The following is a 144,179-nucleotide window of genomic DNA, read 5'->3' on the forward strand; positions in this document are numbered from 1 at the left end:
CCTTGGAAATCAGGGGAGGAGGGGGGAATAGAGAAGGAGGGAATCCAGAAGGAGAAAGCTGTCAACCATCAGAGAGAGGTCAATGAGAAGGAGGACTGAAAAATATCATTGGATTTGATAATAAGGAGCTCACTGGTGAATTCCAGAAAAGCAATTTCAGAATGATAATAGGAATACAAGGCAAATAATAACTACTTGCTCATGGAATAGTTAAAGTCCCTTACAACTCTCAATCTGTGATTTAATGATTTTTTTTTCCAAAAGTTTTTATTAAGTACTTACTGTATGCTAGACACTGTATTAAAGTGAACTTTGCAAATATTATCTCACTTCATCTTCCTGATAACCCTCCAAGACTGGGAGGGAGGTGTTATTATTATTCCCATTTTGCAAATAAGGAAACTGAAGATAAAGATTAAATAACTTGTCCAGGGTCACCTCGCTAGTAAGTGTATGAGATTAGTTTTCAACTCAAGTCTTCTTGTATCCCAGTATAGGGATAGAACTATTGTGCCACCCAACTAATATATAATTCTATGACTGAGTGAGTAGGGAAAAGAAAGCACATGGTCATAGAATACTATGAAAATATTTTTCTTTTTCATTATTATGAATTTGACTACCATACACAAATAATCACTTCAAAATAAGAAGAACAAAAGAAAATAATATACAGAAACTGTAAATCTATACATGAACTTTTAAAACAAATTGTCCTGTATATCTGTCTTTTTTTGAACTTTCTTTTGCTTTCATCTCAGGATTTAAAAAAAAAATTTAGATACTTTTTTCTTTTCTTCTTTTTGTGGCACCACAATTACTCTCTCTAGTCCCCAGTAATTCTCCCTTCCCTCCATCCCAAAGTAACCATATAACTCCTTCTACACCTCCAGTCTATCACCTCTCTGTCAGGAGGTAGGAATCAATGATTCATCATGGCCAATGATGAATCATGTTTCCATGTTGGCTACTGTCTCGAGGCAATCAATAAGAGGAGATATGGGTTAGTATCTCGATGGAGTAGAAAAGCTGAGATAATACTTTTTAAAAATTAGGATTAGTAGACCGGAGGATGATATTTGTAGGAAGATTGGAAGAACTCAGTGGAAAGGGAATGATTAAAAATGCAGAAGAGAAAGGCAATGACTGAAGAAGGGAGGTCTCTCTTTCTTTTACAAACTGTTAAATAAGGTGTTTTGCCTTCATTAAAGACATTCTTAAACTTCAGCAAACAACATATTTGAATTCCCATATACTTTTATTTCACAAGATTTTCAGTGACAACACTGTCCTGTATTGACACCTATAGTCTGAGTACAGCCAATCCTAATAGGGAAGCATTTCTAAGTGTCTCTACAAATGGCTGGATGATGAGTAACAACAGCTGGCAGGGAGAGGCTTTCATTACAGTATTGAGCAGGAAGAATCTTTTTTGGGAGGTAGTGGTTGGTGAGGAGGGAACAATTCTGTCAGTTGGGATTGCTAAAGTAGTCTTCCTGCCCTGGGCAGGCCTTTGAATCAATGAGATGCAATAAAAAGAACTACTGAATGGGGTCTTACTTAAGCTAGCAAAAGATTGATTATCCTGCACAAAGAAGGAATAAACAAATACCCAATTCATGAATTAGCAAGTTGCTCTTTCCTGCTGGGGACACTGGCCATAGCTCTTTTTAGTAAGTGATATATTTTATACTGCAGTGGTCAGGATCCAGCAAAAGGTGTGGCAGATGTGGCTAATAACTTGGTGTCACTACTTTCTTTTTTAACCTAAGCTTATACAAATCAGGCTGTTTTTCATATAAAAAGTAAGATTTTCAGTTCTATTCAAGCCAATAAATATTTCATATGATAATAGATTTAGATTTGGAAGGGATCTCAGAGATTAGCTAACATTTTGTGTGTGTGTGTGTGTGTGTGTGTGTGTGTGTGTGTGTGTGTGTGTGTGTTACATGCCCTCGAGATGGATTTTTCTGGCAGGCTAAAGAAATGTATTAGGCCCTCCTCAGGAAAAAAAAAATGTTTTTAACTGCATAAAATAAAGCACATAGCATTACAACCAATTATATTGTTATTCAGTTGTGTCTGACTCTTTGTAACTCCATATGGGATTTTCTTGGCAAAGATACTAGAGCTCGCTCTCTGTCTGTCTCTTTTTCTCTCTCTGTCTCTCTTTGTGTCACACATATCTCACATATGAGGAAAGTCAGTGACTTGCCCAATCACTTAGTCATACAACTAGTTAAGTGTCTGAGGCCAGATTTGAACTCAGAAAGATGTCTTCCTGACTCCAGGCTCAGTGCTCTTTGCATTCATGTGCATTCACATGCACACACATACATACACACACACACACACACACACGCATATTTTAATTTCACAAACCCTAGGTTAAGAACTCCTGACCAACTAGTCCAACCCCCTTATTTTACAGGTGAGGGCACTGAAGCTCAGAAGAATCAATGATTTGCTTAGGGTCATCCAGCTAACAATTGTCTGAGGCAGCTTTTCAATACAGGTCCTCGTTAATGTTCTCTAATCTCTATCTTGCCTCAGTTTCTCCAGCATTACACTCCTATCTCCCCATTCAGCACTTTATCCATTGTCCTGCACAATGTGTCTTCATCTCTCTCTCTGAACCCTACATATTTTGTCTTTCTGCTAACATAATCATAATTATTATAGAATTTGAGTCTGCTTTATTCCGTTGGCCTGAAGTCTCCATTAGGCCAAGGCTGGTATCTTATCTGAAAACTGTCAACTTTAACTAGTAGTGTGTTCCTCATACAATAGGAGCTTAATGAATATTAGCTGAAAGTAAATATCTACTAGGTTACAGAGTTTTGACCAGGTTGTTGAAGATCCAAAAGAAGATTATCTCATTAACAAAATTTCTATTCAATAAACATTTTTTCCCCCTGAGGCTGGGGTTAAGTGACTTGCCCAGAGTCACACAGCTGGGAAGTGTTACTTGTCTGAAACCAAGTTTGAACTCCGGTCCTCCTAAATTCAAGGCTAGTGCTCTATCCACTACACCACCTAGCTGCCCCTTTAACAAACATTTAATAGCAGGAACAAGATATTTCTTACCCTCAAGTAACTTACATTCTGCTTTATTCAAATGTCTCCATCCAGAAGAATCTTAGAATCTTGTTGGAGTAGGGGAGCTAAATCATATAAGTCCATCAAGAAAGGTACCCAGAAGGAAAGGAACACCACTAGGATTTGATGACTGGTTTAAAAAATGTAGAGAGATATGAATATGGATATAGAGAGATAATAAAAGCCTAAAGTAAATGTAATCAAGTGACACAATGAAAAAGGTAGAAATAATCAAAGAAGAGAGAAAAGGGTTATTTGAAATTACCCAGAAAGCTTAGCTGAGGAGGTGGGATTTGAGATGGGCCTTGAAGGGGGTGGAGGAGGATGATTTGAACAAAGGCAAAGAGATAGAAATAAGTTTTGAATTACATTTTCCAACAGCAGGAATGAACTTGTATTAAACCCCCCATGCTCATAATAGTTCTATGAACAAGGTGAGCTTAGGGGTGATACTAGGCTTGACTCATCATAACCTTTTTTTTACCTTTTCCTTAATCCGTCAGTCAGTCAACAAGCATTTAAGTACTAAGAATTGTCACACAAAAGAAAAAAAATTCAAAAATAGCCCATTGCCCACAAGGAACACGTTCTAATGAGGGAGAAACATGCATACACCTATATACAATTGAGATATTGCTGACCCATTCACGAGATCAATTGGAGGTAATCTCAGAATGAAGGAATACAGTGATTTTGTTTTTCTATTGCATTAATTTATGCACTGGGTTGAGTGGGCTCAGGCAATTTCCTCGATTCCATATGTTTGACTCATCTATGAATTATTCAAACAATGAAGACTAAGTTCTCCACCCCTTCCCCATGTACTCGGTTTTTATGGTGTAAAGAAAAGGATGCTGACTTAGAAGTCCAATGTCTTCCCCCTCCCGGTATAATCTATTATGTTGCTTTGAACAAATTGTTTAATATTTTGGAGCCTCCATTTCCTAATCTGTAAAAGAAGTAACCTAATGAAAAGCTTCTCCAGACCTCCCTAAGATCCTACTGTCAAAGGTCATCCTGTAGAATTTAAGCTTCTTGGGGGCAGGGACTGTTAAGCATTTCTGACTGTGTATTCCCACTGCTACTAAATTTTGCACATAGTAGGTGCTTGTTGGATAGAATTTAAAAATGTAGAAGAAAATCTATCCTACCCAGCCCAGAAAGCTCAAGTGAGAGATCATGATGATAAAAGTACTATACAAAATTACAGTATCATTACTGGAAAGAAAGAAAAAAAAAAGCTTGGTTACTTTGTTGCATCCACGTGTATAAATTGTACAGAACTTCAGTTTTAGATGTAAAACTAGAACGGGATCAGACCTAAAGCATTGTGGTGATATTAATAAGAGTATTTTTGATGAGAGCATGGGGAGGGAGCTGCCAGTCAGATCAGTGTCTCGGTCTTTCCATCTTTCCAGAGAAAAGAGGGAAAGTGGAAGATTCGGGAATGGAGTCCTAGAGATCCCGTCCGGCACGGCCCCGATTGCCGTGGAGAACCGAGCGGATTTGTGCAAAGTTGAGTTGTGGATTTTCTGTAGGGGGGTGACTTGTGGGGAACAGTCGCGGAATTTCTCGAGGAGGGAAAGAGTTGCGCCTTGATTTGGGGAGATTCCTGGGGAGTCATTTGTTCCTAGAGAATATCTTGTGCCTTTCCCAACTTTTAAAGGTCGGAGGAGGTTTGGCACGGGGGCCCGAGGTTGGGGGTCTGGACGTTCTCCTCCCCTTTAAGCGGGCAGCACCCAGAGCTCCCCAGAGCGCCGCGCTTCCTCCCCGTTACCTGAAGTGGGGAGGGGCTTGGGAAAGTTTGTGTTTGTTGCTGGCAAAGCGCCGGATGGGAGGCGCGGGCGGGCGGGCTGGCGAGGGTTGCGGTCCCTTCGTTTTGCTTTCTGGAAGCGGTCGGGGCTGCACACTGTAGCGGCGGCCGGCTCCAGCGCCCGGCTCCCCGCCGGCTCCCAAAGAAAGGGAAGGAAGGAAGAGGCGAAAGAGGGAGGGAGAGGGCTGCCGGCCGCTCTGGCGCGCGGACTGAAGGGGCTCGCTCGCTCGGGGAAGCCCTTCGGCGGGAGCAGGCGCAGGAGTGGAGTCGGCGCGGGGCGGGCGCGCCGCCCCCTTCCCTCGGGTGCAGGAGCGCTGACTCCGGAGCTGCGGGAGCAGGAGGCAGAGGCGAGGCGAGGCGAGGCGGAGGAGAAAGGAAAGGGGAGTTTCTCCCGCGCCGCCAGCCAGCATGGGCCACTCGGGGGAGAGGCCGCTGCTGCTGGCGCTCCTGACCCTCGGTGAGTCCGGGCTGGGGCCCCGGCCGGATTGGGGGGAGGGGGGCGTGATGCCAGGCGCCGGAGGGCTGGGAGCCGGGGGCCCCCGCCACGGTGGGAGGGGAGCGGAGGCGATGGGCGGACTGAGGGGGCGTCCCTCCTCCCCGCGTGCGGCCTGGGCCAGCCCCGGGCTCCGGCCCCCCGCCCCTGCCCGGCGCCCGGGACATTCTCGAGCTGGGGCCCGCGAGAAGCCGAGCGGAGCCTGGCTGGGCTCGGGGGGCGCCCGCCCACTTAACCGGCGTTTTGTCCGGCGCTTGACCGCCCGGATCCGGGGAGCCCTTTGGTTGGGGGCGGGGAGGGCAGTCGTTGCTGGCTATCGGTGGTGCGGGAACCCCCTTGCCCCCCGCCCAGCCCAGCTTCGGGCTTGCGATCCGCCCGATGCCCAAGCAGAAGGCCAAGCCCTCCCGTGCCCGGATTCCGAGCCAGGGCTCAGGCTGTGGGGGGAGTGGCGGCTGCCTGCCTGGGCTGCTCCGGCTCTACCTGTTGGCAGGCGGGGGAGCCAGGACGCTGCTTCCTTCACCTTGAACGTCTCGGCCGGGAGGCGCCCCCCCAGAGCCCCGATCCCCTGCTCCAAAGCGGAAATGTTCTCCTTTGATCTGCTCCTGCTGCAGACTCGGTAACCACCAGTCACCCCCTCCAAAAAATCTCCAACCACCGAGCAGCCCCGCACAAAGCCTGGCTTCCTTCCAGGAAGGAGCACCCCACAAACTTTCCCCTTTAAAGGTGACCGATCGGGGTGCGCGGGAGCTGCAGTTTGACTATCGTGGGGCACTTTCTCCTTGCTTTGTTCAAGTGGCGGCTGACTGGCACTCCTGCCTGAGTCTTTCTTTAACTTTTACTTGTTCCTGGAGCTGCTGCCGCCTCCCTAACCGAAGGTCCTTCGAAAGAGCCCGAGGGCACTGGTTTCTGGACTATTTACCGACCGCCCTCCCCCCAACGCCCTTCCACCTCCACTGCCCAGTCTTCAAACTCCTGCAGCTTCTTTCTCTCATTTGCATACATCCTAGGCATGGACACATGGGCATGGGTTACTGCCAAAGTCTGAGCCTGTCAGATGCTTGGGGACTCCTGGACATAAGTCATCGAGCATTTATTATGAGCTTCTCGTGCACAAGGTCACTTTGCTAAACGCTGGGGATACAAACAAAGACAAATCATGAAAAACTAGTTTGGTGGACTGATGATTGGACATCTGGCTTCTCGCCTGAGTTTGGAAAGAATTAGATTTGGAATCTAGGTTGAAATAATGTATTTTCTAAAACTGGCCAAGTCAGTGCTCTTCTCCTACCTACCTTCAACTGCCTATCTGTAAATGAAGGGGTTGGACGCTTAAGATCTTTAAGGCTTTTTTTTTTTTTTTTTTTTAAACCTTTGGTCCCATGTACAGAGCTGATCCAGAGGTATTCAGCAATCTAGTGATCTCCTCAGTGGATTGGCCTGGACTAACCTAGCCCCAGATGCATCCTTGCTGTAATGGCTTCTGGGCTACTTAAAAGCAAGAGACTCCCTAAGGATTCCCCCTCCTGACGCATATAGTCCCACCACCTAAACTGACTGTGTTCCTCTCCTTTAGCTTCTCCTCCCTTCTTAGTAGCAGAGCTCTGGTGCCAAAATGAGGTTAACATAAGAGAGTGAGAGGGGCAGGACTGAAGCTGCAACTCAAATGTTTCCCTCTTTCACATCTGCTTTAGCCTTCCAGTGCCTTCCCTGAGAAAACTCACCCAGTCACATGGTTTCAATTACCACCTATAAGTAGAACACTCCCAGATTGCCCCCTCTAAGTTTCATTGTCCTTCCAAGTCTCGATTTCAATAGAGATCTCAGTAGAAATCTTAATCGAGTCTTGATTCAGTTGTACATTTATTGCTATGGATATAGTCCTTACCCTCAGGAAGCTGGCACAGGTGTGTGGTGTATACAATACAAAGGATTTGTACATTGGAAACAAAGTAAAAGAAAATAGTTTCAAGAAAGAGTGTTAACAATTGAGGGGACTGGGAAAGGCCTCATGTAGGGGGAGGTTCCTAAGTTGTTCTTTGAAGGATAGTTAGGGAGGGCATTCCAGACATGGGGACCATTTGAACAAAGACACAGTCAGAGACAGGAAATGAAATGTCATTTCTAGGGACTACTTTGGAGTAGAATATATGAGGGTAGTAATATGAAATAAAACTGGAAACATAGGTGGAAGCCAGATTGGGAAGGGCTTTAAAAGCTAGACTGAGTTCATATGAATGCTGGAATCAAATGGGGAGAAGATTTTTGAGTAGAGGAATGAGTCACCTTAGGTAGCTGTGTAGAGGGTGGATTGAAGTAGAGAGAGATTCTAGAAGCAGGAAAACTAACTGTGGAGAGCACCAGCATTATCCCAGTCTCCCCCCCTCACCATATCCCAGTGGTCCTCAAACTTTTTAAATAGGGGCCAGTTCTCTGTCCCTCAGACTGTTGGAGGGCTGGACTATAGTAAAAACAAAAATCTCACACTCTGTGTACACCCCTCAAGCCCTTTTGCTATAACCCGGCGGGCCACATAAACATCCTCGGTGGGCCGCATCTGGCCCATGGGCCGTAGTTTGAGAACCCCTGCCATATCCTATCAAGCCATCAAGCTCTGTAAATTCTAATTTTATACCATCTCTCATATATGCCCCTTTTTTTCCTCTGATACTCTCATTACCTTTGTATAGGCCTTAATCACCTCATGCATATACTATTGTCAATAGATAGCCACTGGTTGATCTTCCTGGTTCATATCTTTTCTTCACTTCAATCCATTGTCCAATTAGTTATCAAAGTGATCTTCCTAGAGTATGCAGCTAACCACATCACTTCCCTTATTCAAAAAACTCCAGTCACTCCAGGAACCATTCTAAAATCCTCTTGTCATCCAAAGCCCTTCATAAGCCGTCTCCCCCTCCTTTTCCAGCCCTTTTACACCTTACTCTGTTCCACAGACTCTATGATCCAGTAACACTGACCTCATTTCTGTTTCTTGAACAATACACTAAATCTGCCAAGTCTGTGTATTTTCATTTCTTGTTGTCCTTCAGTTGTTCAGTCTTATCTGTTCTTTGTGATCCCATTTAGGGTTTTCTTGGCAAAGAAATTGGAAAGCTTTGCCATTTCCTTCTCTGGCTCATTTTACAGATGAGGAAACTGAGGCAAGCAGGATTAAGTGACTTGCTCAAGTTCACACAGTTAGTAAGTGGCTAAGATTGGATTTGAACTTGGCTCTTCCAGGCTCCAGGCCCAGCGCTCTATCCCATCCACCACCTAACTGGCCTGTGTGTTTTCATTGGCTGTCCTCAGTGCTTGGAATTCTCTTTCTTTACCTGTTACCTTCCCTGACTTCTTGGAAGTTCCAGCTAAAATCCTGTCTTCTACAAAAACTCTTTTTTATGCTGGAATCTTCTCTCTGTTGGTTATCTCCAATTTACACTGATACATGTCTGCTCCATGTACCAAGTTGTTTACACGTTTCCCCTCCCCCCATTACACTATGAACTTCTTGTCTTTTACCTTTCTTTGTGTATTTAGGACTTTAAAAATTTTTTTATTAAAGCTTTATATTTTAAAAACATAGGCATATATATAATTTTCAACATTCACCCTTGCAAAACCTTGTGTTCCTGTTTTTAAGACTTAATACAATGCTAGGCACATAGTAGGTAGATGATAGGTATTTTTTGATTTGACAGATATGATTTGAAAAATCCAGGTCAGTCGGGAGGAGAACTTGAACTACACTAGAAATATAAGGTAGCAAGTGTACAAATTTAATGTGCCTTGGAATCACTTCTCTCAGTTCTCTGCCTATCTGACCTTTCCTTCCCAGTGTCCTTTGCTGAATCCTCCTTCTCTTCCTGTTCACTAAGTCTAGGAATCAGCCAAGGCTGTATCCCAGGAGTAGTGAGAAGCAGCCTTATGCCAAAGATACTGTGGAGGCTGGTCAACAAGACTTGGCAAGTGAGTGAATGGGGTGGGGGGAAGGAAGAGGAGTGCAGTGTGAATCCAAGGCATAAATCCAGGAGGTTGCAAGGATGGTGGAGCCTTCAGGAGAAGAAATTCAGAAGTTTGGGGGAGGATTGGAGGGGTGGATGTTATGAATGCTTGTTTTGAACATTTTGAGTTCTTGATGCTACGTCCATTTGGTGATGTCTCCTAAAGTTGGTGATACAGAGTTGAAGTTTGGCAGGTATACAGATTTGGAAATTGTTTACATAGATGTGATAATTAAACCCCTGGAGCCTGATGGAGGCTGATGAGGTTTCCAGAGGAAGGTGTAGGAATGAGCAGAAGGCCTAAGATAGAGTTTTTGGAAGCAGTCTTACCTAAAGGGTCAGAGAAAAATGTTTATTCAGCAAAAGATGCTGAAAACCTTCAGACCAATAGGAAGAAAGCCAAGAAACAGCAGGGATTTGGAGACCATTTCAAGTTTATATACTTGGCATTGTGGTCTCACCTCCACTGCTAAAAACTGCCCAGAATGGAAGATGTTCGAGTGCTTAAGGGAGGCCTTTGCACATATGGTCTAGATTGTAGAAATGGAGGTCAGAGAAGTCCATATATTTGATCTCTGAACTCAGATTTCTATGACCTTCACAATACCCAGCAATGTCCTAAGAGTAGTTGGAAAGCTCTGCTTAATCTCCAATTGGCCTTTTGACCATTCTTACTTTTTCTTCCTGCTCACTTCTCACAAAGGAATATATAAACTTAGAAGCCCAAAGATACTGTCTCTGTACATTTGCTCTCCTAACACAAACACTCTCACTTTCTTGTCTCTGTCTGTTTCCCTCTCTCTCGTTATCTCTATATATTTCACACATATACTCACATTCTCACATATACACATACATTCTCTATGTATATATATTCATGTAAATATATCACACATGCATGCATTCTCACATATATACTATATGTTTATATATACATAGATATCATGTACATAGACATTCTCTCACACATACTCTCACATACACATACACATTCTCTCTCTGTATATATAGATATGTAAATATATCTATATATACATTTATATGTAAATATCTCACACATATTCTCTCACATATATACACACAAACTTTCTCTGTCTCTCCCTCTGTATGTATCATACATACACACACATTCTCTCTCACACATTCACATATATATATATTCTCTCTATATCTGTGTATATATACATACATATATATATCACATACATACACACATTTTTTTCACATATACATCCATTCTCTTTCTATGTGTGTGTATATATATATATATAAATATATCTCACACATTCCCTTTCTCCCACACACACACATACACACACTCCCTTTGGAGTGCTAGACATAGTGTGAAGGAAACTTGCATTTAAACCTATAATCAGAAAATAGTTTTATGACTCTAGGCAAAATAGCAAACCTTTCTGAGCTTTACTTTCCTCATCAGTAAAATGGGAGTAATAATAGCATCTCCTTGGCAGGGTTGTTACTAGGATCAAAGGTAATGTACATTAGGCAGACTTGCATAAATGGAAATCACTGTAATTATTGCTGTACTGCTACTTGAAATTTAAATTTTTTAAAGTCCATTAAGGTTAATGTAATATAAATAGAGCTTTGAACTTAGAGTGAGTTGAGTATTAACTTCAGTATATACTCCTTGGTGTCATATTGGGCCCGACACCCAGATGACTTGTGAGGTTCCGTGATTTTGGCTGAAATTGTTTTCTCATGTGTAAAAAGATGTTGATGTGACAGTGTTGTCTGGTTCATGGGACTGTTGTGAGAATCAGTTGAGGTAATAGATGTAAAAGACTTTGTAAATCTATGGCTTCATACACAGGTAAGCTGATATTACTGTTTTTCCTCTCTTCTGTGCCCTCCCCAATTTTCCAGTACTCCATTCTAAAATTCACCTCAGTTGAAGCTTCTGATTTCGATTCAACAGATATTTACTGAGCACTTAACTGTGTTCAGAATAGTTTGGAGAGGTTGAAGAGATGAATAAAATATGGTCTCCACAATGAAGGAACATACAGTCTAGTTGAGGGGGATAAAACAGGAGTACATTTTAACACCTATCACCATATAAATTCCTCGAGAGGTGGAAATAAAATTCTCTGGTAGCTCAGAGGAAGTAATAATCCTAATCGTTCAATTCATAGCACGCTTTCAGGTTTGCATAAGACCTTGCATTTATTTTCTCATTCGAGCCCTAGGAGGCAGGTGCTATGACCATCATTATTTTATACCTGGCAAAAAGGAGGGGTTCAAGAAATGAAGGGACTCGGCCTGTGGCCACACATGAGGATCGTTGGTGGTATTTGAACCTGCTTTACAAGTGGAGAGATTAAGAGTTGGAAAGGGCCTTAGAGACCAGCTGGTTCAACCTTGTCTTTTTAATTGTGAAAAAGCTGATTGCCAGATAAAGTGACTTTTCTAGGGTCACACAGACACTAAGGAACAGAACTGGGATTTCAACCCAGATTTCCAGCATTCTTTTAGGCACATTTGGGGAGATCCTTCAGTCTGGGTCTTTTCTCTGTTTTTCACTATGAAACCACAGATCTCCTTCTTTCTTTCCATTTCCTTTTCTAGCAGCTTTTACCCCAAATGGAAGTCTGAGATTATACCAGAGAGCCTGAAACTACCTTCGGGTTGGCTTACTCCTTTTAGCCTCTCTTCTTAAGTTCTTTTCATCCCTCCCAACAGGTAGCCTATTCCCAAAGCATCATTTTGATAACCTCTTTGCTTTGTGCTCTCAAGCTCTCACATTCTATCTAAATGTCATACATGTTGTTTTAAAGTCACCATTAACTTTATCTTTTTTTCTAGTTACAGAGTCAGCCTGCCTCACCAAACCCAACCACCCTTATGTTCCTCTTCATCCAGTTTTAGACTTTCCCCTCTTAGGCCAGACAGATCTCCTTGCCTTCTTTTGTATATGTATTATTCTAAATTTTTAGTCCCCCAAGTTGCTTCATCTCTCAGAGACTCAATTTCTTTGTGCATAAAATAGGGTTAGTGATTGGACTCAGTGACCTCCAAGGTTACTGCCAGCTCTAAGTCTATGATTCTTTGTTCTATTCCTTTCCCTCCCCCGTCAATCTGTTTTTCCTTCAAAACTCATCTCCACAAAGCTTTTTGTAACTCTGTCAGGATAAATTGACTTGAGTTCATAAGGGCCGGAAGGATACTGAAAATTCATCTAGCCCAGCTCCTTTTTATAGATGAGAAACTGAGGCCAAGAGAAACTAATTAGGATCAAAGTCCTACAGATAGAAAGTGGAAGAACTAGAATTCAAACTCAAGTCCTACTGATAGGATTCATCCCTTTTCCCATCACACAACGATGTTTTCTTCCTCCATGCTCAGGCATATACTTCCATCTGGCAGGTTTGGGACATTCTTTATTTCTCTTATCTCCCATTATGTTATAGGCTTTTTGTGGACACAGATCCTTCTTCTTTATACTTCCCACATGGCCCAGGGCTTTGTGTATGCTGGACATTGATAAAATGGTGACTGTAGCCAATCTCTCTTGCTATTTAAGGCTGGGTATGGGATGGAGATGCTGGTCAGAAAGTAATCATGGTATTGAGTAGAGAAAGGCCTGGACCCAGTGCCTGGCACCCAGAAAGTGCTGAAGAAATGCTTTTTAACTGATCAGACATGACTAGATTCGGGAGCTTGTGCTCTGTAGTAGCACCATAGAGACAATATGACATTCCTCAGCCACAGTGGGTTCCCCAACACCTTCTTTGAGAAACATGGGGCCTTGAGTGTTAACAAACACAGAACTTCCAAAAGAGCAGTAGTGGGAAAGAGGGAGTAACTGGCTTGAGAGCCAGTGGTGAATCCATTCAGCTTATCTCTTTTTGAAGTGCTGTGGCCTTCAGAGGTTCCCTGCTACTAATTTTAGCCTCATTATCAGAACTCCTGTATCTGCCAAACTGATTAATGCCTCGTCTAACTATAATTATTCTTATTAGAGCCTGCTGAATAGGAATTCTGGATGTCAGTGATCATTCTTTTTAGAAGGCAGCTGGATGGTCCATGTTCATTTGGCCATTAAAAAAAAAAAAAAAAAAGTTGAACAGCTAAGTTGATTATTTCTTATAAATTTCCTTTACTTTTTATATATATGTGTACACACACACATACATATATATATTATATTTGTAATACCATTAAAGGATATGTGATTATCTCATCCTTTAAAAAGGACTTTGGATGCAAGGTAGAGAGGCAAAATGGAGGGGAAAAAAACCCCCGCCTGAACAATTTGTATATATAAAATTTAATTGTACTCCTTTCCTAAAGTCGAGGTAGAATCCAACAAATCAATCCTACAAACACTTATTAAATGCCTGTTATGAAGAAATGGGGATAAAAACATATAAGAAAAATAGACCTGCCCTCAAGGAGTTTATATTCCATTGGGGAAAGGGCTGACAAGATGTGCAAATATACTTATGTACATATGTACCTGTACATATATCTATTTACACATGAAATTTAAGGAGGATTCAGAGAACACACAACTCAATAGCTTCTTGCTTTGTTGAAATAATGTAACATGCTAAAATTCTTCCAAATTTATCTTGGAATAGATGGTATGCCCTAGTTGGCCAATGGACTGTGATAATACTTGGAATTTTCCTTTTGCTTACTGATGATCTTTTAAAGAGACTTACAGACTGGAAGTATGTCAAGAGATAATGACTTTATTTATACTTGTGTGTTCTTAGAGTGTTGGTTTTTCAACAGTTTTCCCAAAGTGCCCCTCACAAGGTCAAGTGGTTACCAAGAGGCATGCTTCAAATTTAAGGACCTTGTTTGGGGACTTTAATCAGATCTACCTTAGAAATTTGAAAGCAGCTGGAGAGTTATGCTTGACATAGGGACACAATTTGCTTTAGATGGCATTCCGTCCGTACCTAGCCAGCTTTGGCCATGCTTCATTTTCTGTCCCAGCCATCTTGACATCCCTCCTGACTGATGTGTTTGACCTTTTCTTTATTCCTGCTCCCCATCCTCCTCCCAGATCCTTTCCAGCTCTGGGAGCATAATAAAATCAGTGTGGCCATTTCTAGGAGAAAGGGTGTATCAAGCTGCTCCCCTAAAGCTTTACAGACCATTCCTGTGACTTTTTAAACTCCCCTGGCCACTACTCCCCTATAAATGCTGTTTTCCCAATGGAATGTAAACATAGAGTATCTCACTGTTATATTTGTAGCCTTAGTGCTTAGTACACAGTAAGTACTTAATAAATGTGTCTTTTTTTTCCATTCATTTGAAGGAAGATGACCCATTAGTTGTATGAGGATAGATTGTCATTGGGCCTGTTTTATTATTAAAGCCCAACTGAATTGAAGCCCTTCTCTGACCTCTGATCAGTAATGCATTCCCTCCTTCTACTTCAAAGAATATTTCACAAACTCTTCAATGCATTTATCACATAATGGCATGTCCTATAGTTATCCGGTTTGTGTCTTATTTACTTACCAGGTTGTGAGCACCATAAAAGCAGAGACTGGATGTTATTGAAACTTTGAATTTGCCTAGAGATGTCCAGATGTCTAGAGATGCTAAGATGGATTGACATTTGGTGGGGAATAATGGCAGGGGGAATAAAAATAGGAATACAGTCAGGATGTAGATTGCCACAAATGAACAGAAATAGTGTCTTCTGGCTTAGGGGAGGTAGCTCACACTTGCATACTACTTTAATAATAATTCCCAGTGTTTTGCACTCTGAAGGTCATTAAGAAACAGTCTCTTGAATCCTTGAAAGCCTTTAGACCTCTTTCTAGCCCCGAGGGGTGAGAGGGCAGGGCACTTAAGCCTTCACTTTGTGAACACCCAGTTTAGGATCATAGATTTAAAGCTAGAAAATCCTTGAAGTCAACTAGTCAGCTCCCTAATTTTACAGTTAAGGAAACTGAGGCCCAGAGGGACTTTTCTAAAATATTAAGTGAGAGAAGCAGGATTAGAACACAGGCTCTATCTCCTGAGCCATTGTTTCTTCCCTATCATCTGGTTTATGGTGATACTAAGCCATTTGACCAATGACCAAAGCACAGGCCTAGGAATATTGTCCTAGATGTTCTTCTTGGGGAGATACCAAATGGTGGATTGGAGGCCTTTTTTAAGGAAGCTTTGGTAATACGTGTGTGTGTGTGTGTGTGTGTGTACGTACATATATATGTACAGAATGGCTTATGCTAGCATTATTGGGGAGACTTTTCCTCCTGATCTTTGTAAGACCACCATTTTTTCAGCTAGAAAGAATCTTAACTTGTATTAGAAGCCATAGAGGTTAACTAAACTGTCTGGTGTGTTAGGAGGCATCTTTGTTTCCAAGTAAAGACCTCGTAATCATCATATCTCCTGAACCAGCAAATTAGACTCTCGCTGAAGAGTACTGCTGATGCTTCCATTACCAAGGCCTCTTTTGAGTGGTCACTCTGATCCACTGCTGATATCCCTTTTATTGATTCCTAGTCCAGGAAGATTTGTTGAAAGGAAATTGGTCGAGCAAATGCCAGCACTCCATTTTTGGGATTATGGAATATCCAATTTCTTTGCTCCTTCTTTCTTTGGCCGTTTCTGTTCCAGGTTGTCCACCACAGGATTATCAGAAGAAAGGGTAATTTTCTAATTGTTCAGTTAAATGTTTATAGTATCAAGGTAAAACTAATCAACTGGATTTAATTATATTTAATCATTATATATGTACATCTGTTTCTATCACTGTATATTTATAAATACCCTTTTCCTTGACATAGATAGTTGCTGAAGAGGCATCTGGCTTCGGAGTTGTAAATAAAAGACTAGTTAACTGACTGACCTGAGTTCAAATGCTGCCTTCAATACATATTAGTTATGTGACCATGTGCAAATCATGTAGCCTTTTAATGCTCAAGACAACTTAGACTAGGGCAGCTCAGAGGTGCGTTGGAAAGAGCTGAGTTCAAATTCAGACTCAGACACTAGCAGTGTGATACTGGGCAAGTCATTTGCTTGCCTAATTTCTTCATCTGTAAAATGACCTGGAGAAGAAAAGGGCAAAACATTTCAACTTTTTGCCACAAAATCCTCAAATGGGGTCAGGAAGAGTCACTTTACTGAAAGGACTGAATAGCAATAATTCTGTAACCCTGAATTAGGCTTTGGACCTCTTCCTGAGCTGAAGTTGTCTCTTCTTAAAAATGAATAAATGGAGTGAAATGACCCCTTGGAGCTGGAACTTTTTATGGCTTTTTTTTTTTTTTTTTTGCTAACACCTGCTGTTTACAACACGGACAACTTCTTATATTTGGGCCCTCCCTGGCAGTTTTCCCAGCTTCCAAGGCGTGCTATCTGTAGTGGATGCCTGTTTCACCTGCCTGGCAACTCTCCTCTGCAGCTTAGTTGGTGCCATCAAGGGCCCTCCTACCTTGTATTTTTTTAGATTTTGTGATCAAAGTTATTCTGTTAGTGTATGCTCATTACATCCATTTCCTCTATTGGGAAATTGTAGCATTTTTCCTAGGATCTTTGAAGCTTTCTCATCCTTACTAAGGTAGCCCTACAGAAGGGGAGATAAAATCAGGGCTGTGTAAGAAAATAGCCAAAACAATCATGAAGAATCTTCCTTCTTTTCCTGCTTTTGTGTGGCTCCAGGAGCAGGGGATGCATCCATTGAGAGGAAGACTCAGACTCAGCTTCTTAATTACAATCGGCCCAAAGTGGAATGAGTTGTTTCAGGAAAGTGTGAGTTGCCCCACCCTAAAGTATCGTAGAATGATAGTTGTGGAGCTGGAAAGGTCTCCAGGTGGACAAGATGACTACATGTAGGGGGACAGTGTAGAGGAATTCCTATAAGACAGGAATGGGTTGTCTAGTTGACCTCTGTTCGTCATCCTTTTGACCTTAAAATTCTATATATATTTTTATTCTTTTTAAACAAATGATGGTTGATGATTCAGACTTTGAGCAAGCCCTGGGCTTAAAGACCACAAGAACAATTAACAGTTGTTAAATATAAGCTACATGCCATACCCTGAGGGAGATACAAATTCTAGGTGAGAATAGCTATTAATGGCACAGAGTTTTTAAGATTTACAAAGCACTTTAAGACATTTCATCCTCCCAGTGCTCCTGGGAGGAAGGTACTATTATTACTCCATTTTATAGATGAGGAAACTGAGGCAGACAGGTTAAATGACTTGCCCAGTCTAACTTATTAACTTATGGGTAGTAAGTGTTCTGAGACACTATTTGAACTCAGGTCTTCTTAACTCTAAATCCAACTTTCCACCCATTGAACACCTATTTCCCTCCGAAGAAGAGACCTGGTTTTGTCTTCTGAGCGTATGATCTGGTAGGGTAACAAGACTAACTGTAATACACAGCAGCACATAATAAGACATTTAAGAGGTGCAAAACAAAGTGTGAGGTCTATGGGGGAAGGCTGTTAGCAACTGGGAGGATTAGAGATCAGTAAAATCTGTCCCTCCCTTTAAAAAATCCCATATCCCTTTGCCTTCCATGCCCTGTAAAATAAATGGAAACTCATCAAGGGCAAGGACTTTTGTTTGTTTATGGCCAGTACTTGGCACACACAGTAATAAATACTTAATAAATGCTTGCTCATTGATTTTATATTCAACCTGGGAAGTGGCTGACTCCACTGCCTTTATTCTGGAAGATATTGGGGACAAAGGAAATGAAAGTTTAAAAAAAGAAAAGGTTCAGCTTTCTTTGTTGTGTCAGAGCACTAGCACTGTGCTCTGAGAGATGGGAGAGTCGGGACTGAGCCCTTTGTTAATGAGATGGGTGTTTGGAGGAAGAAACCAAGAGGTCATTCTGTATCCAAGAAGGGAGGGGTATTATAGTGGGGGGGGAGAGAAGGGAGGAGGAACACCCCCTATCTCCCCTCTGTACTCCAAAACCTTTGGGAGGAATCTTAACAAAGACAGTATCTAATTCTGGGCTTTGTAAGTGACCTAAATGTGTAAGACTTTCTCTCCAGTCCTCCTCGAGTATTTAATAAGGTGAGTCTCACAGCAGCCTTGTGCATCCTTCAGTTGTGCTGCTGCCATTGTGGAGCAACATCAGTGCCTCACCTTACCTCACTTGCCCAGTGTTATCCTGATATCTTGCAGGAGCAGATTTTGCACAGAGCAGGGAGGATGGGTGGTGATCTGTGCAGTTACTGCATCCTGAATGTGCTGGGAGAGAATATCGCTTGATTTGGTACCTGTCCAGTAGGCTGGCTTAGCTTATGCTGCACAAGGAGAAAAAAAAATCTCTTTTGGCACAGGTGTACATTTTCCATTTTCTGAGTGCTGGCATGTTTTAAAGATTTACTTATTTATTAGCAGATGACGCAGTCCATCATTTTGACCTGAGGAATCTATAAAGAGAGTTTAAAGTAAAAAACAGCATCTAGCATTGTGCCTTGCACATAGTAGGCACACAGTAATATTTGCTGAGTTAAACATTCACACATACTCAGATGGGAGTGAATCTTTTTATTCTTATCACTGTGCTCAAGGCAAAAAACATAATCTTTTCTCCTCCTTTTCAGCCACCTGTTTTTTCATTATTATCAGTCCTTTGGGAAAATTCTGAAGGTAGAGGACATCATCTTAAGTCCTCTGGGAAATTATAAAGTGGGGAAAGACTCCCTTCTAGAAACATGGCACACATAGTCAAGAATACTACAGGGTGGAGCTCCTGTAGCTAAGAACAATGACATCCAGCTGGAATTATTCTAGAAAGCTTTTGAGTGGGTTTGAAGCAATGCTTTAAGGGACCAAAAAAAGAAAAAAACAAAAAAAGAAAAAAAAAAAACTACTCGCATGGTCTGTCATAGAGAAGCAGGAGCTCTCTCAGGGGATAGTCAATGGTTAGCCCAGGCCTGCAAAAGTAGTAGTTCAACTGTGTCTGGGCTGTGTGCTTTCTGGTGATTAGCTGATGTAAGCTGGGAAAGCCAGAGAAGTCCAAGAGAAAGAAAAATTAATTATAAGGCTCAGGTCTCGTGGGGCATGAATATTAATTAATATCTGAGGATGGGTGATTGGATCAAGAGGAAGAAATTGTGAGAGAGATGTTGGAATCCATTCAAAAGGATGTTGGTACTTTGCTGAGTAATCCGAGCCCATGTAGATGTCCTGCAAAGGCCCGTTGGGGAGGTACAGGATGTTATACTGGGATATTAATGTAACGAGGCAGCTGCTAATCCCATTTTTATTTGTCTTTTATTGGAGAATAGCTAAGGAAACAATTGCTGATGTTCCCCCGTCAGGTAGTTTAGAGGAACATTTCTTCAAAGGGTTAGCACCTGATAGTCCAGATGGATAGGTTTTAGAGGAAGGATGGGGATTTTTGGTTGGTTTCCAGTGGAAACAAGGTTTATATAATTGTATTGCCTGTTCATCTCTGAGTCCCACCTTAATAACTCTTTGTCCCACAAGCTAATTTCAACCAAACGAGAAGTTTGGGTCCAAAGCTTAGTAGCATTCTTTATGACTTAGTAATGCGCTGATTGTGACTAAAGGAACCAGGATTCCCGATTATTTCTGCCACTATTTTCCCCAATACATTTTGTAACACGGAGCCCTGTAGTACTGTGCAGTTTACCATACTGACTGCCTGTGGGTGGCTACGGCCCCTTTGTGTCCCACAGTAGCTCATTGGCTAACATTGAGTTACATTTAGCCAACAAAACTAAAAGCAGATGTGAGAACTGTATGTTGTTTTGGGAGCTAAAACCTCAGGTAACAACAAAATTTAGCAAACTGAGGGATTGATTAAAAAATCATTTGAATAAGTTCATCACTTAAAATAGAATTGTGATAGATAATTGGACCCACAGACAGAGAATATCTTCTTATTACCTTCATCCCATCTGCTGAACTTGAAAGATTCTTAACTTAGCATCTGAGAAACTCTTTTTTAAAAAATGAGAATCACGTTTCAATAGAATTGATTTCCTTTGTGTTCTCTATCATGCCTTTCAAATATTTGTTTTGATAAGACATCCATAAGCTTCTCAAGAAAACCATGACACAAAAAAAGGTTAAGAAATTCTGTGAGAGCCTTACCCTCTAAGATGTGCTCTGCATAGGTCTTGGATATATCTAGTTACTTTTTAATTGTCTTTCCCAATAGAATGTAAAAATCTTGAAAGCAGGAATTATTTCTGTTTTTATTTCCATCTTCAGTACTTAGCAGTGCCTGGCATGTAGCAAATGGTTAATAAATGCTCTTGACTTTTTGAATGGATAACTTTGAAGACCGTGGTTCTGATACCCTCTCAAATCAATTGGATGTCCTGAGTATCCCTTCTTACCTCCATGTTCTTACCCTTCCCTCAGGTTTAGCAGCTAACTCTCTCTTCTTCCATATAAATCTTTCTAGGCACAGCTCAAAACTTCTCTCCATGTAATCTCTCCCAATTCTTACTCCATACCTTTAGTACTTAGAGATAAAGTTAATACCCTATAATATTTGTATTTGCCCCGAGATTGTGTGGACAGCATTCTTGAGATGTTTTTATTTTATTTATGAGAGGCAGCAGGATATAATATGAGGAACAGTGGATTTGGAGTTAGGATCATAAGATGGAGAGCCAGAGTGGATGTTAAAGGTCTTCTAGTCCAACTTCATTATTTAAAAAAAAAAATCCCAGGTGAATTGAATGACTCGTCCAGTGTGGTGATCCATGGTTTGTAACTTACTCACAGGATCAGATTTAGGATTGGAAGAAATATTAGAGACCATTGAGTTCAACTCCCTCTTCATTTTACACATTGCAGAAATTAGGTAAATGAGTTTAAAGAACTTGTCCCAGTGTCTGAGGCAGGATTTGAATTTGGATCTTCTTGACACTGAGTTTAGTCCTCTACCCATTATTCTATCTCACCTCTTTCTGGGTCATTGTCCCATGTCCAGCCCTTTTTCCATCACTCCATGCTGTCTGTCTGGGTTCATATCCCAGTTTTGATAGTCATTTTTCCTCTCTGGGTCTCAGTTTACTTATCTGGAAAATGTGAGATTTGGACTGGATTTTATTAATAATTGCCTCCAGCTTTAACATTTTATGTATATCATGCTTCAAAAGCAGATTATACATAAGCTTTACAAGATGAGAAACAGTATCTTCTCTTTTTATGTATAATAAAGGAAACTGTGATAATTGGTTCATTTTATAAGGAGGAGTTTGGGAGAGTCAAGAAGAGGCAGTATGGTGCAGTGGGATGAGAGGAAGATTTAGGAGCATCTGGGTTGAATTCTCACCAATTTTTCTTCTATGAAACTCCAAGTAAATCCCTTATCCTCTCTGGACTCCTTTTCTTATCTATGAAATGAGGTGATTGGACCAAACAATCTCTCCCAGTCCTCCATTTTTGATTCTAAAAAAAGAATAGAGTTAGAGCATAGAAAAAAAAGGACTAAGAAGATTTGCCTTATCACTTTTATGGATTTTCTAATTCTGTCTCTTGGAATCCCATATGGGAGAAGAATGTAACTTATCTTTCCACCTTCCTTTCTTGCCCAGGAGTCATAGAGGCCCCAAGGCATCTTCTTATTACTTTCCTCTCTTATTTTGAGCTCCTTCTTTAATCTCCTCTCTTCAATGCCTTTTAAATTCCTTTTGATTCTTCTTGTTCGTCCACCAAGCTTCCAAGTTCCAGCGCTTGTCTTTTGGGGGAACAGGTAGAGTATCCAGTTGTTACTCACTGTTCTTGGAGAGGTCTTTGCCCTTGCCCCAGGCATTTGTATGGACAATCAGTGCCAGTGCCAGGCAGTCAGAGGGTCCTTTGTGCAGCACCAGTCTCACTAATTCTCCCAACAAAAAAGCATCTATTGGATAGATTCTGTGTGCCAGGTGGCAGGCTAGGCTCTGGGAATTCATTGACTTCCTGCTTTCAAGGAGTTTAAAGTCCAGCTTGGGGAGATACATGCTATCTCTTTGTTTTTATTTTTAATGGATGTGTCCTGAAACATTAAATGAGGGAGAGAAACAATAGTTGCCCCCAGAACACAGAGGAAGGGAGTGAAATCACTGTGGGTTGGAGGCTAAAGTGAAGGATGTCAGAGGGTTCCCATCTCCTCATCTCTCCTCTTCTTTCTTCACCTGATTATATCTGCCTAAGTAGTTTAAAAGGTAACAGTGTCATGTCTAGAATAGAAACCATTCAGCGGGAGCCAAAGCTTGCAAGTAGTTGGCTTTATGTAGCTTTTAAAGAAGAAACGTTAATGAACTTGATGTTGCTATTCTGGGGTTGTGGGATAATGAGATTGTGTCACTTCACAGAAGTGTTGAGAACCATCCTACCAGAATGATGCCGTGGATCTCAGCTGAGTTAACTATCCAGAGTTCATTTGGGATAATATTCTTGGCAAGGAGCTTTTTTTGAACATATTCATTGGAGATTGGGGGCAGGGAGGTGTTTTCCTGAGGTAAACAAAATCGAGTCATTCTCAGCTGGTTTCGATAGTGAGCTCTGAGATGGAGCTACCTTTCCTGCTATTGTTCACCTTCCCAGGAATCATCTGATTTCTTCATTGAGTCGGTGCTAGGTGTTTTTCATTGAAGGATTCCCTGTCTCATTAACGTTACCTGGCACTGTGCTGTGCACACAGTGACACTTTGCTGAATGAAGGTGTATAGAATGAAAGGAATGTAGGAGTCAGTACCATTCAGGTCGGGGCACTTAATTGGTAAATAAATCCAGACTTTTTGTTTGCAGTTCACTTGCATGCAACTGAGCTGTGCTCCTCAGGTGGACCCACAGTGAAAGCAACATCCTTACCCCAGGATGTCCTTCAGGGCTAAGCCATACCTGGTGATTCCATGTTTAAGCCAGTATAACAGATCAGGTAAATAGCTGACATTTATATAACACCTTAAAGTTTTGCAAAGTATCTATTTCATTTGATCCTTATAATAACCTTGTGAGGCAAGCTCTATTATTACCCCCATTTTACAGATGAGTACACTGAGGCTTAAGGGGAAAAGGACCAGTAAAATGACTTGCCTAGGATCAGTTAGCTAATGAGTAACAAGACAAGACTTGCACCTGTCATCCTGACTCATAATTGTAGGCTTCCAGAAAGAAGAAAAGGCATATAGCCAAATAGGAAAATAGAGGAGAAAAAACTAGGCGTGAGTAATGAAGAGTGGTAAGTTGCTACTAACAGTTAGTTTAGAACCAGCTTGCCTTAGATTGCCTAATGTCCACAAAAACACCTGTAATGATTTAGAGTAGTTTTTATCGAGTTTGTGTATGACAAGATTAAGTTGGGATTTATTGTACAAAGAACTTGGTGACAAAGTGAAAAGGGATACTGGGCAACTTCTGGGACCCCTACCAAGGTAAAAGTCAGCTGAGTCCATCACATTACCCCACCCCACATAAAGTAGCCAGAAGATGCTACACACTGATTGTAATCAGAGGTATGAACAAGACCAAGACTGCATTATTAAATCAGTTGTTCAGAGATGTTAGTCTTTGATCAATTTAACCATCCTTTGGAGCTATTGAATAAAGTGAAATGACACTACACAGGAAGTATGTTTGGATTGGATAAGAAGTCTAGTCCTGTGGGTTCCGTATGAAAAAAGGTAAATTTGCAGTTTTTGGCAAGCCCCTGAGATGGAATGACTTTAGTGGAAGATGGGAGATGCTCACTCTCTTTGGAAACCCCATCTTCTCCCACATTTACCCCCTGACTTCTCAGTGTGAGATATTGCCAGGATTTGGTAGGGTTAAATACAATCTCAATTTATGAACTATAATCCCATTGGCCACAGAAGAGATTAATAATGTGGTCATCTACAATTTAATTTCTTCCATTAATTTCCTATTAACTTCACCAGATATTTTATTGTCTACTCATATATAAAAAATGGATGTGTTAGCTATTTTGATGTTTTTATTAATGATCAAACTTAGATACAAATGACCAGGTAATAGTGACTGGACATAATACTATAGATGGAAATTGCTATTTAGTCACCCTTCCTCATTATTTCATGCCCAAGCCCAAGAGAGGGAGTGCCTCATGTAACTTGACCTCCTGGGAGAATAATAAACTTTGACATTATCTCAGGACCACACCTTGGAACTTGTCATCACTCTGAGATCTTTCGCAAAAAATCTCAAGGTCTAAAATTCCCTTCTCTGACCCTAGCCTTTCTTCTTTTTCCCACTTATTCTTCTTGTACCTTCCAACCCTATTTTTAGGCCAACTTCTTTTGAGTTCAGGACTCAAATTTCTACCTGCCTATTCTATTGTGTATCTCTACCTGTAAGTCCCACCAACATCTTCAACTCTATCTCTATAATGAATTTAATTTCCCTCTGGAAACTCCTGCCATTCCTTCTCAAAACAAATTACCAAAACAAAACAAACAAACAAACAAAAAAACCCCAGTTTTTACTCAGTTCTCTATTTTTATTTTTGCTATCACTATTTTCCTAGTCACCCAATCTGGGAATCTTGATTTCATATTTGATTCAGTCATGGCCATCACAATCTAAAAAGGACATAAATAAGCTGAAATGTTTGTCTAGAAGAGGGTAATCCGGATGTTCTGCCTGGAGAAGAGGAGCTGTGATAGCACATTCAAATATCTTTTTAGGCGGGAGATTCTGAAGGAACTTTGAAAATGTAGCCCTTCATTTTACAGGTGAGGAAACTGAGGCAAATGGGATTAAGTGATTTGCCTAGGATCACACAGCTAGGAAGAACCTGAGGTTGGATTTGAACTCCTGACTCCAGGCTTGGTACTTTGTGCTCTGTGGTACCGCCCAGCTGCTGCCCTACAACTTTTGGACCACTCTGATTGTTAAAAACTTTTTTTTTAAATTAATTTTATAATTATAGCATTTTTTGACAGTACATATGCATAGGTAATTTTTTACAACATTATCCCTTGTGCTCCCTTCTGTTCCGAATTTTCCCCTCCTTCCCTCCACCCCCTCCCCTAGATGGCAGGCATTCCTATACATATTAAATATGTTATAGAATATCCTAAGTACAATATATGTGTGCAGAACCGAATTTTGTTGTTGTTGTTGCAAAGTAAGAATTGTATTCAGAAGGTAAAAATAACCTGGGGAGAAAAACAAAAAATGTTAATAGTTTACACTCATTTTCCCAGTGTTCCTTATCTGGGTGTAGCTGATTCTGTCCATTATTGATTAATTGTAATTGGATAAAAACGGTTTTACTAAACATTGAGACAAAATCTACCTCTTTGCAGATTAGCAACATTAGTAGATTGATATTAATACTGATATATCATAAAATTCTACCCCAGGACTGGGAGGTGGAGGTGAGGAGCCTGGATCTTCCTGTGTCATTTAGGTTAGAATAATGCATCAGACCATTCACAGGTCTTGTCCTAGTATTATTAGCTTAGAAGCTTTGGTCTGCTCCATTTCCAACATGGACAGGTTAAGCTGTAGAGCCCTTTCTGTAGCTCGAAACTCAAATAGTTTACCAGTCTCACCCTCCCAGTAGCAGAGATTTCAGACATTCCAGGCACACTTAGGTATAGCTTCTAGAGAGAATTGGATGGGAATGAAAAAGGAAGACATTTTTCTCAGAGGTTTATGGTACTTTTTTCTAGTATAGAATTTTCAAAAACTATCAGAATCTTAGAGATGATTCAGTTCTATATCTTTATTTAACAAATGAGAAAATTAAGGCTTAGAGAAATAGAATAATTTGCCCAGATCACACAGCTAAGTTAGCAGAGCTAGGATCTCTAACTTTCTCCAAAATAAGAGAAAAAGCTCTAAAATAAGAGTTAAGATAACTCATTCTGGATCTGCTGCTAGCTAGCTATGAGTCACAAGTCTGTCTCTCTGTGAGTACTTCCTCTCCTGAATTCTTTAGCTTTAGAAAATTGACACCATATACTGTATCTCATTCTTTTCACACATCTTATCTTGTCTGCCATGGATATTTGCAAAGCCTCTTGAGGTCTCAGGTTTTCTTTTATTCATTTTCCTGTTCTCCTGTGGTTCCTCTTGCACAATAGAAATAAAGTCAATCTTTTGATAAGAAATTTAGTCATAATTCTAAGTGAAGTCTAAGCTGGACTTTTTTTTTTTTTTCCTGGATGGGCTGTATCATAGCTGCTTGTACATATCTCAAATGATTTAGAAGAGGAAAACCAGCTTTCTGCTTGTATAAAAAAGCTTAATGGGATTGTAAAACTAGAATAATGATTTAAAATGATAGCAAACAACTTTCACAAGCACTGTATGCCTTATATATTGAATAAGACTAACATTGATAATGGTAGAAATAAAAATATATTTCTTAAGGAGAGAGTTAAGGAAGGCAGATAAATGATTTAGTATTCCTTGACTTGGGATGATTTCTCTTGTTTGCCGAGGCAGAATATCGAGATTACTATTGCATCAGTGGTTTTTTGCCTTGGAACAAGATGCCCAGTGCTTTTCTCCCTCAAAAACAAGGTTTGTTGTTATTGTTCAGTTGTTTAAGTTGCGTCCAAATCTTTGTAACCTCAACTGGGGTTTTCTTGGAAAAGATTTTCTTCTCCAGGTCATTTTGCAGATAAGGAAACTGAGGCTGTAACAGGGTTAAGTGACTTCCCTAGAGTCACACAGGTAGGAAATGTCTGAGGACAGATTTGCACTCAGGAAGATGAGTTTTCCAGGGCCTGGACTTCTATCTCCTGTGGCATCTAGTTGCCCAAGGACAAGATTGGGAATGGTTAATTATCTGATTATGAAAAGGAAAGCCAGGCAGCCTACTGACCTTTCTGAATTCTCAGTACCAATAATTAAGAGATCATAGATTTAAAACTGTTCTTAGAGACCATTGAGTCCAAGCTCTTCATTTCACAGATGAGTAAATGGAAACAGAAAGAAATTATTGACTTGCCCAGAGTCAGGCTGCTAGTGAGTATTTGGAACAGGATCAGAGTTCATAGCAAACCTACTACTGCACTCACTATTGCCACGTCACTGCCTCATGGACATGAGTATTTCCCAAATTGCTGCTAATTGGTTGAAGGGGACACGTAGTATTTAACTTTGCATGGGAATTCGTGGCAGTTCAGGAGATAAAGCCAGTATGGAACACAAGACTTCAACTCCTAATCCCGTAACTATTTCTGTTACTGGGCCAGGTACAGCCTCTCATTTAGGCTGAAGGTATTGAGAAACCCCATAAGCCTAAGTTTGCAATATTGCTGGCACTTGGTGGTCCTGAAGGTTACTGATACCAAGGAAATTTCAGATTTTTTTCCTTCTAGAGTCTGCTTGCTTCAAGCTGTGTGCAGAGGAACATAAACCGCAGAAATGGTAATATTAACAAAACAATTTTGCCTCACTTTCCCTTGCCTCGCCTCCCTGCCCAGCACCCCACTTAAATCCATTATTATCAAGGATTTCAAAAGATTTCCCAGTAGAAATAAATGGTTAGAATTGGGAATATGGGCATCCTTATGAGTTACTTGCCTTTTATCATTCTAGATAAGGAAGTCAGAAGGGACAATTAAAACACAGTAGGATCATCATATTTTTGACATTAACTATAAAACATTCCAGGGAACCATTGCTTAATCATTTTATTATTAGATAGAGCTCTCAAGTTAAAAACTGTCATGAGTCAAAGAAAATCACATCCTGATTAGCCCCCAGGAAAGTGCTGTAATAGAGGAGAGGTAGAAAATGGTAGGGTGTAGAGGGATAAATAATTGATGTGCTGTACCCTCCCTTTTGGGTAAAGTCTAAAGGAATGACAGCATATTAAAGAATAACTGAGAAACTGGAAGAAGAAACAAGCTTCCCAAAGGATATGCTTAAGATCCTTTTTTTTCATCAATCTTAGCAAACTAAGCATGTGGAATTTACTAATTGGAATGGACATTGCTTGGTACAGTTCTTAAACCTTGACAAAGTGATTCTTGAAATCATTTCTTCTTCATGGTACAGACTGTGATAGTTTTAATCCCGTGAATGAATGAATGAAAACTATTTATTTATTAAGTGCTTACTAGATGCTTTAGTGGATAGAATGCTGGGCCTGGAGTTAGAGAGACCTGAGTTCAAATGAGACCTCAGACATTTACTAGATGTGTGACAAGTCATGTAACCTCGATTTGCCTCAGTTCTTCATCTGTAAAGTGAACTGGAGAAGGAAATATCAAACTACTCCAGTATTTTTTCCAAGAAAACCCCAAGTGGGGTCCCAGAGAGTCAAAACTGAAAATTACTGAAATGTAAAAAGAAAAAAAGTACTGGGGTAACCACTGAGGTTCAGATAGAAAAGTAAGACAGCCTCTGCTCCTATGGAGCTCCCACTGTAATGGAAAGGTAAACCACACAGAAAGTTGCAGTTGCAAACCAGATGGAAGGGTCTCATGGTCTTTAGGATACAGAGGCAAAGCAGATGGACAGGTCTTTTCTTAAATTCATTTGCACTGGTAAGATCATACTGGTTTTTGATGTAGAGTCAGTGATGGCAAGAATTTCCTTTTCTGAATCTTTAGTAGTTGTAGCCCTTGCAGTCCACATCTCCACAGTGGGATGGCTTTAGGCCCTTTGCTATTCCAAAGGCTCTTGGATTCAGGGTACGTGGCGTGGAGGGACAAGAGCCTCCAGAAGCTTGTCTCCTTGATCCCTGGGATGCCTCAGGGACTAAAAGCCCACCTTTGCTTCCCTCTCATTGCAGCGGTTTGCCAGGGACGCATTGTAAAGATCCCCACTGGGGACCTTATCCGAGTGGAGGGTACGGAGCTGGTCATTCCCTGTAATGTCAGTGACTACGACGGCCCCAGCGAGCAGAACTTCGATTGGAGCTTCTCCTCTTCGGGGACACTTTTTGTGGAGATAGTGAGCACATGGGAGGCGGCGTTCACAGCCCAGCCGTACAGGGAGCGGCTGCAGAGAGGGGAGATCCAGCTGAGACGGATCAGCAACGATGCCGTCGAGCTGCGCATTAAGAACCTCCAGGCTGCTGACCAAGGGCAGTACAAATGTTCCACCCCCAGCACAGACGCCACCGTCCAGGGCAACTATGATGATACAGTGCAAGTGAGAGGTACGTTCTGTGGAGGGAATTCCAGCTTCGGGTTTAACATTTAAGAGCCCTAGTTCCCTCATCTTTAAAATGGGAATAAGAAGAATAATTCATCATGTGACGAATTGGGTCAAATTATCTGAACTCAGATCTTTTGACCCCAGACCCTATATTCTAGCCATTATACCACAGGTTGCCTGCTAAATTATTATAATAAGGAAAAAATAAAGGGATAGTGCATGGCCAGTCAGTAAGCAGTTATTAATTGCCCACCACATGCTAGATGCTGTACTAAATGCTAGAGTTACTAAAAAAAAGAAAAAGCAGAACCTGCCTCACAGTTTAATGAAGGGGAAATAACACTGTACAAATAAGCTAGATAGAGGACAAATTAGAGATGATGAATTGAAGGCACTAGGATTAAATTGGAATAGGAAGAGCTCTTTGAGTAAAGAGGAAGACAAAAAGAAAACACCAATGTCCAGTGATACCAAGTTTCAAATTGGATGCAAATAAATGGATAAGATAATACAAATGGCTCAAGGTGAAAAGACTATTGAGCATTTCCACCTTCCTTATGTACTCTCCATCTACATGCACAATCCCATGAGGAAATCTTACAAATGGTTAAAATAATTTATATTTCTGAAAAAAATCAGCATTAGGTGTCCAATTGACCAACCATTAGTCTCATGATGTTGAAAGGGAAGCAATCTAGAGCTTCTTCTTTCTATCCCTCCAGTCCAGAAGAAGAGCTAAAAAGATATATGTATATGTATATGTGTATATGGAAAGCAGAGACAGACAGAGAGAGAATGATTAGAATCGAGAAAATTGTAGTATTTGCTACATATAGATGCATCTCAGTCAATGATCACTTAGATCATAAGCTAAAATTTATTAAGTGCCTACTGTGTGCCTGGTACTCCACTCAGTGACAGGGATATGAAAGCAAAAGCCAGAGATTTTCTGTCCTCAAGAAACTTACATTCTACAGAGGCGAGATCAAACTGTGAAGGGGATCAGAATTCTCACTGGTTGACTTTAGAGCAGGTCCTTTTTGCCCACCCTCCTGGGTTTGGAGGCTGGATTGAGAGGGAATATAATGCTAAGCTCAGAATCAGGGCTTTTCCTAAACTTCTGTCTTGTAATTTCATTCTGTATTCTCTTTTAAAAGCTTTTTAAGAGCAGAAATTAAGATTTATTAAGATTGAAAATTGCTAGAATTGTTGTGATCCATTGTGGTTCCTTTAATATCATTTGAACCACAATAGAATTATTTTTAAATGTACTAATAAGATCCCACATCATAAATGGGGTGTCAGGGAGGGAATGGGAATTGGGGACATAGGGTTTGGAGTATTCGATTTAGGGAAGAAGAGTAGGGAGGGGAGCAAGCTAGCTGCAGCCTGGCTGGTGTTGGAGCTGTAGCTCCTGGCCAGGAAATCCCAGCTAAGTACCTGGTGCTTATAGAATTGGCCTTGTACTTTTACATAGGATTCTGGGTGTTCCTAACAGCTTTGTTTTGTCGAAACAGTGCTTGCTGATGCTCTGCAAGTGAGCGTAAAATCCCAACCTACTTCCTCCGTGCGCCTGAGGGACGGGGATTCATTTGAACTCCATTGCTCAGCCTCTTCTGTCTCCTTGGAGCACACACATCTGTCTGTGATGTGGGAGCTTCACCGTGGTCCTGCCAGGCAGAAAATACTCTCCTGGACCCATGAGAATAGGTTCTATCCTGGTCCACAGTATGAAAGCCGCTACCAGAGTGGAGATTTGCGTCTGGACACCATTGGGGAAGATGTTTACCGATTGTCCGTGTCTCGGGTCCTGCCGGTTGACCAGGGTACCTACAAATGTGTGGTCAGTGAGTGGATTGGAGAGAAGGGAAAATGGCAAGAAATTCAAGAGAAAAGCGTGGATGTTGCCACTGTGACGATCCAGCCAACAGGTGGGTTTCCTGTGTCTGTATTTGTGTGTATTTTGTCATATCCTAGCCCAGACCATGATGAGAAGCTGCTTAGGCTTAAAATGTGACCTCTGACAAGCCCTCTAACCCCTCTGAGCTTCTTTTTGCTTGCTTGTGGAATGAGGGGATTGAAAGAGGCGAGACTCCTTCTAACGATCCTGTGATCCCTTAAACTGACCAGATGGGGAGAGAAAAGGAGGATGATGGAAGCTACATCACTACATCCCCTTTCTTCCTTTGCCTTTTTAAATCCGTAGTGAGGCGTGTGGAGCCAAATATAGTATGATAGAATCAAACCCAGAGCTAAAAGGGATCTCACAGTCCTTTTAGTTCAACGCCTTCATTTTTAGAGAAGGGACGTGATTTCCAAGGTCACATAAGTAAGTTAACAGTAGAGATGGGAACTAAATACTCTTGACTTCTGAACCAATGCTCTTTCCACGCTACCATGATTCTTCCAGAGTGATGGATATTATATCAGCCTGTTATAAATGTTAATTTTCTTGATTGGCTCATTGGGGCTCCCTATCTTAGAGTTCCTGATTAGATCTCTCCAATTCAGTGGGGAAAATGTTAATAGATATAAAAAAGTTCCCTATCCAAATGTTGCTGAACATAGTATAACTTTATTAAGTTGCTTGTGGATTAGGTACCATTTATTTTCTGATTGGTAAAAACATTCCTCTCTGGGAAATCTTCCTTAGGCCATCTATTTTGTGGATCAAGACCATATAGAAGAAAGTATATATTTACAGGAACAAGATGTGAATATCCATAGCACTAACAGATGTAACTTGTAAGGAATGGCCTTAAGGACCCCAATTTTTGTCTGTTTCTGTCCACCAAGTCTTCTGTTCCCTTGAATATGAAATCTGGGACAAAGCATGAAAGTGAGGTTCATTGTCATGTGAAATATACCCCAAAGGACAATAAAACCTCTCAATATTTGGACTCTTTTAAGAGATTTTTATGTATTTAAAAATTTTTTAAATGTAATGTTATCTTATTACATCTAGTTGAATCTTACTTGTACCTCCATGAAGTTTTCTCTGATGAATTTCAAAATAACAGAATCCCAGAGGTGGCCAGGACCTCACTGACTACCATATATTCCACAAACATACCTGAAAATAAAACTCCATATATAGATACCCAGCTTCTATTCAACGATTTCAATGAGGGAGAACTCCATTTCTTAACGTAGTCTTCTCTTGATTATCTCTTTTCTTCCTGAACTCCTCTTCACCAGTCCATTTCCTTTTTTCTTTTAATTTTTTTTATCATTTCTTTTGTTTTTACATCACCTTCATTTCCACATGTATTCTTCTCCCTTCTTCTACCTGTAACAAAGAATAAGAAAAGTGAGAGTGGGAAAAACCAGTTCAAAAACAATTTTTTTTGTTTTCAATAGCATTTTGTTTTTCCAAATACACATAAAGATAGCTTTTAATATTCAAACTTTGTGTTCCAAATTTCTGAGACAGCAAGTAATCTGTATAGGTTAAATATGTGCAATTCTTCAAAACATATTTCCATATTTGTCATGTTGTGCAAGAAAAATTAGAACAGAAGGGAAAAAATCATGAGGAAGAAACAAATAAACAACAACAAAAATGGTGAAAATACTGTGCTTTGATCCATATTCAGTCACCATAGTTCTCTCTCTGGATGCAGATGGCATTTTCCGTCCCAAGCCTATTGGAACTGCCTTGAAAAACCTCATTATTGAGACGAGCCAAATCCATCACAGAACTAACAATCACATTAACTGTCTGACAGTATCCGGGAGGTTCCATACCCATAGTTTCTCACCTCTGCAAATAAGAGAGGGAAGTATATTTTTTCATTTCTTTAACACCAATCTTGGTCTTTATAATCATCACACTGCTTTTGTTACTTTTTTTTTTTTTTTTTGCTGTTCCATTTACTTTACTACTGTCATTTTTTTCCTGATCTGTTTAATTCACTCTATAATAGTTTCTATAAATCTTCTCATACTTCTCTGTATTCCCTCTATTCATCATTTCTTAAAGAGCCATGTTACATTCATGAGCCATGATTTGTTTAGGTGTTTCCAAATTGATGAGGCCTTTTTCATTTAAACAGGAAATTCCTGACTCCTGGCTGGCTTTTCCATAATTATATCCACTTCTATTGTGTTTAAATGGTGCAGTCAGTCAAAAACATTTATGGAATACCTAATGCTAAGTGGTGGCCATACAAATATGAAAAAAAAAATAAACAATTCCTGTTCTCAAGGAACTTACAGTCTAATGGGGGAAGAAGACAGGACACAAAAAAAAGAAAACTGAAAAGGGGGGCAAGGGGCCATGATATAAAAATCCAAAGGACTATATCCAGATGGCAAATGAAATGGTGGAATCTATCTTAAATGAAGGTTCTGGAGAAACTCTTTACTCTGCTGTCCAGTGGTGGAGATGTAAATTGTTTTATTTATTTCAATACTACTTAAGTGAAGGAAGCATGATGTCATGGATAACATATTGGGCTTAGAATTATGAAGATGTAGTTTCAGATCCTGATTCTGACTCTTGCTAGGTTTATAATTCTGGGTAAGTCACTTAGCATTTGTCTTGGGCAACTCCATCATTTATAGGTAGATGGGTAATGGTCTGTTTTAGTGAAAGAATTTTCCACACTGGGAGTTCCCTGTCTTTAACATATTTTGTTTTTTTTCATACTCTTTCAAAGCTCATGTTCCCTCTTTTCTATGTCATTTGAGTTACTACTCAGATTGTAGTTTGTATGATAGTTTGTCTCTTGGTCTGAAACTCAACACAGTGCCTTGCCATCAGGAGAGCTTGGATTTACTAAAGATTTTTAAAATAATAATGATCATCTTGAGCTCATGGAATTCATTCCTTTCTATGTTTGTTCCCTAGATTTCAAATCTTTTTGGATTCCCATGCATCTGACTGTCCCACTAACCTCTCACATTACATAGATTTGTCCAGGCTTGTCTTAGATTCCTACAAATAAGCTCTCCTCCTCTGACTGGGAGTTCCTCAGGCCAAGAACTATTTCTTTATTTTCCTATATGGCCTCTACTGATGTTCAGCATGAGCCTCTACACATAATGATCTCATATTCCAAGATGGTGGATGCTCCCTGTGGCATAGAGCTAACTCAGTGCTATAGAGATTTAAGCAGTATGGTTTGCCACTAATGGCACCTTTGAACTTTTTTTTTTTTTTAATGAGGTAAGAATGGGGCAGCTAGTTGATGAAGTAGATAAAGTACCAGCCTTGAAGTCAGGAGGACCCGAGTTCAAATCTGACCTCAGACACTTAACACTTCCTAGCTGTGTGACCCTGGGCAAGTCACTTAACTACAATTACCTCATCAAGATAAAAAAATAAATGAAGTCAGGCTTATTTTTCTTTTCTTTCAGATTTAGAGACAGTATCAGTCAGCCATTAATTTTGGAAGTGTCTCCTCCTTCCCAGGCCCTGTATTTGGTACAGGGGACACAAATACCAAGAATGAAATTATCCCAACTCTCAAGGAGCCTACATTCCAATGGAGAATTAGTGAGAATGGCAGGGGATTGGGCTAGATAAGTTTTTAAGACCTTTCCAAATATTGAATTCTGTTATCCTAAGACATTTCCTTTAGAGACACAATTGTGCTAAGACAGGGCAAGGGTGTGTTTGCTGTAGCCAACTCATACATTCCAAATGTGAACTTTTCAGTGTGAACATTTACACTTTGGAAATCAGCAACTGCTACACGTCAGGGTGTGATTTATGGTTTTGATGTTTATGTAGACAAAAAATAGAGAAAATATTAATAAAGATTAAACTTTAAAATGTTCATAGATCAGAGATTTAGAATTGGAAGACATCTCAGGGACCTTTCTGTTCAACCCTTTCATTTTATAAATGAAGCTGAAGCTCAGAGAGATTGGTCATCCACGCAGGAAGTGACGATGGCTAATTTGAACCCATACAGTCTAATTCCAGATCCAGCCTTCTCTCTCCAGTGTCTTTCCACACTGTAGCCATTGGATTTGGAAGTAGCAGAAGTTGGTGACGCCCAGACATAAGCCCTCCACCTGATTCTAAGGTGAAATCTTAGGGAAAAAGGGAAAAAGATGGTGGTTGACATTTACAGCCAAAGATGCTGATGTGATCTCGCTTTACTTTCATGGAGGCCTAGAGGTGATAATTCAAAATGCACTCCGCCCCAGGCAACATACAATGAATTACTGAGTTCAGTTCTGGGCACATTTTAGGAAAAACCTGGAAAAGCTGGATTTTTTTCTCATGAGGAGAAATAGGGTGATAAGGACTCTAGATACCATTCCTCTGTGGTAGGTTAACTGAAAGAATGTATGCCTAACCTAGATAAGGGAAGACTTAGGGAGCACATAATAATTGTCTTTATTTGCAATTTTGTCAAATGGAAGCGGGATTAGTCATCTTCTGTTTAGCAGAACACAGCTGGTAATAAGTGGTAGGATCAGCACAGACCCAGACTTGGCTAGAAACAGGGGACATTTTTCCCTAACAGATCTCTCTAAAAAAGGAATGGGTTGCTTTAGGAGATAGAGAATTTTCCATACGTAGAGGTCTTTGTGCAAAAGCTGGCTGACCATTTGTCTAGCATGATGGAAGAGAAGATTCCTGTCCAAATATCCTTGACATCTTTTGCAACTGAAATTCTATTACACAAGTACATTTTAAAGTATAAGTTATAGGGGCAGCTGAGTGGCAAAGTGGATAGAGCACTAGCCCTGAAGTCAGGAGGATCCAATCAAATCTGATCCCAGATACTTAACACTTCCTAGTTGTGTGACCCTGGGCAAATCACTTAACCCCCATTGCCTCAGCAAAAAAAAAAAAAAAAAAAAAAAAAAAAAAAGAAAAAGAAAAGTTATAGGCTACATTTAGATTTGGTAAGAATTGGGGTAGTGGATGTAGTATGCTCCATAGTTGAACCAACAAGATAGATTAATGAAAAGCAGGAGAAATGTCCTTAAACTGTTGATGACATTCTACTGCTATCTTCCTTTATTTTATTTTATTTAAAGTAAGGCATCTTAAACTTTTTCCTTGCAACCCCTTTTCACCTGATAAATTTTTACATGACTCTAGGCATATAGCTATTAAATAGATTTACAAATCAAACATTCATAATCAATTATATTTTTACAACTTCCACATTTAGACAACCCACAGTTTTAGAAGCTGAGATTTAAAGGAAAAAAAAAACAATAAAAAATTAAAATAAAGAAATTATACTGATCTCTTTAATAGTTATGATCGTACCATCTGTGGATTGACTTTCTATAGAAACCTATGCCATCTTTTTCAAATAGATCAGTCCTCTCCCATACTCTCCAGCAGATTACTCCCAATCTCTCTGCCTTCAAATCTCTCCTCCCTCCAATCTGTCTTCCACTTATGTCAGTCATTTTCCTATAGTGCAGATCTGACCATGTCATCTCCTGTTTAAGAAACTCCAGTGTTTTCTTGTTGCCTCTTGGATCAAATGTAGAATGATGAGAAAGGGACTGTAGTTTTGTTTTCTTTTTATCCCTCACTGCTTAGCAGAGTGCTTGGCACATTGGCCCTTGATAAATATTTGTTGACTGATAAATATAATCTCTACCCCAACTTTAATCTTTAGTTACTCCCAGTCTACTGGTTTTTTCCCTGCTATGTACAAACAGTCAAGTCTTCCATTTTTCTTCCACTTTTTTTCTTTCTTTTTTTTATTATAGCTTTTTATTGACAGAACAAATGCATGGGTGATTTTTCAACATTGTCCCTTGCAATCATTTCTATTCCAACTTTTCCCTTCCCTCCCTCTACCCCCTCCCCTAGATGGCAGGCAGTCTCATACATGTTAAACATGTTAAAGTATATCTTAAATACAATACATTTCCACGATTTTTCTAAAAGAGATTCTCCCTAAGTATTCATCATCTATGAATTCTCTCCCCCATGAAAGATTCTGTGACAAAGCAAGAAATGAGTTTGTGCTCCCCATCCTTTGGCAATAGTGATTCTGCTCTGTAGCCAGTTTACAGAAGAGAAAATTCAAGGGGAAATAGAAGTCACTGTGTGGTTGAAAAACAACATAAATATGGGTTTATGTCTTATAGTTAAAAGAAATTATAGTTGTGATTTTAAAGCTGTAGCACCATCAATTTTCTTATTCCTATCTATATGAGCTATGGCAGAAGTTTTCTATTGAATTAATAAAAGTGTCGCAATAATATTAAGACTTTTGCCTTCAGCAAAGGGCTAGGTGCTAGGGGCAGAAGGATTGTGTGGGCTCAGACCTCCATGTACACAAATAAGTCTGAAACACAGTAGAATGTGATAGGGTTAAAGGAGGGCCTGGCAAGAAATTTGCACATGCTTGTCTGAACCAAGACTGTCCCTGCTGCATTTAACAAGGCTCTGCCCTATGCTGCTCTCTATCTAGACTGTCTTTGGTGGCAAGAGATCCTTAAATGATTAGAGGCAGCTGGGTGACTCAGTGGTTAGACCCAGAGGATCTTTGATGGAGGAGAGAATTCATAGATGATGAATAATTAGAGAGAACTTGCCCTCTTTTAGAAAATGCATGGAAGACTTGACTGTATATAGCAGTGAGAGAACCAGTAGACTGGGAGTAACTAAAGATTAAAGCTGGGGTAGAGATAATATTAGTCAAAAAATATTTATCAAAGGCCTCTAATGTGGTCTGAAGTCAGGAAGTCCTGAGTTCAAATCCAATCATAAACACTTATTAGCTGGGTGATTCCTAGGCAAGTCACTTAAGTCTTTTTACCTCCGTTCCTCATCTGTAAAATGGGGATAATAATAGCAAGCACCTACCTCCCTGAGTTGTTATGAGATAATGTTTATGAAAACATATAATACAGTCCCTGGCATTTAGTATTATATACAATTATATATTATATATTTCTGTTCCCTTGTATTATGTATGGGGATGAGGGTAAATATAAAATGGGGTGGGGAAAATTGGAGGTTTTCATTTGTTCCAAATTGTAAGACTTCCTTAAACTTCATTTAAGCCCTTTAAATAGTGTGTCACAGAGAAGGTTCATATATATACATATACATGTCTATATGTATATTTATATATTCACACATATACACATACACATATATATGTACTCACATATATTATGTTTTTCTATTCAGAAACTGGAAACAAGCTATAACATTTCCCTTCTCTAACACTAAGACTTGCTTCTCCTTCTTGCTTACCTAAGTGGACTTTAAAATTGCCCTGAAAAGCTTGTTTGAAATATATTTCAGGTTTTATTTAGATTCAAATGAAAGTCATTCACTAGGGAGGGCTTGAGCTTTTTGGGTTAGGATTCTTTCCCTCCCAGAACTGGGCACCAACCTCACTTGGTCCTACTCATTGGGTACAGCTGTTACCACTGAATAACTCTCGCCAGAGAACCATAGGGATTTGCTGAGCCATTAACCTCTTGGGAACAGTTATTTTTCATCTGTATAATTGTTTCCAGATCATCATCAGTAAGCTGAGTGTTGTTGTACTTAGATTACAGATGTTCAACTTCTTTTTTAAAAAATAAATTAAAGTATCACTAAGTGGAAAGCTTTGGAAGCAAATAGTGGAAACTCCATCGGTGGGTCTGCTGTTGGATAAAACAAGATACCTGAAATATTATATCCAAATATAGTCAACTCTTGATTAGTCTCACTAATGAAATAGAACTGACTTAAGTTATACAAGTTATTTGTCTAGAATTTTATGATCTGTTTTTATATTTGATTTGTATGTGGGTATGTCTAATGGTTTTGGAACTAACCTTATTATGAAGTCACACCATTGAAGATTTAGGAGGAAAGTCATCTGGCTTCTCACTATTTTGGCCTCTTTCCTCTGAATTCTTCTGCTCTTCGTGCTGGAAAGAGCATCACTTCTCAGAATAATGTATAGTCCCAGCTGATCCTGGGTTGTTCTACATCTCTAAAATTGCCAAAATTATGGTCTATATTTTCCCTGAGTTGGAGGAGGTAATTGATTTTTGTCTTTAAAGATTTTTTTTAAACTAAGCCTCATAAAGGAGTAAAAGGTTTTATTTTATTCAACAGATATTTTGGAATACTTCTGAAATCCCTCCTTAATTACGTTAAGAAGAATTTAAAAATTCTATTGCTTTCCTTTGCAAGGGGAAAGAAAAGAAGGAGGAAAATAATTTGGGACTCAATTTTTTTTAAAAAATGAGTGTTAAAAATATTTTTTATATATTAGGAAATAATAAATTTTTTTTTACAGGATCTAAAAATAAATTAATCTGAGGTTTGAATTATCTGATTTATCAGGATTTCTCAATATTGTTTTTAATTTTTAAGCCTTAAGAGCAACTGTCACCAAGAATAATGTATCTGTGACTGAAGGAAATGACCTGGATCTTACCTGCAGCATCGCCACTGACCAGAAGGATGACATCCAGGCTGAAATCACGTGGTACTTTAGCAAGGCACCTGACAGTTCCTTGCCTGATGCACACATTTTGGCAAGCATGGACCATAATTCCGTGGTGCACAGCCCATTGACAGTTACTTTAAATCGTGTGGATATGCACTCCTATCGCCTGCTAGTGCGAGATATTAGCAAAGAAAACTCTGGCTACTATTTCTGCCATGTGGCTCTCTGGGCACTTAGGCATAACAGGACCTGGCAGAAGGTGGCTGAGAAGATGTCTGAACCAGCTGGAGTGGAGGTCACCTTGCTGGGTAAGTGACTTGTTTATCAATAGAATTCATGAAAAGGGCTTTTCTTCTCTCAGGCGTAATCATTCCCACATAGTGCTGGGCCTGAACAAATTATCTGCTTTATTTTGACTTCCCACGTATCAGCAGAAATGAACTTTTGACCAGGTACATCCTCAGCCAGGAATGAAACCAAACTGACCCTGAATCTAGAAGGCAAGGAAGTGTTTGGATAATGTGGCTTCAGTCTCAATGCCTTCATTGGAGGGAATTTAATCTCCTTTTGTTGCTCAGATTTATAGCATCAGGGTGTTCCTGAATAGCTCTTTGAAACGAATCCTCATCAGAGAAAGGATGGAGTATCATTCTTTCTTCCCTTATCCTGAAACTCCTAGGAACTGTGGCAGGGGCTCTGAGTTTATCTTGGTGCTTTTCCAAAAGCACAAAGCAGAAAGGAAAGGAGAGGATTTCCTCACTTAAGGGAGACTGGATTTTCCTCTTGAGTCCTCCCAGAATCCAGAGATATTTTATTTTTCAGTGTCAGGTTCAGGAGCCTGTGTACTTTGTCAGAGTATTTTAGCATCCTTAACTGGCCCCAGATAAAACTAAATGAAGAGCATCATTGGATGGTCAAGATAGCTTCCAGAAACATTACTTCTCTATGTAATGGAGAAGGAAGAATACAGGGCCAGAATGGACAGATTGAAACTGTCTAATCTTCAGCCGGTCTCCCACTTCCATTTCCTCATCTGTAAAATGCAGATAACAATGCTTGTATTACTTAGATTCTGGGGGATTCTGAGGGAAGTGTTTTGCAAACTTTAAAGTGCTTTAGAAATGTGAATTGCCAACTTCCATGCCGCAACTTAAAAGAGATTATTGATATCTTTTATCCCAATATAACCCTACTCCACCCAAAGAGTCATCCCTCATAATTAAGGATAAAAAAGGGGTTAAGGGTGGGAACCAGTTTGATCTAAACAAACCAAATCCAACTGTATATGAGATATTTCACACCCATAATCCCCTACCTTGTAACTTTTCATGTGACTGAAAAGGATTAAGCCTTCTGTTCTCCTCTTCACCCTTCTCTTCCTAGGCCTCCACCCCCAAACTAGGAATTTAGGCTGAAATAACCCCAAACTCTTGAACTCTCCCCTCCTAAATTCTCTTTTCATTGTTATTCCAAGTGAAATTAGCCAGGCTGAATGAAGTCGCCATTGAATGGGGTCAGCTTGCCCTTTTTCTCTTTCTCCTCCTCTTAAACTGAAGGGGAGACTGTTCCAATGAAGAGAACACAATAAGGACAATATTCTCCATGCTTCAGATTCAGGATTGCTGCTCAGCCATAACACATTGGTCTTTTAAAAAAAAGTTCCTGATAAAGAGAGATTACACATGTCCTTTTACACCATCATATTACAGGGAGCCAGCCTACAGTAGTGTAGTGTGAGGAAGGAATTGGGTTCAGAAACTGAGCTGTACTATTTACTCAGTGACTGTAGCTAAGATGCTTCATTTTTTTTTTTGATCCTTGTTTTCTTATTTGTAAAAAGAATTAATGATAACACATAAGTACCATGATGAGAATAAAATGAAAATATTCTTGCAAAACATAGGTTTTCAGTAAGCATGACTTAGGCTTACCCTTATTTCTGCACCCCTACCCCCATATCATATTTAAAATTTTATTTTCAAAGTTCTTTTAAGTTTACTTTTTAAAAATATGCTTAATCAAGTTAACTTACTAGGTTTTTGATGAGTTACAATAATGTTTGAATATTCAATAAATATTCTTCTTAAATTTTTAAAAAAATTATGATAGCAGTGCCTTTACAACCTGCTTTTCAAGGTGCTTGTAAGGAAGGGCTTTATAAGCCTTAAAAGCATCTCCCATTCCATTACTTTCAAACCCTGATATCATCATTGCTTTGAGTTTATACCATAGCTAGTATAAACCCCAGGGCAGGCTGATGGCCCCTGTGGACACCATCAAAGGGAATTCAGGTAATCAAGGATAACGCCTCCTGAGACCCTTTGGCTTCTCTGAAGTTGGTTTTATCCTTTATTATTTATCTACTTGTTGTATGATCTTGGGTAAACTATGTAACCTCTCAGAGACTCAGTTTCTTCGTCTGTAAAACTGAAATAAAAATTCTTGTATTGCTGACCTCAATGGTATCATGAAGAAAAATTAAATGCAAAGCACATGGCAGATTTTGATATGCTAGGTCAATGCCAGTTATCATTATTTCTAATTAAACACACTTAACTTTTCCTCAGCTGTGTGATTCAGCTGCAGAATTGTTTTGCAATCACAAGTATCAACTGTTGTCAGTTCCACATGGGTTCAGGTCCCTGTGCCTATTTGTGTACCTCCTAGACTTCTGAACATTATGGTCTCACGGACCCACCTTCCCTGGATGGGGTGTGTGGGGAGGATCCACTTTATTTTGCAAGCTGATGAATGTTCACAAGGTCATGGATTTAGAGTTGAAAGTAAGCTCAGGGGCCATACAGTCCAACACCCTCATTTTATACTTCAGGAAACAGGTTTGGTGAAGAAGTGGTACATGGCAAGGAAATATCTACGGTGGGATTTGAATCTGGGTCTTTGAATGAGTGCAGTTCCCATCCATTAGGTCAGGGTTTTAACAAAAACTACAAGGAATCAGATGAGAGAAGAGGATTATGGTCTGAATGTCTCTCACTCTTTAAATCACTTAAGTGGTTCAGCCACGTATGATTCCCCATTCCGGATTTTCTCAGCAGAGATACAAGAGTAGTCGGCCATTTCCTTCTCCAGCTCATTTTACAGATGAGGAAACTGAGGCAGACAGGGGGACATGATTTTCCCAGGTGTCTAAGGCCAGTTTTGAAGTAAAAAAAAAAATGAGTTTTCCACTCTCTCCATTTTGCCACCTGGTCCCCTTCTTTAGCAGGGGGGTCCTTCCAGGTCTGAAGAGCTTAGGAAACAAGGTTTATCCGGGAGCCTTTCTCCCTGCCATGCAAACCACGTGCACAATACATAGGGAGCAACTGAACTGGAACAATGTTGGCCCGACCAGAACTCTCCTTAGCAACTCTTCAAAATAAAACAGATGTTGTCAGCACCAAAGGAGGGTTTTTCGTCTCTGGAGCTGAATTTGTTCCACAGCTCTGATCCCTGGGCATGTTGTGTGATGCCGTCAAACACCCCCCCCACCCCACCCCCCGAGTTCTGAATCACCGCCTGAGCATCTTTTCTAAGTGGGCCGCCCGCTCTCCAGTTTGGGAGCCTTTGAAGGCCGATGCATTGATCTCGGCGCGTGGGGGCTGCGGGGCTGTCAAATTACAGGCAGAGCTCTTGTGGGAAGCTCTGAGATTCTCTTTCGTGGAAGGGAGTGATTAGGGTTTGTGCTTTCCAGACAGTGAAAAGGCAGAAAAAGACAGAGAAGGAGCTGGCGGTGCAGCAGGGCTCCGTTACATTCCTCAGGCTTTTGTTGTGTGTGTCTGTACCTTGTAGATGTGTGGTCTGGGAAGGGGCAAGTGGCAGATAGTAAAAACATGAATGTGGTGATGATTACCCCATTTGTACATTTGTTTATATATATAATAAATATAAATATGCATTTACATGTAAACACATAAAATATCCACCCTCATAATCCAGATATTCATTTGTGCATATATATATATACACTCACAAACATACATATCCATAAATAATAAACATCATTTATATATATACACTATCATTTCAGTTGTGTCCAACTCTGATCCCATTCAGTATTCTTATCCAACTCATTTTATAGATAAGGAAACTGAGGCAACTAGTGTTAAGTAACTTTTAATTTTAAAATTGTAATTAAAGTCTTCCTGTCTTCACCTGGCATTCTGACTGTGCCATTAATTTAATTTAATGAGTTATTGTATGTAAAACACCTTACAAATCTTAAAGCTGTACATAAATGCTACTTATTATATGAATGCACACCATATTATATGAATGCACACCATAATAGATGTCAATGTGCTCTAATACACCACATAATATGCTTTTTATATGCAAATGCCTCCATGAAGTGGCTTTCAAATCCTTTCTGTCACTTGGACCTTGTCTTCCTTACCAGTAAAGTGTGGGAGTTGGACTGAAAGACTTCTGAGGTCCAGTCTAATACCCACTATGTACACACACCAGTATTAGAGCCATTGTTTTGTTAGGAGTAAAATGTTAGAAAAAAATAAAATGTGCATAGAATGACTGATTCAACGGGGCAGCAGTGATTTTTGTCTCATAGAATATTTACAGATATTCACAATGAGCAAACCCAGAGGGAAGCCCAAGGGATGGAAAAGGCTGCTGTAAAAGCCGTTGCCTTCTCCCTTCCCTTCCAAAGGCATCTTCTTCCCGCCCCCATGTCCACTCCACCCTGCAGCTGCTTATACAGCTGGCTTGAGATAGGAAAGCCAGAACCTTTAGGGCTTTGCCAGTCTGTTCCCCTACCCAGAAACCTCTGGGCCTAGTCTGCTGATATTGGGATATTTGGGGTGCTTGCATGATGTAATGGTATAATAAACTCTGTACCTCTTGGGATAACTGAACAGTGACTCAGAAGTACATAAAATTTGTGCCCACTCATTAGTGTTCCAAACAAATACTATTCTAACCAAAGAGATTTCACGAAAAAGTGGCTCCATCCTAAAGCCATGATGTGACAATTTCAGGATCTGGAACAAATTTCTGAATCGAGGATAATTTGTAGCTGGCTTTCTTGTTGGCAGCTAAATGCCATGAGAGGATGATCATGAGGGCTTGTATTTATAGAGCAATTTAGAAAGTGCTCCCCTTCCAGTAACCTCATGAGGTTGGTGGTATAGTTACTATCCCTGTCTTTATAGATGAGGATATTTTGAGACTCAGGTTTAGTGATTTGCTTGAAGTCACATAAATAAAGTTGTAGCAGTGCTGGGACTTCAGGCCCAGGTCCCATGTCTGTTGCTTCAGTAAACTATAGATTAAATCCTACCCAAATTACTCAAGCATGAATTCTTGAGATAGTGAGGGGTGAGTCTTCTCCCTTCCCACAGCATCTGCTAGATTTGATAAGATAAAACACAGATTTCTAACAAACAAGGAAATCTACTTGTGGTCACTGTGATAAATAGATCCGATCTTAGGTAGTATTCTGAGTGATTCTGAGGACATTGAAAGTGGTAGGAAAGGATTTGGGGGTTCCCAGAGTGCCCCTCTAACACTCCCCTCACAAACTCTGACCTGCTTTTTCACTGAATGAGAGAATAAAGTTGTATAGACCTAAGGACATACCTGTGAATCCATCTGCCAGCTACAAGGGATTAGGGAGTGGGCTTTGGTGTGCCTGTAGTCTCTGGGTATAGGACCCTATTTCACGAAGCTTTCTTCTCCTCTTTTCTCCTGATCCTTCATTATTCTTCACCAAATGACACTGCACCATCTCTCCTAGAGGTTCAGCCTTGGTTCTTGGCTACTTTCATTATACAGCAGTATCCCAGTCCCAGAATTAGCCTCCCCTTTGGTCCATGTCTGGGTCCTCCTCAGCTTTATCCTTGGCAGGAACCATAATTCTTCTAAATGATTGCTGCTTTCCATTTTCTAGCCTAACCCGGTATCTATCTGGTCATCAGTTCTTAGGAGGTAGCCACATTTTTTATCAATCAAGGGTTAGGAAGAAAATTCCTTAAGCCATTCAATTCTTGAATTCCAATGTCTTCCTTCTGTTAATTATTTCCTGTTTTTCCTGTATATAATTTTGATTTGTACATAACTTGTTAGCATGTTGTCTCCCCCATTAGACTGTAGGCTCTTGGAGGACAGAGAATGTCTTTTGCTCCTTTTTGCGCAATGTCTGGCAAACAGTAGGCATTTAATAAATGTGGATTGACTGGGGAGGCAGTTTATCAGATTTGATGCCCCTGGAAGCGGTTCCCCCTTCAGCCCTTGGCCATCGTAATAGTGAGTATTCTGAAGGGTGAAAAAACCTCTTGGGAGAAGACCGCATTGGCTTTGGATTCAGTGATTGATTTTTCAGCAAAGAAGGCAGATTATAGCACTTTCCTGACAAGTCTGCAAATAATAGCTATTCATGTTATATTTTGAAAAAGGCAAAGAAGGGAAATGACCTCAGGGACTTTTCTCAGAAAGTTAGTCCGGGGTCAGGACTGGGTCTGGATTCCTCCATCTCTTTGTCCCATGTCACATCACGTATAGCATCTCTTGCTGAATCTTGAGCATATTAGTGCTCACTCCTTATCATCAAAGACTAAATTATGTTCATTCTGTTGTTAAGGAGGGCAAAGAAGGGTCTAATACAATTTAGAAGATTTTGATCACAGATTTTAAAAATAGAAGACCAATTCTCAGCCATCCAAAAACTAATTCTATAATATTAATAGTAACTGATGGTTACTTATTCCTTTAAAGTTCGCAAAGCACCTCCACAATCTTTCCTTAGCCTCAAGACAACAAAGCAGTGAAATGAATAGTTGAGTTACCACTATTCCCATTTTACAGATGGAGAAACTAAAACTCTGAGAGATCATTAATTATAATAGCTCACATTTACATAACACGTTATGTAAATAATAGTTTATTTTTCCTGTGAACTAGGTGCAGCCAGGTGGTGCTACCTTGGCTCAAGCTTGGTCTGGAGTCAGGATGTTTTAATTTAAAATATGGTCTCAAATACTTACTGGCTATGTGACTCTGGACAAGTCACTTAACTCTGCCTGCCTCAGTTTCCTCATCTGTAAAATGAGCTGGAGAAGGAAATGGCAAAGTATGGCAGCATCTCTGCCAAGAAAACCCCAAATAGGGCCATGAAGAGTCAGACATGAGTGAACCATTGACTGAGCAACTGAAGCTCTGTGAAATGAGGTCTCTTCTCAAACCTGTTTTGTAGATGATGAAACTGAGGCTATGAGAGGTTAATGTTTATTACAGATATAAAACCAGGAGGGAGCTCAAGGGCCTTCTAGTTCTTTCCCCTCATTTATAATTGAAGCATTTTCTCATGGTCACTAAGGAAATAACATCCAAGAATAGATTGAAACCTCCATGTTTCTGACTCGAGATTCAGTGCTCAGAGCCATATTGTCTTCCATTCAGGAAAGATTTGCACAGCCAACATTTTCTGGCCTATGAAAGAAAAATGGCAGAATTTATGCTCATTTTTCCTGCTTTCTAAATTTTAAGACAGTGTAGTTTTGATCCATGAGGAGAGAGGGAGGGGAAAGGAGATCCTGAAGTTAGAACAACAGCTAATGGGTAACCATTATGGGAGTAAGGCTGGGGATGATAGATGTGAGCATTATATGAAATTTCCCTCTTTCCTTTTGTGTTTAAAACACGTTGGAATAAGCATTGCTTCTTTGAATGGCAATGCTCGTGACAGAGCTATTTCTGGCACAGTTCTCCATCACATTTGGCATCAAATACACCTTTACAGAATTTGAACAATGTATTTTGGAGATAGAAGAGAGAGGAACTGGATTCAGAAATGATCACGCAAACAGAAAATATGAAAATACTCAACAGTTTTACCCTTGAACCATGTAAAGCCTAAATTTGTTTGCAAACTACCTGCTTGAAAATAGTTTAGATATTCCTGCCTGTGGGCAGTGAAAGCGACAGCACCATCCCTATCTCTGTATTTCTTAATTCATCTCTCCTATCTATTTCTTTCTTCTTGAATTCCTTTCCTCCAAGAATCCCATTTCTGCCTGCAACTAGTTTTCCAGGCCACACCCATATTTGGAACAACTTTCTCCCTTTATTTAGACAGTTTCTGATGTAGGTTTTCTGGGTTTTAGAGGGTTTTTTTTTTAATTTTTTTCTACTAGATCTGTGATTTCAACAACATTGGGAATTTCTCCCTCCCTTCCTCCCTCCCTTCCTCCCTCCCTCCTTTCCTCTCTTCTTCCCCTCCCTCCTTTCCTCCCTCCCTCCCTCTCTCCTCTTTCTCTCTCCCTCCCTTTCTCCCTCACTCCCTTCCTGCCTTCCTTCCTTCCTTTCTTTTCTTTTTTTTTTGAAGTAATTAGAGTTGTAACTTGCTCAGAATCACACAGCTACTAAGTGTTTGAGATTAGATTTGAACTCAGATATTCCTGACTCCAGGACTGATGCTCTGCTGACCCTAACATTGGGAATTTCTGGTGAGAAACTTTTTTTTTTTGGCCAGTGCAGATCACCCATTTGTAATCCAAAAGAACACTTGGAGCATGGAAAGGTAAAGCAGCTCTTCCTGGGCTCACCCAGCTAGGGTGTTTCAGAGGAAGCCTTTGAGGCAGGCTCTTCTTGACTAAGGCCAGTTCTCACTATTGCACTATCCTTAACTGCTCCAGCCTCATCTCTGATTTTTCCAACCTACACTGATTTTTTTTCCCCTTCCCTGCACACTCTCACAGTCTTTGTATGGAATAATCTGTCATTTAACTGTTATCAAAAGAATGATAGATCTGGAGCTAGAGATGATTTAGTCCTGCCCTTTCACTTTATAGGTGAGAAAACTGATTGTCCAGGGACACACACATAGCAGGATTTATACTGTCAACTTCTGACTCTAGAACTCATCTTTCCCCCCTCTGGATTTACCTTGTTATATACCATTATTTTAAAACAATGATTTCATAAATGTAATAATCCTATCACGTCAACTAGATTGTAACCTCCTGGAGGGCAAAAACTACAATATAACTACCTGTATTTTCTCCTAAATGCCACTGGTCATGATTGGCACTCGGCACCTGCCTCATCATGGGGTCTTTTACAAATGAGGACCCTTGAGAGAAGGGAAGTGATTTAGTAGTGGTCCTATAGGAAGTGGTAAAGAGGCCAAGCTGCAGCTTCCAAAGTTAGCTTTCTTTTCACTGACTCAGGCTTCCTTCATTCAGTAAACATTTTTTGAGGAGCTAATTCTTTTCAGGATGCTATGTTTGCCACCCTCAGACTTCCATTTTGGTCAGGACCTGTGATTGCATTGATATGGCCATGATACAGAGACTCCCTCAGCCAGTGCAGACTAATGGCTGTTCTATAGTTTACGGACTTTGATGCCAGGAATACTCTGGGGTTAAATGACTTCCCCAGAGGCACTTCAGCAGTGTCTGTTAGCCTTCTTTCTGCCTAGCTTGGCTGCTTCTCCCTTTGGAAGATAAAAATATGAATAGAACAAAGTCTTTGCCCCCTCCCCCCGGGTGCAAAGAAGGGTCTCTTTCCCCATATTCCCACCCCCTGCTCTGGGAATCTAATAAAGATCATTGTTCTCATTGATTCTGAAAGAGGGAGATTCATCATTTCTCTGAATTCCCAAACCATAACAGCTTTTTCTGGCCAGGATTGTCCTGTGTTGTCTTAATGAGGCAAATGGGAGGTCCTAAGATCAAGACCTAGCTTACTTTTTTATCTGTAGGCACCCAGTATACATTTGCATGCCCTTCATTCTCCCTTTCTCTCCCTTCCTTCCCTCCCTCCTTCCCTCCCACCCTCCCTTCCTTCCTCCCTCCTTCCCTCCCACCCTTCCTTTTTCCCTTCCTTCCTCCTTTCCTTCCTTCCTTCCTTCCTTCCTTCCTTCCTTCCTTCCTTCCTTCCTTCCTTCCTTCCTTCCTTCCTTCCTTCCTTCCTTCCTTCCTTCCTTCCTTCCTTCCTTCCTTCCTTCCTTCCTTCCTCCCTTCCTCCCTTCCTCCCTTTTTCCCTTTCTCCCTTCTTCCCTTCCTGAGTTACTAAAGGGGTTCAGATAAATATATGCCTTCAAAACCTGGTGAATTTTCATTGCCATCTCCAACAATTTAAATGCTAATCCTCCAGATCACGTTGTTGTAGAAAGAGTCCCAGAGATCTGAATTTGAATTCTGCCTCTGATTCTTCCTAGTTCTGTGATTTCACACAAACCACTTTACTTCTTTGAAACTGTTTCCTCATCCATAAAATGGGGATGTTTGTATCCGTCTTATGAGGATGAAATGGGAGAACAGAGGTGTTAAACCTCTTCATAAATTGCTAATTTTTTTATTATTTGTATTTTACAAATGGAGAAATCAAGACCCAGAGACATTCAATGACTTGCTTGTGATTACAGTATTTGAAAAGAATAATTTCTATGACCCCAAATAGTAAAACACCCACAGCCACACACCCCTTTCCTTTCCTGTCCTTCTAGTGGGAAGAATTCAAACCCAATATGACTAGTCCTTTGAACACGATATGCTGCTAAGTATTTTTTAATCAGCATTCTGCTGAGGGAAGTGGTGGAAAAGGTACACATAATTCATGGATCACCTAGGTGGTACCCCTAGAATCAGGAACACTTCAGTTCAGTCCAGCCTCAGACACATACTAGCTGTGTGACCCTGGATAAGTTACTAACCCTGTTTGCCTCAGTTTCCTCATCTGCCAAATGAACTGGAGAAAGAAATGACAAATCATTTGATATCTTTACTAAGAAAACTCCAAATGGGGTTGTGAAGACCCAGGTACATCTGAATTTACAGAATAACAAACATGAGTTTCATCTACATTATTAATTTTTTCTTCATTATTTCTAAAATCTAGACAATCAGCAAAACAATAAACCAAGTCGTGATTTGTAGCATTTGCCAATTTCCAAGATGTAAATGCTCATTCTGAAAACTTAATGAATTCTTTTTTGGGGGGAGGGGGGCTTGAGTAGCTCTAGCACACTTCTATCCAATCTATGATTACACAGTTCATTTCCAGTCTTGCACTCGAAGCCTTTTTAGCTTGGCGGGACCTTCACAGAACTTGTGTTTCACTGACATTGCTTCTAGGAAGCCCAGAGTCCCCTTTGTGGTGAGGCACAGAATGGGCCACGAGTGGAACAACACATAGGATAAGCTAGAATGAGTTACCTTCCCCAAGGAAGGGAGAAGCAGAGTGCAATCCACATACAGAGAAGGGAGATTCAGGAAAATTTTATGGACAAAATCCTGATAGATAGCTAAGATTTTGACAGATGGAAATAGAGGAAAGGAGACTGGCCCAGGCAGAAAGAATAGTGTGAGCAAAGGCAGAGAGGCTGGAAAGTTTAGAATGTACTAAAGCCAGAGAATTCTTGTCTTGGCCAAAATATCTCACAGATAGCTAGCCGCAGAATTGAAACTAAGTCTCTCACTCTGAGTTCAGTTAGTGACTTGTTCAGGGTCACACAACTGGTAAGTATCTGAGCCTAGATTTTAACTCAGGTCCTCCTGACTCCAGAGCTGCTGCTCTATCTAGTGTACTATCTGATCCCAGATCATCTCTTAAGAATGGGATTCTGTGATATTTAAAAATTAATTTATATCAGTGTTTGCTTTCCTGAGTAGTTAACATAGTGCAGATTTTGCTTCCAAATAAGGAGAAGCCTCTTAATCATCAGAACTGTTACAGCCTTATAGGCTACATGGGAAGATAATGAGTCCCCTATTACTAGAGGTCTTTAACAGAGGCCAGGTGACTTATGAGGGCTTCCTGCTGCAGGTATAAAGTGTATTAGATAGTACTTAATATTACTGTCATCTCTTTCTGGAAGGCAAGTACCCTGTTACTTTATTTTGCTTTGTGTTAAGATGAATTTAATACTGGATATAAATAGGAAATCCTTAGGAAAATGAAGGAATGGGAACTGACTATATATTTTCTTTGGTTCAGGCATAGGGCATTAAGGGAAAGGAAGGAAGGAAGGAAGAAAAAAGGAAAGGAGGGAAAGAGGGAAGGAAGGAAGGAGAAAAAGGGAGGGAGAGAGGGATAGACGGAGGGAGGAAGGAAGAGAGAGAGGGAGGGAAGAAGGAGGAAAAAAGGAGAGGAAGATTGGCAGATTTTGCCACAGGGTCATTCAGCTGTAAACTCAGGAAGAGGAATCTCCCTGCCTCCAGTGCCAGCATTCTATGTCCTAGGCCACCATATAGCTGCCCAATATTTTATTACAATAATTTAGACCTACAAATGACAATCCACAATTTCACAAAAGAATCGTAAACATTTTGCACCCTTGGAAACATCTAAGAGAATTAGACACTAAGGTGGCTTTTCTTCAGGGGAGGATTTTTCTAGTAAAAAATCAGTTTGAATTGTTGAAAGCAAAAATGGCAGAGACATTGGTGAAAGCTTTTACAGTTCAATTCATAATGAGGAATTCTGGTGATTCTCATCTTTGCACGTAGGGGAAAGATTCAAAATTCTCTTCCACTTTTTGGTCCCCAAATGATTAAGTCACTTGGCTTAGTCACAAAGCTGTAAATTGCATCAGACGTATAAATCATCAAAGATGAACACCATGACTTCAACAGTTTATAATCTAGATGAGTCATATGTAAAACTAAGCAGTTTAGTCAAGGTGATTTGGTTAGGGGATCGTGGGAGATTGAGCATGAGATGCATATTTATAGAATCATGGAAGACCACTTCTAGAGAGGACTTAGAGATTATCTGAGATGAAGGAAATGGAGGCTCAGAGAGGTAAGAATGATTTGTCGGGGTCATATGTCTAGTAAGTAGCAGATCCCGGTCTCAAATTGAGATTTTCTGGCTCTAAGTCCTTCTGTCCTCATTAATTATTGTTGGCTGGTTGTATCCGTCACATCCACTCCTCGTGATGCCATTTGGAATATTCTTGGGCAAAGATACTGCAGTGGTTTGCCACATCCTTCTCCAGCTCATTTTACAGATGAGGAAACTGAGGTAAACAGAATTAAAACTTTTCCAGCTACTAAGAATCTGAGGATAGATTTGAACTTAGAAAGAAAAGGACTCTTAATGCTGTATGCTCTATGGGGACACCTCGCTGCCCTTATAGAACATCATGAATCAAGGGGAAAGTTTCCATGTCTATGGAAATTATATAGTACTGTGGAAGCTCCTTGAATATGGGGACTGTTTTATTTTATCTTTGTATCCTCAACACCTACCTAGGATTTGTATGATGCTTTAAGGTTTGCACTTAGCCTAGTGTTTTTGATAAAAAGCACTGGTGATCTGGGTTCAAATTCTACCTTTTACATTTTCCTGGGCTTTGGTGTTTTCATTTGACAATGAGGGATTAGACTAGAGGGAAATAGATGGCTTCTGAAGTTTTTCTAGCTCTAAATCAAGGATCTCTGTGAATATTTTATAACTTCAGAGAAGCATTTTTACATGAGCGTCATTTCTTGCCATGTTTATCAGTGTTGTTTAGATTCAGAAACAATTTTTTCCCTGGATCCTTCTGGTATGATCAGGGGAGCCTTAATTGAACTTATACAGCCTTGAGAAACAGTGGAAAGATTAACAGTACCAGCAGGCTGAAGACCTGATGGATTCAAGTCCTGAATTTGCCCCCAGTGAGCTCTGACTTTTGTGAAACACTTCTGTGTTCACTCAGTTCCTGCATGTATTAAAGCAGTTTGAAATGGATGATCTCACGTTCTCTTCCATCTTTAGCATTTTATCATTTGTATATATTAAGATAGATGGTTAATAGACTGTTACTGAAATCTGTTAGAGTGAAATGCCACGTTGTATAAATGATTTTTGAATTGGGAGTCAGGGCTGGGGAGGTCAGCTTTGAAAGTTTGTGATTCTTTCCTCCTTTCCTTCCTTTCTTCCTCCCTCCCTTCTTCTCTCCCTCTCTCTCTCCCTTCCTTTCCTTCCTTCCTTCCTACGTGACTTTGGTTAGATAATCTTCTTTTTGACTTGAAGCTTCTTCATCTGTAAAACAAAAGGGGGCAATTAGATATTCACTAACATATCAACTAATACAAAGTAAAGTGAACAGAACCAAGAGAATATTTTACATAGCAATAATATTGTAAAAGGAATTAGTTTTGAAAGACTTGAGAATTCTAATCAGTTCAATGACCAGTTGAGATGTCAAAGGATTGATGATAAAGGGGCTGCCCACTTCCTGACACAGGTTAAATACAGTCACGATTCAGATTGTGGAAACATGGTTTTCAAAGAGCCAACATGGGAAATTTGTTTTGCTTGATTCTGCATGTTTTTACAATGATTTATTTTTCCTTTTTTTATTTCTTAGTGGCTGGGTGGTAGTAGGGAGAGTGGGAAATAGAGATAGGATGAGGGAGGAGGGAAGGAAGGCATTTGGCTCCTGATTTTAAGATATGTCCAGAAGAGATCAGAAGAAAGTCACACTCAATTTGAACACTGCAGGTTGAATTTATTATAGTTTTTAAAAGAAAAGCAAGCTGAACTTCATAACAGGTTTGTAGTTTCATCAAACTTCATTTTCTGTTGTGCTTTGTCTATGGAAATGCCATTTTACTTGATGTTTAACCTTAGAATTAAATTATTAAAAACAGTCTGTGACTTAAAAACCTAAATGGTTCATTCTTAGCTGCCATGGTATCTATCTCTCTGGCAGGTTGCTCTTCCTGATCCCCCCTTTTCCCTTTTTTCTTTCATAGAGCCGCTGTTTGAGGTGCTGCTGAACGCTTCTAAGGTCCCTGAGTATCTAGATGATCCCACGGAGCTGGAGTGCCAGATAACAGATGTGAGGAACGCAGACTCCAATGTCCGCTTCACTGTTTCGTGGTACTACAGGATGGACTCTCGTAGTGAAGAAGTTGTGTCTGATGAGTTACTTGCTGCCATGGATGGGGACTGGACCCTGAGATTTGGGGAAAAAAGCAGGCAGAGGGCACAGAATGGGGAGATTATTTTCTCCAAGGAGGATGGGGCCAGGTTCAGCTTGCGCATTCAGAGAACTTCAGAGGGAGACAGAGGAAATTACTACTGTATTGTGTCTGCATGGACCAGACAGCGTAACAAAAGCTGGATGAAAAGCAAGGAGGTCGTATCCAAGCCTGTCAACATTTTTTGGGTTGCAGAAGGTAGTAGCATCATACTTACTAATTCTTCTTTTTCAGAGAGGATTAGCAGCTTTCAAGGTGTCCAGCAGCATCATGTATAGCAATACCTCCTTACCTGGATTAATGATATCTAAAGAACTTGGAGTAATTAATATTTGAATGTCCTACTGGACCTCCATGAAAGTGATAAGGTTGGATAAGGAGCATCTCTGTTATAGGCTCTTCCTGTTTATAAGGAATGGTACTCTACTATGTATACCAGGGATATGACTTGACTGGAATATAACTAAGTTTAATTGTGTAGTAGTAGCAGCAGCAGAAACAATAGTAGTAACAACTTATGTCATCTAATATAGCCTTTCTAGTACCAGACACTGCAATAAGTACTTTGCAAATATTATTTCCTCTGATGCTCCTAACAACCCTAAGAAGTAGATGCTTTCCATTTTAGAGGAAACTAAGGCAAAAAGCTTAAATAATACTGCCCAAGGTCACACTGATAGTAGCTGAGGCCATTTTTAAACTCAGATCTTTCTGACTCCAGACTTTAAGTCTGTTGGAAGAAGGTGTCTTAAGATTGACAAATTACTTTCTTCTTCTCAAGGATGTCCCTCTGAGAAGTAGATAGTTTAATAACTAATAATAACAACTAGTAGTTTATAGCACTTCAAGGTTTACAAAGTGCATCATTTCTTTTGAACCTCATGGTAGTCTCGTGATGCGAGATAAATACTTTTTCATAAATGAAGAAACTGAGAGGTTGTGATATTTTCTCGGTCACATAGTTGATGAGTGTCTGAGTGAATTTGAACTGACATCTCTCAGGCACTCTATCCAGTTTGCCATGTAGACTCTCATTATAATTATTTATCAGCTGGGTATCAACACCTGAGCACAGAGTAGACCATTGCCCTGTTTTGCTGTTATCATTTCTTTTATAATTCCACTGATATAGTAAGGAACAATTTAAGCGTAATGTAAATTTTGTGTTGATCATATGTAATTTCATCTACAAGAAACATGAGTTGAATGTAGAACTCAGCTGTATAGGGAGACACAAAATACCCAGTCCCACATATCTTACTACATTTACCAGCCACCTCATTTCACCTCATGTATGTTATCCTGTAAGCTTGTGTTTTGTAATTTGTTAGTATTTGTGAATTTTATGTATGTATATATGTATATGTACTTATATTTAATATACAATGCATAATCTATATACACATACACATGCATACATACAGATATATATACACACACTCATTCAATATCCCAAAGATATCTAAACATTCTGATTAAAAATGCTAATCAGCACAAGTTTAAAATATTAAGAAAAAAATGTGAATTAATAAAACCTTTTTGAAAGAAACTGAAGAACTTGTAATCCAATCAACAGACACAAAGCAGTCCACATTGTGGACCATCAGAAACAATGCTGCAAAAATAAAAGAAACCTACATGGCTGAAAGTATTGGTCCTAGCCCCATTTTCCCCATGAGTCTGTGTTTTTTATTGTGTTTTATCATAACAACATGATTTTTAAAGAACACGAATCTCATGTTAGAGCAGCACTAAGTGTACTTAATCCATAAGCTTTGGGATACAGTATTAAATATTGCATCAATTATCTATTAATTAATTATTGCATGAAAGATTTGTACAGCATGTCCCCAAAGTCTTAAGTTCTAATCTATTAAAGCTTTAAACTGCTCTGAGACTTTTTGGATGCTGTATATAATTTTTTTTCCTACTAGATGGTAAGCTCCCCAGGACAGAGATAGTTTTATTCTTTGTACTCCCCATAGTGCCTTGCACACAAAAGGCTTTCAGGAAGTATTTACTGAATGAGTTTTCAGAAGGACCTAAAGGCAACCCCTTCTTATTATCCTATCTTTGCCCTCTTTCTCCATCCTCCTTGTACCACATCCCTTACTCCACAAATCATTTTGGTTCTGCAAGCAGCACTTACTGTTATGCCCATCAACATAAAGAATCAGAACCTGGAAGGTTTCAAGTCATTTCAATAAATATTTATTAAGTACTTACTGTGTGCAAGGCATTGTATAGCAAGTAATCATGACCTTTTTGTTCCCTAGGATGAAAATGGTGGTGATGATTTTTCTGTAGTATTTCAGATTTATGTAACATTTTTCTCACATTACTTATAGGTGAGATAGGTATGTAGCACAAGCATCACTGTTTTCCATTTTGCAAGTGAGGATTTTTAAGGCTCAAGAATTAAGTGACTTGTTAGGGAGTCTAAGAAATCAGATTGATTTAGGAATCCAGCAATCTTTACAGACCATTTACCATATTCCAGGAATTGTTGGGTACTATACACAGGCAGAAGTGAATGTCTTTATTCCAGAAGCTTAAATTCTAATAGACGATATAGCACATAGAGGGGATTGCTGAGCAGGCAAAATTTGGGATGAGGAAATAGCAGGGATTATGAGTGGAGCTGTGGAGCAGCAGCTGGCACGTCCTTTCCAGTAGTGGTAGTTGTATGAATCCTTTTTATTTTTTCCTCAGAGAAAGAGTTGGAAACTGGGGGTATTAGAATGGGGAAAATTACATAGAATCCAGGGAGATGATAGTGTGTCTGTGCTGGATCCACCTTGATGTCCTATTGGGTGGGTTATGAATCATGGTCACATGTGGGCTCGATGAATAGGATCAGATGAGTTTTCACTTACTTGTCCATCGATGAGGACAGATTCCAAAGGCTGAATTAATGGGAGTAAGACATAAAGTCCTGCTCTGAAAAAAGTAGTCATAGGTCCCATCCGCACTTGCTGAAATGGATTGATCTGTGGAATGAGGGAGTTAGGGCAGAAGGGTGCAGGCAGGGGAAAAGGAGGTAGAAATAGGGGTAGAAAGGAGAGGAAACTGTACTAAAGACCAAGAAGTCTTCTATTTATTAGAGACAGTAATGGCTTTCCTAGATTTTACCCAGTTTATCCTCTACTCCATTTTCCAGTGGCCCCAGAACCAAATTTTCCCCATCCTGTCACTCTTCCCCCTGCCTTTGCTTGGAGCTCATCCTGTCATCTTCCTCATTAGTGATTTTCAGCTCGTCCTCCAATCCATATTTTTTTTCCCTCCTTGACTCTCCAGCTTTGGGAGCAAGTGCATGTCTAGGACAGTGTTCAAATGAACTTCTTTGATGGATATCTGGGAGCAAAAAAGTCTGACTTTCATAAGTCTTTTCTGTAATTAATTTCTTTTGATGCTTCATTTCAGATTCTGTGCTCCTCGTGAAGGCGAGGAAGGCAAAGCCTTTCTTTGCTGCAGGAAATACTTTTGAGATGACTTGCAAGGTTTCCTCTGAGCACATAAAAACTCCTCGCTATTCAGTCCTCGTCACTGCCGAGAAGCCTGCGGCAGACCCCTTCAGCCCCAATGAGACCAAGCACATCATTTCCCTCGACCAGGATTCGGTGGTGAAGTTGGAGAATTGGACTGATGAAGCCCGGGCTGATGGAGTCGTGCTGGAAAAAGTCCAAGAAGATGAATTCCGTTATCGGATGTACCAGACTCAGGTGTCTGATGCTGGGCTGTACCGCTGTGTGGTAACAGCCTGGTCCCCTGCGGGAGGCAACTTGTGGAAAGAAGCAGGGACCAGTTTGTCTAATCCAATTCAGATAGACTTCCAAACCACAGGTTTGTACAGAATTGAGGTAAAATCATAGAAAAGCAGAATTGCTGCGCTCTTGTCTCCTTATAGGTGATCTAAGCCAATCCTCTTATTTTACAGAAAACTGGGGCTGAGAGAGGGGAAGTGACTTTTTTTGCCACGGTGACATAGTGGATAAGCTTGGGGTAGGAAGTCTGGTTCAGGAATGTACCTTAACTTTTATTAGCCTGACTTATCAAGGCAACATTGCATGGCAAATAAAAGATCTGGCTTTGGAACTAACAAGTCCTGGGTTCCAGTCCTGCCTTTGAGACTAGTATAGCTCTATGACCATGAGCAAAGTAGTTCACCTATTTGAGTCACGATTTTATAAGACTGTAATTTGCAGGTGAGTGGCTGATTGGAATCAGTGGAATGGTGAATCTGTGGATCACTGATGAATGATAGGTGCAGACTTCCTCCAGCCCTCTCTGTCCCCTACCCCCCAAATCAAAGCAGTATTTCCATACAGGGCAAGACAGTTTCATCTTCATTCCATTGACATTGCGTCTGGCTTGGCAAACAACTCCCTCCTTGCCTGTGTGCTTGGCAGAGTACCCAGGGCAGCTGTATAGAAATGGAGTGTGTCTGTCTGTCTGTCTTTGCTAAGAAGAGTAAGGAGTAATAGATATGTTTTTAAAATTGTGGGTCTCAAAAGTCTTAGTGCAGTATTTAGCTTTAATAGCTTACTCACCCCGTATAAGGAAAAATAAGGCGAGTTTATCATAAGTTTCAAATTGCCGACTTACTGTTATGGGGGACTAAGTTTGGGCCACAGAAAAGTCCTAATCCATTTCCCCCAGTTTCTCTGGGATACAGGAGGGGAAAGTGACGTTCTTTATGAGGTATGGGCTGCTTCTACTAACATTTCTTGTGACTGCCGTCTTGACCCCTAATTAGAGGTTATTTCCTTGATGATTCTTCATTTATTTCATTATATTTTCCAAACTAACTATCCAAGAATTGATTACATATAGGAAATATTCTTAAATTTCCCAACTTTAAAGTCATGTGATGTTTATCTATGTGGTCTCTAGCTTCTGGGCTGAAATTAACTCTCTGAGTTCTTTCCCCTTCTTACCAAACCTTTGGAATTGTTTCTTTGGTTTTAAGGATATTTCCTTACTTCACTTGAAATAAGTTAACCCAGTGCTCCATAGAAGGCCTTGGCTCCAGACAACACTTAGTATCTCCTGATAACAAAAGAGCTATCACTTAAGTGTGCAGCAAACCTTAAGCCCCATTTTATTACACAGCTCTCCCTCGTGACTAATTTTCCTCTCTTCCTCTGGCCCCATCTCATTTTTCCTTGGGTATTCCCTCTGGTGCTTTTCCACTGGTTACTACTTTGCTTTATTTTTAATGACTCAGGGTATTGGTGGGGAATAGCATCCATATCAATATGATCAAAAGATTTTTCATATCTCTGCTGCTTGTTCAGTTCAGACATTTGTAAGCATTGTATCCAACGGCACTGTGCTTGGTCCTAAGGATTTAGAGACAAGAAAGAAACACTCTCTACTCCACCCGCCACCCCACTCCCCTCGTGAAAGAGGGTACCTTCCAATGGCTCATAAAACAAGTACAAAAAAAAATTAGATAATTTGAAAACGAGATCACTAATGGGAGATGGAGGGATCAAAAAAGACCAGAGTACCTGAGGTAAACCTTGAAAAGAAACTGGAGATTGCTAATGGAAGGAGATGAAAAGAGTTTGTGTTACGGAGGGGACAGCCTACGTTTGTGCAGAGACTGGGAGAAAATAGATAGAGTGTCAGGTTTGGGGAACCGTGAGTAGGCAGGCTTGTCTGGAACAGTATGTGAAGAGAGATTCTATGAAATGAGTCTGGAAAGGTAGATGGAAAACAGCCTGCAAGAAACCTACATTCCAGGCTGAGGAGCTGATATTTTATTCCAGTGGAGGAGGAAGTCACTGAAGATTTCTGAGGAGCGAGATGGGCAAGCTGTTAGAGTAGAGGTCCTTTGGGAAGATTTATTGGTAGCTGGGGAATGGATTGGAGAGGGGACAGCCTAGAAATGGATGCATCGAGAGGTTCTGTTGATGACTCTATTACTAGCAGTTCATGTCAGAGGTGATGAGGGTCTGAATTTGGATAGTATTTTGAAAAGCAGTGTAGTTACATGTATTCTCCAGTAGCTTGGGAATTGAGAGACTTTTAACAATTAACTCATGTCACTTAAACTCTTAGGAGTATAATGTCAGAGCTGGAAAGATTCTTTCTCTGAGATTGCCTATTCCACCTCCTAAATTTTAGATTAGGAAGTTGAGGCCCAAAGACAGAACTCTTGACTAGAATTTTAGTCTCCTCATTTCAGTCCAGGTCCTTCTTTCTCATTTGGAAATTAGAGTAACAGAAGAATGGGCACAGACCCCAGAGTCAGAGGAGCTAGATTTGGATCTCTGTTGAACTCTAGGCATTTCAACTCTCCAGACCTCAGTTAGTTCTTAGCTATAAAACCGAATGAGCATTAATAGTTCTTCAGACTTTTCCTTCATGATCCTCTAAGTTAATGATTTCCATTCAACAAATACCATTACTACAAAAATTCAATATAATGAAAGTATTCCAAAGCTTAAACCAAAGACCCAAAAGTATTGTCTGCATTATAAGTAAATTGTTACTATGCATAATTCATAGCTGTGTACATTGCCCAATCTTGTTCCTGGCTTTGGTGGTGAAGTGGAAACTTTATCCTGCTTCATGGCTAACAGGGAGAATGAGAAATAAAGGCACTCTTAAATTGAGCTTTCCTGAGGAAATCTGGAAAATCTGGCCTCAAATGATTACTAGCTATGTTACCTGGGCAAGTCACTTAACTCTGTTTGCCTCAGTTTCCTCATTTTTCAAGTGAGCTGGGGAAGGAAATGGCAAAGCACTCTAGTATCTCCGCCAAAGAAACCCAAATAGGGTCATGAAGAGTTGGGCATGAAGACTGAAATGACTGAACAAAAAATTATCATTTTCTCCCCTGTTTCTGCTAACTTCTGGACAAGATACCTCCATACACAGTTTTGAAACATAGTGTACCCTTAGCTGAGCAATATGGGATTAGACTAGTTCTCACCTTACTATTATGGGACAGAGAAGAGAAAGACCAAGAGTTAAAAAAGAGGCAAATAGCTGCTTTGGGAAGGAGACAGTAGAGCTGGCCTGCAATGAAGGTGAAATTTGTCTTTGGCACTTCCTTTTCTGTGACTCTTACCTGCTGGGCCACCTTCCCGCCATTCCTCTTGTACCTCAGAGCATTGATGCCATCTAAGCCCAGTTGCCCCATCCAGAATTGCCTGCCTATTCTTTGATATTCTCCATTTCTGAATTACTTTCCTCATCAAAATTCCCATTCTTTTAATACTCATGGTTAAGAAAGCATTGTGATTGAAATTGGGTTAAATGATATCATTACAAAGTGCTTCCCCATATAGATTTTTTTTTTTTTTTGTATTCAGCTGGTTTTGGGGGAGGGAGGAGTCAAAGAAGGATAACCTTTGCTTTATCTCTGCTTTAGCTGCCAGCTTCTGAATATGAGCCAGCTTTATTTCTCTGGCTTATCAGAGAGGAGAGAGTTACTTTTCACTGGAATCACTTGATAAACCCAGGAATTCACAGACCATAGCTATGGTCTATTTTCTTTATTTTTAAGACGTCCAAACAGGACCTCTTTCTGTGCTGGAAACCCTGGCTGATAGGTTATGCCCACCCCCAGGTAATGGGAGCCCGCACAGGGTAGATGTTGAGATCCTGGACTGGAGGGAAATGGGGTTAGTTCTAGACTTGCCTTTTTCCTCAAATTAGAATCAGAGGAAATACATCAAATTGATCTGATGGAGGTTGAAGCTAGAGGCCACAATATCTAATTCAAGATATTGGACAATAATCTTGTCCAAGATTTAGATTTCCAAATTTGAATTTCTAAAGCCAAAAATGCCTTTCTTTTGCTTAACTTGAATGAATGCAATGGAAAAAGTGGAGCAGGTAGATGGCTCGGTGAATAGAATTCTTGTGTCTGGAGTTCAAATCCAGCCTCAGGCACTTAATCTTTATATGCCTTAATCAATTAAAGAAGGAAATAGCAGGTCACCCCAATATTTTTGTCTTACTCTATACACAACCATGAAGAATCAGACATAACTGAACAACTGACAATGGAAGGGGTATGAAGCTGGAGTGAAATGACTCACATTTGGTCCTTTGCTTATTTCCTGTGTGAATATGGGTGAACCAATTGATACCTTTAAGCCTAAATTTCTTCATGTATAAAAGGAAAGCATTGTCCAAATCCTAGCTTTTTAAATTGTGCTTGACAACCCCATATAGTGGGAGTGTCATAACTAAACGTTAGGTCAAAAATTATAATTTGTTATCGGCAAATATTTGATTTTTATATCTATCTTATATACCTGTATACCCAGCATCATGTAAAAATATCTCAGGAGAAGGGGGGGTTGGGAGTAAAAAAAGTTTTACAAGCCCTGGTCTACCATGGTCCTTTCTCATTGTAATTCTGCCATCCTATCATTCATTTTCATATTTGTGAAAGGTTTGCCATGTATACCTAATTACAAAAATGATACTTAGGCTTGTCAGTAATTAGGTAAAATTCATTTTTGCCATTAAAATATTATTTAATTACTATGCTAAGATTGGCTTTGTATGGGTTGTTTTGTAATATTGTTATTACCTTACAATTTAAAAAGTATAGAGGACATTGTTGCCTATTTGGAGTTAACTTGTATTTGTAACTACATCACTAGTTGTATGATTTATTTCATAAGGATACCCTGAGATGTAGCATTCTCAGTCCCCTTTTCAAAGAACTACATCATTCACTATCCTCTGTATTCTTGAAGTGGGTATGGAGATTCTGGTGGAACAACTCCAGAATCTCTAAAGGTAGAAGTCTAAGGAGGATATCCAGCAACTGCTAAGACAGCCAACTTCATTACCCAGAAGTGAACCTTCCCATAACAGTACAGAACAAATGCTCATGCTTCATTTGTTATCACAGAAAGGAAAAGCAAAAGAAAAAAAATTACACTTGATTTTCAGGTGCAATTCATTTGGCAGAGTTAAACTTTTGGTATCTGAAAGAAGAAAAAAATTGTTTAGCTGATATTCTCAGTCGAGTTTTAACTGAGAAGAAGCTGTATGTTTTTCAACTCATGTAAGAATTTATTTAAGAGTTTGAATTAAATTTTGAAGACAGTGGGAATAATGGGAGTGCAATTATTTTCTTTCCAGGGCCCATATTTAATGTCTCAGTGCATTCTGACACTCCAACAGTATATCGAGGTGATCTGATTAAACTGTTCTGCATCATTTCCCTGGAAGGAGCAGCCCTTGATCCAGGTATTTATCCCTTTCTTCATTTTATTGCAGGGGGGAAGGTGGGGAAGGGGAAGGGGAGAAGAGAATAGGAACACCATTTCTTTTCTTGTACATATTTTATTCAGTTAACTTTTATTAAGCAACTGTTATGTGCAGACACTAGGTTAGATGCAGTGGAAGCAAAGACCGATGGAAACCAGTAAACCAAGAAATAAATATTAGTGTGCACAAAATAAAAAAAAATGTAAACATAAATACAAATACATATATGTGTATATGTATACATATCTTTATATAAAGATACTTATATATGAATGAATGTATTTATATATTTGTATATTTATATTTATATGAGTATATATGTATGTGTACACACACAAACACATGTACCTTGCTTACTATAAGTCAGAAACTTGTACTGGACATACAAATACAAGAAAGCAACTTGGTAAACCAAAACACCAATGAATAAATGCACAATACCTAAATGAATGGATGAGAAAGCATTTATTAAGTGTTTGCTAGGTGCTAAGTGCTAAAAATACAAATACAAGTAAGCAGTATAGACCTATCCCACAAGGGATTATAAAGTAGAAGAAAACAGCATAGGTGAGAAAGTCCGTATTGGAAAGAAGAGTAGATGGAGTCTGCATGTGAGGTAGCATGGCTTGGAGACCACCAGGAAATGGGGTGGCGGATTTAGGATTGGACAGAATGAGGTGAGAATGACTCACCAATTAGGGCCTACTTTCTCAGGGGCTGGAATTCAGCTTTTGATGGGAAGAGGTGAAAGCAGTGGAAGCCGGAGGGCTTGGAAATGTCTGGGAAATACCAAAATAAATATAAACTGAGTTCTCTACTAGATTATAAATTCCTGAAGGGGAGGTACTGTGTCTTATGCATACTAATATTGCCCAACTATAATAGGCATTTGATAAGTATTTAAAAGAATGAATGAACAGACAAATAGTCCTAAAAGAAATCACTCATCTGTTAAGTGTTTTGGGAATATGTCTAAAGTGCAACTTCTTTCCCCTTCACTTCATGACCAAACAGGTCATAGAAAGGGTCTCTATGTCTTTTTTGGTTTTAAATGTCTGAGGAAAGAATAGTACTGTTCCCTGATCTTCATCCTTGTATATCCTAAGTCCCCTTTCTCCTTCTTATAAGTCACGATGCTGTTATTTTTAGTTGTAATGTATCTAACCTATACATACTCAAATTAAGGTCCACAGAGAACCTAACAAGCCGCACAGGTGGACAAATAGAGCCAGAGGCAGTGATTTGGCCTTTCCCCAGTACCTGTCCATACCCTATACTAATAGTGATACATTCCCCTTCCCATCTATTAGCCAGTTTAAAACTATGCCTTTCATAGAATTACCGTGTTCTTTTAAAACAGGAACTATTCAGACAGACTTGAAACTCAGCCACAAACAGGCTAATTGTAACTTGAGTTAAATTTGCTGAATGGCTTCTTTCCTTCTTTCAATCTATCATCAACAAGTATTTATTAAGTTCCTTTTATCTGCTAGGTGCTGGGAATGCAACAACAGAAAAGAAAGAGTCCCTGTTCCCAAGGACCTTAGTTATTATTAGGAATGAGGCAAGAGAGGGAGAAGTGAGGGAGTGGAGCTCAGCATGTACATATATAATTGTATACTAAATAGACAGAGGGTAATTGGAGGCACCTTTAGCAGTTAGTAGGGGAATCAACAAAGGCTTTCATGTAAGAGATGATACTTTGTCTGAACTTTGAAGGAAATTAGAAATTCCAAGAGGCAGTGACAAGTCAGAAAAGTATTCTAGCTCTGGGAAGTAGATTAAGAAGAGGCACAAAAATAGTAGAGGGAATGTCATGCAAAAGAATAGTAAAAAGGTCAATTTGGCTAGATTGTAGAATAGATAAAGTTGGCTAGATCTTTGTGTTACAAAGATGTTTTATGAGCATTACAAATGGTAAGACTAGATATAGGGGCAACATCTAATTAATCTGTCCCTTTGCTACTCCAGAGTTTTATTGCTACCAACCTTCTCTTTGTAGATAGATTCTTAGACTTGGAAAATATCTCACCACCATTGCACCCCAGATACAAAACGAGTCTTCCCTATAATACTGACAATTGGTCATCCAACTTTGACTTGAACATCTCCAAAATTGGGGAATTCATTATCTCTCTATTACTTCATTCCACTTTTGGATGGCACCAATTGTTTTTTTTAATCTTATTTTAATTTTCATAATAGCTTTATAAATACAGAACGTTTTGTACTACTAAAAGTTGTCATTGAGGGTTGAATGGTGGGGTAAGTTAGAGAACGTTAAGATAATAAGGAAGGGAAAAATTCATAGGAAATAAGAATTGAAATGATATCTATTTTAGGTTCAGTAGTTGGTAGATACTATTCACAGAAATAAACAATGGCCCTGTTCCTTGAGTGAGCTACCATTACTGGTTTTGAAGACCAGCAATAAAAAACCACAAAGAAAAATGGTGGTTCTCATGGTTAATGGAGAAGTAGAAATAAAGGGAAAAGGGGATAGGAAAACTTTTTTTTTTCAATTGCCTACTTCACTTTGAATCAAACATTAAATCATAGAGTTAGAAAGGACTCTAGAGACTATCTCTAAATAGTCCCCATCTCATGTCCCCACCATGTCCTCCCCCAAATCTCTTCTCTAAGCTAAATTTCCCTAATTTATAATCTTTTATAATCTGATCACCAAAATTCTCTTCATCCTGGTCACTGAATTTTGGGTGATCTCTAACTTATCAGTGTTCTTCTTAAAATTGAACCAAGAAAAAAAAACCACATTTTCTATATGGTCTGACCAGGATAGAGAATAGTGATCCTGTCACCTCCTATGTAATGATCATTATTCTTCTTTGAATGCCACATTAAGAACTAATAATTAATAATAATTAAAACTTAAGAACTAATTTTAAACTAATATTTTAAAATCTAGTATATTGTCAAACACTTTGCTAAAATTTAGGTAAACTATGTAATATCCACTAATAATCAACCTTTTGACCTTGTCAAAAAAGTCAACAAACCTAGTCTGATATGATTTGTCCTTATTGAAATCATGTTGGCTCTTGGTGGATGGTTAGTATTTTCTTTTCAAGATCATTATACACCATCCTTCTAAAAATGCTTTCTTTAATTTTACCAAGAACTGAAATCAGACTTACTGACCTAAACTTCAGTCTCCATTTTCTGCTCTTCTTAAAAACCAGGATACTTTTTGTCTATGCATTCTCTCAGTTCCTTTACCATTCTTTCAAAAAAAAAAAATGCTAATAAGGGCTTGGCAATTACCTGTGGCAGTTTTTTTAGGATCCTGTGATGTAGTCTGGACCTGGTCTTTGGAACTCATCAAGGGCATCTAGAGAGTGTCCTACTACTTCCTTACTTACATTGCGTTTTACATCACTATTAGCCTGCTTCATTCTGTTCTTGCCAGTCTAAAGATCATTCTTTTTGGCAGAGAAAACAGAATCAAAATAAGAGGTGAACTCTCTATTCTTCATCATTCATTTTCATCATATCATCTACCCTACAGCAATAGTTCTTTCTTTGATCCTCTTCTTTTTCCCAGCATAGCTTTAAAAAATCATTTTTTCTATCTTTAGCATTCATCACTAGCCTTCTCATTCTGGGTTTTTTGCTATGTTTCTTTCTTTCTTTCTTTTTTTTTTTTTTAATACTCCTGACACTATTCTTCCAGGGCTTGCTTTTGTATTCACCCTTGGTTAGCTGCCCTGGTTTCTTTCTTCTGTGTATGCCTTTTTAAAAATCTAAGTTAGTTGATGATCTCTATCACCATTTCTCTTCTTAGACAGCTTATCTCTCTTTTTTTTTTTTTTTCTCTTTGGAACTGTTTTTGTTTGTAAATTCAAAATTTCTTTCTTGAGAACTTTCCATAATTCTTGGGCTAGATTCCCTTGTAGAATTTTAAATCAAAGATCCCACCTACCTTTTTTCTTAGCCCTTTGTAGTCTATTCTTTCCAAACCACAATGTCCCCTATCATTATACTCTCTTGCTTCCATGTTAGGTTTTTGAATCAAGAAAGAGAATTAAGAGAGTATGGCTGGTTAATAGGATGAAAAGAGAATCCAGTAAGAAGGGGCAGGTTGGACCTTTAGGACTAAATGCTGTAGAACAGTCATGGGAAGGAGAAGACTGAAAAAAAAAATGTAATGGGTAAACTTTGTATTGTTGTAATGATATGGTACAGAAATCTAACTGTAAGAAACTAAAACATTATTAAGCATGCCAAGCCTAACGCCTTTCCTTATGTAAAATGGGTTGGACTAAATGAAATCTAGAAAAATTTAGTCTTTTTTTAGAGACTATTGATAATTTGAGTTTTGTACATTCAGCATCTGGCACAGTGCCTTATACCTAGTTGACCAGAAGAGCCTGAAGGACCATTTAGAGTCCTGCTTCAACTCCTATGACTTTTTTTTTAATCCCTTATCAGTTCTCCCTTCTATCAGGTTCCTGAATTTCTTTTGAATATGCAATATTTTTAATATACAATATTATTCTACCTTATCTTTTATTTAGCAACAGTTATGATTCCCTTCCCACCAAGGCTTGTTTTCTTGAAGCAGAATTTCCAGTTTAACCTGATTGCACATAAGTATCCAATTAATGGGTCTTCTTACTAATTCTCTTCTTTGATACTGTCTCTGGTAAATCATTGGTCCTCCCTTTTGCTAATCTTCTTCTATATGGTACCTGCTGTTCTCTCTGTTAGCTGTCTTGAAAGATTTTTGCTCTCTACCCATCTCTTCTCAGGTGTAAGTCTTTTGGATTAGATTCATAAGACTACTTTAAGAAAATTTATTTTTTTTAAACTATCATTTCTTAGGTGAATCTATTGCTGGCCAAAAGTCCATCAATCCTGTATTTTAAACTGTTGTCCAGGCATCTAAGAACTGTTCTCAGATACCATTTTTTAAAACCTCTTATTCTTGTCTAAGATATGATTTTTCATATAAAGCCCTCATATTCTTTTTTTAATAGTATTTTTTTCAGATACTTGTCAAGTTAATTTTTAGCATTCATTTTTACAAGATTTTGAGTTCCAAATTTTTCTCCTTCCACTCTCGTCTTCCTAAAATGGTAGGCAATTTGATATAGACTATACATGTACTAGCATGTAAAATATATTTCCATATTAGTCACCATTGTGGAAGAAGAAACAAATTAAAAAGAAACAACTACCAAAAAAAGTAAAAACAAGTAGATAAAGCCCCCATATTTAGTTGACATTGGTGATGAAAACATTACTACAAGCTTCCAAGGTTTTAATTGATTTTCAGAAATTCACAATTTCTATCAATTCTTTCTAAGTTTCTTCTTTCAAAAGACATAATTTTTATTGATCTTTTGAATTTTTATATCACCAAAAGCTTTCCAATATCTTTCCTCTTTCCTTTCCTGAGAACCATCCTACATGATGATAATATTTTTAAAGTAAAAGAAGAGAAAAAAAAATAACACTGATTAATACTTTCCCAAAGTCTGAAAATAAAAGAACAGAGGTAGTGGAAGGGTCCTCTTTTATCTGTTCTTTGGAGCTATTCTTGTTATTTGTAATGTTTTAACATTCATTATTGTTTGTTTGTAGTGTTCTTCCCACTTAACATTGTTAAAGTCATTGTGTATGTTGTTTTCGTGGTCCTGCTTGCTTCAGTCTGTATCAGATTATATAAAATCTCTCTGTGCTTCTCTGGATTTATCATCCCTATGATTTCTGAAAGCACAAGAATATCCTATTACATACATGTACTATAATTTGTTTAGCCATTCTGTAATTGATGTGCATCAATTTTGTTTCCTAATTCTTTGTTGTCACAAAAAGTGCCTTTATACCACATTTTGTGGTATAATGGAGACTTATTTCTTATCTACAGCCTCCCTGAGGCATATCTAAGTTTCTTCTTGAATTGCAGTTTCTCCCCACATGAATAGCCATCTTTGGTAACAGTTTTCAATTCTGACAAGACTCAGGAGTTTCTCATTTAGGTCTCAGATATATGCCCCAGAGAAAATAATGGCCTTCTTAATTATTCATATAAGGTAGATAGATAAAATGCATTCTTAATCTATCTGCACTATTACTCAATTCTTCCATTCCAATCTAATAGACATTTATTAGGTACCTGCTATGTGTAATTTAATGTGAAGATAAAATGAAAACAAACAAACAAACAACAACCAGATTCTTCCCCCAAGGAGCTTACAATCTTCTGGTGGTATATAATATGTAAAAACATAAGCATATCTGTGATAAATCAGAGACAAAGACAAGAATTAACAAGAGGATCAGGAACGACTTTACTCCACAAGCATTTATTAAAATACTAACTGTGCTCCAGGTACTATAGATATAATGGCAAAAATGAAAATTCCCTGACTTGAAGAGGCTTACTACACTCTATCAGGATAAAAATCAACACAGTATATACAAAATAAATACAAGGTAAGGGTGCTGGGAGGAACATTAGCAGTAAGTAGGGACTGAGGTGGAAAGGCTGGATAAGACTTCTCATAAGAAATGGCAGGAGCTGAATTATGAAGGAAACAGGATTTCTAGAGCCATAATTAAGTGGCCCAGTGGATAGAACATCAAGCTTGGAGTCAGAAAGATCTGAGTTCAAATGTGGCCTCAGACACTTAATACATTGAAACTCTGGGCAAATCATTTAACCCTATTTGACTCATTTTCTTTATCTGTAAAATGAACTGGAGAAATAAATGACAAAGCACTCTAAGAAAATCCTAAATAACAATAAGTCAGGCACTGATGAAATGACTGAACAATAGCAACAAAAAGATTCTGAGTGGTAGAAATGAAAAAGGAATATATTCCAAGAATGGGGGAATGACATATGCAAAAACACAGAAGTAGAATATACAAACTTGGTGTTGGCAAGTAGTCCACTTTTGCTGGAATATAGAACACAGACTTGGAAAGGTCGGTTGAAACTCAGTTGTGAAGGGCTTTAAATGCCAAACTGAGGGGTTTGTACTTTCGCCTAAAGATAAAAGGAAATTGTTGAAGTTCCTTGGGCAAAGGAGTGCTTTGCCCAAGCTTTGTGCTTTAGGAAGCTTCTTTGGCCAGCTTTGTAGTAGATGGATCAGGGAGGAGAGACATTGGAAAATGGAAGTTCAGTTAGGAAGGTCTTGCTTTGTAATAATCAAAATAATGAGAAAATGAGCTAGGGCGGTGGTGGGATAGTAGAAAGAAGGGGACAAATAGGAGAGCTGTTGTGACAATGGAACTATCAACACTGATCTTCCTGATGGCAGCTATTAATCCATCTCACCACTCTTTTAAGCCAAGAAGCTACTTCCTTCTGAGTTAGTCCAGCCTTCACTGCTACAGAAGGTCCCTGAGACAGTGAGTGGACATCACTGAGCTCCAGAGGTTAAGTGGTCCCTTCTCTCCCATTCTTCTTTGTGACAGTCTTTGACCTTCCAACCTTCTGACACAAGTCCAAATTCCCCTCATCCTTTCATCATCTTTTCCTTGTTCATTTTATCATTGAAGTACCTCCAATTTCTAAATAATTATGACACTTTAAAGGGGAAAAGTGAAGTGATAGTCATGTTAAGAATACAAAGGTGGGGCAGCTAGGTGGTGCAGTGGAGAGAGCACCAGCCCTGAATTCAGGAGGACCTGAGTTCAAATGTGGTCTCAGACACTTAGCTGTGTGACTCTGGGCAAGTCACTTAACCCCAGCCTCAGGGGAAAAAAAAAAAAAAGAATACAAAGGTACAGTAGAAATATGGCCAGATAACCTGAATTCTTAACTTTTTTTTCCCACATATTACCATATGGAGACACTTAGGTCTTTGTTCCTTCAACTCCTATAGTGGGTCACCACAGTCTAGTGCTTACTTAGCCTAATGCTTGGAACACATTTGGTGCTTAATATATGCCTGTTAACTTGATGCAGATTTGTATATCTAGACACAACTGTAAGGGGTAGAAAAGATGTGTGGTGAAATTATATGGATCATTGGACCCATAAATCAACGGGAAATTATTTTTTTCCCAAGTCAGAACTCTTAAAATGTATGAACTCTGATTTGTAAGCATTAGAGCGTTACTACAGAGATCTGAGTTGTTATTATCTAACATGATATTTTTTTTTCCTTTTCCTTCCTCCATCAGCACTTAGCCTTTGGTTTAATGGTATGTATGTAATAGATGCAGGATAATGTTCCATGCTGGGTTCCACATTAGGGTCCTCATCTCTAGAAAAGGAGAGAGAAATTTCTTAGAACAACCAGGAAGAAGTATTTTTGTCCACAAAGGCCCTGAATGAAATGTGACAATATTTTCAGTGCTCTTCCTGTGTGTAATTCTGAGGTCTTAAAGCAGAGATAGGCTACCTCTTCTTGGAGATACTGAAGAGCAATGCTCAGGTGAGAGATAGCTTAGAAATCCTCCCAACCCTGAGATTCTGGAGGCTGATGGAATCCAACACTCTGCTCTTTGCATAGAAAGTTTTATTCTCCAGTATAATTGCAGCCAGTCTTGGCTAACTATTATCTTGCGGGCCACAGCCTATGGAACTTTGCCCTTTTGATTTGCATGTGGGTGGAAGAGTCTGACTAATTAAAAACAAATTATGATTACGTTTCCACCCTTTTTAATGTTGGTCCTGTGACATTAAGAAGGCTATTGTTAAAGCATCTCAGCAGTGGAAATGGAGGGAAAACGTGCTGCCTCTCCAAATCTCAAAGATAATGTTCCTTTTATGGGTGGAACAACTAACATTACATATGTTATCACTTGATCCTCACAACTGTCTGAAGTAGATGATACTATTATCCCCATTTCACAGATGAGAAAACTGAAATTGAGAGAGGTATAGGTATTTGGCCAGGGTCATATACAGATAAGTGTCTGAGATAGGATTCAAACTTCAAATCTTGAGTCTGAATCTACCACTCTATCTCACTGTAAGTTGCAAAAGGGACCATCTAGAGAATATCCTATTAGAAACAATTGTTTTTAGTATTACCCACGTATTTGTTTAATATGTATCTAAAAAACATCAACATTGTTACATTGCCTTTTCTGTTACCTTTACTGTATTTTGCTAAATTAATAATAAATATATTCATTTTCATTATTTAGAAAATTAGATATTTAAATTAAACAGTTTTTTGGGGGCATTCATTTTTTTAATTAATTTTATAATTATAACTTTTTTTTTGACAGTACATATGCATAGGTAATTTTTTTTTTTTTTACAACATTATCCCTTGTACTCCCTTCTGTTCTGAATTTTTCCCCTCCTTCCCTCCACCCCCTCCCCTAGATAGCAGGCATTCCCGTACATATTAAATATCTTATAGTATATCCTAAGTACAATATATATGTGCAGAACCGAATTTTGTTGTTGTTGTTGCAAAGGAAGAATTGTATTCAGAAGGTATTCAAAATAATCTGGGAAGAAAAACAACAACAAAAAAAATGCTAACAGTTTACACTCATTTCCCAGTGTTCCTTTTCTGGATGTAGCTGGTTCTGTCCATCATTGATCAATTGGAATTGGATTAGCTCTTCTCTATGTTGAAGATATCCACTTCCATCAGAATACATCCTCATACAGTATCATTGTTGAAGTGTATAATGATCCCCTAGTTCTGCTCATTTCACTCAGCATCAGTTGATGTAAGTCTCTCCAGGCCTCTCTGTATTCCTCCTGTTGGTCATTTCTTACGGAGCAATAATATTCCATAACCTTCATATACCATAATTTACCCAACCATTCTCCAATTGATGGACATCCATTCATCTTCCAGTTTCTAGCCACTACAAAGAGGGCTGCCACAAACATTTTGGCACATACAGGTCCCTTTCCCTTCTTTAGTATTTCCTCGGGAAATAAGCCCAGTAGTAGCACTGCTGGGTCAAAGGGTATTGGGCATACATTTTTAAAAAGTTCATCAGCTCAGCCAAAATCCTTCCCGAAGCTGCTGGCTAAGGCCTCTCTGATTGCAACAACACCTTTAGCCTGAAAAGGCTGAGGCCTCTTAACCACTCTTTGTTGGCTGTATTCCCAAATTGTCTAGGAATTACTACTTGTCCCAAAGACTTTATTTCTCTTAGGTCCATGCTAATTTATTTGCCTTTATTAGAACTTTAATTTTGTAAAGTACTTTACAATTCAGCAACATTACTCTCTGGGGCTATTTGACCATCCCCAATATCCTTGGTCTAACTTAAAAAAATTATTATTAAATATTATAAACTTAAGCACTTTTCCAGAAGAAAAAGGAATACAGGGCTATTAAATTCTAAACTGTTCTCATTTATCAGGATTTTCTTCTGAATCAATGTGTATGTAGCTGTGTTCTTTAACCTGATGTTTCAGAAGTATCTTGTTTTTGACTTTGAAAACAATGCTGTTCCCCAAACTTGAAGAAGCTTGACATTCAGAACACACTCTTCCTCCCTCTCCCTCTCCTTTTCCCTCTCTCTCATGTGTACTTGTCATTTGAAAAGGACATCACATAGCTTCCTGTTAAGAAACATAGGAAACTATGAGTGAATGGTGGGCTTTTAAGCCAGTTATAGTTAAAATTTATATGTAATGCATTTTTTTGTATCATCTCAATAGATGCATTATTATGCTTATTTTAAGGACAGGGAAACTGAGCTGAGCATGATTTAAGTGACTTTCTCAGGGTCACTTTGCTAGTAAGTGAGGAAGGATTTGTATTTAGTTCTTTCTGACTTTTAAGTGCAGTGCTCTAGACCATCTGCCTTTGTCTGGTTTTATGGTTCAGTTTATTGAGGTGTTTAGAGAATGATCTGTCCATAGACCAGTTTTATATTCTGCGCTTGTCAGAGAAGCATTTCTGTAACATGGTAATTTTCCTCCTCTGTTATTTCCCAGATTTGAGTACAGGGACCCTGATCTATCTACTGCACTGACAACGCTTTGTCATTTGATTGCCCATTTTAGATGACATGTCCTTCGATGTGTCCTGGTTTGCTGTCCATTCCTTTGCCTTGGACAAACCTGCTGTCCTTTTATCTTCATTGGATCGGAAAGGGGTTGTGAACAAGGCTCGGAGAACCTGGAAGAGTGACCTAAGCCTGGAGAAGATCAGTGTGCTGGAATTCCTCCTCCAAGTTCATGGCTCTGAGGACCAAGATTTTGGCAACTACTTCTGTGCTGTGATACCATGGATCAGGTCAAGCACAGGGTCCTGGCAACGGGAGACAGAGATCAAATCCAAGCCCATCTTTGTAACTGTGAAGATGGATGGTATGACCTCACATGCTCATTTTTCTCAGTGTTTGTGAATTGCCCTCAGTCTGCTTTATTGTAACCAGCATAGGGACTAACTACCTCATCTGAAAAATGTGTCCCAATGAATACTATTTGCTATCTAGCACAAGAAGATTTAGCCTTTTTTGGACGAAAAACCCTTTTTACAATCTGATCGAGTCTATGGAAGCCTTCTCAGGCTTATTTTAATGTATAAAATAAAATACTCAGGATTACAAAGGAAGCCCCTCATGCCAAACTGTGAAGTATTTTTTAAAAAGAAAAAATCCAAGATTCCCCTGAAGGTTGTTCATGGGGTCTGTGAACTCCAAGTTCACAGAATCTCTGATTTTGACTTAGGCCTAATTACAGAAGAAGTAAGAGCAAAAATCCTATTGGTCCTACCTGGTATAGACCTATTAGAAAGATATTGGATAGCTTCATGCTATTTTAACTAATGTGTAAATGTCCTATTTATTTCCTCCTGTTCTAACTTGGATTTTTTCCCAGATGTTTAATAGGAAGGGGAAAGGAACTTTTTAATTAAGTGGATGTTTATCAAGTTCCTACTGTATGGAGATCATGAAGTCTTGGCCTTGGAGGAGGGAAATACAAAGTTCAAGTGTCCCCTGCCTTGGTGGTTCTTTCAGTTTAGTAGGAAAATAACTAAAGAAAAGATGTCCATTTTCTAGAAAAGGCCATGAGAGACTCAATTCAGACCCATCCCCCTCCCCTTTGACTGAGCAGAGTCAGAGACCCTTTAACCCAGGTCACTTCTTAGAATCAATGCTAGACTAAAGCTGACCGCCCATTTCCTTTCTGCCAGCCTGCAGGACTGTGTGGGTGGGTGGAGAGGTAGACTTTCATTTTTGTGTAATCTTTGTTGAGTTTATATCACTTAATTACTGATGTTTTGTCTCCATATGTGAGTTTCAGTGTAAAGTGCTTTAAGTAATTCCATGTATAAAAATATAGTTTTATAGAGAATGTTGAGAGTAATGGTTTACTTTGCAAAAGGATCCACCATAGTATTATTGCTTTAAATTTCCAGGTTTGATGACGCTTGACTTAGAAACATTTGATTTCTTCACAAATTTTAGGTACACATATACTGATATAAAAGTAAAGTAACCTTTATATTTTTTTTTGGACCAGGTATATATGATTTCCTCATGGTGAAGAAATCATTTGTAGAGTGCCATCTCTTCCATGATTTATAATCTTAGAGATTTATAATCTTCCATGACTTATAATATAAATTATAGTTATAATTTATAATCTTATAATTGATAAATCCATAATTTACATTCTGTGTCATGGGGACAGAGTGGTTAAATGTCTTGCCCAAAGAATGGCTCTCTATCCATTGTGTACCATTCATGGTCTCTCACGAAGAATCCCCATATCTCCCCCCCTTCCCTAAAAACAATGATACTCAAAGATGGCCAGATGAGTTGAGTTTTGGGTTCTTTGTTTTGTTTTGGCCGTCCTCATTTAACAGGATGGGATGGCAGCCTTAGTCAGGCCTGGATTCTGTTACGGGCTCTTAGCCTACTTTCCTTACTGTTGAGAATCACTTTTTTCTTCATCTACACATAAAATGAAGGCACTTCCTAAGCCATGGGACTTTTTGAAATAGTCTATAGTATGTCCTCAATGCATGTTTGGATTAAAACAAATTGAATTTGGGAGAGGGACACTAGGTTAATTAAAAGCAAGTCATTAAGAAAACATTCACCCATTTTTATCTCATGAATTATTGCCGGCCGGACTAGCAGGGGCTAACTTGTTTTATTAACTCTGTCCTTCCTCTTCCACACAGTACTGAATGCCTTCAAGTATCCCCTGTTAATCGGCATCAGCCTCTCCACCATCATTGGACTCATCTCCTGCCTCATAGGCTACTGCAGCTCTCACTGGTGCTGTAAGAAGGAGGTCCAGGAAACGAGACGAGAACGCCGGCGACTCATGTCAATGGAAATGGACTAGGCGCGGGCCTGAGAAAGATGGATTGTCTTTCTGGGAGAGAGATGGGGGAGAAGAGGACAGTGACATTTTAGAGTGAAGTGTTTTACACTAACAAAAGAAAAGTCCTCTCTAATCTCAGGTGGGACTTCCAGCTCTCTCTTTTCTGCATGTTAAGAACCGAGAGCACGGGCCATGTTTACCAGTTCTGACTCTTCCAGTGGCACTTTCTAAAGGGACGCTCTGTTCTGGATCTATCAGTTATTTCGTAGGGTGTTTGTTTTCCCAAGTGGGGCTTTTTAAACGGTGGACTTTGTCTGATTTTTTTTCCCTCTTACCAGTTTTGAGACCCTCTTATAAAACTCCGTGTTATATTTTTTGGTCTATTGAGAGGGGTTGCGGAGAGAAGGGGGGGTGGCAGAATTTAGAGACCTTTGTCTTGGATGAATATTTGCTTGCTCACTCCAGTAGGTCGCTGTCAACTTCGAGGCACTGTTGCTAAGATCTCCTGAATGAGATGTTCTAGTACTGCTTGGAGACAGCATGGCACTGTTGCTGAAAGCCCGTTGGCGGCTTTTATCATCATCCCCCTATTTTCAGGGGCTTATGCTACACTTTACATGGAAACTTAGTTTCCTATTGAATCAAAGGCATTTTTGCTTCTTTGTTTCCTCTCTGTTCATTCAGTGTTAGAATATCGGCCCCCCTAGAACCTGACATTCCACCGAACACCTTACCTTGCCACCTCAGCCTTAAAATGTAAGCTAGTAAAAACACAGCAGCCCCTCGCTAGTGGCAGTAGGTAGGCATGTGAAGAAGTGAGGAAGGGGGACAGGGGAATGCCAGTTTTTAGCATAGGCAGCTTCCTTTCTCTTGAGCCAAGCAGTCGGGGAGCCGGGGAGGCAGACAGGCAGACCTGGGAGACCGAGCTCAGGGCGGGGGCACAATAAGGTGACGAGGGCCCAAGCTGGCATGGAAGCTGCCACCGCCGCTTCCACTCTCCTGCCTGCTAGACACCCACTTTGGCAGCAGCTCCAGCGGGCCCTGTGGGAGCACCTGCAGAAACCTAACATTCCAGTCTTGCTGCTTTGACTCCCTCGTCAGGAAGGTGAATAGTTTTGCCGAGACTGTCTTACCTGAAAGGAATCAGAAATTAAGTGGAAAGCCATTTTTTTCTGTGGCTTTTTTCATCCATCGGGTCTTTTTAGGAAGCTCAACAGGGTGATGAGGGTCTGAGAGGGTACGGTGAGGAAGAGGAATGAAACCCATCTATTTATTCTCACGTAAACAGCCTGCTGAATGAATGCCAGTCTCTTTTGCTCGACTCTGTCAGTCAAGGGACAGTGGCTCAAAGCAGAGAGAAAGAAATGTTATTTGTCCTGAGGCTCCTTTTCCCCCTGCTTTTAAAAAAAGATTTCCCCAGCACTCTCCTGCCTTCCAAAGTGTCTCAGACTCGGCATGGCCTTTCTGAAGCATCCCAGTGGGGTTTTCTGAGGCCCATTGATGACTCATGGCCTAGATTTCTGTCTGCTCTGCTTTCATTCTCACTCTGAAGGAGCAGTCACGGTGCTGTCTTCCAAGGAAAGGGGCGGGGGTGGGGGGTGGGGAGAGAAGGAATTGTTTTGAGCAATAAAGTCGGGTCCCAAAGAAGAGCATTCATGTACACCCATTTTCTCATAATTGGCAGGATGAGCCTTTCCCTTTCCCCCCATCCCCAGCTTCTTATCCTCACCTGCTCTCACTGATTACAGTCTCCATGACCATGTGGGCTTGCACATTGATTTCCCTCTGTTCTGCTAATAGAGAGGGTTGCTCATGCGATAATGAGTACTCTCTCTGGCTGTGAGAGTCTTTAGTGCCCAAGGCAAAAATACTCCCGGAGGACAGTAGCAGGGCCCTGGCATTCCAGGTATACTTGTCCCCAAATGGAAAGCGTCCCCACATTTATGCCCTTTACAGAACAAGAGTAGGGATGACCAAAGGGAGAAACTGTAGGGTTTAATAGCATTAAGTTTTTGTCCTCTCCTCCCCCACATACTTCCCCTCCTCCTTCCCTCCTCCTTCCCCCATCCCGTCCCTATCCCTATGCTAACACTAAAATAGATGCCATTTCTTTATGGTATTATTTCCAAGAAGGGAGAAATCAGGCTCTTCTAAAGGCAGCAGTTCTAAAATCAAAAAAGTTGACATTGGGACTTTTACTAGTTAATAGCCAGCACACTCTGAGCACTTTGGGGTCTACCATTTTGCTGAGAGAAAACTCAGGGTTTTCATGACTCAGGCCTTTCTTGTTAGTAGAGAAGGGCGTCCAGCTATTGATGGGGGTGGGGGGAGGTGGAGAGGGAGGGGAACCTTGCTACCCTAGTAGGGTTAACACTAAGTAATGGATTGGTTGGCCAATACCACTAGCATTAACCAGGCTTTATGGGGAATTGTGCCCTGTGCCTTTTCCTTTACAAGCTGATGCTGCTGGTCAGAGCTGATATCGCAATTTTAAGAGCTGCCCCAAAATGTCTGCTTCCATAGCTTTTGCGAGGGAGGTAGACCCAGGACACCATGCCAAAAAACCTTGCATCAACTTGGAAAATAAACTTTGCTGATCATTTGTCTGTCTCTCTATCCATCCTTTCTCTCTCTCTCTCTCTCTTTCTTTAGTACGAAATGTGTTGGTGAGGGCCCTCTTGGGATACCATGAAATGGTCCCTGCAGAGTGGTTCCTGCCATAATAGCAGTTGGAATGACCAGGGGTCTTGGAACTCCTGATGCTGACAAGTCGCCACTTATATTTGTTTATTTGAACAACTTGATAGTCATATAAGTATTCCCTAGAAAAAGCCTAGGGCTTATTCACGAGTGAGTCTTAAAATAACCAAAATTTATAGACATGCTGAAGTTGTTGTTGTTATTGTTGTTTTTCAAAAACACAAACTGATACCATAAAGAAAGTCTCTTGGAACAGTGAAAATGTAGAGACTCATCTATCACATTTAAATATTTCTTAAGTTCCCTGCATTCAACTGCTAGTGTTTTCCGTTCTCCCCACGCTCCCAGCATTCCCTTGAAGTCCCAGCACAGGAAGACCCCTGGTATCAAGACCCTTCTGTCTACTTTCCCTTCTGCATTTTGTTCTACAGACTCTTGGCAGCCATTACTTTGTCACTGAAGTCAGTGACCCAGAGACTGAGCCTTCCCAGCAGGGACAATAAGCAATATACAACTTGCTACTCGCAGAAAAATCTGAACTATTTTTTAGCTTTGCAACTGACAACAGAGGAAGAAGGGAACGAGGGCCCGGGTAAGTGCATTCTTCTTCCTCTGATCCTCCAGGTTCCTAATGACACACCCGGCATGCACATCGCTTGGGGAGAAAATATAGACTTTTTTTTTTTTTTCCTACACAAGAAACAAGGACCGGAAACACCAGCTCACAAATCTAAAAACTTGCTTAGACAAATGGTTTGCATATTTTTGTCCATACTCAGTGTCATTTGAACTGATTATATTGTGTTTTATACTGTGATCACAAATAATATGCAATACACATTCTGTTTTTTTTCTAATTTCATTAAAGAAAGTTTAATTTAAAGTCAAAACGTATTAAGAACTTGGTATTTATTGAATGGCTTTTTCCTTTCCTCCCCTTCCTTGATAGGATGAATGTTGTGTGTCCAAGGTTCTCTTTATTTGGCATATTTTCCCCTTTCAAACCCTGAAAACATTTTAGATTATTCTCGAGGACAGAGAAAAGCATGTAAACTTAATAGGCCTCAGTGAAGCTGATGTGTCCTGATGGCACACTGAAAGGAAAGGTAGAAACAAAACTCCCTTTTAAGAAAAATTCTAGGTACTAGGCAATCCTGTTTGGTATGCCTCCTTGTCTCCCACTCATATTACCTCTTAGGTGTCTGATCTGCAGGGTGAAAGTGGGGACTCTTATTCTAGGAAATAAGTACAATTGGGTCTTTGCTAAGGGAAGAGTTTTGGTACTCATGGGCCCAGGAGGAACTAACACAGTCTGTTTGCAATTCATTCCACTTCAGTTGTGGATTAGAATTAAGGGAAAATGCAAGGATGTCCAAGATTACCCCTTCTTCTCCCATCCCAGAGAGTCCAAGAGTAGTGCTTTCCCCTTCTACTCTAGAAATATTGGTTGTAAAAAATGAGTGGTTACTATAATACTTTGGATTTTGTTAGACTCCTTCCACCAATCCCTCCCTCCATCCTATTTCCTCACTCATATTTTATTTTTTCTTAAGAGAAAACTACACCCATTTTATTGGTAGGAATGTAATCAATTAATAGGATAAGCCTTAGATCAAGAAGAAATCTCAGCCATTTAGTCCAACACTTGTTTTATAGATGAAGAAACTGAGATCTGAAGAGGAGAAATTAGTTAGTAAGCAAGGGCAAGACTCAAACTCAGATCCACTAACTGCACTGTATCATTCTTCCCACAATATCACTTTCCCTTCTTGGTAGAAATTGGTTTACATGTTACAAAGAAGCACATATGTCAAGACTGACTTTACCATTGGTGAATTGTGACATGGATTAAAATCTATCAGACATGCTATCCACTAACATGCCTTTTCTTTCTCTCCCATTCCTATTCTGATTTCTATTCCCTCTCTTCTTGTGAATTAATTCCTATTCAGTGGAAAGGGCATTGAATTTGTATTTAGATTTCAGTTCGGTGTTTGAATTCTGTCTCTGTTACTTATTACGTCTAGGACCTTTTTCTGTTGCTTTCTCAACTATGAGATCAAAGGGACTGGATTAGATCTCTGAATTTCCTTTTAGTTCTAAATCTATGATTTTATTAAGTAATCAGCCTTCCTAGCCCAAAATCATAGTAGTATTGAGGTAGGTAGTCAGAGCCTACTTACTAATAGCTCTCTACCTTCTTCAGCTCACTTTACTCCAAGGTTCACTCAGCAGAGCGTGTCTCTCCATCATTTTCCCAGAAAACTGAAAGCAGCTCTCTGACCCACTTCCCCCATCAAATGGGAGAACTGAAAACCACCTCTGAAAGGTTTTTATTGTAGCCACATTTTGGTACGTTAATCAAACTTGGAATTCTGGTGAAGCCCCAAATGACCAAGTTGAAAGGGTTAAAGTATTGGTATAAGGGTGAAGAGGTCTAATTCTGTTGCTAACTGTTTTTTGGGGTATCATTTCTCTCATTAATAAAATGGAAAACTAGAATTACAGGTAATAATTCTACAGCACTCAGCATAAAGGAGAGTAGATATATTAGATCCACTGAATCTAAACTACATATTGCACAAACTAAGGTGGAGAATGACTTTGTAAGGTCACACAGATAATAATGATCTTAAGCAGGATTTAAATTCAGGTTTTCCTGACTCCAAGGCTTACACTCTTCCCAGTGGCTGGTGATCATGGCAATTTGTGCCCAATCTGTGGTCTCTTGTCAACAGGCATGTCTAGGTGTAGGCCTTCTGGAGCATCCAGGAGCCCAGTAAGTTTGTCACATTAGATTTCAAGAGTCCTCAAGGACTAAAGGGAGAAGATTTATACACACCTTCTTTTAATCTGTCCAGCTCTTTTATCCTTCCTCTATTTCAATCTTATTCTCCTCAGTGCATCAGATTTATTGATTGACAAGTATTTCTTAAGGGCTTATTATTATTATCAGGAATATTATGCTAGTCACCAAAAGTCAATAGCAAAAGTGATCAAGTAAGTTAAAATATGTAAAGCATTTAGCAAACCGTAAACCACTATATAAATGCTACTTATTATGAGTTACTAAGGCAGATAGGTGGTGCAGTGGATAGAGTGCCATATCAAGAAGGCTCATCTTGTCCTCTAAGTTCAAATCCAGCCTCAGACACTTAGTAGTTGGGTGACCCTGAGTAAGTCACTTTACCCTGTTTGCCTCAGTTTCCTCATTTGTACAATGAATTGAAGAAAGCAATGGCAAACTACTCCACTATCTTTGCCAAGAAAACTCCAAATAGAGTCATGACTGAAACAACTGAACAAACAAAATTATTATTTACTATGTGCCAGATTCTGTGCTAAGCACTATAATAATAACAACTGACATTTATATAGAACTTAATGTGTACAAGATACTATGCTAATATTTTACAATTATTCTCTCATCTGATCCCCACAACAGTCTTGGGAGGTAGGTACTATTATAACCCCTATTTTACAGCTGAGGAAACTGGGACAAGCAGGGTGAGTGACTTGCTGTCAGTCACATAGCTAGCTGGATTTGAACGCTTCCTGACTTCAGATATGTCCCTCTATTCGTTGTGTAACCTAGCTGCCTTTAATTTTTAATTATTATTAAACTAATAGTATAGGGCTAAGAGAACTGACTAAACTGGAAGTCAAGACAACATAATAGAGTAAGGAGAGCTCTGAATTGGTATCAAAGAAACCTACTCTTGGCTCTGCTTCTTACTTCCTCTGTAATTCTAGACAAGTCACTTCATTTTTCTGGTCCTTTGTAAAATGAGGACATTGAATTTGACTTCCCAGGTTGACCCATCCCAGTTCTATGTCTGAAACTCTTTGACGCTGGCACTCCCAAATTCTTAGTCTTTACCCTCTTGATCAAAGGTTACTCCAGATGGATATCTTGAAAGGTCAATTCAGATGAAGAATAGAAGGGCAGCTCTAAGAGTCATTCACAGACCTCATTCATAGGAATTGTGTATGTGAATTGTATAAATTTTATAAGCTTTGTAATGAGTCAGATATGAAAAAAAAATTCTTTTCACTCATTTTCCTAGAACTGGCAGAGAATTATTCTAACAGAACATTTTTTTCCAATTGCTTTGTCCATTCATTGATTTTGTTCTTAAGTTCAGTAACTGTTTTAACATACTTTTTTGTACTCAATAGTATTTTATTTTTTCCAGTTACATGGAAAGATAGTTTTCAACATTTATCATTATGAGCTTTTGAGCTCCAATTTTTTCTCCCTTACCTCTCCCCAAGACAGCAAGCAATCTTGTTGATCATCATACAATTTAAACATTCCTTTTAAATTGATACATTTGCAAGGAAGTAATTCCCAGGTCTATAGAATAATTGTCTTCTGTTAGTACTGTTTTGCTGTTTTTTTTAATAACAAGAATATTCTCTGTGTGTATGTGTATGTGTATGTCTCTCTGTATCTCTGTTTCATTCTTTCTCTGTGATTCTCTATCTCTATGTATCTCCTTCTTTATTTTCCCTGTCCACCCATCAATATAAAGTCCTAGTATGAATTAGCCATTAAAATGGGAAAGTGAAGTTGGGGTGTGTGTTGTGGGAAGGAAGCAGAGAATGCTCCTAGAATGATCAGTAAAGACAATGTGTATCTTCATAGCATATGTGGTCATCTGTATAGACTGTACTGGCAATGATTATCTCCTTATGTCAAACCTTTGTTCCTGTCCATAGTCCTTCATAAGCATTTATAACATGATTAAATAGTTCCTGTTATCTTCAGAGGGTTGTACTCAGTTTCCACCTTATTCTCTAGAGGAGCTGTTTACGGTTACTCCCTTACTTTCTCAACAGGTACAGCATTCCTAAATTTTAAATAGGAACTTGAGATAGTGAAAGTCTCTTGTGGGGATAGATTGGGTTAAAATTGTTGTAGGTGAAGTAAAGGACTATGTCCCCTCATTCCCAATAGAATGTACGCTACTGAAGGGGAGGGACTTATTTTTATTTATTTTTTGTGTCCCTGGCATCTGGTACAGTGCTGAACTGGAAAGGACCTTAGATGTTATCTAATTCAACCTGGTCATTTTACAAGTCACTTCAGGGAGGTTGAGTAATAGGTTTCCAAGTGATTTTCCTAAAATATGTAGGTCTGACCATGTTACTCACACACACACACACACACACATACACACTCAATAATTTTTAGTGGCCCATTACCTTTAGGATTAAAATGTACTCGTTTGGCATTTAAATTACCTCAAAACTTGAACTTTTCCTACATTTCAGTTTTCTTACATATTACTCACCACCACAGATACTTAAAATCTCATCATGTCAGTCTACATGTTCCTCCTCACATACATACTTGCTGGGTGTTCTTCAAGTTTGAAATGCTCTTCCTCCTCACATTAACCTTAGAGAATCTCTGATTTCATGCAAAATTAACCCCCAACACATCATTTTGCAGGAGGTCTTTCTTGGAATCAGTCAATAAGCATTTATTAAATACTTAATATGTGTTACGTTCTGGGAGTCTAAAGAAAGGCTAAAACAAACCTTGTCCTAAAGGACCTTATATTCTATTTGTCCCAGTGCCTCTTAGTGGCTTCCCTTATATCTATTTCTTATGTCTGTTATATTTACTTTATTTCATCTATATGGCTATATATGTACAGAGGTGACAACCTCTGTTAGAATGTAAGCTTCTTGAGGGAAGGGACTTTTACTTTTTATTTCTATCTCCAATAAATGTTTGTGAATGAGGTTTCAAACCTAGGTCCTCTCACCTAAAATCTATATGCTCTCCATCATAGCATGGTGTTACAGGTAGCTATAAGTAATTAGTTAGTCAATTAACATTTATTAATCACCTATTATGTACCTGAAACTATATACTAAGCACAAGGGACACAAAGAAAATAAAACTCTTGGGGAACTGATAGTCTAATGGATAAACACTATTCCTTTTAATATCATATTATTTAGTGCTTGGAGAGACCATAGGGTTAATCTAATCTAATTTGGTTTCTTATTTTTACAGAGGAGGAAGAGGCCCAGAGAAGCTGAGGTCATATGTGGTAGAGTTAAAATCTGAAACTAGATCCTCTGTCTTCAAATCTAGCACCTTTTCCACTGTGCATTGCTATAGTTTTTAAAATAGAATTTTATTTTTCCAAATATATGTAAAGATAGTTTTTAACATTTGTTTTTGTTAAAACTTTGTGTTCTAAATTTTTCTCCTTTTTTCCCTTACCTCCTCTTTTCCCAAGACAGCAAGCAATCTGATGTAGGTTAAATATGTGCGATCTTTTTAAACATATTTCCCTAAAGGAAAATCAGACTGAAAGGAAAAAAAAACACAAAGAAAAGACCAAAAAAAAGTGATAATACTAGGCTTTGATCCACATTCATTCTCCATATTTCTCTCTCAAGATGTGATTGGCATTTTCCATCTCAAGTCTAGTGGAATTGCCTTGAATCACCTGTGCATTACTGTCTTAAAATAAAGAAGATTGATCAAAAGCATCCTTATGCCAGAGTTCAAATTACCCTTTTCCTTCCCTGAACAAAGTTCTCCGAATGTACCTGGGGTACCAAGGATAGAGAATCTGAGCATCACAGATGACTCTGAGAAAAAGACAACTCATGATTTTAAAGGTGAAAACCAGCTTAGAAAAAAGAAAACCTTCCTCATCCCAAGAATAGTGTTCCCTAGGACTACCTTGGGTCATAGACATTCAATTTAATCTAACATGTTTATTAAGTACTTCTATGCAACATTCAAAATACAAAACATACAAAATAAAAATAAAAATGTCCTGAAAAAGATCAGAAACACCAGCTATCCTACTTAAATACAGAATGACAGACCACCATGGCCCTCATATTATTAGCCACTGACTCCAGACCTGGGAATATTCCTAGCAGCAAATCTTGTTCTCCAGGGAACTGGGCTGCTATTGTGATCATGGCTATGAGTGAAGAACTCTTTTTCTGGGGAGTTGCACATGCCAGATTGGCCTTCCTGATTGTGGTCTGAGAGAGCCTAACCTTACTTCTCCTTCCTTAGCTCATTTCTCACCTCTCTTCCCCTTTCTTTTATGCATTTAAATTAGTCTTAGCAAATACTAACACAACTCACAGCTTAAGTCATGTCGCTTCTGACGTATATGATATTGGTAAATCTTCCAACTTCCTTGGGTTCGGACTATAAAGTCCAATCCAGCTCTAAATCTATGATCCATGATCCAGTGCTACCCAATAAATATTTACAGATGACTTATAATATTTGTAGATCATTACACTACAACTGGAGGATCCAAAAGAAATCAAAGAGCTTTCTGATAGAGTTAGAGAAACAAAATATATGGTTCGTTTTTCAGAGATACAAAAATCTCGGGGTATATTGGTGTATGGATGTTGAATTTGTGGCAGATAAGTGCTATTGGAGTTCCTAGCAGGGAGATAGTTTTCTGGGCTGGGAGGGTCTGAGAAGGTACCATAGAGAAAAGTAGATAGGAAAAAGGATATTATTTGCAAGATGATTAGCAGATACAAGTCAAGTCAACAGGCACTTATTAAGTACATAATAAATACTTATTACTGTACCAGGCATTGTGCCAAGCTCTGAGAATGCAAATACAAGCAGAAAGAAAGATAATCCCTATCCTCAAGAAGCTTTTATTCTAAATGGGAAAGACAATATATAAATGAGATAGAAAAAACAATTAGGAGTAGAGAACTTATTGGGTCATGGTGGGAAGAGTCAGGAATAGACTCAGAGAGGAGTGAAAATATAGGTGCCCTGGGCACTTTACTTAAAATGGAGGTTCTAGAGGGGCAGCTCAGTGGTACAGTGGATAGAGCATCAGCTCCAGGGCTGAATTCAAATCCAGCCTTAGACACTAGCTGTGTGTGAGCCTGGAAATGCACTAATACTGATTGTCTCCAAATACTAAATACACACACACACACGTAAATGGAAGTCCTAGGATAAATTGACCAGTCAGAAGAAGTGACTAAAGGGACAGAATTTATTTCCAGTGTGAGTTCAGAATCAGAGTAGACTTCCAGAGTAAGGTAAGCACAGGGAAAGAGTGAACTTCCAGGATGAAAAGGCCGATATGGGGAAAGTCTGGAGGGTCAAGAGTGGAAGCTGGAGAGGGATGGACAGAGGCTAATTTGGATGTACAAAATCAAAGGAGAATGAGTTAGCCATGTTTGCATGGTGAAGTATAAAGTAGGAATGTGGGGTCAGAGGTCTAGGGGTTGAATGATGCTTCTTTTACCACTTCTACCACCTTGGAAAGTCACTTCACTTCTCAAGGACTCATGTTTCTCATCTGAAAAAAACCAAGAGAATTGGAGCAATTGACTTTCCAGGTCCCTTCCACCTCAAAAATTATGCCCTTGTGATCTTTTTTGTTTCTCTGTTTTGATGAGAAAGTGGGGGAGGAAAGTGATTCCGGTCTCTATCTTCTCAGTTCTATTCTCTGGTGATCTTATGTTGTCCTCCTGGAATGTAAGCTCCTTGAAAGTAAGATCTGTGGCCTCAGACACTTAATACTTCCTGGCTGTGTGACCCTGGGCAAGTCACTTAAACCTAATTGCCTCAGCAAAAAAAAAAAAAAAAAAAAAAAAAAAGAAAAAGAAGAAAGTAAGATCTGTTTTATTTTTTTCTTTGGATCCCCAGTGCCTAGCACAGTGTAGGCATTTGACAGATGTTTGTTGATTGATCATATGTATTTTTCATATATTCAAGGAAATCACAGAGAATTGCAGAAGAAGGCTTTTAGCTTCCACTCATCTCATGGGAAAGGGCCTGTCTCTTAGGAAATTTTTGTTGTTATTGTTGGCTGGTTGTTTTAAAAAATACACATAATATTTGAACTAATTTTTTCTCATGCACAAAAAGAAGTGACTAGATCAGGGTAGCATTGAGCAACATGCTTTATGTTTGCACGCACCTCTGTGTCTCTGTAGACCAAAAACCACAGTCTCGTTTCCTCTTTATGGCTGTGAAGAAAGCTGTTTGCCACCATCTGCTTTTCAAATAACTTCACTCCACCAGGAAAAGGCTTCGCCTCTCCCTCTCCCCATGGGGCCTGTCCCAGTTGTGACAACTTATGTTCTCTTCTTCCTGAGTAAGTTTCACGATCCACATGTTTCTCTGTGTGTGGCCAGGTCTAGTAAGTAGAATGAGGCAAAGGATGGGAGGGAAGAGAACAAGCATTTATGAAGCACTTTACAAATTGGGAGGGTGGATAGGAAGATGCAGTGTTTTACAATGGTAGGGTTTGTTGTGGTAGGTAGAAGAATATTCCTCTTCTTCAGCATTATCATTAACTTTATACACAGTCTGTCTCCTAGATCGGAATGTAAATGGACTCCCTTCCCATCTCTACCTTTTAGCATCTCTGGGTACTTTCAAAGCTCCACTCCAGTAGTACCTCCTCTGTTCCTGTACCCACTAGTGCCTTCCTTACCATTAACTTTTTTTTTGCTTATGTATGTACATTGTATATGTTATCTTTTCTTATAGGACGTGAGTGCTTTGAGGGCAGGGATATTTCATATTTGTCTATGTCTCCAGTGGCTAGGTCAGCAGCTGTTTAGTTAATTCTTGTTGAATGATTATATTAGCATTTTGAAATAAACAAAAAAAAAACTATAAATACATTAGCTCATTTGTGTGTTAGGATAGGACTGGCCTAGAGGATGGAAAGATGTCTTGGTTATACCTTTCCTGTGCATCACTCCATTGCACTTCCTAGAACTTCTATTTTTGACCCCTCCTTCCTAGGATTAAGTCTTCTGGGACTACATGAGGACTTCTGGGGAGCTGATTGTTGAACTTATAGTGAAGTAGAAAGACAGACCTTAAAGGGGCTAACTAAGGTGAATGAAGGAGAGAGGAGAAAATGGGATTGGGAGAGAGATAATAAACATTTATATAGTACCAAGTACTGTGCTAAATGGTTTAAAAATATCATCTGATCCTCACAACAACACTGCAAGGTAGGTGCTTATTATATCCCCATTTTATAGTTGAGAAACTGAGGCAACAGGTTAAGTGACTTGCCCAGGGTCATATAGCTAGTAAATATCTGAGGCCAGATTTCAGTTCAGGTCTTTGAAGACCCAGCGTTCTATGTGTCATGGTACTTCCTAGTTGCCTCAACGTAAGATTTCTCATTATCTGTTTGGGTTAAACTGGTGGGTAATTGAAGATATAACTGGACTGGAAAACAGGATCATGAGGGAGCTTAGTGGGATGTTGCTGATTTGGATTTGAATTTAGGGTTGTCTGGACCATAGTCGAGAAAGAAAAAGAAGTTTTACTAGGAGTGAATTGAGACTAAGTGAAAACTGCTTTGAATAAAGTGGGAGTCTATTCTTGGTGGGTTGATGGGATATTTAGATTTTGGGAATGGAAGACTTTTCATCCAACTGGGGATGCTAAGTGCTAAGAGGCACGGCTAGGAGAGGATGGGCAGAGGGAGGTTGTCCTAATACTAGTAAGAGCTGAGCTGAGTACAGAGAATTAAAAGGTTCTATAGTTTATGTTCAGTAAATATTGATTGACTTAATTGAGTTGGACTTGTGAAAGTTCTGAGGGCCATGGTCAAGGTCAGAGTTGGATCCTGGGACCAAGAAGTTCATGGAGGTTACTGGGACGTCATCAAGCTTGGAAATTAGGGGCTAAATGATCAGCTCTGTGCTGAGACAGGATGGAGATCCTGGGAAAGCTAAAAGTCCCATGCCTTTATTTCTGTCCATTCTATTTAGTGTGTTTGAGGTTGACAGTTTCCAAATGGTTTTGCTTATTATAAAATAACAATAATTCCTATTTCTGCAGCCTTGCAGAATTACCAAGCACTTCCTTTACAAGCCCTATACAAGACCTGGATGATCTCGGAGTCAAGAAAGACCTAGTTCATAAATCTGCCCACCTCCAACACTTGCTAAATGTGCAATTCCGGGCAAGTCCCTTCATTTAAAAAAAATGTGTCTTTTTATTTTCAAAATATATGTATAGTTTTCAACATCCATCCTTGAAAAACTTTGTGTGCCAAATGTTTTCTCCCTCTCTTTCCCCTCACTCCTCCCCTAGATGGCAAGTAATCCAATATCGATTAAGCATGTGTAATTCTTCTATACATATTTCTACATTTATCATGCTGCACAAGAAAAATCAGGTTAAAAAGGAAAGAAAAGGAAAAGGAAAACAAAAAAGAAGCAAACAACCAAAAAAGGTGAAAATACTATGTTATGGTCCACATTCAGCCCCAGAGTCCTCCCTCTGGGTGCAGATGGCTCTCTTTATCACAAATCTATTGAAATTGACCTGAATCACCTCATTATTGAAAAGAACCACGTCCATCAGAATTGATCATCGCATAATCTTGTTGCTGAAGTCATTTTATTTTAGAACCTGTTTTGTTGTGGTGATTAAGCTATTTCAGTCATAACGGTCTCTATGATTCCATTTGGAGTTTTCTTGGCAGAGATTCTGAAATGGTTTGCCATGTCCTTTTCCATCACATTTTACAGATAAGAAAACTGAGGCAAATAGGGTTAAGTGACCTGTCTAGTGTAACACAGGTAATGTGTCTGAGTCTAAATTTGAACTTATCTAGACCCAACACTCTATCCATTCTACCACCTAGCTGCTGCAGAACCTTAGTGCTCCTCACTTATCACAAGGGATAATTGAGAAGATCAGATGAAATAATTATGTAAATGACACTGTAAACCTCAAAATAATTTATAAATGTCAATGATTATTATTGTTATTTCAAGTATTATTATCTTCACCTTGAGTGGCTAAAGTTACAGCATTAGGAAGTATTGGGGCCAGACTTCAAACTCAGTCCCTTGACTCCAACTGCAGTATACTTTTTGCTACACTGCACTGCCAATTTTTGTTATATGAGGAAACTAAATTGGAATTTAAATTGAGCTGCATTTTAGAGAAACTTAAGTTCCTTTTTTTTTTCTTATTTTCTTTTTTATTGTCAAAAGAAAAGGCCAGGGGGGAAAAAATCCTATAGTTAACAGAACAGGAAGGAGAATATGGAAGTGATTTTTTTTCTTAACCCATTTAAATTTATTTAAACAGATTGATGTATTTCTTCTAAATTCTGGTGATTATGGCTATCTCTGAAATGCATTGTGGATACCTGACTTCAATATTGATCCATGTTTCCACATGGGAACATGAAGAAGAGGAAAAAGACAGCCCATTGTTGTGAAAGATCCATGGATTTTGATTCCAAAGACCTAGACACCATTCCTATCCTTGCTAGTCACCATCTGCTAATGAATCTCTCAGGTTCTCCCCTTCCTAAAATACTAGAGGATCTCCAAGACCTCTGATCCTACATGTTCTAACTAAACTGTGCTCCTCTAGACTTTCTCCTCCTCATCTTTATCCTTTTTAAAACGAGCCACTCAAAATTATACACAATGCTGCAGTTATGGGTAGAGGACAGCAGGACTTTCCATTTCTTGGTAAAATGTTATCACCTTCAAGATGTTATTCACCCACAAAAGCACCAGATGCTTCTATTTTTTTTTTTTTTTGTCTTCTCTTAAATTCACAGATCAGACCTCAAGAAGTTAGGTGACTCACTAACCAAAAATGTAATGATAAAAATTATAGGAACTCCTATAGTACCTATTCCCCCAAGACTTCTCTCAGTACTTTTGTCAGACTAACAGTTGGTTAGAGACAAATGAGGGTGCCAGTCATGCCAGGTAGCAAGGGAGGACAGGTAAGAATGCCCTCATTCAACAAAGCCCTAAGGAAAATAAAATTTGCCTAAGATCACATGGGCTGTAAATTACAGAGCTGGGTTTTTGGAGGCAATGGGGTTTAAGTTTCTGAGGTCAAATTTGAACACAGGTCCACCTGAGTACAAAACCAGTACTTTATCCACTCTACCTTCTAGCTGCCCCTCATAATTGGGTTTTAAATGTGGGCTTCCTTGATTCCAAATCCAGTGTTTTTCCCTCCATACCATGCTGAAAAAAGCAACATGAAAAAATTGGAAAAACAGCACTGTAATCTGCCCAAATGCCACTTTGCAGAAATTCATTTTAAAATGGTTGGCTCCTTTGGCGAATACGTGTGTTTATTGACACGAACTTTGAAATAGTTACTTTTGCCATGAAAAAGCCTATGAAACTCATCTGGTTAGAGAAAAGAGATGGACCCATCAGGTTTGGCTGTTTGCAGTTTCTGACAACGGCCTCATCTGAGGCAGCTAGGTGAGCATGTTGGGAAGAGGGACAGATGTGCAGTCAGCAAGAACAGAGTTCAAATCGAACTTTAGATTCTTACTAGCTGAGTAATCCTGATTAAGTCATTTAACCTCTGTCTCATTTTCTTCAGATAACAATCATTCCTGTCTCCTAAGGTTTTTAATAAAATGAGATAATATTTATAAAGTGCTTCCTTAAAGTGTTAGCAGTTATTGTAAGCATTTGGCTTAGCTTCTTGCATGAATCCCATTTGTTACAAGGGGGTCTTAGAAACGACATATTGGATGGATTAAGAAGAAAAACCCATTCTCACTGCCAGTTTGGAAGGGTGTGTCTAATTAATATCCTTGAATTTATGTATCAAGATAAAATTTATTGGGGCTTGCCACATCCTTTAGATTTGTAGGGTCTAGTTCTGGGTTTAGAAAAAGAAGATAAGTTCTTCGTAGTATTTCCAGAAAATATTTTAGAACTGTTGCTTGAGTTCATCCTAATATAACTGAGAGTGCACAAACACAAATGCACACATGCACACACACACACACACACACACACACACACACACACACACACAACATTCCAGTGATCAGGCTGCTTTAAAACTATCTTTTTGATACATGCCCATCTCCTAAATATTAGTTATTTAAAAGTTTTTTTTTTCAAAAAATGACACTATTTTTGGCAAATCCATATCAAGAGATATATAGGTACACACATATGCATGATAGAGTGTGTGTGTGTATGTGTGTGTGTGTGTGTGTGTGTGTGTGTGTGTATAGATAAGTCTAGACTTGTGATATAATTGGTAGGGGGAACTATTTTGCTATAGAAATTCTCTCCATTGATATGTCTCAGCAACCCATCTTTAATCTATCATCTTAAGGGAATCACTGGAATTCTGGGCAGTGGTGACTTGGCCATCATTGCACAGGTAGTATGTGTCAGTGACAGGATTTGAACCGAAGACATAACTCCAAGTACTGCCTCTATGACACTATACTCTCTCATCATGATTTATAGCTATCAAAAATAAGCATTTTTAAACACCTAAGCTAAGTAGGCATGATATGTTCAGAAATATACATCTGTATAAATAGAAATTATAATCTTTTCCAATTACAAAGTTTTTCTCAGTCTTCACATATGAAATATATATGTATATGCACACATACATACATATATGTATATATAATATATTTTTATACACACATTCTCCACAGGGAATGCAAAGGCTATGTCCATTTTATAGGTGAGAAAGTTTTGACTGTAAGGGGTAAAGTGATTAGCACAGTGTCATCTAGGCTATAAGTAACAGAGCTGACAATCAAATTCATATCTTAAGTGGCCAGTTTAAGTCCAGGTGTCTTTCTATTAGACGTATATGCCCAAGTGTTAGCCCAGTAAAAAGGAGGCAAGATTTGGAATTGAAGGAGGAGGAAGAGAAGGAGGAAAAGGGGGAAGCGGAAGAGAACAGGAGGAAGAGGAAAGGAGGAGGAAGAAGAGGAGAAGGAAGACAACAAAGAGAAGAGGAGGAAGAGGAGGAGGGTAGGAAGAAAAGGGGGAGAAGGGGATAGAAAAGGAATAAGGAGGAGGGGGAAGAGAGGAGGAAGGAAAAAAAGAGAAGAGGAGAAGGAGAGGAAGAGGGCAAAGAGGAGGAGAGAAGGAGGAGAAGGAAGACAAAGAGGAGGAAAAGGAGGAGGGAAAGAGAAAAAGAGGAGGAAAACAGGAGGAAGAGGAGAGGAGAAGGAAAGGAGGAAAAAGAAGATGAAGAGGAGAAAGAAAGGGAGAAAGAAGAACTAACTTTTTTTTTTTTTTAATAGTGCTTTAAGTTTTACAGAGCACTTTACATGTATTTTCTCATTTGATCCTCATAACAATTCTAGGAGGTTGGTGCTATTATCATCCTCAATTGACAGATAAGAAAATTGAGGCTAAGAGGGCTAGTGTATAGCTAATAAGTATCTGAGGCTGAATTTGAATTCAGGTCTTCCTATTCCAGTGACTGAGCCATTGAGTTGCCTAAAGATTTTTAGCTATGTACTAGTTCTGTTCAGTCATTTCACGACCCCATTTTGGGGGTTTTCTTGGCAAAGATTTAGGGACAATAGGTATGTTGTGAATAGAGCTCTGGATATCAAGAAGATCTGAGTTTAAGTCCAGCCTCAGACAGTTTTTTCTTAACCTTGTTTGGCTAAGTTTCCTCATCTGTAAAATGAGCTGGAGAAGGGGGTAAGCCACTCTAAGAAAATCTTAAATGGGATCACAAAGAATCAGATATGATTGAAACAAAACACTAAGGTCCAAAGATATTGGTGTGATTTGCCATTTCTTTCTCCAATTCATTTTATAGATGAATAAACTGAGGCAAACAGGATAAGTGACTTGCTCAGAGTTACAAAGCTAGTAAATTGAGGCTAGATTTGAACTGAGGTCTGAATGTATCACTTAGCTACCTGTTGGCAGGTCTCAATCCTTCTTGACCCCCATTCCTGAACTGTGACATAAAAGCAGGCACTTTCCAGCCTTAACTCTCTGCTCCTGTGGCACAGTCCCTGCCTACAAAGGACATACTATCTGTTTGGGGAGGGGAGCCTTGAACACATGATACACATGAGTGAATAAGCAGTGTATAATAAAGCACTAATTGGGCAGTAGGAATGGTGAATGAAGCAGTATAAAAGAAAATGCTGACGGCACTCAGCTGAATCTATTCAAACAAAATCTCACCAAATGGATGAACTGTCTCCATGAAAAGGAGTGATTTTAAACAAAAATCCAAGAAAGGCTTGGCAGATGCTGCCAATCCCCCCCCCTTTTTTTTTTAAATTTCTAGAACATATCCCTCCTACGGGTTAATGATACCCTTGCATGAATCATGTTTACACATCACCCTCCTACTGGTAGAGAATCAATTTGGTCAAAGCAATTCAGCGATTTCTAAGGGATTCGTTCTGGCCCCAAATCTAAATAGGCAATGCCAAGGGGAGCTGGGGATGTAACCTACAGATCTGAATCCATGAATCACCTACCAGGGCTTAATAGAACACCTAACACATAGTAAGAGCTTAATAAATGCTTTTAAACCATCAGGGTTGGTGATGGATCCTTTTATTTTCAATCATGTGTTGTGGTCTGGCCTTTTTCTTACTCTAAGATTTTAAAATATTTTCATGCAATGTTTTATCTCAGTGTTTATTGAGAGGCAGTTATAGAGAGCATACTGTGTACAGTGTCCAGAATCCCTCAGTTCTAACTAATGTCAGATGCTTACCAGCTGTGTGATCCTGAACAAGTCACTTCTGAATCTCGGTTTCCTCATCTATTAACAACAAAAAAAAAGAGAGAGAGGAGTAACCTTGATGACCTCCAAAGACCCCTTCAGGTCTAATCTAGAATCCTTTGCTCTTCGTCTCTGATTTCTAGCTGTATTTTGTACCTCTTGGATTTCACTTTAAAGCATTTTACTGCCTGCAGTAGTAGTTACTTCTAAAAAAATTTAAGATTTCTCTTGAAAAACAAAAAACAAACAAACAAAAAAACCTCTGTGATGATGACTTTCAGAAACTGCCTTAGATGTAGATAGGAATTCTTTTGTTTATGAAAAAAATTTGCCAAAGGGCCATGCACTAGCAAAATAATTGGGTATACAGAGTCACTTTTTTTCCTGAAATATTGGTTGTATTTGGATATTTAATTAAATGGTTGTTTCTTTGTGCTTAAAAAAATTACACACATGTATGTGTAATATATACATATAGTGTGTGTATAAATCCTCACACATACATCCACATACTCACACACATTATGGAGCAGTCTGGTGGATAGAGCACCAGTCCTGGAGTTAAGAGGACCTGAATTCAAATCCAACCTCAGATACTTACTTCTTATGTGATCATTGGCAAGAAGGGAGGAGGAGGAAAGAAGAGGAGAAGAGAAGGAAGAGGAGGAAGAGAAAAGGAAAAAAGAAGAAAAAAAAGGAGAAAAAGAAGAAAAGGAGAAAGAAAAAGAGGAAGGAGAAAAAGAAGAAAAAAGAAAGAGGAAAGAAGAAAAGAAAGAGAAAGAAGAAAGAGAAATAAACTTTTGATAAGATGTGATTCCCCAGTCTTCACGGAGCCTACAGCCTCCTAGGGTAAAAACAAAAGTTTCTTAAGCTAAATGCTTTACAAATACCTCATCCTGGGAGGTAAGGACCCTTGTGAGCCTCACCTTAAAACTGAGTCAGCTGAAATCAAGTGACTTACCCAGGTCAACACAGATAATAAGTATCCGAGACGTGATTTGAACTGAGATCTTCCTGACTCCAGACCCAGGAGTCTATCCACTGTGCCACCTAGATAGCTACATCAGAGAAAGTCATTGCCAGCCATTGAAAAGAGAGTAAAACTCAGTCCAAACCAGAGCCTGAACCCATAACTAGTTACACCTATTAGGGGAATGTGACATATACACGAACAGCTAGAACACAAAATAACATAGATGTTATTGAAGTCATAGGGCAGAAAGGGAACCATTAGGGTAGGTTTCTTGGAAGGGGTTTTTAAATTGAAATTTAAATCATAGGTAGAAGTTCAACAAGCAAGAGACTTGACTGGGGAAAGCATTTTCAGTGTCATCTTTGAAGACAGGAACAGTATTCATTTTTATATTTACATCCTCAGGCCTAGAGTACTGCCTCACACATTCTTAATAAATGTTTGTTGTTGTTGTTGTTCATTTTGAGAGGGGAGCAGCCTGACATAGCTGGAATTCCTCTGATTTCCGATATGAATCCTATATCCTGACTATGTAATCCTGGGCCCTTAGCACTCCAGCCACTCCAATAGTTAGTCTTCACTGGTAGAGGGAGTCCATGAGGAACTTCACATCAATGAAATCATAAGTTGGGTCCTCTAAAAAAATTTTGGATGAATAAATGAATGAATGATCTAAGCAAAGTCCCGGAGGAAGAAAAGCACAAGATAAGAATTCTAGTTGGAGTGTAGTTCGGGGAAGAATGGGAAAGCACCAGACCATGGAGGGTCTTGAATGTCTGATCAAGGAATTTGAATTTTACTGCACAGCCACTGAAGAGTTTTGAGCAGAGACATGAAATGACCAAATTTATACATGAGGAACATCAGTCTAGTAACAGGAAAAGGAGATAGGAGGAAGAAGACCTACCTGGAAGGTACCTTTTACAGTAGGCAGAATAGATGATAATAAGGGTAATAGCTCTGGGAATAGAAAGAGGGGGAAAGATTTGGGGATCCTACAGAGTTAGAGTCAGTAAAATTGTAAAACATCACACATAAAGGGAAGAATCCAAGAGAGATCCAAATTTTCAGGTCTAGAAGACAGGGCAAAATGCTGGTACCCATATAGAAGTATTGAAGACAGGTAGAGGAGCAGGTTTAAGAAAAAGAATATACGTTCAATTTTGAACACCGAATTTGCGGTACTATTGAGGCACATCTAGGTGCACCTGCCCTTTGGCCATTGAATATTCTATTATGTAATATTGGGACAGGGGCCAAATTATGATTACCCTGGTTTAGGGAAGTTCCTGGTGAGGAAATTTCCTCTCTCACTGTAGGAGTACACTTTCCTTCCAACTTATAATCTAGGAGGGTTGCCTAAAACATTGACAAGTTAAATTACTTGTCTTGAGTTGCATAGCAAATATGTACAGTTTTATAGGTTTATCTTTCTTGGTAGATGGCAAGCTCTATCAGCAAGGATTAGATTTTTTTTTTTTTTAATTCTTGTGCTCCTCAGATCCTAGCACAGTATCTTGCTTAGGATTGGTACTTGTTAAATGTTTAACAAATCAAATTCTTTTGAATTGGGTTTGCCTCTCTTTCCTACCCTGCCCCCGCTCCACTTTAGCATCCTTTTTCTCTGCCTCTTGGAATTATTTTTCTTTTTTGAAAAAGCATTAATGTGGTCTTTATGATATTTTTCTTCTCTGTTCCTTTCATCCTCCCTTTTCTCTAAAACACTTTCTCTTTTTCATTTTCTGTCCTTATGGATTCAATAAACTTCACCAAATTCATACTTCATCAGGCTTGCTTTTATAACCTTTTTTTTTTAATTGTCTTAACTTCATCTCATCATCCCATGCCTTCTGCCAGACTCTCTTGATATCACTCCACCATCTTCTTGCCTCCCACTGTACCACTAAAGTCCAATTAGCTCATCAAACCATTCCACTAATGTTCAGCCTGAGAAGACATTGAGTGTTTGGGCTGCTACTGTAGTCAATAACCTGTGATCTCATTTACCAGAATTGTAACATAGGGAGCTACGTTGTGTCGTGCACAGGGAACTGTAGTATTAATCTATTTTTATTTCTCTTCCTTCTTCTAATGGGAAAGCTGAGCTCAGCACTGGCCAGAGAAGAGTAACAGTTCAGAAAGGACCACTGTACCGGGCTGAAGGTTATCCAGTCAGCATCGCATGTAATGTAACTGGCCACCAGGGACAGTCCGAACAGACTTTCCAATGGTCTATTTACAAACCGGATAAGACAGAAAGAGAGATACAAATAATCAGTACTAAAGACCCTGCCTTCACTTATGCCTTCTATAGTCTTCGAGTTCAGCGTGGTGACATCTACATAGAGAGGATCCAAGGAAACTCAGTCTTGCTACATATTTCAAAGCTTCAGACCCAGGATGTTGGCGAGTACGAGTGTCATACCCCCAACACTGATGGTAAATACTTTGGGAGCTATAGTGACAAGGTGAAACTCACAGGTAAAGTATACCCTATTTCTATGTTGCTCTTCCCAGTCTGGTCCCATCCTACCGTTCCAGCCTTTTTATAAATGGCTCCCCTTCTCAAATTCCCTAGTCTAGATAAGCTGCCCTTTTCCCTGCTCTTATTTATGCACGATTTCTATTTCTCATCTTTATTTCATTGTCCTGGCTATGCCCCTCATACCTGGAATTCATTCTCTCCTCACTTCTGCCTTTCAAAATCTGGTTTTCCTCAGTGCTATCTTCTACATGAAACCTTTCCTGATCCCTCCAAACTCCCAAACGTTCCCTTGGTTTACTTTTTATACACTCTGTGTATACTAATTGACACAATACTATCTCCCTGGTTAAAATATAAGCTATTTGAGGGGAGGGATCATTTCACTTTTATTTTTGTATCCCCGGTGTCAACACAAAGCTTGGTACAAAGAAGGAAATTAATTATTGGTTGATGACACGATGGTTACTTCAGTTATAAAATCCTATGATATGTGATTTGATAGTACATCATAATTTTGATTCTTTTTATAACTGAAATCTCTGATATAATGTATCAAATCAATATGAGATTAGTGAAGAAAGGGGTGACCAAAAAGTGGAGATCACAAGAGTGATGGATCACTAGTGGATTGGCAAGCAAAGTCAAGAGGATGAAAGGAGGGCACATGTGGGAAACTTAAGTGACATTTGCATAAAATGGGTATGCATGAATGAAATGCATTGTTGTAGGGAATACCCATATTGATGAAGCCACAGATTTATTGTCATTTTAGAGTACATATAGAGTATATATTTCATGTCCATGGTTTAGAGGCCAGAAATAAAGATGCATCTTCTCTCTAAATATGGTACATTCTCTTCATTTGTCATACCTGCCATGCAAGTGTACTTTTTTAAGTGTAGAAATTATTTAAGAATATAATGATCATCCCTCTTTTTTTCTCCCCTTAGGGACTTGACTTGAGATCAGGAATGCTATTAAAGATCCAAGCTTTAAGTGAATCCTCATTAGCTTGGAGGTTGTTACTGCTGATTATAGATTCCCTAATTGTCTTAGTTAGTCTATGGAAATCTTGGTCTTTGGGTTTGCCCTTTTGTCTCAACCCAAGTGAAGAATTAATATAAGCTTGCGTGATATTTTTTATCTTTTTTTGTGCCAAGATTCTATTCATGCGTTTTATGTTGGCTAAGGAACATAGGTCACAGATTCTAAGTCTAGAAAGAGATTTTAGAGAGTTTCTCATCCCAACTCTTTCATTTGACAAATGAAGAAATTGAACCCCTTTAAGGGCTATGCTTTGCCAAGTTGTACAATAAGCTAATGAGAGGGTTGGGCTTTGAATCCAGGCCTCCTGGCTCCTAATTCAGTATTCTTTCCCCTGCACCATCTAAGTGTTACCTGAGGCTGATTAGCTAACTTGTTTTGAGCAACATGTGAAGGAAGCCCGAGTTCTCTAATACACCAGTTGCTTTGATCTGTATCATGGCCTAGATCACTGGCTCAGCCCAATTTTTTTGCAAATATATGCTATTGGCAACAGTGGAGATGGGGAGAGAGAACATGGGAAGTTGAGTAAACAGCTATGATGATGGTGGGCAAGTATCATCATTACCTTCATATAATAATAATATTAACAATATCACCTTTTTGACAACACCACTTTGAGGTAATCCTTGCTATTCCTAAATGAGATATTTACCAATACATGCTGGTAAACTCAGAGTAAAACTAGTCCCACAGAAAGTGCACTTGATTTGGAGTAAGGGTATTTAGGGTCAAATCACGATTCTGCTACCTACAACATGTGCAGAAGTGTGCTGGTAAATGTTTAACAATTGCTTTTCCAGAAAAGCACACTGTACTTTTAAGCTTAATTGGCATTATTTACATTTTCTCCTTCACTGAGACGATCAACAAAACAATAAATTAAGCCTTAATGTGGAGCATTTGCTGATTTCTAAGCTATAAATGTTCACACTGAAAATTTAGCAATTGACTCTCATGAGCACATTCCTGAACCTGTATGACTTTGAGAAAAATCTGTTTTCTCATCCACAAAATAAGCTAGTTTGAATTGATGATCTTTAAAAACTAAATTATATGAGTCTCTGATACTAAGGATTTTAACTTCAAATGTGCAGAGAAAAAATTGAGGTGTTTAGAGCATAATTACATTTCCAGCCCCTAAATGTCAGAGCTGGAATTTGAACCCAGGGCCTTTTGAATCCAAATCTTGTGTCTTTTCATTCAGTCTGTTATATAATACGGCACGATGAATGTCATTATTTCTCTTGTGTTCAGTGATTCCAGATACCCTCTCCGTGACCATGAGTCCTCAGACCATCAACAGAGAGGAAGGAGAGTCATTAGCACTTACCTGTGAGGTCTCCAAGACCACAGCTCAACACACCCACCTCTCTGTCTCCTGGTACCGGCTCCAGGAAAGAGGAAACCAATCCACCAAGATCATTTCCCTGTCCAAAGATTTTATCTTGATCCCCGGATCCTCCTACACAGAGAGGTTTTCAGCCGGGGACGTGAGGCTAGACAAAATCGGGAATACAGCCTTCAGGTTGTCCATAGGGAGACTGCGGCCTGTGGATCAAGGCCAGCTATTCTGTGAAGCTTTTGAATGGATTCAGGACCCTGATGAGACATGGACGTCTATTACTTGGAAACAAACAGACAAAGCTACATTGATAGTCCAACCTGAAGGTAAGACTCTTCTTAGATTATTAATTATTCCCGTGCTTGTATATGTCTGGAGGTGTCTTTATTTTAATGGGAGGGAAAGGAAATCCATTTGGGGACTTTGTTTTGCCTTAGTTCCAAAACACATTTTCTAGAAAGTGTGAGTAAACTAGGATTCAACCATGTGGGAATCATAGGTATTAAGAATGCAGTGTTCCATTTTAATTTTAGCCACATGAGATCGTATATGGGATGTTGCCTGATACCACATCTGGCACATACCAGAGGCTTAATAACTACTTATTGATTGATTGATTATTGATCAAATAATGAATGACAATCCACATACCATTTGTAAAAAATGAGACCCCTTTCTTGAGAGTTATATCTCAATTAATGTATTTCCAAACAACTGAAATTTATCATATGAAGCTTCATTTTTGTTACCTGCCTCTGATCCCAGTCAAAAAACAAACAAACAAACAAAAAAACTATCTAGACATTCTGTCTAGAAAAAAAAAAAATCTTGGGCTTGATGAAAAAAGATTTTCTAAGAATACAAAGCAGATTTCTATGTTCTCTCTTACTTATTTCCTGTTCTGTTGCAGAATATAGAACAGTAGCTAGCAATTTAAAGGGCCCAGTGTGAGCAGCAAGAAAGATCTCTAATCAACTTTTTAAGACAAATTCAGTTTTAGAGGAAGATCTCAAAAAAAGCATTCACATGCTAGGACTCGAGGCCTTACATAGGGAGAGAACATTTGGCTGTTGAAAAGGGGAGAAAACAGGGAGAGTTCAAGTAGAAACTAAATCCTCTGGGGGAAATGTAATAGTTTCTTATTTTAGTTAATTATTTTTCCTAACAAGGTTTTAAATAAGCTTAATTGTTTTTAACTATTGGAGTACAGATTCTTTAGGCACCCTCTAAAGTTCATCACTCTTGGGAAAAGCCCTGGTCAGCCTACCTTAGTTATAGCTCTGGAAGAAAATAAGCTGTTACTGGTCTCAAGAGGTTAAAGATCTCTTGAGATAATAATAATAATAATGATGATGATGGTGATGATGATGATGATATAATGTTATGATCTTTCTGCTTCTGAAAGGAGGCAAGGAGAAATGAAGTGAATCTTGCATCTATATGTCTCACTTTTGTTTTCCCAGTTAAAGATTTTCAAGTTAACATTTCTGTGGAAAGTTCCTTTGCCATAGGGCAACCTCTGCGACTGATCTGCTCTGTGGTTTCAAAGAGTAGACAGACCCGAAGATTGCAGGTGATCTGGTACCTGAATACCACTGGCATTGGCAATATTGATGCTAGTGGTGTTCTGAGCTGGAAGAAAGACTATGAAGAAAGAGCCAACCTTGGACAGCTGCAGATGTCAAAGATAAGCCCCAATGCCTTCACTTTTACCATCTCTTCCATGGGTCCTCAGGATGAAGGTGTCTACAGGTGTGAGGTGGTGGAGGTGATGAGCACTCAGAAGGATTTTCCAGGGCTACCTCCAAGGAAGCAATCTGCAGACATCAGTGTATACCTCAGAAAGCCAAGAGGTAAGTCAGGATAGGGCATTCTTGGAAAACTCTTGGAAAATCCTGAATGAGGATCTAACTCTTTTAATATTTCCTAGTGAATCTAGGTATGCCTCCGTTTGCACAAAGGATACATCCTGAGAAACTGAGCATAAATCAGGTCTTATTTGAAATACACCAAGGAAAGTTCTTATTGGAAGGAGCATGTGGTAAATCCTCTTATAAAGTGACTATGTCAATATGTGATTTCATTGGTGTGCGAATTCCTTCCACTAATGCAGTTCAATCCATATATGGCTCAGTAGATGAGTCTTAGGAGGGTTGCCTGGAATTTGGAAAAGTAAATGACTTGCCAGTAGGTAAACAGCTAAATGTCAGAGGCCAAATTTGAACTAAAGTTTTCCTGAACTTCAAAATACTCATCCTCACTTTGCTTTTTATTTGTAATTATTTAGGCAAATGATTTTCGCCTCAATAGCTTCAAAGAAGGAGAAAGTGTAGACAGCTAGGTAATGCAGTGGATAAGAGCACTAAGCTTGGAATCAGAAAGACTCATTTTCCTGAGTTCCAATCCAGCAACAGATACTGTGTAATCCTAGCCAATTTACTTGATCCTGTTTGCCTCAGTTTCCTCATCTGTAAAATGAGCTAGAGAAAGAAATGGAAAACCACTCCAATATTTTGCCAAGAAAACCCCCCAAAACCCAAAAGACCACAGTGATAAAACAATTCCACAAAGAGAAGTGTGATTGATTGGGAATCAGGGTAACTCATGGTTTAGTTTCATTTCTGCAGCTAACTAGCTTTATGTGTTTGAATATGCTAACTATCCTATCTGAACCTCGGTTTCCTCAGCTATAAAATGAGGAATTTTGATGAGATGATCTCTCAGATTCCTTTCAGTTCTAGATTCCTAAGACCCTCTTCTGTTTTTATAAGTTCTGGTTTTTCGTACTTAAAGAAACATACACAAAGCATTTCAATCCTCCTGCCTAGAGAGTGGGCTCAAGGAAAGGTGGACAAGAAATAGGGGAGATAGAATTGCCATGTAGGGTGGGTAAATGGGAAGATCTCAGGATCACTTTCTCAAAGGTCATACATTCACTAAGTAGCAGAGTCAGAATTTGAACGGAGACCCTAGGAGTCCAGAACTCTGTACCACACTGCTTCCAGCATTTTGCTCTTCCTTTGGGAAAACAACGTACCACTAATTAAATGTTTGATGGAGTTAGCCTTTTCCAAATGCTTCTGGTTAGCTTCTTCCCTACCATCTTTCATGGGATGGGGGAGCAATAGTCATGTTCCTACATTCTGCCCTTGTAATGATAATTGACATTTATATAGTGTTTTCAAGTTTACAAGGCATTTTATATTAAATGCCTGCTCAAGAGGCAAAAGGAGGTATTAGATAAATAATTGGACTGAGAGTTAAGAATACTTGGGCTCGAGCCCAGTGTCTAAAATGTATAAGTGGTGATGTGGTTAGAGATCTGGACCTGGAGTTAGGAAGTTGTTGTTTTTGTTGTTGTTCAGTTGTCCCTGATTCTTTGTGATGTCATCACAGTCCACTTTCTTGGCAAAGTACTAGAATGATTTGCTATTTCCTTCTCTGAGGGAAACAGGGTAAAGTGATTTGCCCAGGATCACAAAGTTAATAAATGTCTGGGGCCACATTTGACCTCGAGTCTTCCTAGCCACTCTGCCACCTAGCTGTCCCTTTGGCACATAGTAGGTGCTTAATAAATGCTTGCCACCTTTCTTTCCCTCTGTGCAGCTGTGGACAAGTTATTTATCTCTAATAATATAAATTGAACAATACTGTGGCTGTAGATCTGCATTAGAAAAGAGTATTTTCCTATTCTGATATTTCAGCTCCACCCAAATGTGTTTATATATAAGCATAATAAAATCTCAAACTCTACTTCATGTTTTGTTTTATTTGTTTACAAACATTAGCCCAAGTTTAATCTTTAGAAAATAGAACTATATACACACACGTGGATCCTGTAGCTTGTTTGGGAAGATGATGATTAAGATCTTTGTGTAAGGGGAGGACTGAAACGACTCAGAAGGTCAACTTATCCTAACAAAAAAGAAGGAAGTTAATGTTACAGGGAGCTCTGTCTTCAGCTGTTCATTAATCCGACTGCTCCGAGTTCCTGAGAGGCACTGGGCTTGGAGTCAGCATATTAAAAAGTGAATGCCCACTCTCTTTCCCCTTGATTCTGGGGAAGCTCAGGCCCATCACTTCTTTCAGAGCCTCAGTTATTGGATTTGTAAAATGGGTATTGAAAACTGCACCTCACTGAGAGGTTGAGAGGATCAGATGAGAGAATGATTGTAAAGGGATCTGGCAGCATTCAGGCACTATGGAAATGTCAACACTCTCCAGGCTCAGAGGAGCACAAAGCGTGTTTGAACCATTGCCTTCTAAGTACTTGCTACAGTAAACAGAATTAAATGGATTATTTGCTTCTTTATTTCATGCGTTGAGTCATGTTTGGGATGAAGAAACTTGACTACTTTTCCCTTTGCCACAGAAAGATAGAAGAGAAAGGGCTGACTAACTAAAAGGCATTTGGAAGAGACGATTTCAATCTGGGATTATAAATGTTGCCACATCGTTTTGTAAAGAGGGAACCCGAATCAAAGAGGCATCATGGCTTTGGTTCTGGAGTCCTAGGATTCTGTGATCAAATCTTAGCCCTTAAATTTCTGCCGTGTCTTGTGTGAAGTCATTTGATTTTCTTGAACCTCATTTTCCTCATCTGTAAAATGATTATCCCTTCCAGTTCTTGACCCGTGATTCCATGACTCATTATTTCAGTTGAGCTCATAACAACACTATGATGTAGTTACTATAGGCAGTATTATACCCATTTTACAGTTGAAACCTAGAAAGGGGCTTTCCCATGATTTAGCTGGGTCCAATTTTTTTGTGACACCATTTAGGGCTTTTTTGGCAAAAGTAATGGATTAGTTTGCTACTTCCTTCACCAGCTTAAAAGAGGAAACTGAGGAAACTAAGGAAACACTTGAATGGTGTGCTCAGAGTCATACAGCTAGTAAGTGCCTGAGGACAGATTTGAACTCATGAAGTTGAGTTTTCCTGGCACCCTGTGCACTTTGGTACCACCTACATGCCCCATGGATTATACAGCTAATCAATGATTTAAAGTTGACCGTGGATGACCCCATAAAAGCACACACAGAATGGATTATAACAGTGGCATTTAAATTTGAGCCTTCCAACAACCCAACAATGAGTTTATTATCCCCACATTAAAGACTGAGAAACAGACGCTAGATGGTACCATTGTGCCTAGAGGGCCAAGTCTGTGTGCCCCTGTTTGCCTCAGTTTCCCCATTTATCAAATGATCTGGAGAAGGAAATAGCAAGCCACTTCAGTATCTTTTCCAAGAAAACTCCAAATGGGGGTCATGAAGATTCAGACATGACTGAAATAACTGAACAAAAACAAAATGATGAGGAAACTTTTGCTGCTGAGAGTAGTTTAGGTGGCTTAGGATCTCACAGCTACCAAGTGTGAGAGACTAAACTCAAACCCATTCTCAAAGGCCTATATTTTATCTCATGGGCCATGCTCCTTTTGCAAATAAAGGGGATAAAATATTTATCTCAACTGTGGGCGGAGGTTATCTCAATTTGTGTCTATTGAACAAACAATAGAGATGATGAGGAACATGATACATAGATTAGATTACTTAAAAATAAACCTTTGGGACAAATAATAACCCACATTTCAGAGCACTTCCAGAATGCTTCCTTTACAATAATCTTGGGTCCTAGCCCAAGTATTACCATACTCATAATACATAAAACTGAGGCTCAGAGGGATGAAATAATTTTCCCAGGACCATGAAACCAATAAGAGTTGGAGTCTATAATTGAGTTAAGAAGCACTTATTAAATATTTACTATTTGCCAGGAACAATCTAGTCTCAGGTAATACAGACATAAAAGTGAAGCAGTACTTGCTCTCAAGGATCTTATATTCTAAGGAAGAATACACAGAGGGTTAGAGTGACCACTGAAGAGTTTTAATCTGTTCTAGGGATTGTTGGAGTTGCTGCAGAGCAGTAATTGTGGACTTTTCATAGCAATGATAGTAATGAATTTATCACATAATATTGTAATTTCATTATTGAGGTCACAGAGTAAGAGATAGATTATATATGTATGTGAAGGTGAATGGGGATGGGGGCTCCTGGACAGAGGCAAATCAGATGGCAAGATCCCTCTGCTGAGTAGACCCCACTGTCCTGATGGATGGGTGGTTAGGATAAATGAAATCTAGATATGCTGACTCCAGATCCTGTGCTCTTCACACCATCCCATATGCTGCCTCTGCACATACCATACTATTTATAAAAACACCACTATCTATAAACAATCATAAATAAAAATCAACTGTCAATACGGGTGTATATTATGTGTAAACATATGGATAGAGACTCAGTCTCTGATTTCATTGTTACAGGTAAAAAAGAAAATTCTTCATTCCCAGATGCAAAAAAAGATGTTTCTTCTTCCAGTGCAGATGCCCCTCTTCCCTGTGTGACTTAATGAATTGACTAGAGTGCTAAGAGATTAAATGATTTGCCCAGAGTCATACAACTAGAATGTGTAAAAAGCAAGACTAGAAATGAGATCCCCCTAACTTCATAGCCAATTCTTTCTATTATGACATGTTGCTTCTTTCTCTCAGTATAATAAAGGCAGGTGAATGAATGAAGTATTTGTTCTGAAATCAAAAGAGGTGAATTCAGGTCCTGCCTTGGATGTCTACTTTCTGTATGGCAAGTCACTTAACTTCTCTTAGTCTTAGTTTCCCTATTTGTAAAATGGGAATAAAAATAGCACCTTCTCTCTTCATATTGTTGTGAAGATCAAATGTGATGCTATATGCAAAATGCTTTATAAACCTTAGGTCACTATAAAATGCTAATTACTATTATTATAATTATATGACATAATAGAATAGATTGGGATAAATATTGATAGCAAAGATTAAAATGACACCAAAACCATAAAAGGGACATAGACAAATGTTTGAGGGAAGGGCCCATTCCCTAAGAATTATATGGTCAGTAGATACGAATAAATAACTATAAAAGATGACTTGCAAATTAGAAATAATCAGTCGAAAAATATTCAACCTCTCTAATAATCAATTACATGTAAATGAATATCAACTTGGATTATGAAAGCCTAAATAGGTATAACGTGATCTGGATGACAACTCTGAAAAACCCACAACCCTATGTCTATAAAACTCCAAAAGGAGAGAGGGAGGGAGGGCAGAAGGGAGGATAACGAGAAGAATGGGAAAGGCCACCTGCAGAAAAGGGGATTGGAGCTGAATGCTGAAGGTAGCCAAGAAAGTGAGGCGGCAGAATCAACAAGGAAGAGCATTCCATACATGGGGAATAGGAAATTCAAATGCATGGTGTAGCCAAAAGGTGAATATAGCTTGATTATAGAGTATGTGAAGGGAAATGAGAACTGAAAAGGTAGAGAGGCCCAGAGTATGAAGGGCTTTGAATGCCAAACAAAAGAGTAATACTCTCTTCTGAGATTGTAGTAGAAAAATCTATCTTACTAAAAAAAATCATGGATCCTTGAAATTTAAAGTCTGTTTACTAAATATATTTTCCCATTTTATTTCTTTCCTTTTCATTTTGGTTATATTAATTTTTCTTGTGCAAATATGCTTGATTGTTACCTAACCAAATCCATCTATTGTGGGGGGAGGGGAGAGTAGTTTCTCTCACTTTTTAATAGAATTTCCCTTCATTTTCACAGGAATTTTTTCTTTTGTTTAACTGAAATTTGTGTCCCCATTACTTCCAATGCCATCATTCCTATTTTTGTATTCTGGGATCAAAGAATAAATGCAATCTCTCTTCTATGAGAAGCAACTGTTATACACCATCTTAAATCTTCTATTCTCTAGACTGAACATTCATGATTCTTTTAACTCATGTGGGCCCCCCACAAAGAGGGTGTCTTTCTCCAACTGTGCTCCAGATTGCCATAGTCAATGTTTCTTCTAAAAGCTGATTTCCAGAAATAGAAATCAAAATGTGGCTTGATTAGATCAAAATTCAAAAGGACCCATTACTTCCTTCACTCTAGATGCTATATTTTCTTTCATGCAGTCTAGGATTATCACATTATCTCTTTTGGTTGCCATATTACCTGGTTGACTTATATTGAGTTTGTGGTCCACTAAAAGCCCCCATCTCTTTTTCACCTAAATTTCTCTGCAGCTCCATTCGTTTCTTCCTTCTTGTACTTGGACAGTTGCTCTCCTTGAACCCCAATCCTAGAGTTTACATTTATTCCTTTTAAGTTTAATGTTTTAATCCCTGTCCAGCCTGTTATACCTTTTGTGACCCCAAGTCTCCCATTCAGTGTATTTACTATTGCTCCCAGTTTTGAACCGTCTGCAAATTTGGTAAGCTCATCATTTATGCCAATACCCAAGGCATTAATCTAAATTACTCTGAGGAGCCATTATATCAGGATGAACACATTCACTCTGTTGTTATTGTTCAGTTATTTCAGTCATGGCTGACTCTGTGTGACCCGATTTGGGCTTGTCTTGAAAAAAAGATATTGGAATTGTTTGTCATTTCCTTATCCAGTTCATTTGACAGATGAGCAAACTGAGACAAATAGGGTTAAGTGACTTTTCTAGGGTCTCACAGTGTCTGAAGTCAGATTTGAATTCAGGGAGATGACTCTTCCTGACTCTATGCACTCTATAGCCATCCAGCTGCTCTCATTTATTCTGTACAAGAACAATATTTACACAAATACAGGCATGAAAGGGCAAATAAAAGCAATGGAAAGGAATACAAGTAGGAAAGAAGGGAGAGAAAGCTATAATTAATTCAGATTGATTGCCCAAGTTGCTAATTAGATACTCTCTGGTAATCCAAACTCACACTTTTGCTCCCAGGGTATTAATTCCCTCCAGTTTAGAGCTATTTACTGTCCTGTTTATAGCATTGTTCCTATGGGAATAACTGCCCCCAATAATATTGTTTACCTTAACATCATGTTTTTGTGAAATCAATAATATCAGGCAAGACAACAACTTAATAATATTAGAAATGAATGAGGCAATCACCAGGTATAGAATGACTGAAATTTGTGTTTGTTTAATAAAACAGCAAATTGATTCTCACAAATTAAATCCACAGCAAAAAGTATGGAACTATCCACCGAGAATGGAAAGAGACCTGTGTGGGAGGGAGAAGCCCTCATTTTTCGCTGTAAGTTGAATGGAGCAGAACATCCTCTGTCTGTTGTTTGGTGGCATATTCCAGCCAATCTGCAGCAGCCAGAGCTCATAGGTAGCCAGGGAAAAGATGGCACTGTGCATCTGGGCCCTTCCTATAAAGACCGTGGCAAGTCTGGTTGTATCAGATTGGAGAAAGAAAACATGGCAACATACCGACTGGAGATCTTCGACAGCTTAACAACAGATGGAGGGACTTATGAATGCAAAGTGACAGAGTTTCAGAACAAGGCTGGAGGTTTGAGCTGGTCTCAGAAGACTTCCATCACAGTGAACTCTTTAAGTAAGTCAATCAGAACCTTTTCTTGTCTTTCATTTCACAGATTTGCAGAATATTAAAGTTATAAGAGAGCCTTAGTGGCCATCTAGTTCAATCCACACTGGAAAAAAAATCCCCTTCTTTTATTACAATCTACATTATTATATTATCATACATTATATTTTGTTATTATATTATAGATTATCATATTATTATAATCTATTACATATTATATGATATATAACAATTATAATATCTACTATAATGTTTATATTCATGTATTTACATTATAATGTAACAATCATATAATATGCAATATTATAATATATGATTACAATATATTCTAGATAAGTGATTATATGGTCAGTGCCTGAAGAACTCTTGTGAAGGGGAACCCCCTTCCACAGTCCTTCCACAGACCATTTTACTTTTGTTTATCTCTAGTTATTAGCAAGTTTTTTCCTTACATCAAGCTTAAATTTGCCTATTTCCATTTTTCACCCACTATTTCCAGTTATGCCTCTGGGACCAAGCAACAAGACTAATTCCTTTTCTAGAGGATAGTTCCTCAATAAGAAAACAGTGCTTGAGTGATGCTATTTCTCCAAGGGAACATGGTTTAATGGGATGGTCAAATCATTTACAGCCAAAAGGGTTGAAGCGTGGGTGGAAATGTGTTCCATGTCACAAACTGTAATCTTAAGCCACCACATCTGTAAAATTTAGTGATCCTCGAAACAGATATCAAATCATGGCTCTTAAATTGAGCTTTTAAGGATCAAAAATTATCCCTTCCTCCTGGAATCACCACATGACGAGCATATTGGGAATACATGACAGCTGAGACCCTGACAGCTAGAGCTAAGGGTTAGTAGTTAATAGAGTCAATCCCATCTCCCCTCATCTCTTAAAAAAACAGTTATTAGCCTACTAAACAGCATGGGATTGTGCGTTTAGAGGGACAGATTGGGGAAGTGTGGCACTTTACCCTTGAATAAATGCCTAAGAAGCAGTCTGGATGAAACTCTCCACTGGCTAGATCAACTGTTGGCAGCTTTGGGAGAGAGTCAGCCTATATAGAAAGTATAAATTTAGATGGATTTCAGCCTGACAATAAGTATTCAGTAACTCCCTGTATGGTGTGAGCACATGGGGTTGAATATGCAGCAGTGACAGCTAGGAAGCTGTGGGACCTGCTGTGTTTCCATCTTGTAACTGTCCTGGGAATGCGTTTCTTGTTTTGAACTGCAGATTCAGGTTTACGTGTGACTCTGCATAGCCGTCAGCCCAAGGTCATAATAAGCGACACCTTGGCTTTGTCCTGCATCATTTTTTCTGACTACTCAGCCCTGAAGGTGCCAATAACAGTAACCTGGCAATTTCAGCCCCAGGGAGTGTTAGATTATCAGCAACTGGTCACAGTTGCTCAGAATGGAACCGTTGAATGGGGCAACTCCCAAGAGCAATTGCAAAAGAAAATCAAAGTTTCACAGTCTTCCTCGGGTTCTCAACTGCTAATCTATGAAGCCACAGAAGAAGGTAACGGAATGTATCGGTGCAAAGTGGAAGCCTATCAGAGAGAGGGACGATACACCTATGGCCCAGCCAGGAAAGCAGCAGCAGTCATTTCCCATCACTGGGGATAAATATTACTCTGCCAGGTAAACAAATTCTTTCTCTTATGTTAAGTTGGGAAAATGAAATGCATCATGCACTATTTTCCCCTCTGAATGTACCGTGTAGTTTGCATGCATGTTCATTATTTTGGAAGCAGAGAAATTGTGTGGATAAGCCAAAAAGCATGTGTATTTGGCTTTAAGATACATTTTTGTGCTTATATTTAAAATTGATTGCATGCGATATTCTGGGAATTCATACAACTTTAGCCAAATAATAAAGCAGTGATGTCAAGAACTGAGTTAGGAAGAAATGGAAAATTTTCTTCTTTAAACCGTTTCTCCACCTGCATTCTTAATTGGTCCCCACCCAATTCTGGAGAAAGATGGATCACCTCTCTCCATCCAAGGTACAGTGCAATCTGAGCAGAGATATTCTCTCTCTCTCTCTCTCTCTCTCTCTCTCTCTCTCTCTCTCTCTCTCTCTCTCTCTCTCTCTGTCTCTGTCTCTCTGTCTCTCTCTCTCTCTCTCTCTCTCTCTCTCTCTCTCTCTCTCTCTCTGTCTCTCTGTCTCTCTGTCTCTCTCTTTCTCTCTCTCTCTCTCTCTCTCTCTCTCTCTCTCTCTCTCTCTCTCTCTCTCTCTCTCTCTCTCTCTCTCTCTTCTTCCCTCCTTCCCTTCCTCTTTCTTCCCCCCTTCTCCTCTCTCTCTCTCTCTCCCTACTCTCCCATGACACAAGCCTTGCTGGTTTTCTGAATCTCACTTGGCCTGAGGACAGGTAGTGGTTTATATCGAAGGCCTGATGAAGAAGGAGTTAAGAAAGCAGAATGTCAGCAAGAAGTTAGAAACAAGATTTACCATGGTTTATTTATGGCAAAGCAGAAAAACTGCCTGGAGATAATTGAGAGCTGACTCTAATATGTATATAGAATTCCTTCTAAGTGGCCCATATGCAAATGCACACAGACAAAATTCCTCTCTACATAGCTTCCATCTGTCTAATGCATAGTTAAAGGTAGCAGAGCTGATACTTAACAAATTTGTAAGGAACCCAGAAAAAGCCTGGACAGAATGAGATGTCCTTGCTATGGTCAGCTGCCTATCTTCCAATAAACAAGAGGCCACATGAATAAAGTGGGAAGGAGACTGGGCTTGAGGTCAGGAAAGATCTGAATTCAGACCTTCTAAAAATTACTGGTCATGTGACCATGGTCTTAACCTATGATTTATCATATTTAGTATCTATTAGATTAGAAGTTCCTTGAGGATGGGTATTGGTTTTTTTTCCCTCTTTTTATATTCCCAGTGCCAAGCATAGTGCCTGTTGTTGTTGTATCTCACTCTTTGTGACCCCATTTGGGGTTTTCTTGGCAAAAATACTGGAGTGGTTTGCCATTTCCTTCTCTAGCTCATTTTACAGATGAGGAAAATGAGGCAAACTGAGTGAGAAGGCTTATGCAGAATTACACAGTGAGTGTGAGCTAGCTAAATTTGAATTCAGGTCTTCCAGGCCTGATGCTCTATTCCTTATGCCATTTTACTGCTTGGCATGGCATATAGGTACTTAATAAATATTTATTAATGAATTGGTTGATATATAAAATGAGAATTATAGTTAAATCTATCATACTTAATGATTAAAGGATAGTTAAGCATATGGTGAATACATGAATGTATTAGGATATTATTGTACCATAAAAATGACAAATATAAAGAATTCAAAGAAGCATGAGATTTATATTACCTGAAAATATCAAGTTACATATATTTTTATGCAGAGTATAAAGCATCTTAAGTAGAAAATAAAGCATATTTTATGCAGATTAAATTTATGCAATATTTTTATATAGAGGAAAATAATCAAAAACAGGAAAATAATATAAATAATAACTACAAAAAGGTAACTGAAAAGAACAAAATAAAGTTGATTACTATTTAATTATAATGATTGACCTTGGCCCCAGAGAAAAGATAAAAAATATATACTTCCCTCCTTTTTTGGAGGGCTCCCGGGGCTTGAGAACTCTGAATAGGGTATAGTGTCAAACTGTTTTAACATTAGTTTAGAGCTATGAGAGACCTATTATAATTAATTAATTTTATAAGTGAAGAAACTGAGGCCAGAAAGATGAAGTCATTTACCAAAAAGGTCTCAGAAGTAGTAACTGCATTAATGTTGTACGAAAGTTAGTTTTTATTGAACTGCCTTTTTTTCCCCCTTTGTTTATTTTTGTTATAAAGGATAACATGAGAGACAGAGGAAAGGAAAGGGTCTTATTCAGAAATAGAGGTGACAAAATTAAAAGATATCAATAAAAGTTAAAACTACGGAAATGAAATGATAATTTTCTCTCTCCTTTAGGGTTGTTGGGAAAACATAACTATCCTTGATATTACACTCAAAAGTTTGAAAACACTTTGTACATATAGTCTTAATTGATCCAAAAGATAATGTGTAAAACGATTGTCTTTTTGACTCATAAAACCATCAGGTGAATGTGAATGATGAGTCCATTGTATGTGATGAAGAGCCATTGTGATAGAGCAATAATAGAAGTCATTCTTTTCCTTTAGAGAGTCAACTGTTGGTGAAATCAGACAGTCAAGTCCAGGAGATCTCCATCAACATGGAAGCTGAAATAGAATGTAGCATCTTATCACAAACTAAGGGAAGGACTCAAGTTGATGTCACTTGGTATTACCTCCCTTTTTCTCGGGAAGCATCATGGCTAAAGATCCTAACTGTTGATCGAGATGGCATTGTCAAATATGGAGAAGATCTTCATATTGTAAAGAGGAAACAGAAATTTCACAATGAGAAGGTTTCAGAGGACCTATTTCAACTCCACATTCAGAATGTAGATAATAGTGACCAGGGGACATATCGATGCACTGTGAAGGAATGGTTATGGTCCACAAGTGGCTCTTGGTATAAGCTTGGAGAAAAGGAATCAGGAAAGACAGAATTAAAACTCAAGCCTATAGGTAAATTTTCCTTAAGTCTTGTGGCTAAAATTATACTAATTTGAATATATATGCATATATAACACATATAAAGTTCAGTAACTGCCTATAATATGTAATAATAATTGGCAAATAATTATATCCCAATTGTATTGATATTTCTTTTCCCACAAGTGGGTTTGTTTATTTAATTGATGGGTACTGTCATGTGATAGCAGCAGAATCAAGTGATCAATTCTTTTATTCTCTAGGTGAGTCATTTATTAAGTGTTCAAAATTCAAAACAACACCAAAAAGTAGAAGTGGGTTCTCAAGGACTGTGCCAGTGGAATACAAATCCTAGGAGGTCCTTCCAAACTAAACTACCATTTCATAATAGTATAACTACTGTTACATATAGTAAAAGGCCATGGAGAAACATATACCCAGAAGTTTGGCTCCTGAGTGATCCAATTTTTCTTTAGCCACTGCAACTTATGATGATGATTAAGTGTTAAGCATATAGTGTCCATGATGCACAATTATTCAGGGAGACCTCATACTATTGAAATCTGGGGTCTTGAAAGTATTGGAGTTTAAGCAAAAAACAAAATAAGCTGCTAAATAAGTAACCCCAAGTACATGTGGAAATGAAGGTAATAAGATTAGATGTTAATTCTACTTAGGATTAATTTTATTATGAATTTTTCATACATGTGCTTGTTTATAAACTCAGAAAGAGTATTCCTAGATAAGAATTAAATTCATTAAGAGATAAAAAGGCTTAGACTATGTTATTAATATTGTATAGTTGAGGCATAAAATCAGAGGCAAGAGGAAAATGTGGAATGGAAGTGGGCAGAAGGAAAGGGGATAATTTTAGATGAATTCATCTTTTTACTCCCCACTCTTTTTTGAATCCTATTTATCCTACCGCCTTTACCAAAAAAAGATATTTCCTGGTTTTTTACCCCATTTCCACATAATCAGTTATATAGGACCTTAAGTACACCCAGATGCTATTTGGTTATTTACTCCTCTGTTTTAGAATAGATTAGAGATTTTGAACTAGACCCTAGAGATCATCTAGTATGAGATCCCTCCTTTTGATCATCAAGGCCATGGGAATATGATGAAATTAAAAGGGTAAAGAGGGTAAAAAGACGAGATAATATAATTTCTGAGCTAGAAAAAGACATTGCAGATCCATTGGCTCTTATCTTTATTGATAAGGAAACTGAGGCCGAAAAATGTTGGAATGGTGTAAATAATTTCCAAAGAGGAATTTCAGTCCTCATGGAATGATCTTAAAATCATAAGACTTTGAAGAAGTAAGGCTTCAGATCTTAAGGGTTGATCTTTAAAAATCTGTACCTCCTTCATTTTGGTCTCATCCTTTTTGTTTCCCAGGAAGTAAGCTAAATGTCATGAAAATAAATCACACTAAGGATACTCTTGAGCACAGAGATGTAACCATCAACTGCAGTTTGGACAGCCTCCGAACAACGGAGTCCCTTTTCTCTGTAGTTTGGTTCTTTAAGCAAGAGCATTCTGCAGTTACAAGTCTTGTGGAAATGCAACACGATGGCATCCTCAGGTATGGGAAGGAAGAACATGAGAAAAAGCTGCATTGCTACCGCTCCTCTGTTGGAGATTTCGTCCTGAAACTTCGAAGTGTGGACATGGCGGATAATGGGATGTACTGGTGCAAGGTGGAGGAGTGGCAACTCCACGGAAGTCCCGGCCAATGGGTCAGCCAGGCATCTGATGAGTCAGGACATACGCTGCTCAGAGTGCTTCATTCAGGTAACAAAGGGTTAACCATCTTGCCTGGGAGATTGGGGGTACCTTTGTGAACTTGGGTGCAGATGTTTTATTTTTCCTAGTGATAAGGATAAGGAGGAAAACTCATAAGATTATAGTTATATAATCTCAACAATGCATCAGATGTATTACTGGTCGCTTAAGGTTTATCATTTGTATGTATGTGTGTGTGGACCCAAATTCCAGCTGAAGAAAAGGGCAAATGCAGGCCCAATGAGCAAGGGAACTTTTGGGAGGGTGCTTGGAGAGGAGTTCATGGTTGGAGCTTCACACTCTTCTCCATAAAGATGCTCAAGATGCTCGTGGTCTGAGTCAGCACAAAATCCCAAAAGCTCAAGCTTAGTAGATATTCTTTGAAGATTGTTTGTCCTGTTCTGTTAGCATTCAAAATACTTTGTTCTCTTGTTATTTATTTAATTTTGGAGGGGGGGAGGAAATTGGAGTTTAGTGACTTGGTCAGGATTATATAGATAGTAAGTGTATGAGGCTGGATTTAAATTCAGCTTTCCTAACTCCAGGAATGCACTATTCACTAAGTCATCTAGATGCCCCAATCCTTTGTTTTATTATAGGCTTCTATGTAGATATTTGAATCCTGCCTCTATTACTTCTTGTGGGATCTTAGGAATAAATAAACAAATTAATCAATCAACAGACTGATTAAAAAAAACATTTAAGTGTCATTGTCTGCCAGGCTAAAAGCTAAGCATTTAGGGATACAAAAACAAGCAAGCAATAAAGTACTTACCCACAGGGAGCTAACAAGGAAGGATATATATATATATATATATATATATATATATATAAAAAGGAAAGACAGACCAGGTAAGGAGAAATCTTTCCCTTTCTTTCCCCACAAAGCTGCCATTGAATTTTCCATGGTTGTACTCCAGTACCCCGAATTGTGAGGGCAGACCAGAAAGTAGTAAAACTTGCCCAAATATCAATCATAGGTGAGTTGTATCAGAAGTAGCTGCTGAACCAGGCCCTGGCTGACCCTGGCATCCTTGCCCCACCCTCAAAACTAGTTCTATCAGAAAGAACAAGTCTGGATTTGTTAATCAATTCTTTTTTCATATCCAACTCTTATGTGGTCCTATTTTGGGGTTTTCTTAGTAAGAATTTCCTTCTCCAACTCATTTTACTGATGAGAAAACTGAGGCAAATTAGAGTGAAATGATTTGCCCAGTGTCACATGGCTAATAATTATATAAGGTTGGATTTGAACTCAGGTCCTGCCATTCTATCCACTCTACTATCCAGCTGACCAGTTTATTCTAACACAGAGATAAATGCTAAGTATAAAAGTATCAAAGCATACATTAACAGAATGACTAAAACAGCTTTTAACAATCTAACCTATAACTATGGTTATAATTAGGTGAGAAGCTAATATTTTAAGCCTCATCAGAACCTAAAGCAGTGGTGCAATACTGCTAATTAGTCATTTCACCTTGGAACAGCCAGTTCTTTCTGGTGGCCTCTCTCTCAGGTGAGAAATCTCCGTGCCTTTCAGACTCAGCTTTGTCCTTCCCCATCAATCCCTGAAGTCACAGTTTCTTGATCTAGTACCGAGAGAGTCGGTCAGAAGCTGTTTTCTCTTTGAAAAGGTCTGCTAACTCTGGCTTGGTAACTCATCATGGCTTAAGACCCTGAATTACATATCGCCATAAGTATCCCTTTTACCTTTAAGTTCCCACATGGTCGGCTACAATCAGGCAGATAATGTCTGTGTGTACTCTAAGGAATGAGCCATCTCATATAAAAATGAAAGGCTTGATCTAGGCACTATCTCTAAATTAGTGATCTATGATCCTTTGGCTTCATGTTACTAAGGGAGGTGGAAAAGTCCCCTTCTCTAGGAAATCTTTAAAAATAAGTTGTAGCTTCCTAATACAGTAACTAAAGATATGAACATCTCCTTTGACCTAGAATTTCTTAACTCATCTACCTCTTCAGAATATGTGTGTGTATACATATATACATACACACACATGCATATCTATATCTATACACACACACACACACACACACACATATATATATATATATACTAGACATGACACCAAATTTTTTTTTTAATTTGTTCTTTGGTTCTTTTGCTTTTATATCATCTCTTCTCTGTTTTCTCACTTCAATCTCCTTCCAGAAAGTTATTTCTCCTAACAAAGAATTTTAAAAGAAGTTCACTGATAACTAGCCAAGTTAGCTATCAATGGGAATACATTGTGCAATGTCTCAGAAGAAGTAGAGCTTTTAAACACAGAAAATTCTATTTATAGTTATTATCCTTTTCCTCCATTGTAAAAACCTCTGTAGAGACCAACTCTACTTCACACTCAGAGTCCCCTGCCTCTGCCAAGAAAGGAGAAAGGTGTTTCTTCTTCCTTCTTGGGTGCCAAGGTTGATCTTTATAATTTTACAACATTCCATTTCAATTTTCTTTAAAGGTGGTATTCTTTCACATTTATATCACTGCAATTTTTATTATTTTCCTGGGTCTGCTTATTTTACTGTATATCAGTTCATATAAATCTTTTCCTTGTTTATCCTTTGTTAGAATGTGCAAAACTCCATGATATTCATGAACCACAACTTGTTTTTACCATTCTCAGTACATGGGCATCTACTTTATCTCTAGTTCTTTGCTACTATAGAAAATGGTACTATAAATATATGATTTTTCTCTTTACTGTGATTATCTTGGGGTCTGTACTTAGCAGTGGGATCTTCTGGGTCAAAGGGTATGTTCTTTTGAGTTACTTTGTTAGGAGACTATTACTTATATTTAAAGATTTCCAAGAGAAGGTAAGTTTTCCACCTTAGAAAGTCATTCTAGTGGATAATGACTACTTACCAATAGCATTACTCAGCATAGGAAATTATTTTTGCAGCTCATTTTATAGAGTCAAAGAATTAGAAATTGAATGGATGCCCATCAGTTGGGGAATGGCTAAATAAGTTATTCCTTATGAATATAATGGAATAGTACTGTTCTATAAAAAATGATAAGCAGGCTGATTTCAGAAAAGCACGGAAAGACTTACATGAATTGATGCATGTGAAGTGACCAGAGTCAGTAGAACATTGTACACAGTAACAGCAAGATTATGTGATGATCAATGATGCTAGATATAGCTCTCCTCAGCAAAACAGTGATTCAAGTGATTCAATTCTAATAGAGTTGGGATAGAGAATGCCATCTGCATCTAGAGAGAAAACTATGGAGACTGAATGCAGATTGAAGCATACTATTTTCACCTTTTTTTGTTTGCTTTTTTTTCCTCATGGTTTTTCCATTTTGTTCAGATTTTTCTTTCACAACATGATTAATATGGAAATGTGTTTAAAATGATTGCACATGTAGATTGCCTGCTGTCTTGGGAAGGTAGGAAGGAAGGGAGAAAAAAATTTGGAACTCAAAATCTTACAAAAGTGAATGTCAAAAACATTCTTTACATGTAATTGGAAAAATAGATTACTATTGAAAATTTAAAAAGGAAAAAAAAAAAGAAACCATTTTTATTTGATTCCAGACTCCAGACACAGGGTGAGATGGATTCAGGGCAGGAAGAGAGATTTGCTTTTCGCTGAGTGGAGGTTGAAAAGAAAATGTAATGAATGGATGTCCTAACTGGACTGGAAAACTGCTTATATGCTGAAAAATAGCCCCAGAAAGGTAGCAGATGTGTACTATGGGGGATGAATGAAAATGTGAGTGTGGAGAAAAGAAATGGAACTATAGAGGGAGCTTGGGAGGACACCAACCAGCTTTGGTGAATGTCCCAAAGTGGGAAAGATTATTGTTGAAACCTGTTTTTTCAATCTGGTTGAGACAGGTAAGCTTCAAACACCCAGATAGAAGAACCTGGTTTTGATTTTATTCTGTCCCTGGTTTTTCTCTAGCTCCACCCAGGTTGCTAGACAGCTTCCCACTCCCCACCCCACAACTAACCTCTATTCCATCCAACAGTTACTCCATGTTCCACACATTCCTTCCGTATTTCCACATGTAGTGTTCTGGGGCCAAGAGCCTACAGAAATTTTTACAATGGAGGAAAAGGATAATAACTGCAAATGTAATTCTTTGTCTTAAAAGGTCTACCTCTCCTAAGGCACTGCATAATATACCCCTGCTATTAGTCTCCCTAGTATAACTGTAAAGGCAACATGTATTCCATTTCAAAAGACAAATTTAGAGAGAAAAATGTTTAAAATTATGTGGTTTTTGCCTTCTTCAAAGTAGGTGAGGCAGAGAGGTCTTAGGTCTTATATCATGATCTTGATAAACTGCTTTTTGTTATATCTAAAGAAGAAAATTATTCTGAATACCTTGTGACACAAGATTTTTTTTGTTGTTGTTCTTCCAACTCCAACTTTGACTCACCACCTCCAGAAAGGACCTGTGCCTCTCTGCCTGCCCTCTTTCCCCTCCTTTTTTCTCCTTTTCCCTTTGTCTTTTCTTCCCTTTTCATTCTCTTTTCCCCTTCTTTTCCCACCTTCTCAAACCAGCACATGCTCGAAGTGAGTACCAGCTTATTCCAGCCCAAGCCAGGACAAATATAGCATTTGGTGTTCCTGCCAATTCCTCAAACAATTCTCTGCTTCTACTTAAGCAGGAGAGACTTCTTAAGCTGGGCCAGTTTGAGGAGTTATTTCTTCCAGCCTTGGGTTGATTCAAGTGGCCTAGATGAAGGGAAGGAAGATCTGGGACTGTTTTGTGAGAGTTTGAGTTGGGAGATCTTGCACCTCCAACTTCCCCCCTTCATCAGTGGTTCAGTAAAAACAAGGAAATGGCATTGGGATCTCAGGCTGCAGCTGCCTGAGTGACTCCCTCCCCTCCTCTCTCTAGTTCTTGATAATTATCCAATCATCCCTGCCGTGGGAATTAACCTGCAGGATTTTTTTCAGAAAGTCAGAGGAATAAAAAAGGAGCTATGGATTTCTTTCAATAGCTGATCACAGTAGTATCAGTTTGCTATTATAATTTCCCAGCTGTCACCAGGTATGTTCTTTGTTATATACAAACATCCATCTCCTATCCATCACTCACCGTACAGAAACCATTCCTCCTTTCTGAAATGCACCTTCCTTACTGATACTTCTGGGTACTCCTTTGAGTTTATAACAATATAAATACACTATAAAAACAACTCCAAAAAAAGAACTAATCCCAACTTTCAAGGAATTTATATTCTATTAGAGTCCTTGTCTAGAGAAAATACCTGTAAACAAATGTAGATACATTAACAAAATCTATGTGTGTGTTTGGAATAGGGAGGCAGTTCTACTACTTTAATTATCATTATCACATTTATTCTTGCTTTTTTCCAAGAAATTGGGGTTTGGAGGAGATAATCCATTGACGTGCCCCACCCCGCTCCCTGAACTTAACAAATTGGCCCCAATTTCAGTGCCCATTTTGCGCCATCCTTTCACAGCTGGCTCCTGACCATTACCAGAACTGCTGAGGTAATATCAAGAGTGGGCCTCATGATGTTTTTGGCCAGGACTGGGAATGCTCCAAAATAAATCTCTTGATGAAGTGTTCTCATTACATATTTGGCTCCGTTTTCACAGGCCCTGTACTCTGAGTATTGGGCACTTACCCCGATTGAATCAAAATGCCAAACCTTTTAAGACTTTTGAATGTCACTAATTCTAATCCTGAGAGGCAGATGGTGAATGGGGGAGCCGGAGCAAACCCTCCTCTCTCAAGAGAGGTAATTTAGGAGCATCAGAGCTGACGTTTTCTCAAACACCCGCCAAATTACTGCAGTGATCAGAGCACTTTGCCATCCTTTTAGGACAGTCTTTCACATTAAGGTAATCAACTCTGGCAGAAATCTGGGATCCTAGTGGTCCCCTCATACTTCCTCAGGGCTTCCTTGGCAAAGGGGGTGCTGGTACACCATGGTGCTATAGGGCAGATAAAAGGTACCAGAACACACACACACACACACACACACACACTCTCTCTCTCTCTCTCTCTCTCTCTCTCTCTCTCTCTCTCTCTCTCTCTCTCTCTCTCTCTCTCTCTCTCTCTCTTCTCTCTCTCTCTGTCTCTCTCTCCTCTCTCTCTCTCTCTGTTTCTCTCTCTCTCTCTCTCTCTCTCTCTCTCTCTCTCTTCTCTCTCTCTCTGTCTCTCTCTCTCCTCTCTCTCTCTGTTTCTCTCTCTCTCTCTTCTCTCTCTCTGTTTCTCTCTCTCTTCTCTCTCCTCTCTCTCTCTCTTCTCTCTCTCTCTGTTTCTCTCTCTCTCTCTCTCTGTTTCTCTCTCTCTTCTCTCTCTCTCTGTTTCTCTCTCTCTTCTCTCTCCTCTCTCTCTCTTCTCTCTTTCTCTGTTTCTCTCTCTCTCTTCTCTCTCTCTTCTCTCTCTCTCTCTCTCTCTCTCTCTCTCTCTCTCTCTCTCTCTCTCTCCCTTTGTCTCTCTCTCTCTCTCTCTCTCTCTCTCTCTCTCTCTCTCTCTGTCTCTGTCTCTCTGTCTCTGTCTCTCTGTCTCTCTCTGTATCTCTCTCCGTCTCTGTCTCTCTATGTCTCTGTCTCTCTCTCTGTCTCTCTCTGTCTCAGTATCTCTCTCTGTCTCTGTCTCTGTCTCTCTCTCTCTCTCTCTGTCTCTCTCTCTCTCTCTCTCTCTCTCTCTCTCTCTCTCCCTTTGTCTCTTTGTCTCTCTCTCTCACTCTTTGTCTCTGTCTCTTTGTCTCTCTCTCCTTGCTCTTATTTTCTGTCTCTCTCCCTCCCCCTGCCCCCTCTCATTCTCTCAGTCTCTATTTCTCTTTCTCTTATTTTCAGTCTCTATCTCTATCTCTGTCTGCCTCCTGGTCTCCCTGTCTCTGACTGTCTATGTCTGTCTCTTATTTAAATCAGCTCCACACCACCATATACAAAATGGTACCACATATAAGATCTTGCAGTTTTAATTCATCAGTACTTTAAAACCATCTTCACCATCTATGATTGCTCCTGCTGCTGCTGAAGTCATCATAGAAAAGTGAAGAAAGACCCTGTTTGCCAGTCTTTTGCCCCTCCCTAAGAAAACTACAGAAATGGAATGTAGATGTTACCTTAGTTTCTCTTAGGTCACCTGGTAAAAGTGCATTGGCTGGGGAGTGAGGGGCCCTCCAGCTCTGCTTGTCTGGCTCTTCAATTTGCCTTGTGTAAATTTGCTTTAAAATGGGAAAATTTTGCTCTTGCTTTTCCAGAGTCCCTGATAGCCCTCTCTTCTCAGCACTCCTTCCTGCTCCCTTCCAAATGTGTTCACAATCAATAGTCAAAGCTAAATAGTGACTTTAAGAGAAAAAAAAAAGAGGGGAAGGATTTAGAAGTCAGTTTTTGGATGGCTTTATCATTACTCACTCTGTCAAAACTAGAAACAAAGGATTTTAGGCCAGGATAGAGAATGGAGACCAAAGAAAGAATGAATATGTTAATAAATGTTTAACAACTGGCTGAGGTATGGGGAGGAGGGAAGAAGTATGCACTATATTATTAACATTTTCTCCATCATTTTCTTAAATGTAGACAATCAATAAAACAACAAATTAAACCCTTATTTGTAGCATTTGCTGATTTCTTAAGTATAATTGTTCACAGTGAAAATTTAACCACTGGTTCTCTAGTGACCTGACCTTAATACCCTCCTAAGGGGAAAAAAAAAAAAAAAAAACTCAATCTTAAATTAAAAATGCCCAATAACTTTCAGAAATTATAAACCAAATGCTTTTCACACACACATGCACATGCACACATGTATATGCCGTATATCCTTCGTTCTTGAAGAAAATCATGACATCAGGGAGGTGATACCATGACATGAAAGTGAATTGGATTGAAGTGAGCAAAGTTACCAGCCTCACTTTCTCCTCCAGAGCCATCTGGTGACTAGAGAGATCAGGAAGCCTGGAGATGGCCCTGGATTCGATGAGAGACCTTGGATGTTTGAAGTTAAAGTCTTTAACAAGTCTCAGTTGATACCAAACCAGGAAGTGCCAAAACAGAGAATGAAAATTACAGCCCAGTCTCCCTAATGAATATTGATGCAAAAATTTTAAGTAAAATACTAGCAAAGAGGTTTCAGCAACTTATCAGCAGGATAATACACTAAGACCAGGAATGCAGGGCTGGTTCAATATCAGGAAAATTATTGTCATAATTGACCATATCAATAACTAACTAGCTGCCCTTTCTGCTCCCTAATTCTAGGATTCTGTGACTTTTTAAAACTTTAATCTTCAAATAAGAAACTGCATTTGGCATTAGAATATGTGTCTCTTCCTGATAAATTCACATAAACGTTGTCCATTGATAAATTACAGGAACATTCTTTCTGGGGACTCCCTTCTGTTTGCAGTTTTGCCCCCTTTCCTGTCTCCCCTGCTTGCTGAATTGTACTCTGGGTTTGCCTATCATTTCATCTCAGTAATTCTCATCTGTGCCAGAAGCTTAACTCATTGGGCTTCTGAATATTTTTTATGTCATTTCCTTAGCCTAACTTCTTTTTTTAAAAAATAATATTATTTATTTAATTTATATGCTCATATAATTCAGTCAACAAAAGTATTCTCATACGAAATGTTTTGTTGTAACAAATAGGCCTTGAAACATAAAAAAAAAACCAAAAAACATTAACTGCCATCGTTCTGTATCATTTTATCATAAAGGAGAATGCCATTTCTATTTCAAACACAATTTTCAGAGAGTCATTCAAATAGTATCAACATCACAGTTATTCCTGTATTTTCCCACTCCCATGTCTTTAATCAGATCTCTTCTTTCTACTCACACAGCTCCTACCTTAATTTCAACCTTCATTATACTCAATAGGTCATTGAAACAACTTTAAATCTGGGTAATTGCTTTCAGGTTCTTTCTACTCCTTTCCATCCTAGACCTTGCTATAGCGTGATATGTTCTGTACTTCTCTAGACTTTTGGAGTAACAATAAATAGCTTGACAGGAGGAGAAGGATGTTTTTGTTGGAAGAGCATTATTAGTTGGATGAATGAGTTCAATTTCTACATGTTATTCCCTCTATATTCATCTCCTATGATTTAAGAGATTTATGACTGTTATTTAACCCCCATTTATAGATAACTATTTGTAACAAATCAGGAATTGCTTCTAAGTGATCGATATAAATGAACTAGGAAAGAACTAGCTGCCACCTCCAATGATTGTTTTTCTCTTTTTTGTTGCAGAGCCCACATTTTCATCTAGGATTTGCTCATCATCACTTTTATTATACTTCTTGCTTATTTATCCCTTTATTATTCTCCTCCCCCTCCTCATTTCCACATTCTATTTACACAGGAAGGCCAAAAAGGTATCTCTACAGAGTTCTAAAGCAGTGAAAGAAAAGGCCCTTTGGGTAGACTTGAAAGGGGTTGAAGGAAACGTCCTGAACTATAATGGCTATAAGAGTGATGAGAAGCCAGAGGAGGAGGAAGAAAATGAAATCAATTGAATGCTGAAAGGAATCCCTATCTGGAAATAGTCATATGGACTGAATCACTCTAATTGCACTCATTTTTTTCCTTATATAACAGCCAGTTTCACAGACCTCTGTGGCAGCAAGAAGGTACCCAGCTAGCACAACAGAAGGAAATAAAAATGCATTCACTCATCTCCTATAAGTGAGTTTTGATTCTCCTACTAAATCATAAGCTTCCTAAAGGCATGAATTCTATTTTATATTCCCTTTTTTTTCTTGTTTAGTAGTTACAATCATGTCTGATTCTTCATGACCCCATTTTCTTGGTAAAGATTCTGGTTTGTCATTTCCTTCTTTAATGTACTTTACACATGAAGAAACTGAGGCAAAAAGGGTTTGGTATCTTGTCCAGTATCACATGGTTGGTAAGGGGCTGATTAGTCTTCCTGACTCCCAGGCCCAGCACTCTATCTGTGGTACTACCTTGGAGGAAATTGTATATAATCCTTTTGTATAATGAGTGAGCTCAGAATAATTAAACTAATGTTATCATTCTTATTGACTTAATAAGATCTGGGGAAAAAGGAAGGTCAACAGTACCACCCACCCATCTTTTCCTCCTCCAAATGAGCCATGAACTTAAGGGAATAAATAAATAAGCTGGGTCGCTGGTATTATTCCTTTAAACTCTTTGTTCTCAACCAATCAGAACTTACTACATGAGCCAGTATTATGCCAGATGCTAGAAACAGATATGTAAAGTAAAAAGAATTCCCAAAGCAACTTGGACTGAAGTTTATCCAAAATTATACTCTCCTCATTCTTTGCAGATGATATGATTATATACTTAGAAAATCCTAGAGAATCAACTAAAAAACTACTATAGTAGACTCCCAAGGCAAAATAAGGAACTAAATGAACACAATTATAAAACACTCTCCACACGAATAAAGATCTAATCAATTGGAAAAATATCAAATGCTCACAGGTAGGCTGAGCTAATATAATAAAAATGACAGTACTACCTAAATTAATCTAGTTATTCAGTACTATACCAATTAAACTCCCAAGAAATTATTTTACAGATCTAGAAAAAATAACAACAAAGTTCATCTAAAAGAACAAAAAGATCAAGAATTTCAAGGGAATTGATGACCAAAAATGCAAATGAAGGTGGTCTAGTCAAATCAGATCTAAAACTATATTATAAAGCAGCAGTAATCAAAACCATTTGGTACTGGCTAAGAAACAGAGTAGTCAATCAGTGAAATAGATTGGATTCACAGAACAAAATAGTCAATGATTATAGCAGTTGAGTGACAAACCCAAAGACCTCAGCTTTTGGGATAAGAACTCACTACTTGACAAAAATTGCTGGGGAAATTGGAAATTAGTATAGCAGAAACTAGGCATTGACCTATACCTAACACTGTATACCAAAATAAGGTCGACATGAATTCATTATTTAGATATAAAGAATGATATTATAAGCAATTTAGAAGAATAAAGGATAGTTTACTTCTTAGATTTGTAGAGAAGGAAAGAATTTGTTCCAAAGAAGAACTGAAGTACATTATTGAATACAAAATAGATAATTTTGATTACATTAAGTTAAAAAGTTTTTGTAAAAACAAAACCAATACAGAAAATATTAGAAGGGAAGCAATAAACTGGGAAAATATTTTTACATTCAAGAATTCTGATAAAAGTCTCATTTTTAAAATATAGAGAGAATTGACTCAAATTTATAAAAATAAAAGCCATTTTCCAATTGATAAATGGTCAAAGGATATGAACAGACAATTTTCAGAAGAAGAAATTGAAACTATTTCTAGTCATATGAAAAGGTGTCTAAATCACTGTTGATCAGAGAAATGCAAATTAAGACAATTCTCGAAGTTACACACCTCTCACTTGACTGACTCACTCTCATCTTGACTAAGATGTCAGGAAAAGATAATGACAAATATTGAAGGGGATGTGTGAAAACTGGAACACTACAACATTGTTGGTGAATTATGAACTGATTCAACCATTCTGGAGAGCAATTTGGAACTAGCTCAAAGGGCTATCAAACTGTGCATACTCTTTGATCTTGGAGTGTTTCTTCTGGGCTTATATCCCAAAGAGATCTTAAAGGAGGGAAAGGGACCTGTATGTGCAAAAATGTTTGTGGAAGCTCTTTTTGTAGTAGCCAGAAACTGGAAACTGAGTGGATGCCCATCATTGGAGAATGGCTGAGTAAATTATGGTATATGAATGTTATGGAATATTAGTGTTCTGTAAGAAATAACCAGCAGGATGATTTCAGAGAGTCCTGGAGAGACCTACATGAACTGATGCTGAGTGAAGTGAGCAGAACCAGGGTTTCATTGTACATGGCAACAGCAAGATTATATGATGATCAATTCTGATGGACGTGGCTCTTTTCAACAGCGAGGTGATTGAGGCCAGTTCCAGTGGTCTTGTGATGAAGAGACCATTTGCACCCGGAGAAAGGACTAGATTACAACATAGTATTTTCACTCTTTTTGTTGTTATTTTCTTGAAATTTGTTTTCTTTCTCATTTTTTTCCCTTTTTGATCTGATTTTTCTTGTGCATCATGATAATTGTGTAAATATGTATAGAAGAATTGCACATGTTTAACATATATAGGATTACTTGCTATCTAGGGGAGGGGACTAAAGGAAAGGAGGGAAAAAATTTGGATCACAAGGTTTTTCAAGGATGAATATTGGATATTATCCATGCATGTGTTTTGAAAATGAAAAGCTTTATTAAAAAAATTATGCTCCCTGATTATTCCTAAACAAAGCCAACTATAGTTAAAAGTTTACTGAAATATTTACAGATTTTTTCCCCCTGAGGCAAATGGGGTTGTGACTTGCCCAGAGACATATAGTTAAGAAATGTTAGGAAATGTTAAGTGTCTGAGAATAGATTAAAACTCAGTTCCTCCTGACTTCAGAGCTGGAGTTCTATCCACTGTACCATCTAGCTGCCCCAGAATTTTTTTTTTTTCAGTGACAAAGAATTAGAAACAGAAGGGGCGCCCATCAATTGAGGAATAGCTGAGCAAATATCTGAATATAGTGCTGTAAGAAATAGGGAAAGAGATTGGTTTGAGAAAAGCTTGGGAAAAATTGTATGAACTGATGCAAAGTGAAGTGTGTATAACCAATAGAACTATTTAAATCATAACAAGAACATCTTAAAGAATAACAACTTTTAAAAGACTTAAGCATTCTGGTCAATGCAGTGAACAACTTTGATTCTGGAGGACTCATGATGAAACATGCTACTCCCACCTCTTGATGGAGAGGTAACAAACAGTGCAAATTGAGAATTTTTTTTTTTTTTTTTGGATGTGATCAATACACGATTTGTATTGCTTGACTATACATGTTTGTAATGGGTTTTGTTTTTCTTTCTCACTATTGGAGCTGGAGGAGATAGTAGAGAGAAGACAGATTTTCATTGATCTAAAAAAAATAAAATTTAATTTAAAAAAAACTATCTATTCCTCAGATGAACTTTAGGAACTGTCAAGAGACTGTTGCAGCTGACTGAATAGGTAGCTGTAAGTCCCAAGTAACAGACTTGAGAGAATCAATCTGTTTACTGCCTCTGTAGGCAGCATGGTTGCTTTAAGGCAAGGCAATTTGCATTTCCAAAGAGAGCTATTTATTTTTAATTATTTTATCAGGCAAAAGTCCTTTCTAAATGTAATTAGCTCCTTTGCAAGGGAATCATTGGCAGCAGTAAGAATTCCCCAACAGAACCACTGGTTCCTTAAATTCATCCCTTTATAGCCTCATTTAAAATCATATCAGTGGCAACCAATATATTATTCCTCTTTCACAGATAGGGGGAGAATATTCCACAAATCAACAACAGAGAAATTACATAGAAGGCAATACAGACCTATTCCAGAAAGTCATGGCTTTGTTCTGTTTTGATGGGGTGAGGCAGATTGTTGGGGTAAATGGATAAAGGATAGCCAGGCAAACCTTTGCAAGTTACTTAATCCTGTTTGCCTCCGTTTGCTCATCTGTAAAATGAGCTGGAGAAGGAAAGGGTAGACCACTCCAGTATCTTTGCAGAGAAAACCCCAAATGAGGTCCTGAAGAGTTGGACACAACTTAAAAATGACTAAACAACAAAAGTTTCACCCAAAGGGTTTATGTGGAAGAGACCTTAGAGGTCATCTGACACAACATCCTAATTCTTATAAATGAGGAAACAAGAGCCCAGACAGGTAAAAGATTTGTCCAATGACGCGAAAGTAGCAAAGTGAGATAAGAACTCAAGGCTGCTGACTTCACATCCCCAACTGGCCTCTACTTTCTACAGCTTAATTCATGGTATAATTTGATGGGTGTCCCTTTTTCTATATTGTAGAGAACTCTTTTTAATGTTACTGTTGGAGAACAGAATGAGCTCCTTCCAATTTAAATTACATCCTATCAGTGTTTGTTTTATGAGGTTTTGGGGTATGTTAGGCTCATCATTGTTATAGGCTTCTACTATATAAATCATGGCAGCTTATTCTTAACTTCCTACTGTTTGCATTAGAAGACACAGAATTTAGGAATACCTTAAAGGAATAAGGTTTGTCAGTGTATTTTTTTTTTTTTTATCCATTAGGTAAAGAAAAAAATTTTTATTGCAAAGTAAAATTATAATCAAATTGTGTCAAGTAACACTCCAGTGCAGGGGAGTGAGAGTGGAGGAGAATTAAACCAAGTTATCATTATAACTGGCCTTCCATTAAAAATTTGATTTATCTTTTTGAAGTTTGTCTTTTCTTTTTATGTTTGATTTCCTTATTAGATATTTGGCTCAGGGCTTTGAAACTGCTGCTTTTTTTCATTTCAAAATTATGCTATGCCTTTGGGACTGTCATGTTCCCTTATTTTACAGTCTTGCTCTCCCTGTGTTTTAAGTTACCGCACCCTGGATGTTGGCTTAGGAAGCATGTTCAGCTCATTCATGCCTTTTCAATAAAGGCTTGGTAATGAACTCTGGGAAATCATTTCCATGGTTTTCCATTCTTCTTTATCATTTCCATTCTTCCTGAGACACTCGGTTCTCTCAGTTGGCTGTGTGTCATGCAGTCTTTCAGGAGTGGTGAAGAACACTTACTATGATAGCTTTGTGGATCATGGATCTGTATTAGATATGACTAAAACCTGCCTTTCTCCTTCAATTAGTTCTCCTTGCCAAAATCAAGCTTACTGATTATGATTTTTGTTGAATATTTATTAAATGCCTCCTAGAGAACTGTTGTGGGAGAGGAAGTTAGTCTCTGAGGCAGGACCTGAGTTCAAGCCCCACTTCTGACACCTGCTGGCTATGTGAGTATAGGTAAATCACTGAACCACTCAATATTCCAGTTCATTCTCTAAGATGTGAAGTTTAAGGACATTTGCTATTCTCCTATAGTAGAGTTAATAGAGTTTCCTCATCCGGGAGACCCCACAATCACAGGTCTCAATCAGGACTACCAGGATAAGTCCTTGTCCTCAGAGAGCTTAAGGAGAATATGTCATGTGCACAAATAATTGTAATTCCAAATTGATGGAGACAGATAAAAGGGGAAGATCTAGAGAGAATATGGTGAGAAATCTTGAGAAAAAAAATACCAAGAGGGTGGGGCAGGGAGAAAATAATCTATATGCAAGACAATCATAAATAAAAGAAGGGAATTAATACATTTTTCAGTTTTAAATTTACATCTTTAATTTAAAAGAGGAAATGGAGGAGAATCACACATAATGGGGGAGGGAGGGAAAGAAGGGGAAAGGAATATTTATTAAGCGTCTACTATGTACCAAGCACTGGTTGAATGCTTTACAAATATTATCCCATTGGTTATTACAATAACCTGGGAAGTAGGAGCTATTAATTATCCCTATCTAATAGTTGAGAAAACTGAGGCAGAAATTAAGTGACTTGTCTAGGTTCACACAGTAGCATCCAAGGCTAGATTTGAATTCAGGAAGCATCTAGCAGCTGAGGTGATAGAAATGGATGGGCTTTACCTGCTCCACCAGAGGCAATGTCTACACTGACAAAATACCAAATCCACTTGAGCATCTTTTGTTGTCTGTCCTTCTTTCTGGAAGAGGACCATGAGAGCAAGAAGATGAATGCAGTGATTTGAAAGTGAATTAGGTTGATGTAAGTCTCTCCAAGCCTCTCTGTATTCATCCTGTTGGTCATTTCTTACAGAGCAATACTATTCCATAACATTCATATACCATAATTTACCCAACCATTCTCCAATTGATGGACATCCATTCATCTTCCAGTTTCTATCCACTACAAAAAGGGCTGCCACAAACATTTTGGCACATACAGGTCCCTTTCCCTTCTTTAGTATTTCTTTGGGATATAAGCCCAGTAGTAGCACTGCTGGATCAAAGGGTATGCACAGTTTGATAATTTTTTGGGCATAATTCCAGATTGCTCTCCAGAATGGTTGGATTCTTTCACAACTCCACCAACAATGCATCAGTGTCCCAGTTTTCCCACAGCCCCTCCAACATTCATCATTATTTGTTCCTGTCATCTCAGCCAATCTGACAGGTGTGTAGTGGTATCTCAGAGTTGTCTTAATTTGCATTTCTCTGATCAATAGTGATTTGGAACACTCTTTCATATGAGTGGAAATAGTTTCAATTTCATCATCTGAAAATTATCTGTTCATACCCTTTGACCATTTATCAATTGGAGAATGGTTTGATTTCTTATAAATTAAAGTCAATTCTCTGTATATTTTGGAGATAAGGCCTTTATCAGAACCTTTAACTGTAAAAATGTTTTCCCAATTTGTTACTTCCCTTCTAATCTTGTTTGCATTAGTTTTGTTTGTGCAGAAACTTTTAATTTGATGTAATCAAAATCTTCTATTTTGTGATCAATAATAACCTCTAATTCTAGTTGATGCTGAGTGAAATGAGCAGAACTAGGGGATCATTATACACTTCAACAATGATACTGTACGAGGATGTATTCTGATGGAAGTGGATATCTTCAACATAGAGAAGAGCTAATCCAATTCCAATTGATCAGTGATGGACAGAATCAGCTACACCCAGAAAAGGAACACTGGGAAATGAGTGTAAACTGTTACCATTTTTTGTTTTTCTCCCCAGATTATTTTTACCTTCTGAATGCAATTCAACAACAACAACAACAACAAAATTCGGTTCTGCACATATATATTGTACCTAGGATATACTATAAAATATTTAATATGTATGGGATTGCCTGCCATCTAGGGGAGGGGAGGAGGGAAGGCGGGGAAAAATTTGGAACAGAAGGGAGTACAAGGGATAATGTTGTAAAAAAAATTACCTATGCATATGTACTGTCAAAGAAAATGTTATAATTATAAAAATTAATTTAAAAAAAAGGATTAAAAAAAGGAAGAAAGTGAATTAGGTTAAAGTGAGAGGAGGTTACACAGTCACCAGCCTCATTTGGCTCTGGGTCCAATGGCCAGATATGGAGCAGGACAACTGGAGATGCAGTGGGAGACCTTAGCTTTTTAAATTAAGGTCTTTCTTATGTCTCAGTTTGACTGAGGCAACCCCCAATCAGTGATTAAGGCGCTTAAATGAATCCAAGTCATTATTAACATGGGTTCTCTCCCAACTGGTACAGAATACAAACCATCCATGCCTTCTTGTTTTGTCATTCTATCATTATATGATCAACCTACCTCCTTTCTGATGATGAATTCCTAAAAGCTACATTTATGTCAACTCATACATGCAAGCCATTGTTGTATACTGTGGTAGCCTCTCTCTGTCCATCATGTGTCTCTTCATTGGCCTTTGGTCATTCACAATCTGTTTTATTTTACAATTGGCGATCGCACAAGGCATGTGCACCTTGCCTGATTCTGATCAATCATGTGTACTATCTCCGTATTTGAGTGTTTTGGGGGTGATGACCGCCCTGATTACTTCAGGACAGGAGTGCACTGGGGATGATGAAGTAATCCCATTTTTGGCTATTGAGCAGGAAGAGATTACAACTAGTAGGCTTTAAAAAAAAAAAAAAAACTGTACTCCTGGATCTCTCTTCTTTCAAACCACCAGGCGTAAAAGGATACGCCTGTGATCAGTAAAGAGTAGGAGAAGGGCATCTCATTCTTTTTGTCTATCTGGAATCCCTAAGCACATGGCAGCTAAACATTTGTATCCTGCCTAGGTGAGCCTGAGATTAGATTTTAGAACTCCAGCTTCCTCTTCTGTTTTGTGTTTCTTAACAATAGGTAACCAAACATTGACCTCAAAATGGACATGCCCCAGCTTGGAGGTCATTTTCAGACTTGTTCAGTTTGAAATTTTGCTTTGCTTCAATATGCCTATTTGTTACAAAGACTTGGTCTGTATTTTTTAAAATGAGGGAAAATAGCAGGAAGAGAAAATAAAATAAGAAAAAAACATTATGGAAAACTTCCATATTTCCCCTATACAATTTTAGTCTAATATATTTCTACCATGTTTAACATATATTGGACTACTTGCCATCTAAGGGAGGGTGTAGAGGAAGGAGAAGGAATGGGGGAAGGGGAAAGAATTGGAACACAAGGTTTTGCAAGGGTTAATGTTGAAGAATTGTCCACATATATATTTTGAAAAATAAAAAGCTTTAATAAAGAATTTTAGTCTAGAAACCATCATTTTTCTGAACCACCCCTTAATCTACTCTTCTCATATCTAAGACTTCTCCAGCATATGTCTATGATTGAAACCCCCCACCATGAATAATTCCTAGCATTTATATAATGATTTTAAGACTTTTAAAAAAGCCTATTTCATTCCCACTGGCAACCCTGTGAGATAGCTACCACAGGTAGTGCCATCCCCATTTTATAAGTCAGAAGATTGAGGTTCAAAATGAATTACCTGTGATCATACAACTATTAAGTTCAGAGACAAAACTTAGCTAGGTCACCAATTCACCCACGTCCTGTGCTCCTTTTCCCACACCAGCATATTTCTCACTACTGTGCCATGCCCATGTTCCAAGTTTGGGGGTAGTTTCCTGAAAACCTCATCTACTTTTTCTTTCTGTTCAGGTGGTCTATGACATGACATTTCTCTTTTCCTTCTGAACTGATCTTCACTCAAATGTTTTCCAACCTGCTTTCTCCTATCTGCAGCCTGAATTTCCTTACGTGAGTATATCTTCTTACTCTACAATGCTATTTGTATTATTACCCTACCAGTTCCCTATCTTGTTCCATTTGAATAAGTTATACTCTCCCTCTAGTGATAGGTCATATATCCCGTTTCCAAAATGTCTTTGTGATACCAGTGAAATCAAATTTGTTTCCTTGCATTAGGATCTCTGGGTCACCCTTTTTGTTACCCATACTTTGTGAATTTGTCTCTAAATATCTCAGGCTGGCTTTTATTGCTGGCTATTTTCTTGGATTTTGCCTTCTGTGAATTTCTGAGCATTTCTCCTTCTTCCCATACTGTAGATTCCTTCTATAATATCTACTTGCAGAGCATGATGTGCTCCAAATAGTGAGATTTGTGTGAGCTTAATTCAGGAATCTGGAGCTAATATTTTTTAAACTGCTATCCTTACTTTCTGTCAACTACGAAGCTAAAAATCTTCCAGCACCGTCATTTTTGGTGGTTTATACTCAGGTTAAAGAGAGCCTCAAAAGTCCCTCCAGCTCAAAAGTTCTATGAACTTTGTAAGTATCCCAAGAGACAAATTGATGACATGAGCCATGATGAATATTTCTTTGACTATATTTATAATTAGTTTCATATCACAATAAACTTCAGAAAAGGAAATTTTACTAATTTTTTTTTTCCTGAGGCAGTTGGAGTTAAGTAACTTGCCCAGGGTCACACAGCAACTTTACCAATTTTTTAAAAAGAGCTTTTTTTTTTCTTTGTGATATATTGATAGGGAAGTAATCAGTGCCTACCATGTAGTAAGTGCATATAAAACAATTATAGTAATTATCTGAAATTCAATATCTTAAGATATACAAAGCACTTTACATATCTCTATTGCATAAGTCAGATGGAAACAATGTGCCACAGTGGATTAAGAACTGTCCTCAGAATCAAGATTCTGACTTTTGACACGTTCTAGCTATGTATATGATCTTGAACAAGTCACTTCATCTCTAACCATGTATTGATGATGTAATCATATATATGTACTAACTAGGTGATTTAGATTTCTTGTAACTCAAAAATTTTATAATAATCTGTGAGATCAAATCCCATCTCTGACACTTACTACACATTTGGCCATGCACAAGTCATTTAATGTCTCTCAGCCTCAGGTAAATTTCTAACAGTATAAGGTAACAGGTTATGAACTTCATGAGGAAGTAGTTTTCACACATGTGAAATGCCTCATTCTTGAAAATGTGATTTATTATCTCATTTCGTCTATAGGGCTTCAAAGCAAAAAAGTGAAATGAAGGCTATAGTAGTTCAAGAAGACTTCACACTGTTTCTTCTTGATCATTGCTAGTATTGATTCAATCCAGCAATTATTTATTGACTGGCTGGATAAAGCTGAGGTATACCACGTACATATTCGCTACCACATCATCTGACTGAATGCTGATTGCTCATAAACATACATTCAAGTATGTATGCATACATACATGTACACACATATTGCATTATTGAAATGTATAAAGCACTTTATATAGTTGTACAAGACAAGTAGAAGCAATATGACAATGTGGGTAAAGAAATCTTTGTATTATTAACAGGGCAGCCAGTAACATTCTGTCACAAAGGCAGCTGTGAAAAATTCTTAGTGGGGGTTGGGAGTGATGAATTCTATTATCTTCCATTCCTGAGATATAATCAGACCAATAAAATGGTGCTATTCTTGAGAAGGGATTAGTGAACCAGAATATCTCAATCAAAAAAAAAATCATTTGGAAAAAATACACAGAGAAAATTTCAACTATCTAAGTCCTGTTTTAGTACCAAGGAGAGACTATTCACTCTGGGGGCAACTGCTCTCACTGACGTCAGTGATCCATAAACATAAATCCCTAAACACCAACTTGAAAAGTCAATTCTTTCTTTGATTGATAAAAGTAATATAGTTTTAGGACTAAATATGGATAACTTAGATGTAGTAAATACAGAGAAGTTGCTACTCTGAAAGACAAGGATAAATGAAAAATGCCATATATCATATAAGGATCAATAATGCCAGTCCTTTTTTCCAAAAGGCATGCTAGTCCCCTGGGAGAAGAGCATTTTAGCAAGGACATCAATACTTGACACTTCAAAATTACTCCATTAATTTGACTTTCAGCTACCCATTGATTAGCAAACAGTGCTTAAGAGAGAAATTTGGTAGTTTGGGATTCATGAAAAGAGCCTTGGATAGGTGCGCCTAATATAATTGGATTCTGTCACCTTAGACAAAATATTTTACTTCGCTTAATCTTAGTTTTTTCATAAGAGATATTGTATCATATAGGGGAAAGGGCACTAGACTTAGAATCAGAAGACCTCAATTTAGATCTTATGTGTGACTTTGGATAAGTCACTTTACAGGGTTTCATTTTCTGCATTTATAAAATGAAAGGGTTAAATTAGATGGTCTCTTAATTCCTTTCCATTTCTAAATCTGTGATAATGTGATCTATAATATAAGAATAATGCCCATTTCACTGAATATTGTAAAGATAAATGTATTTATAGTCCAATACTTTCTCATTGTGGTCTACTGAAAGCTATGCTCAGGTTTAAGGTATTCTTTGGATAGGCTTCTATTCAAATCTGTGGTTCACAATGCCTAGCCAATGTTCCCTTTTATTAAATATTATACATCAATTTAAAACAAAGAACTTTTAATGAAATAGTATAATAAGATAAATAACAAGGAGTACCCCTTCCCATCTCTAGACACATGGAAACATAATCTCTCTAAGATTCCCAAACTACTGGTGGGAGAAAGAACACTTTCCTAGACAACTTGTGCTTCTAAGGTTGTACCTCATTTGGAATACCTCTCAGCTTCTGAAGCTGATACTAAGATATTTCATTATTGAATTGCTGCCCTCTACTGCTATTTGGGGAAACAACTCTTCAGGGCACTTTAACTCTTTTGTGAGGCAGGCTTCCAACCATCACACCCAGCCAACAAAAAGTCCCTCAGATTAGTCTTCTTTTTAAGCCCCTAATTCTTCCCTAGGCTCACTGAGTATTTGGATTAAGTGGAATAAATTCCTTTCAATTTCCATCATATAACTACCTTCAGCATCATGCAAGTTATCTAGAAGTTTATTTAGCAATAATAGAGAATTGGGGTGGACTTGGGAATCTCTCTTTTGCATTCCTAAAGCTATATTCTGATTGGTACCTTTCTAACATTTGTACAATATTTTGTAAGCTACAAAATCATAGCAGTTACAGCTAAAATTGGGTCATGGAACCCAGTTCCTTTATATGATAAAGATACTGCAGCTCAGAGATGGAAACTAACCAATATTTGAAGGCAGATTTTCTGGAGTTTTTCTCATTACATTATATTGCTTATTTTATGAAGGACTACCAAAAGTAAACTATTGTTCTACCCTACAAAATAGCTAATCTGCCTATTCTCTACACCACTGACTAATAAACAGACATTTATATTCAGCTTCCTAATTCCTAGTTCCATAGTTATATGACATTTCAGGTAAGAGCTGGTAAGTTAAGGCAGTAGGGAGCAAGAAGCATTTTGATACAATATTCCTGATAGCTTTTCAGTGAAGTGAATAATCAATGGAGTTTTATCCAGGACTTCCAAGTGAAGATATATAAATACCTGGGAATTAATGGGAAATGAAGTCACCAGAGACTCCTATCCTGGGGTATTTTATTCCTATATTAATTAGTTAATTCAATTTATATGTAGATTTAAGTACAAATGGGATGTTTCTTTGGAAAATAAATGTTATTGAAGATAGCAAATATCTGACTTGGGAATTGACCACTTAATTAATATATTGAATTGTGACTTATCCTATACCTGTCCACAGGCCTTTTCTTTTCAGCCACTGACACAATTCAAATGGAATGAGTCCTTAGAATGTCACTTGTTTATTATTTTTGTTCTGCAAACACACTTGGGATTCATTTTAAAACAAAACCAGCCAAATAAGCTGACAAGACTTTCTCAGCTTACAATTTAGCTATGCTCCAGCTCTTTTATCAGAAGTAGGATATTATTTAAGTAACAGAGGTAATACTGGTAAGAAGAACTTTAGGATTGGAGGAATGGTAAGACCCTGCAGAAGGATTCAGGTAGAACTTAAAAGAAGAGTATTTTAAAAACGCCACAGGAATGTCAAACACGGCACCAGGTTTACAAAGCTCTTCTCACAACAACCCTATATGGTAGCTAGTGCAAATATGAATATATCCATTTTATAGATGATAAAATTGGAATTCAGAAATAGTGACCAGACACAGAGTTGGTAAGTGTCAGAAACAAGATTAAAACTCAGGACTTCTGATCCTATGTCCAGGACTCTTTCCATCTATACCATGTTGCTAGTCTTCTGAATTCAGGATGCTTTGACTTTGGGATGTCTTCAACTACACTCAGAGAATTCTTCTTTAAAGTAAGAGTGGTATATTTACTAAACAGACATCATTAATTTATTGATCAATCAAACATCTGTTAAGTATTCTTCTATGCTTAATAAATATGCTAACTCTTGTACAAGTCAGAAAAATCAGTTCCCATTCCATATGTGACAGACACTATAAGAAGTTTTGAGGATATAAAAAAAGGCAACATAGCCCCTGCCCACAAGGAGTTTGTATCTACTGAAGTAAATATAAGCACAAATAGGTATATACAGGCATCTTCTGTATCATCTGTAAAATGGGGATAATGATATACTTTTAGGAACTACCTCACAGGGTTGTTGTGAGATTTAAATGTGAGTGTTTTATTTATATCTATCTTTCCATCTATCTATTTATCTATCTATCTATCTGTCTGTTCATCCATCCATCCATTTTACCTATCTAATCAATTAACATATTTGTCTATCTATATGTTGTTATAGTTCAATCTTTCATTTGTATCTGATTCTTCATGATCCCATGGACCATAGAATACCAGACTTTCAACCTAAGAGGCTTATCTTTCAATATCAAAATTTTAATACTGTCCATGGGAATTTCTTGGCAAAGACACTGTAGTAGTTTGCCATTTCCTTCTCCAAAGGATCATCCTTTGTCATAACTCTCCACTAAGGCCTATCTATCTTAGATAACCCTGAATGGTTCATAGTTTCACTGAATTACTCAAGTCCCTCTGCCACAACAAGGAAATGATCCAGGAGGGGAATGTGTGTGTGTGTGTATTTGTTTATGTGTATATATGTTTATGTATCTATACACACATATATATGTACATACCTTATATACATAGTACTTTGCAAACTTTAAAACGCTATATAAACGTCTCAGTAACCTTAAGAAACTCTCTGGAGCTTTATGTGTTCCAAGTAAGATGCAAATTTGCATCAATGGATGGAATTCCCACAATGGGAGTCTTCAAAGTGATATTATAGATCTAGACTCCTTCACCACCACTCTCCTCCCTTACCTCTCCCCCATAATCTTTATAAAAATTGAGGTTTCTTGCAGAAATAAACCTTGAGAAAGAATTGAAAGGAACAGGAATAAAGTTAGTGACTGGATAAAAAGTCAAAATGTTCATATTTCTATAAGGTAGCAATAGAACAGCAAAAAGGAACAGAAAGGTGGAAAGATGGTCTAACTAAGGAATCATTCATTCAATATGGAGAGGGGTCTTTTGCCCTAGAGAGTCTCATCCAGTCTGGATTTGTACTTGTTTCTTGTGTTCTTCTACAAACAATGCCAGATTCATATCATTTCCTCTCTTGATAAGGTTTTGAGGCTAAGAGATCACAGAAATGATATAGATGTAGTGTGTCTGAATTTTTGTAAGATATTTGACAAGTCTCTGATGTACTTGTGAACAAGGTAACAAATAGACTGAATGATAGTTCAATTGAACAAATTTTTAGTTGATTAGGAAACAATACACACAGAGTATGATTAATGGACTGAATTGAATAAAGTAGATAACTAAAACAAGAATTGGATATATATGTAGTGCTGAATATGGAATAAGGATGACCTGAATTCAAGTCTTTCTTTAGACTTTAGACTTCTTTAGACACTTAAAAATTTTGTAACTCTGGGCAAAGAGGTTAAACTCCCTGGGCCTCAGTGTCCTTATCTGTTAAATGATGGAGTTGCTCCCAATAGATAAATGATCAAAGGAAATTATCTTAAAAGAAGAAATCCAAGCTATCATCAATCATAAGGAATAGATATTCTAAACTACCAGTAATTAGAAAAAAAAACACATTAAAGCATCTCTAAGGTGCTAACTCATACCTATTAGATTGGTAAAGATGACCAAAAAGGGAAATGATAATTGTAGGAGGGGCTGCAGGAAAACAGGTACTTGAAGTACAACTATTAATTGATCCAACAATTCTGAAAGCAATTTTGAACTCTACTCCAAAAAGTCATTGTATGCATACCCTTTGACCCAGAAATGTTATCATTAAGCCTATATTTCAAAGAGATCAATGATAAAGGAAAAGAACCAGAGTGTACAAAAAATATCCATGCAGCTCTCTTCGCTATAGTGAAAATCTGAAAGTCAAAGGGATGACCAAGGAATGACTAAACAAACTATAGTATGTGGATGGAATGGAATATTATGGCATCATAACAAATGACAAAAAGGACAATTTTAAAGAAACCTAGGAAAGTTTGTATGTACTATTTTAGAGTGAAGTGAGTAGAACTAGGACATATATATAACAGCAACATATAATATGATTAACAACAACATTATTTAAATAAAACAACTTTGGAAGACAAGATCTTTGAACCATGCAATGGTCAATCATGATTTCAAAGGATTTATCAAGCATGTTCTCTCCTGAAAGAGAATTGATGGATTTAGAGTGGAAAATGTAACATGTTTTCTCGGACATGGCCAATATGGAAATTTGTTTTGCTTGACCAGTGTATTTGTTTTTTTGTTACAAGGTTTTTTCTTTTCTTTTTCTTTTTCAATCTGGGTATGAGGTTTCAGAGTGGAGAAGGTATCTAGCAATACAGGGATGTTAAAATAACAATAATAAAACAAAAAGAGAGGATCACTTGAAACATTTTAAGTGCTCAAGAGAGAAGAGCAAAAAGGCTAAAAGGAAACTCAGACAAGCTGGACAGCTTTGAAAGTTACATAATGTTAAGGTATCCGGCTTGGGAGCTTTCTTGATTGCTATTAGTTCACAGCCACTGTCTGTGTTCTTCTAGCACTCCCATTCCATGTAACTACTTAACAATAAATAACATTTATAAAAGTGATATTTACTCTGAAAATATAGCAAGCACAAAGTACAAACACCCCCCCCAATACCCCATGGGTACAACCTCCCCTTATATCATCTTGGTATTTATAAGGAGTGGGGGCATTCTTAGCAGCTATTGCAAGACATTG

At 38.6% G+C, this 144,179-nt stretch overlaps 2 protein-coding genes across 2 annotated transcripts; both read left to right on the top strand.

Annotated features, from left to right (window-relative positions):
• Window positions 1-4,910: 4,910 nt before the first annotated feature.
• Window positions 4,911-80,881, top strand: PTGFRN (prostaglandin F2 receptor inhibitor). Its single transcript, XM_074263189.1, has 9 exons — window positions 4,911-5,369; window positions 29,114-29,482; window positions 30,999-31,412; window positions 39,800-40,183; window positions 54,575-55,000; window positions 58,226-58,645; window positions 63,920-64,027; window positions 75,015-75,320; window positions 77,146-80,881. The coding sequence occupies exons 1-9, from the start codon at window positions 5,321-5,323 to the stop codon at window positions 77,310-77,312; spliced, it is 2,643 nt and encodes an 880-aa protein (XP_074119290.1). The 5' UTR covers window positions 4,911-5,320; the 3' UTR covers window positions 77,313-80,881.
• Window positions 80,882-88,695: 7,814 nt separating this feature from the next.
• CD101 (CD101 molecule) lies at window positions 88,696-132,399 on the top strand. The gene is given in 10 exon segments (XM_074263188.1): window positions 88,696-89,125; window positions 99,602-99,982; window positions 102,288-102,701; window positions 103,839-104,228; window positions 111,441-111,821; window positions 113,049-113,429; window positions 113,432-113,458; window positions 115,986-116,396; window positions 117,765-118,160; window positions 127,373-132,399. Coding segments are annotated over 10 exon segments (3,093 nt in total). The 5' UTR covers window positions 88,696-89,079; the 3' UTR covers window positions 127,639-132,399.
• Window positions 132,400-144,179: the final 11,780 nt, after the last annotated feature.

Source organism: Sminthopsis crassicaudata, chromosome 4 (assembly GCF_048593235.1).
Source record: "Sminthopsis crassicaudata isolate SCR6 chromosome 4, ASM4859323v1, whole genome shotgun sequence".
In the NCBI taxonomy this organism is placed as follows: domain Eukaryota; kingdom Metazoa; phylum Chordata; class Mammalia; order Dasyuromorphia; family Dasyuridae; genus Sminthopsis; species Sminthopsis crassicaudata.

Coding starts and splice junctions, on each gene's coding strand:
- PTGFRN (XM_074263189.1), top strand. CDS start 5,321: ATGGGCCACTCGGGGGAGAGGCCGCTGCTGCTGGCGCTCCTGACCCTC. Junction 29,483..30,998: donor TGATACAGTGCAAGTGAGAG/GTACGTTCTGTG, acceptor TTGTCGAAACAG/TGCTTGCTGATGCTCTGCAA. Junction 75,321..77,145: donor TGTAACTGTGAAGATGGATG/GTATGACCTCAC, acceptor TCTTCCACACAG/TACTGAATGCCTTCAAGTAT.